This window comes from Rissa tridactyla, chromosome 1 (genome assembly GCF_028500815.1).
Source record: "Rissa tridactyla isolate bRisTri1 chromosome 1, bRisTri1.patW.cur.20221130, whole genome shotgun sequence".
NCBI lineage: Eukaryota > Metazoa > Chordata > Aves > Charadriiformes > Laridae > Rissa > Rissa tridactyla.
The window spans coordinates 111025073-111169251 of NC_071466.1; the positions used below are offsets into that span (position 1 = coordinate 111025073).

Genomic DNA, 144179 nt, shown 5'->3' on the forward strand with positions numbered 1-144179 from the left:
TCTGACCATTTCTGTAGTTCATAACACCTCTCATTTCTTTTCTGATCTCTCCTGGGATCAAACCCCACAACACTTTCACTCTGGAAAGAGGTGTTAGATTACAGTACTTAAAAGCCTTCAACATTTACTCACAGTCCAGCACTTCCCTTTAGACATTCTTTGTACAGCACCCTTTTATAGAGGGGCTTGTAAACAACATTTATAATGACCTGCACACCACTTAAAACCAAATTATTCAGTCTTAATAGCAGAAACAATGCATAAAACAGGTTAGTTTAAAACTGGGTATATTGCAGGCATCTCTTAGCCAGAGCTTACCTCTTGTAACCCTCTTTGCCAAACAACCGATTTCTCCCTAAAAAAAGAGGACCATTATAGTCAGCCCTGAGTTCACTACTTAGTTTCAAAAGCGTTTTGACAGGGAGCGAAGGGGGGAATTTAGCCAGCTAATAGGACAGAGATAACTGAGGATAAATCCAAAGTTTCACAACTTCACTGAACTTCTGATAGAAAATAGCCATCTGAACTCACCATACTTTCATGCTTATCACCAAGAACTGACATTATGCATTTAAAAAAACCAAGCCTTTTTAAAGCAAACATGTATAAAGCAAAGCACCCATAAGATTACTACAGAGCAGATAAAAATTCATCATAAATATTTTTCAGCCATATTTTAGCTGTATGCCTACTCCAGGAACAAAGACGGGAGAACAAGCACGTTATCCATGCAGGTGCCCTCCCCTATGGGGATTATGGCCAGTTTTAACACTTGCCAGATTTTACTTGGTGTCTTCTATTTTCCTAGAAAAGATACTCAGCTTTCCAAGTTTTATGGAGCACTGTGTCAAGTGTCAATTATTTAATTTTACTTTGTTACTAATCAGAAAACATCATTATGATGGTTTCATAATGGTGATAGATGTGCCATCTCCGGAAATATTACGGTTCTCTGTCAACTCAACCAGCAGGTAATTAACTCCATCGCTTTCTATTTCCATCAAACAACTTCACAGAGTACAAAAGCACTACAAAATCTCTTAAAAAGTCCAGATAACAGAGATGTCACTGTCTTCAGTGGAAAATACAAGATCAACAGCAAACAAAATCAGAACTGTTTTACTTGCCCAGTGCAAGACATTTGAATAACAGCATTAAACTGGACCAAGGGGAAACGGAGTCAATTCTTAAAACACAGCAGTATAAATCTTTGTCTGCAAAGTATACTGAGGATATCCATCCTACAAATGGATACTGAAGCGAAAAACCATCTGTTCAAGCACCTTGCAACAACCACATAAACTAAAATCACCATCAGCTGAAAAGAGAAAACATCTGTGCCAAATACAATGACAGGCCTTAATCTCATGTTAAAAGGCATTGGAGATACAGATTTTTTCCTTCGGAAATTCAACGGGGAAATTTTATGTATTCCAAAACAGAATGTACTTATTCAAAATAGGCTGTGAGCATGGAAGGGAGGAGGTAAGAAAGTCTTTTGAGCATCCAACCTCAAACTTGGACTTCTCAGAATATTATCTCCCTCAAGGAACGCAGGTTTTTTTTTTTCCTTTGGTTGTTTTTAGGTTTTAGGTTTTTTTGTTGTTGGTGGTGTTTGTTTTTTTTTAAAGAATCTGCTTCATAAGATGCAAAACTTGAATCTTCCCAAACAAGAGAGCTTCATATGCAGATTACCAAAAATGTATTACCTTGAGCTACTAAAAGTTACAAGATTTTCAGTTCCATAGATCAAGGTTTCTCTCAAAAGCAGAGCACTCCAACCTCTTCCCTAAGAAAGCAGGAGGTCGTCTTCAAATTGCGCTACTTAACATTGACTTTTTTGCTTAAAACTTCTCACTTGGAAAAAATGTTTTTTTTTCTTAATCCATGTAAAAGTTTACTGCTTATGTAGCAACTGCCTTCAATTTACGATTCTGTATTATCTATAATTAAAAAAGCAACTCCTCCCCAAACTCTCATGGGTTTTCCAAGCACTTAGTCCACAGTTCAATTAAAAGTTTCACTTTTGCAGATTAGGGTCACAAACAAAATACAAGTTTTGTTTCTTGAAGAGAAAAATCTACAGGAATTATTGCTCTCTCCCTGTTGCCTGCATGTCTGTTAAATACAAATGGGTTCAGAGAACTTGTAACACAGAAAACAAAGAAGATCCAGTCCCACAAAGCGATAGGAAATACCTACATTCAGAACCCAGTTGTGAGTAGGGACCGCAGACACCAACTTAAACCAGCACAAGACATAGCTGCCTTTTGCCAAAATTTAGGTTTGACTGCAGTTTTAATAATTCAACATAAAGAAGGAGGATCAGGGTAAAACGAAGTGAAAATTATTCAACATCAGGAATAGCTTCTACAGCCTTCATCAACCTGCACAGACAGCGCTGAGACACAGTGTGCAAGACACGCCTCACGCTTCTCAAGTGCCCAGTTCAGAGAGTGCTCGGTTAAGTCAGTCTCCAACAAATTATTTACCTTTTTTTTTCCCCTAATGTGCCAAGAGACTATGCAGAAAAAGTCTGCAGCTTGAACCATCCATAACTTTCCTATTTCAGGCTCCTAAACGCTGAGTTGCCAGACAGCACGTGTGTGGACGGTGTTATTTGACCCACAGATCCTGCACAGGCACACGCACCAGAGCGGTTCCAAGAAAAGCGCTCAGGAGCCTCTGTAGAGGTGAAAACCGAAGCCCACGCTAATCGGATGGAAGCAGAAGACTCCTGGTTCCGTATCACTATCTCTACCTGTTAGTAAAGGCACGGCGGTTAGACCAGCTGATGGTGAAGCAGAAACTAAACAAACTAGAAAGCCTGGAAAGTGGATACTGAAGTGACTTAAATGGGGAACAACAGGGCAGGCGTAAAATAAAAAAAAAATAGAAAGAGTGAATAAAAGAACCATGGGGCCCAAACATTTATTTGAGACGTACTGCAATTAAGACATGAAGAGACAGACGGCCATATCCCTAACATTCATGATGAATCCATCCAGTGAACACCATTGCGAAAATAGGCCTTTCTCACTATACATTTCCCAGCCTGTGAGAAGAGGATTTGAGTTTATCTTCATCACCAGAAAGCAAGTCAAGCTGTTCTTTAGAAGTACTGCCTCTAGAAGCTGTTTCTGAGAAGTTTGAGTCTCTTCCTGCTACTTACAGTGAAGATCTGAAATTCACGGTGAAGAAAAGTTTGTAGCCAAGTCCAGGATTTTAAGGGCATGACAATAAAGTTGGAGCACACGTGCACGGTAGCGATGGCTGGAGCTGTAAGAAATATAGGTGTCTGCAGAAGTTTTGTGGTTTCGCTCCTATAAGGATCAAAAACTGAAATAGAAGAGCTGAACCAAGCAGAAACGTTCTGCTGATGGAAACTCAACGAGGGGAATACTGATACTGTTAGTTCACCTACAAAGAAAGATGCTCCTTGGGAATTAAGAGTGTTATCAGCTTATCCATCAAACCCAGCATTTCAAAAGATCTTCAAGGACACAATATGTAAAGGAAAACCGGGTATCAATCCCATGAAAAATAATTCTGTTTCACTTGAAAGAATCGTTCCGCGTTTGAACTCTACCTACTGCATTTTGCTAAAAGACCTCTTTGTATAAGAGCTTTTTATATCTGTATTAATATCCTGTCCAGAAACAAATAACAGAAATATTCTACCACTTTCTCTCAATGCCATGACTGATACCCATTTTTCTTGCATCCTTCTAGACACAATACCAGAATATATTTAAAAAAAAACATCAGTGTATGTATTTACGTTGGGAAATGCTGCATAGACGAGGTGATTTATTATATACTTAGAGTGGTGCATTTTTTCATCAGCGTTCTTAACGTGGGTTTACATAAGGCCTCCCACAGACAGTTGGACTCACTGGGTTTTGAGAAAAGGAAACAGCACAAAATGAAGACTATAAACAACCACCATCGTCTCTCTTTATGGACCTTTACATTTGTTGGACAGTATCAGACTGTTTCCTGTGCGCTACTGTTTACGTCGGGTACCTCTCTGGAGCTGCTGTCTTCTCATGCATACTGGAGTAGCCTAAAAATAATCTGAAAGATATTTAATACAGACATTATCAAGGTGGTTTGTTTTTTGTTTGTGTTTTTTTTTTTTTTTTTTAAAGCCTGAACATGAAGCATATGCTCTTGACTATGCTCATACCTCACGTTTTCATGAGCAGATCTGTTAATTACATCAGTCATTCACTGCAGTTAAAGCACAGATTGTCCACAAAGCAACAAAGACTCTGTAATGGGGGTCTAAAACTACCCCCTTCCTTCTGGTGTTCTTTCAACATCAACACATCTAAGAAGTACAAATTGACTTCATCAGTCCTCTTCGTTTGTTCAGATTAATTCTGCTGCTCATGGTCTTCTGCTAGGCTGGAACTAAACAGATCTGCTACGGCAGCTTTAACTAGAAACAACAGGATATTTGATACTACCAGTTAAAGCGTGGCAACACGACAGGTCAGCTAAAACAAAGACACATGGGCGGAGGAAAAAAAAAAGGCACATAACTGAAAGACCGCAGTGCCTTATGGGTCCTCCATGGTATGAAGCAACATCTGGGGAAAAAAAACCCAACCTTGCATTTAACTGATGGGGCAGGTGATTTAGTAAATGAATTTGGGTTAAGTTCCCTTAATCTCTGTGTTCTATAAAGCGAAAAAAGCAGCCTCATAAGAACCTCACGATTCCCATACTGAAGAGAAATAGCTACTTCCGTAATTCGGTCACAGATTATTAGGTAGACAAATGAACTGTATTGCTTTACTACCTTACACAGTTACTTATATAGGTTTTGTGCTAGGCATCGTGAATTCAAGCTATCAGCTATCTTATTGCAGTGAAAAAAGCAAGGTTTTAAGACAAAATAGTACCTTTAGCTGGAGGTTTAGAGATATTGAATATGTATATCATACAAGATATTGGAAAGATAGTAAAATACATATATATTTATTTCCACTCTACTAGACAGACCTTCTCAATTCAACTCAAAAGTTCAAGTCATTGCAAATGAATACATATTTATCTTCAGTACTACGAACTACAATGGATTATTTCCATACTGAAAAAACCTGAAACAAAAAAAGAACAAGTAATCTCATCCTTGATTGCTTCCTTTTAATTTAAATACCTTAGAAGTTCTTCCCAAGTGAAATACTTTCTTCCTCTTTTTACCTTAGAAAGAGTGCCTTTTCCCCTGTCAGGGAAGATTACACAGGTGATGAAGGTGACTGCCTCCTGCAGGGTTAGAGGGGAGCCTCCCTTAAAAGTTTTCACAAACATTCAAATTCAAAACCTGTTAGCAATAAAGAAATAAAATTGCTCTTTCACTTTCAATTGTTTTTACCCCTACCGAAAAAGGCAAAACCTTTGATCTGTTCAAAACCTTATTTAAGAATACACAATGTGAAGCAGGCATATTCTTGAGTATCAAATCAAAGTGCAACAGATGCAAAATGTGAAAACTTTTAAAATGCATCTTCATCCTTCTCATAATATGCAAATCCTTCTCCTTGAAAGGTGATATTTCACGCACAGTTCAGTAGTTTCAGACCTAAAAAAGGCTTCTGAGTAGTATTGCACTTTTAAGAGTTCAGTATTTTAAAAAAATAATAATAATAAAATACATGGATAATTTGACAAAAGGACGAAGCACTCCAATATTGAAAACAGAAGAGGGAAACATCCCTAAAACGATTTTGAATGGAAGTTCACACACTATTCACTGCGTATTGTCATCCTGTACCTCTCAAGAGTGAACAGCTTTCAAGACTGATATGTACCAAGACTGAACTCTGCCTTTTCTTGCATGAGATGCTTACATTGATGCCCACTACTTTTCTAAGTGGTCTGAACTTAATTACTCCTTCCCTCCCTCTGTGTTCCTTTATTAGTAGATATTCGAATAAACACCACTTGAAAGCCTGTAATGAAAAGTCGAGTGCCGCTCCAATAAAAACATACAAACAAATATTCATATATTTTACTGTTCTAACACAAAACGTTCTCTATAAAGAGTAGGAATCAAAATAGTGTCAGGTAACAGGATTACCTAAGGACGCATTAAATTTCTTTTTCCACAAAATAATTAAGTTTCTTCATTAAAACCAGAGAGTATTTCAGGTCTACAAAACAAGCCCTAGATCTTTTCTTTTACTTCTAATAGAAATTTAATTACGACTGATAAAAGATTTGCGAGATATTTTGTGGCAACAATAGCAACCGATTTCAAGTACGAAATTAATGTTAAGGTTTTAATCCTGGTCACTTACATGACTAAAATACCAATTAAAAAAAAAGAATTTATTCTTAAGCTTCACAAATTCCACTTTTTTAAACCTCTATTTCCTCTACTTAAATCAATTTCTAGAAATTTTGTTCAGAGGGTGTATTATATTTCTGCTAATAACACTGTTTTTCCTCATTTTTTTCCTAAGAATAGAAAGAAGGTGCCATTATTGTTTTGCTTCAGAAGCCAGTCCCTACTATCAGAATAGACTTGGCATGGCCACACACACGGAGGTGTTCAGGTGCACTATCATACAGATCAGTAAAGAATATACAAAAAAACCCATAGTGTATAATACTGTGACAGTTTTTCCGATATATTCACATTGAGTAATCTCTGACTACCTGTAACTAAACTGGCCATAAATCCTGAAGAACCTTGTCTATAAAATTGAGTAACCCATCAATATACCGTATCTCTTCTAAAAATACCCGTATTTTACAGTAATATACAAGGTATCTGCTTGCAAACACAGAAGTAGCCATAAATAAAACTTTATTCTTTCATTTCATTTACAAGCTACCAGGTACCATGTATTTACACAGCACTGGACACTTAAAGTAGTTGCAGTCACAAAATGATCCAGACAGCTGTTGATAAAGTAAAGGATCTTAAGATAAAAGCAAAGTAATACTGTAACAGATAAGTGGCAAAAAAGCAGTTTTGCCATAATGATCAGACTTGCATGTTGCATCAATTCTGGTTGAAACGACTGAGCGCCATGCGATTCTCAGCTTTAATTGTTTGCAGTCTGGCTAAAGTTTGTACAGTCAATTTCTCTTTTGCAGTTATTAAAATAAAAAAGTTAAAAACTATAGCAGCAACAAGCAAACCCTGTGACAGGAAGGCAAGGTTTAAGAACTAAAAAAGTTTATACAATGTGCTTAGGAAGGTTGCAGAATTTATCTTCCGTCGGCTGGAGTTCGACTGAGTGACAACATGATTCGGGCGTATCTTTCACACAGTTCGTGTGTGGAGTAGGAGGGTAACTTTGGCGGGTCATTGAAACCTTTAATCTCTGTAGAACAATCTAGCAGTTTTGGCAGGAAATCTGTCAGCTTTTCTTGCAAGTTAGCTGCAAATAAAACAATAAAAAAACAAACCCGTAAGCATTTACATGTGCATGTGGAATTTTCCTTTTTCTGCCCAACATTGACTTTTTCTTTTATTAGAGGGTGGTAAGAGGAGGAGTATCACTTGGAATAATCCACTTCAGGTCTGCCAGCAATAACTAGGACATACCAATTCCTAGTAAAATGTTACTATAAACACCCCTTCAGATGGTCTACACCCACAAATGTTTTTCCATTCAAAAAGAGTGTTTCCTTTAAGGCCTAATGCTCCAGTCCAATATATGGAAAAACTGTTTATTAAATGCATGCAGGATTATTCAAAAGTTATGGTAGCTCAAAATACGTTACCAAGGCACAGAAGATATAGGCTCAATTCAAGACATTGAAAACATCACATTTATTAAAAAAGGTGCACAACGGCCTTTTACCTTAACGAATAAATGACTTACGTTCCATTTCTTGTCCAAGATAGGAACACCAACGGTTTCTCATGTCTTCCACAGCGACAATATCTTTTTCTTCCATTTCATCCACCAGTAGTAATGGCAAACACGGGACAATAAGCTCATTCATAATGATCAGGCCATTATTTACTTCCTGATCATCTCCTGATTCAAACAGTGCTGCAGCATGTTCATTTAGTTTCTTCATAAACCACCACAAAAAAGGAAAGCCTTTAAGTATACAGCATTTCACATTCTACCATGCATCAGTTTCTTTTTGTTTTAAAGCAGAGTCTTCCTACAAAGCTACCTGGGAATTTGTAATAATCACATTTGTGTTTCAATGTTTACAGCAAGGATGCATATACTCTATTAAACCACTTGATCTCATGCTATTCCTCAAAGCCACTGACAACTCAACCTTTGCAGCTGTTCTTTTTAACGACTGAGGTCCTATCACCTGCTTTTGTTTTCTCACCATTGCTAAAAGTGACATAATCAAGGAAAAAAACAAACAAACAAACTTGTTTCCTGCTGATGCCTTTTCCGATACTTGTCTCCCCGTCAAACTGTGCCAACAGGGTAAGTCTGCTCACCAACACTGTCAACTGTTGTTCCCACCTAGCCCAGACATGATGACAGTAAGCACACTATTTACAATCATAAAGGATGGTGATTAATAATAATAAAAAAAAGGGAATAATGTTTTCCTTCTTACTTTTGCCTTTTTTTCCTTACATAAGTCTAAGCATTAACTTGTTAATGAAAGGTGTTTTTTGTTGGTTTTGTTATAAATGATGGCAACGCTTTTCTACTAAAATTTTGTTAAAGCTATGCAGCAAGTTCAACTTTTTGAAACATACTTCACCCTTCACTTACTAGCAAACATTCTCGTCTGTAGTGAGATATCAGCTCTTCATCATGCCCTCTGTATGGGCCTTTGGACAAGAGTTCTTTGTTATTCTGGTAAGCATAGATAAGGTAGAGCAAGGCTTCCATATAGCTGAAGTAAAGTAAAGAAACAAAAACATTAGATGCAACATCCAGGTACCACCTGTTTCAAGCTAACTACTGTGCTCTTCGCAAGATAGGTAACTTCACTTGCTTGTTTGACTGCAAGTACATCCCTCCCCACCAACCTTCATAACATTTTTTTTATTACCGCACAATTTTGTCTTTTATGCACATTAGAACAATTTATTTTATTATCAGCTTAGATCACTCGCACATGAAGTCTGATCCAAAGATCGCTAAAACTAAGGGATATCATTGCACTCACTTCAAAAAATAGCTTCGGATTAGCCTTAAGTATACATGAAAACTTAATTTTTTCCTATGTGCATTTATGCTACATTAAGTTTTCTCTTCTGTTGCCATATATATCTCGATAGCATTCTACACCTCAGCAAATAAGACTTAAAGCTGTCACCTTATTTCTAAAAAATAAACTCTGATTTTTTAGTCTCGATAACCGTAAGTAATTCCAAACTATTGAAATCTAAAGTGACAGAAGAAGCCACAACAGCATTTAATGATATTCATTTATTGATATGCAGAAAATAAATACAAGCCTAATTGGTAAAGGATGAGTAACACAGAACCTAAGAACCTAGCAGTTAATAGTCAATAATATGTGTGCGATCCCTTCACACATAGATAACAATCCCCCTTTACACTGCTGCGTACTGTTTCCAGCAAACAACTTAAATTGTTAATTCTCTGACTTACAGAAACCCAGTTATGACAGATAGACACTGATAGTAACAGATAGTAACTTCAAGCAGTTACCCTAAAAACAAGCAGTTAGAAATCTCATTTTTATTCAAACTAAAAAAAACCAAACAAAACTATGAAGAGGAATTTCCTGACCGAGTGTTAGAGGAACAGTACATTGTGCACTCACTCACTTCTAGTGAGAACAGGGGGTCATGATTAAGGTTTAAACTACCAAAACCAAACCACCAAACTACTAAAAATGGCTAAAAAGTAAGTGTGAGTACACAGAGGGCATACCTGAAAAACACATGTCAGAATTTTCTGAAGTAGACAAACCCAAGAGTTAGAGTAATGCCTCCCAACGAGACAACATAAAAAGACGGGAAAGGGCTACTTGAAATAGCAATGGTTCCTAAAAGCTTTGCCTTCTAATAACCTTGTTTAGAAGAACAAGATGAAACCCAACACAATAATTTCAGAATCTACTGTGAAGTTGTTTCTTCCACCATGAGATCTGCTTGTAGTTCTTTGCAATTCTAAATGTTTATTGCTTAAGTAGTTAATATATTACATTGCAAGTGCAGTCACTGTTCTCTGCCTTTTTGTACTCAAAATACAAAGCTATGCTTTCATTAAGAGAAGTCCTGTTATCCTCTCCAGTCCATTTCTCCTGCCCATGAAAACCCTTCACACCACTGATCACCAACACAACTGACCAGACGGCAGAAAACTTAATGTATAAGGAAAGGAGAGAAGATGATGGCAAGGAACTGGAATCGCTAGACATAAGACCAGCGGGGCAGAACGTCCTCTCCCTTTCCATTCTTAGTTCAGTTATTTGTGAAACTGCAGGTTGAAATTACAGTCTCAAAACCTCAGTTGATCCAAGTTAAAAACTTGCTGCTGGGAGTGAGTGGCCTTATTCCTGTCCCTCTTCCTGCCCCTTCCCCCAGTTGTGTGACCTTTCCCTGAAACAACCATACTGCCATCTAACAGCAAGATAAGCTATTTTAAAATATCACCATTATTATACATCCAAGCTGGGAGTCCTTATGTATCTTGACAGTCTGAGGAATAAGACTACAGTGTAAAAAACCAAACAGATTCTGCCTTTTCACACCTGAAGTGCATATGAGCTCCAGCCTACGAAGTCTAAGCCTGAAATCACTGAAGCTGCTCACAGAATTATGGAGCTCACTGGGCCCAGGCTTTGGAAAAGATGCAGACAGTACAGGCTGGCTAAATTTTAGCACTGCTTTGAAAAAGGTATTTCCATCAAAACTGCAAAACTGTTGGCTTTCCAAGAAAACTTAAAAGGCAACCGCTAAGGTCTACAGTTTGTTCACTTTTCAGTTGCAACCACAAGAGTGAGCTGCAGGTAAAACTCCTGCCAAGATTCACCAGCTGGCTGTGTTCATCTCGCCCACAAGAGGTTCCTACTCTATAGTACAGTCAGAGAAGATATGCCTGAAAGACCCTTTAATTCTCCACCTGCAGTGAAAAGGGGGCCTTGTCAGCCACCATAAGGGATCATGAGTGAACACTGAAAGTAGGCATGACAAAGATACACCAAACTACTTCTTTAATGTTGATTTTGCATTCGTTCAACACAGTACAATTGTTTAAGGAAATCAGAGACCACCTGGATAAAGGCTTATTTCTGGTTCCATCTGGAGACTGAGTGCTGCTAGGTATTCAATTAGCATTACTAAAAATAAGAAAAGCTGGTTTACTGAGGGGGATGGGTTTCTGAAAAAAGGTTCAAAACAGCCCTGCTAATAAAGGTCGCATTTCAATTATGAAAGTCTATGTTTTCATAAATATTTTTAAAGTTACATTTTTATGATTTCAGTGTTAATAAAAGAATTGTAAGAGTTCATCAATTTAGTCTCATTTGCAGAATAAGGATGGTAGTACTGCCCTCTGGAGTGTACAAGATGTGAACCTCAGTAAATATCTCCGTCCTTTGGGAATCTGTAGCTGAAACGTGGGTGAATAATTCCAATACATGCTTTTAGAGCAGGTCAATGGATACCCAGATCCTCACCCATCCTCTAAGCACGCTTAACTCTAGTCCTACTGTCTTTGTATTAAATACCTCCTGAAGCATTTATGAAATTGCATTTCCTGCCAATGGGAACAAATGCTACGCTTCTTTGGATGTTAGATGAGTCTGATAATACTGAATTTTTTATTTCTGACCAACATCGGAGTCTAAGACTGGTCATTATAGGCTTGTTTTCTAAATTACGAAGATGTTTGGTAGCAAACATCTTACTCTAATTCTGCAAATTATTGTAAATAATGGAAAACTATACTAAAAATACTGTTCAGCACAGAGAAGAAACATGTGCTTGCCTCCTTCTCCCTGGCATAATCAGAATACACTATGGTAAGAGGAGGATTAGTGAAAACACTAATATTTTACAGATGGAGGTACCATCCTGGAGTCCCAGTGCCAAGGGATGTGAAGATCTTCCATTCCTGCCTGCATGAAGTCTGGGGGTAACAAGGAGGGTTCCTATGGACCACACCAATGCCTGTGACATTTTTGCCTCCTTAAGGGATCAAGCAATACCAGAGTGTTTATTTTTCAAATAAGCCGGGCAATCTTCTGACCAACCTTTGTACATAAGCTATTTAAGCCTGACAAAGTAGCATATTGCAATTTAGATTGTTAATGAATGTACTATTTATTACATGCTAACAACCAGAAGACAACCCAAGACTATAGGCTCATTGTGTTAGCCGCCGTACAAAGCCATAGCTTGTCACAAAGACAAGGCACAGTGTCTTTTCCAATCTTTTTTCCCATTTTGTTTGGGGCCTGCCTTTTTTGTGGGCATACAAGACAAGAAAGAGAAATACGAAGCAATTTACTACACAGCATAAAGAAAAGAAATGAAGTTTGATTCCCACCATAGTTCCCCTACCTACTGTGTAATACATAAAAAAAAAAAAAATAAAAAATCAGTGATTGACTACAGAATTCTTTTCACAATCAAAAATCTACATCATATGATAGCTCAATTTTGACATCACAGATGTCAGCCACTAGATAATTTGCAGCTAATCATTTTGTTCCTTCGGCTGGGCATGGGAGGAGGACGTACCCTGAACAATCCTGTTTCAAAGACTCTTCTGCAGAATGCTTTGAGGCATATATATTTATACTGCAGTCACCATCCTTGTTGCATGTAGTACATCAGACATTAAGTTTTAGCTATAGTGCATTAAGTACATAAATGTCACCAATTTTATACAGACATTTCCTGACTTGCTTCAAAAAGAGACAGTAATGAATCACCATTGCTTCATGGAGCTAAGAAGAATCAGCTACAGCTATGATAGTTATGCGTGATAGCTCTCCTCAAATATGTTCTTTTTTTTCCTGACCTTTAAAAAGCCCATCACAGGTGGAATTTTGGCTCAGACAAATGGAGAAGGCAAAACTTTGCTTCTGTGGGAAGACCCAATAAAAAGACGGATAAAATGGGGACTTGACTAATTATGATTGCTGATGAAAGCAGATAAATGTATGTGCACATGTGGTGCCCAAGAGGAAAGGTTTTTATGTCTGAGAGATACTCCAAGGACCTAACAGTAGGCGAGGAGGAGGAAAAAGGGAGCATGTGGAGGGTGCTCTGAAAAGAGTCCATGGCTTGGTAAAAGATTGGAAATGGACATTAGGAATAGGAAGTTGCAGGAAACTTTGAGGTAGATGCAAGACTGAAGACATTAATGGACTGAATAAATGCTTAACTAAAATGAAGAACACATTAAACAAGTCCTAATTCAAAAAAATAACTTTACTTATCAATATTACATTTCACCTTGAAATTGTTCTACTACATTTGAGTTCTATACTACCACTTACCTCTTTTTTTGGAAAAACTCCAATCCTACCATGAGAAACATGGTTGTTTCCCTGAAATTTCTATAGTCTTGATGCCATCTCTGCATATAAGAAAGGGTATATAGAATTTCATCCACAAACATGAAATACAATTTTTTATTTTTTTTAACCACACACTTGACTTAGTGATGAATACTCACAGTAAGCACTAAGGACCCCTAGTATGCTTGCACAAGTGAAAAGTCCGTCTGAATTCCCCCCTCCCTCAATAAAAAAAAATATTATTAAATATCTAAAATTTTTTTATATGAGATTATTTTTACAGAATGTATTACCGTTTGAAAGTAACACAAAGCATCTTTGGAGAGCCACAGTCAGAATTATGAGATCCCCTTTTCCTTCTCAAAAAGAGTTGAGAAGCTAATAGCCTTTTTTTCCTTCCTACATTACACTCAGTTATTTACTCAGAAAGTGTTAGAAAGCTTTTTCATACACTAAATATTAAGCTTAACTTTCAATATAAGAATAACATAGAAAAAGCCTGAACGTTTTACATGGGAAGTGACAAAAAAACAAATGCAGTTCAGACTGTGGAGATGTTTGTATTGGAGCAAAACATTTACCTTACTGCATCACCATTTACACAGCGACTGCTGGCTTTACAGGTACGTGATCTAAGTGAGAAAGGTGCTTTTACTGCAGTTGGTTAGTAGCCAACTTTCAATGGCTCACTCAAGATAAAATAGGGGACAGCATACCATAATACATAGCCACTTGCAGATTCAACACAGAGAGCATGAGAAAGGGTTCATGAAATGCCAACTCACTCTACAGGACAAATACCGATACAATCTTCGGAGAAACCACCAACTATCTGCCTCGAGAGCTAAAAAAGCAGCATGTATCTGCAGGGGAACAGAAGACACCCCACTCCCTCACTCTCAAAGCTGAGTCCAGAATTGTTTATTCTACCTGTGCAATGCCATTCAGAACATGATAAAATATTAAGCCTTGCACAGCCTAAAAAATGCAACAGAAATCCCACTGTAAGAGTCCTTTCCCTTCATAACCCAGGGAGGGCACACTGTAATGCAGTAGCATCTACTGTAGGTCCTGAACCCGATAATGAGAAATGACAAGTAAATATTTTTTATTTGGTTTGTTGAGGGAAAGATTAGTCCTCCTGAACAAGCCGTTTGGATGTAATTGCACCACAATGAGGTTTAAATGGTACACTGGAATCTGCCTAGGACAAATATCCACTGTTAAGAGGCCTTAATGAACAGTATTATGCAGAGTTCAAACTGATGCTGTAAAACCAGCTACAGACTTAGCTTTAGATATGAGATGAGTTATTTTGGCAAATATTAGTCACAATTATTTAATGTCTGAGACTTGCTCTTTTCTTCTTTCCAAGTTTTTCTAAATAGCACGGAAGGAAAAATTAAATGCATAAACTGGTTATGTATGGTCTCCGCAAACAAGAGAATCTGGATCTCATAAGAAAACGGGAATGGCTGCAAAGACAGCTGGAGGAAAATCACAAGTGTGACTGTGCCTGTGACCCAGTTCTCAAGATGCGTAAGGCTGGGCTTAGACCAGCCCTTCACTGCTAGCTGTTTCTGACTAGAGAAAGCCAGTTGCCTCATATGGCGATAAACTACAAAATACTGTTAGTGACATTGAGACATGTTAAGTAGTAAGGACAGACTCAAAGTTGACATTTATTTACGGCTCAAAACTCATTGTAATTACAGATGCGGGAAAATAACAGCTTTAGATCAACCGATGAGAGCAGCCTTCCTACAAATAAATGGTCTTTCAATAACCAGTTTTAACTCCTCGGTGTAAGACTAGAAGAAATTTGTGAAGATAAAATTCAGCTTACCGATAACTATTTCACATTACAATTTAATTTAAAGCATAAAAAATACTGACCTCGTATTCCTCCATGTTTACTTCATCTGGCTTTATCATTTCAAGTTTAGCTTGAGCAACCTTCATTATGTTACGGCACCTTGCAAAAAGCAACAAGAAATCATGGTATCACTGGAAATTTGCAAAGGATATTGTCCAAAGACAGCAACCTCAAACAGTATAAGCTACAGCCTTATGCAAAACACTATGAAAACACTGTGGAAAATGTGCTTTTTATTATGTATGGTATAATCAGCAGGAGAGGGCATACTTTAGAAGTACCCATGATGGAGGCCTGTGCTATTTAAGAATTACTTCTTGGTTTATTTTGCTAAATTGCCACATTGCTTAGTCATTATTTTTAATATAAACTTCAGATGGCTTTAAACTCCACGGTATTTACTTTGCAAAAGTAACATTAGAGGATTATTCATTATGTAGAAATCAGACTAATGTTCTCTACCTTTCAACTTATTTATTTCTTTAAATAAGTAAATATGTGGAATTTCGAGTGGAAAAGAGACATTGTCTTGCATTCAAGTTACCCATCTAGCTTGTAAGGCTTTACTGTCTACTGCTGGCTGAAGAATGCAAACTACGCAGCCTTACACAGGGTTTTGAAAGAAGGCACAGAAATCTATGTGCAAAAACATGAGCAACACTGAGTATTTCTCCTTATTTCGTAACGATAGAAACCCAACTGCTTGTTTATTCTTTTTAAAGAGATTTTTATATAGATTATACAGATATATATATTTTTTTTTTTTAACAAAATATGCTTGCAAGGTATTAACTAGAAGATAAAGCCAAAATAACAAACCAGCCTTTCCTCTGTTATGTGCACTATCTGAAACAAAGGGGCTTCTCCACCCATAAGAGAGCATTCATGAGCACAGGACATGAGACATGCAGATCTTATTACCTTTCATCAAAGCTAAGATTGTGATCTCCAAACTGTTCCAGTAATGTTCTCTCAATTATCTTCTTTGGTGCCTGATTTTGGATGAAGTAAACAATTGCGTGACGCAAACGGTAATCACATTCAGGTGGTGGATCTTCCTGGGCTAATTTTAGCAGACGCGTGTATTCCAATTTAATTGCCTAAATAATTTTAAAAATATACATTATTCTTTCTGGCTTTTAACTCTTAAACATCAGAGACACTAACAGGATAATTCATGTCCCATGGCCTTTTGCCTACAAAATAATTTTTTAACGATTCCACACTCCACCCTTCTAACAAGTCTGAACTATGTTTAAAAAAAAACAAAAAACCAAAAAAAACACACAACAAAACTACCAACCACCAGACAATGGTACCAGACAAATGGTAAAGTTGTTCTTGTCTCTCCCCAACTAAGCCTGCCAAAATCCCAGGTAGACCTTTATTTCAAAAGCAGCCCCAATCCTGTACTGCATCTCCCTAAGAGAAGGTTCATCCAATCCCTAGAGAGGCTTCTTTAACCACTTACAGTCCAAAAGCAGTATAAAACGTCAGACACACTACTTAAAGGAATCCTCTGAATTCTCATAAGGTAAAAAAAGGTACCTCTAATGTACGGTTAACATGCAAATTCGTGAGTAAAACAATTCTACAGAAAGTTTAATGAGCATGTATGATTTTGAAAACACTTAAGTGAGAATGGAAAATGCCTTTAAAAAAAATTGTAGGATTAAAAAAAAATAAAAATACTTCAATAAGAATAGTATTAGTCTCCTATAGGGCAGGACAGAGTCCTTACTGAATATTTTAGATCAACGTTAGAGGTCATCAGAAGTGTTTTCTTTTCCAGCTTTGCCAGAACATTAGATTTTAATGAACATCATCTGTTATGTTCATTAGATTTTATTCACTGAAACTATACAGAATGAACAAGAGCAATAACAGGAAAAATAATTAGAAAAATGGTGACGAATGTTAATACTCCCCACAATTTATCTCTCAGAATAGGGAGGTGATCAGATTGTTCGCTAAGACTAAAGGTTGACTTGAAACAAATGACTTAACACAGTAGCTTCACACGTTAGCAAAGTTTCAATACAACATATCCACAAAAAGCTCCAAAGCAGGCAGGAAAATACCCTGTTCAATATTTCAAATTCCTTTACCTTGAAACACCTGGCAGTAGCAGGTAACTTCTTGATGCTTAACTATCAAAAATTTTGGCTCCCATCCTCTACTAATACACATTTTATTTCAGGACTAAACACATGAGTAGGAAACTGTTCATACAGGCTTAAACACCAAGCATGTGAAGAACTTTAAAGCTTAAGAGAACGTTCTGCATCAATATTTTTAAATACTAATCATTTGCATTATCACTAAAAAGGAAGTTTGAGAGAACCGATTATAAATATCAACAGCCACAGACAGAGTTTGTATTATCTTTCATCAGAAGAAGTTCTACAATTAGAAAACTGAAGTGAATAACTATGCAATTAAACCCTGTTTATTGGGGTAGCCCAGAAACAAAAAGCAATTGCTATTAGACATCTAATTTTTCACGTAACCGCGTAGCAAAAATGCAACACAAAATGTGTATTTTTATATGCATATTTTTAAAAAATAAAATGGTATACCTCAGACTCAGAAATGCTATGTACAGTGAAAAAACCCACTATTTCTCTACACAGAATACAAGAAAAAGGGACAGTATAAGAAATATTACATGCTTTCATTTTCTCACTAAGAATGTTACATAAAGTTCTTAAGGCAAACATTCTGCAAGGGACTGTCTATTAAATTTAAAGAAGAATGATTGGCAGCGGTCATTGATCAATAAATATCTTAATGGGTTTGTATCAGTCATGTCTCAGGCCTGAGATCTAAGAGAGGAGTGGAACCCTGGCAGTAACAGTGACCCTCGTTAAACGGGTTTTACCTGGGTGATACTAAAAACAAAGACATGATAGAAAAAAACTCCAGCTTTCTGCAAACACTCATTTTATAAAAAACAAACACATAAGTGTATAACAATATTAAAAAATATCATAGAAGGTTTTACAGTAAGTTCATGGAGTGACATGAGATTTCATCTGATATGTTTCAAAATACAAATTTTGTTACTAAGTAGGACCGCTTCATCTACATTCATATTAATGTATTCCTCAAAAAATGAAGCATGTTCCACGTCTTTTCTAAGTTATTGCAAACATGATTCAGCAGAAAAATGAGTTGGGAAACTTTCTACTCTCCAACAATTTAGTGTCAGAACACTTTCTCACTCAAAGACAAATTCTGTCCCCCGTGAAGTGAAAATGTTTAAGCATTCAAAATTAAAGACCTAAAAACATTTCAACCGAGCATTGCTTTGATAACACCAAAGCACTAAATATAATTTTATTTTTAACTGCATTTCTGTTTTAAAGTTACCAAAACACCCTTCATATTCAAAAAATAAATTTTCTGGTAAAGAGTTTGACTTGATCAAATGAGCATTTTTTTCAACTTAAAAAAAAAAAATAAAAGAGATTGACATCTTTCCATTAAGTAATAAATTTGGGAAAAAAAACCCAACACCAAAAACCACCCCCACAAAACCAGAAACAAAACAAAAAAAGAAAATATAACCAGTCCAGCACTGAGTCCTAAACAAAACCTGTTTCACTAGACAGAGGCTACAGCAGGTGTCTCGGCATTCCCCGAGGGCAGGCAGGGCTTAGAGAGACAGCCCTGCCAACAAGTGCTGTGCTCATAACACTTCTCTAGGTATCCATTACAAAAACCCACAAAAACAGACAAACACACGCACCCATAAGATTTCAATTTCCTTACCATGGGGCTACAGAATGTTTTGGAGGTGGCAGTGTTGGTGGGGGGGTTGGTTGGTTGGTTGTTGTTTGGTTGGGGGGGTGGGGGGGTGGTGTTTCTTTTGGTTTTGACAATTTCGTCTGGTGCAACTACACCACACTGATTAAAAAGAAAACAGACTGCTACTCAATGACAAGCAAGAAACTTCTTTCCTCCTTCCAAATCACATTTGAGAGGATTTTACATCACGCCAAAGTAACTCCCTTTCTAATACCCTGAAAATTCAAAAGATCATGAGCTAAAAATGCTCACAAGTTTGTGTATTTAAGAAGAATAACACATTTTTAAATGTGGTATCATTGTGAAGACTAATAACCACAAAAAGCTTAATGTCTAATTCCCAGTAGTAAAACACTGCGTAAATAAATAGTATTGACATCCATGCGGTTACACAAAAGAAAGTAATTTAGATTTACTAAAAATCTTTTAAGGAGTACAAAACAAGAACATCTCTTTGAAATAAACAGGAAAAGACTGAACATTCACGTCCCTGGGTGAAAAAACTGATGTCCCAAACAGTCTAGTAAAGACTTGTTTTTTGTTAAGGGGGGGGGGGGGGGGAAATGCATATTCTTATTGATTACACATATAGGTTTCATGTTACTTGCTACTACTATTACAAAGCTAAAATACAGAAAGGTATATAAGCTACGGATATCAAGGCAGTGTACTGATGAATCCACAGGAAAATAGCTGTCTGTTTTTCAAGTGAGAAATATCTAAATGGAGGACTGCTATCACAGAGGACTACGTATGAGCACTTCAACAGTCTCAATATGCATCAAAGGGTGGAGGGAGGAGGCATATCTAACAAGAAAAGTCAGAGGAGAAAAAGTTGAAAATGTTAGTTGTACCTTAAAGAACCCTGCTTCTGGCCCACACCTGTCATAAACATTCCTGGCTTTACCTATAGCCATGATAATACCTTGCATGTTCGGGGTCAGCATGACCTGCCACAAGGGATTTAAGGTAAAAGTTTTGAATGATTAATATTTTAATGACCAAATTCAATATGCTTTTAGTCTCATGCAAGATAAAAAACAACTTAATGCATGCATACATTGAAACGGCACATTTCAATACAGATCTGGTGCGCATATTCTGCAAATCAGTCATGGCATGTGTGTATATTTTTACTTTAACAACATACGATTAAAGGAAGCTTACAAAAAAAAAGAAAATTGAAGAACTGTGTCAAATACAATTTAAAAATTACATGGTCCAAACTTCCCAGGAAAGGAACATGCATCGTTCAGCATTAGTATCCATCAGAAACTGCATACTGAATGAGTGCTACCCCATGGACACCAAAGGATTAAAAAAAAAAAAAAAAAAAAAAAGATGTTTCAAATAGAAAAATCACCCAATCACACTTTATACATACTATACTGAAAACATAGTAAACTACACTGCCTTTTATATGTATTTCAACATCAAAACAAGGGACCCATTGCTGCAAATGCAATTGGTCCCTGAAGCATTTGCAGACAAATGCTTAAAAATCAAACCCAAAACATTTAACAAACACAAAGCTGAACGTAAGACACACATCTCAGAGCTATTCACAGCAGTTATATACCACCAATTTGATACATGTAGGTTACTCGGAAAGGCCTTTGCCCTTTGTTATCTGTGAGCAAAGAAAAACACTCCCTCTCTCCCTGCCCAAGGTAGAGCTGGCTCAGCAACTGGCACAGCAACAACAGCGGGCCCTTAAGGACAGAAGGTGAAGAACCCTGAAATCTCTGGAGGAGTTTCCCCACACATAAGAACAATATTAAAAAGAAAGCAAATACAGGGAAATAGGGAAGAAAGTTATCATCCTGTAAAAAGACAATGGCATGAGTACAACAGTGAAAAAGTGGGGGAAAAAAACAACCCAAAAGCAGGTCATTAGGTGAGGTTAAATCCTCACGTCTCTAAAAGGAAACTACACATGTGTGAGAAGCCAAACTCAGTGTGACAATGGCAACTAAATCACTTTATTCTCTACCCCCTACTCCTAGTTAAAACTGATCACAATTACATATCTCAAATATCTACTTGCCTGGGGAAGCAAAAGCTCCCCGTAGCCCACCAAGAACACGTGCTCAGACACCTGAGATTATGGGGCTGCACCAACACGAACCCAAACCAAACCAAAGATGGAGTAAGCAGGGCAGTTTGATGACCTGGCAGTATTGCTTTCTGCTGCTAAAACAGGGCAGCAGAAAATAATGCCTCTTAGGATAAAATGAGCCTCTCGTCTGTTCCTCAAGTAGTACCAGGAACACACGCCACACTGGGTCTGAAGGGGGAAAAAAGCAATTATTTTTTTATTAAGCTTTGGAAGAGTCAGCTCCACCAGCTATATCAGTTTCGGGTTATTTCCATGGATAATTTAATCCCTGAAGTCTGAAGAGCTTAACCTTGCAAAATAAGGGATCGGACTTGAACATCAGCTTTATTGGACTGACAAGAAAGCACAGACATTAAGAAAATCACCCACTGTCCTGTCACTTTTTCATTAATGTAGTAGACCGCAGTCTGTCACCAGCATTTCAAAGGCTTTCTGGCCTAACACAAACACTCAACTTCCACAGCTAAGAAGACAAATATACCTCCAGTGTAAATGGTACATGCAAAGCGTGCCCAATTAGAGTAGCTAGTGCTTTCCTTTCATATTTCATTACAAAGTAAGACATTGTTAAGGTTACAAATGGCTAAGCATTTAGTTTTGCAGAAATCTGTTAGGTGTCACAATGTGCAAACATGCCAAAAATTCTCATCAGGCAGCACGAGAAAGCACCAAGGAGGAGCGGTGCACACAATTGCAATCAAATGTACCTCATCGTCATAACCCCCCTCCTCTGACTCAATCACAAAAGTCCCTACATCAGGAATCGCCACCTCTACAACTCGCTGGTTAGGAGCTGGTTGAGCTGGGGCATTATCAGAGCTCTGCAGAAGAAAACCATTATCAGTACGTAATGGGGGGAAGGGAGGGATAAAAAAATAGTCAGAATAAAAAAAGATAAAATTACAGAGACACGCAAACTGACAGGCTCATGAAGTAAAACTCTGCGCACTGCTGAAGTTCTGAAAATACTTATAAATATCACATATTCTCTAATTCCTTACAGTTCCTTAATTTTAAGTAGCACATTTTAAAATTAAGACATTGTTATTAACAGGATTTCATTTGTCCTTTATTCGCTATTTACATCTTTACATGTTAGTATGCCAGTATTGCAACTCTAACATCCATTACAAATTTAAGGCAGTTGTTTAAGGATGAGTCTCTGAACCACCTCTTTACATACATTCCTGAAAAAAATTACTAAATATAACTATCTGATGAATTCATACTAAGGGACGGCAACAAGCCAAAGGCTAATATTTCCTGATGCTCTGGGAAAAACAAAACAAAACAAAAAAGCCTCTAGCAATTAAGATATTTAAAAGAATATTTAAAGGTGCACTACATTCAACGTGTTTCTTCTTTTTAGAGAAGTAATTAAGACAGAAAATCAGGGCAAGATTATGTTAGTCACTGAAATTCTTGATACGCAAGAGTAAGTTTTAAACGGAGACAAACCTCAGCTCCTATGGTCTATCATTGTTTAACAGCCAGTTTACAACATTTGCAGAACTCAAACCTTGACTCTAATCTAAGCAATCACAGAGTGCCATGCCACTTGTTCTGCAACTATTACGATAGTCTCACTTTTAACCAAGATTCCAGAAACAGACATAGTATCTATTTATACCCAGCCCTGTATAAATACAAAGGAAGACTGTGCAGATGGTAGAAAAAAGTACAAAAAGGGCAAAAAATGGACACAAATGATAATGTGGTGACTAACCTACAGTCCCGTTTGTTACATGTCCTGATGTGGCTTTCCTTCTTTTAAAATGCCAAACAAAAAACGGAGGAAAGGAATATATGCCTGCATGTCAGAATGCGTATGGAAGTAGAATAATTAAAAAGCATGCTGATACACTGAGAAAGAGGCACAATTCTGCTTAAGTTAAATTTGGGTATGCAGAGAGTAACTTTTAAACATTAACAGAGTACCTTCAGATTAGCTAGAAATTGGCTTTAGATTCTAACAGCTGAAATACATTTGTTTCTAAGTAGAAGAGTTTGCATGGTTTGAGGTTTTGTGTTTATTTTTAAAGAGCCATCCACCTTGTTGCAGAACAATGCGCAGTGAAAATATTGGAATAAGATGACCTGTATCTCCCTCATTAAGCTATCGTGATGTTCCCCCTGTGGGTCCTCAACCAGTCTTGTAAAGTCCTAATGCTGATCACCGTACAAAGTAAAACACTTAATCCATGGAATCAAGTCTGTAAGACACTTCCACATCCCACCAGGAGGGATGCCCCCAGACCCTAGAAAGAGGACAGCATCACGCAAGACGTTTTATCACGGGTTTGATATCTTCATAGCTACCCCTTCAGCTGGAGGTAACTCATATTAACAGGCTCCCCCTAAGCTGTTCTGTGTTCTGGGAACTCAAAGTCAGATATGCAGTAGCCTAATGCATTAGAGGTAGAGCATCTTTTTGTCCAGGGTTAGATTAATTTCCCTGTGTTGGCTTTGATTTCAGTTTAGCAGAGAAAGCATGCTTCTCTGCTCTCCTGACACCACAGGAGAGAGGGATGGAAAACACATCAAGTGTAAGAGTCAAGAAGTCAGGTCATTTTCAAAGGCTCTAAAAGGACTTTCCTGTAGTCCCTGAAGATATCTAGCGCTAGACTGCTTTTGTTTATGGAGTATTCATACCTGAACTTAGGAAGCATGCTTCAAATTTTGCACAGATCTAAATTGTCCATACCTCTAGTGGTTACTAGAGACGCCTAAGGAAGCTATACTGTACATTTTGTATGTTTTATCCTTATGGATACAGTTCCAAGACTGATGCATGTATTGCTTTAAAGGCACTTGATTCTGTGGCAAATACATTGGGTTTTTTATCTATATACTTATAGGGAAACAAAAAAATATTTGCTGAAAGAAAAAAAAACCTGTTAAATATTAGTTTCATTAATAACTCATGAAGTAGTTAATTTCCAATTCCTCTTAGTATTTGTTGTATGAAGTGAAAATAAAATCATCCAACACTAACTGTTATAACCATTTTAAGTTAATATTTGCATCTGATGAATCACAGACAATAATTTTCATCAAGTTATGAAGTTGCATTAAACTTCATATTTTTGAATTTTTGAAAGCTACTTGAACTTCCCTAGGTCTTTTGAGGGAACTTAATTATAATCTTATCTTTCTCAGATAAAAACCTGAATGTTTAAAGCAATATTTCTCAAGTCTTTTACATGGGATGTCAATGTTTACTTCTCAAAAAATAAATGGAACCATCTAACATTCTGATAAGATGGTGGACACAAACATATGACTGTCATTTGAACAATATAAGCTGTACTCTTGACAAGTACTTTAATCACATAGAGGGCATTTATCTTAGTATTTGCTACTATACCCATGACTGTTACACACACTTTTTGGATGGACTTTAGTGTTGGACAGTCCCTGAGGAAATAGCAATTTTCAGTTCAGTTTACACACACACACCCCCTTTTATCAGCTATTATATCATTTCAACTTGCAAAATAAAAGCAAAAGAAGTATTTCAAGCTTCAAAATATTCTCACCGTATCCATTATAGCTTCTGGGCCTCTATCTTCTTGTTCAGCTAAAGCTTTATTGATTGCTTGTACAGAATCTTCTTTTAAGTGCTTTGAAAGATCAGTTCTTGATGGCTGCTCTAAATATTCTGGTTCTCCTGCTTGAACTTAGTGACAGAAATAAAATAACAATTTTTTGTGTTAACATAAGCATGAATTTTAAATCAATTGGTTCTATTTGGATGACTGTCTCACTCATAGATAAGGTAACCCACACAGGAAGTACAGGGTAGGTCACACCATTCACAAATATAACTTTACACGAGTCTGCGTCTTAGGGTCATTTTGAACACTTTCATATAAATGGACCCATGATTTTATACTAGGAACAACAGATCCGTCCTATCTATAGGCTCATTAAGGCTCTTGAATGACGAGTTTTCATCAATCATATAGTTGATAACTGAGAACAAAGATGTGATTCTACTTGGACTTTCTGTGGGATACAGACCTGATCTACAGAATGGCCTACAGCCGATTAAGGACCTGATGTATTTTTACTTTGCAAAATAATCAACACATTATATCTTTTGATTTAAGGGAAATCTGAAAGTCTCCCCACTTGAGGATAATAAAATTGCTAATCAATAGTGTCTTACATTCCTTACACGATGAAAGCAAGTTTTGGCAAACAAATAAAATATTCATTTAGTACTTTCCATTACTAACAAGAGAACTAAAACCATTCTCAAAGTGTCTGTGAAATCAAAATGTATAGAAGATGAAGTCACGCTCCATAGAGTTTGCAAAAAGAGAAATGTCATTAAATCGCTGCTCTTTTTACATTCAGTTTCTAGTCGCAGATAGTTATGAGAAATATATGCTCAGTCTTAATGACTCAAAGGCAACATCGAGAACATCTGGACAGCAGTCTCACTACACAAATCCATCTTGTCATCTTTCATATTATGTACACACAGCATTCTGCAATGGAGCAAAAGGTGGATATAACCTAAAACCTGACAGGTTTTCCTGTGTCAACACAGGCGTATGTTTTATAGTCAGATTGCCAGTGGTCTTTATTAGCTAGGCTCCTAACAGCATTGGCCTCACTGTTGCTGCTCAGAACCTTTTCCACAGTTTCAACACCCTTGTTTTAAATAATAATTTCTTAAGTGGGCCGTACTATTGCTAACTCTATTCAGTGCATCACACCAAATAAATTACTCTTCAGATCTAAATTCTGTCTTAATTCAAAATTAAAAGGTAGGTCTTCTACTCAGTCACTCTGAACAGAAAAACATACATCACTTATGGACTAATAAATTCTCAAAACAGACTAGTAAGACCTGTTAATTACTTATCTTAAAAGGCCAAAGTTTCTACAGAAAAAAACCTAATTAATTTAGTATAAGTTAAGCACAACTGGGAGGGAAAAGGCAGAAGAACCAAAAAAAATTTGTTTTTCTTCAAGTAAAAAATAAAATGCAAAAAACCTATCAGACAAAACTTTAAGTGTAGTTACCTTGGCCAAGTAACTAGTTTTAATTCGAGATTACACAAATGGACTTTTTATTCCTTTCTTAAACTGCAAAACAATATATACAAAACCTAGTGAAAGGTCTACTCCTTTCACAAACAGGTAGAAGAAGCTCACCTGGAGCAGGTGAGGGTGCTGGTGCCCTGGGTATCTGAGATAACAACTTCTCCTGCTGTGCTTTCTGAGCGAGTTCTGCATCCCATTCTTCGAGTTCTTTTTCAAAACGTTTATTGTCTTCCTTGACGTAATCCCTTAGATCAGAAGGTAGCGTGTCCATTCCAACAAGGATCTGTCCCGTTTCTTTGTTAAACTCTTCTGCGGTAACATGAAATATACATTTCAGAAAAAGAAAGAATAGGGAAAAAGTATGTTTAGCAGATTTCTTGAAGAAAATTACTGGAAACATACATGTCAGCAGCAAACTCAAAAACTATATTACTTTTAACTGGTTTTATTATCTGTTGGGCACTCCTCTGCTACTGAGACCTATATCTAATGCTCTTGCAATCTTTGGATTATATGTTCTTCAGCACCTTCAGATCATTGCCATTTTGAAAGATGAGCCTTTTGGGTTATAAGGACTATGATTGTAAACATTCAAGGAAAAAAGTCACAAAAAAATCCGCCATAGCTTGATTGCATTAACTGCCACATGGAGCTGGACGCAACTCAACTTCCCAGCAGAAAAGGGGAAGGAGAGCAGGCCTACAGCGATTTGGAAAGTTAACTGATAAGAACACGAGCTACATGTAGTAACCTTCCTTTTTGCTTTGAGAATGGTCTCTGCAAGAGCATCCTAGATCCTGGGGAATCAATCAGCTGTAATTGTTCCCCAGCAAGCAGGCCTCAGACTTAATTAGAGTGGCACAGCCACCCTACAGGGCCCATAAACCCTATGGCTGCAAGTCCACTACTAATCTGGCAATCTAGAAATGTCAAGGTTAATACCAGTTCTTATTTAAAAACCAAACAAATGCACACTCTAGCTTTCTGCCCTATGAAAAAACAGCAACATTAAAGTTTTTCACCACTTGTTATTGATTGTCCAGCCATTTTCACAGTCAGCTGCCTAGTCACAGTTATAAGGCCCTACAGAACTCATGCTAAGGGATCTTTGCCCTCTCTCCAAGCCTTATCGTTAAATACTACTACATGACCTGAAAAAAAAAATTCCAAATCCATGTATTACTTTGGGTTAATGTGTGGTTGGTAGAGCTAAGTTATTTACGTTTCAATATACTGCATAAAGCTTCAAGTTTCCATGCTCCTTTAAAGTTCATAAAAAAAAGCTTCACAAAGATTTTAATGTCAAGAGGGTAATTTCTTTATTTCCTATTTCTGTTCTAATCTTCAGTCAGATAACACCTCCAAAATTCTGAATGTGTGATCACCTGACTGAAGTGTTTACAGATTAGCAAACTTAGTTTATTTTGCTCTCTTAATAATACTGAAACAATGGTATTCTTTATTAATCTAAAAGTTGAGCAATTGTTCCACCCACATAAACAATCTGACTAGCGGTTATGAGCATAAATAGAACTTCCAATAATTATTAAAACCATTTAAAAAATCTGGAAATCCATCTGAAAGAAGCTCTTTTTATCAATGTTATCTGTCTATTCTATATCATGCAGAAAATATATCCATAACATTACCTTGTATCAAGTATTGTTCCTTGTCATTGATATACATTAAACAATATGCACTGGCATTCCTGTAACCACCAAAAGAGTCCCGTTCCAACTCTTCCCAAGTTGACTTTGTCACAGAAATATCATTGTATTTCATCCATCTGTTCTGGTTATGGTCATAAATATATGCCCAGTAGTGTCCTGCATTAGCTTGACCTTCATGAACTAGCACAGCATGCAACCTATAAGGAACCTTAAAAAAAAAAAAAAAAAAAAAAAGACACAAAAAACCCAAAATGTCAAACTCTCCTTGCCAGCATTTAGTTTCTACTACCTGCCAGCAATAACAGCTACATTAAATAAAACTAACAAATATAAACACGATCAAAACATAACATAGAGGAAAAACAAAAAGGTAAAACTAGCAACCCACTAAGCAAAAGGACTTTAAACTATTTTACTTACCACTACTAGTTCCAAGAGATCCTAAAAACATTACTAAGTCTATAGCACAAATGTCTACTCTGCTGTCTTTACTGCCAGGCATCCTCTTTTCTTCATTCCTTAATATTCCTACTTTGCTTGTATCTACAAAAAATACCCTCAAATACATCAGCCTTGAACATCTATGATTTGCTCCAGTTCTGACCTGGTAAACTTGTCCTGAAGTCTGGAAAGGTACATGCAAATTCAAGGTAATAAACTCTGTGCTTTCTATGTGCCAGTAAAAGAGTTTATTTGAAGGAGTATCTGGCAGTCGAATACTTCCTTAAAAAAAATATTTTAAAATTCTTAGAGTAGAATAGGAACACAACTGTTTTCCAGTATTTTAAAAGTACCAGTAAAAACATTGCTAAGAGAAGGTTGACATGAAGAGGTCCTCTCCTCCTAAGGCAGAGAAGGAAGATATCAGTATCTGTGATCAATGTAAGAAGTATCCCAGGCTACATGTGTTCACCAACAAGTAAGAAGAATGGGAAACTTAGTTTCTACGTTCCTTACTTACAAGTCTTTTAAAAGCATCTTAGTGATTGGCTCATTTTAACCTGCTGAAACAGCACATGCAACATAAAAGGGAAAACTGATCTTCCCTGCTATGCACAGTATGCCTGAATGACAGCAGCTTAGCTAGGATGAAAAAACCTGAAACCTTCTTTTATTGGTGTCAGAGTCTGGACTGTAGATAAATGGTCTATTTAACATAAGGGGTACTAAACACTTGTTGCAAATATCATTTGAGCACCACAATAATTAGTAACCATAAATACGTAACTATGACTTGAGAAACTCCTTGAAATTATTTTTAACCTGATCATTCTCTTCCAGGTTATATGCAAGTGGTGGAGATTTTGCAACCCCCCTTGAACTGTAAAGCTGACTGGCTGTACAGCAGCTGGAATCAAACAGACTGTCATTCTGGAGACCAAACTGTGCTGTAAGTCTCCCAAACACAAGAAATAGACACAGGAGAAATCCTAGCAAGTCCTTAAATCTGAATGCTCTGGGGTTAACGTCTGTTATCAAACCAGTGTGAAAGCCTTCTTAAAATGATTGCAAGTACATGCAAATGCACATAAATATATGCAGATCCTGATTAAAAAAAAAAGTCTCTTTGACAATAAAATTTCCTCACCCTAAAACAGGGCATTAAGATCTCAGGTGAATTTCAATCATTTTACTTAAAACCATGCTAACTGGGTCAGCTTGAAGGCCTCTACCCTTTGACTCCAGCTCTGGAGGACCGTCCGTCAGTCATCCACGCTGAGCTTCCAGGAAGGTTCCCCACAGAGATCTGCGACTGAAGGACAGGCGAGTTCACTGTGAAGAGGCATCTCTTGCAATAAGCCACTATATCAACAGCAATTAATAGTACAGGCCAACACAACAAGTAAATAGTTGGCATTAAGCTTCTTAGCTTACACTTATTAATGAAACAGAAATGGAGCTTCACCACCCTCATCACATGTGGCTACAGAACAGATATATCAAAGCTGATATATCAAAGATGAATTCCCACAGCAAGTTCACAGAGGGAGGGAAATACTCAAATAAGCAGCTGATGAAATCCATTCAGGAGGACGAGACAAAATAAGAAATTCAGGAATGTATTTCATATGACAATTTGACAAGGGTTTTATGGACAACTGTAGTTTCCTTGGAATCAAAGGGGACACGAGAAGAAGATTAAGAGCCTCTTAAATAGTCCAAACACTAGGAAGCATCCTGCAAATATAAAACATTTTCCTTAAAAAGTTTTATGTGCTCAGACCTTATCAACTCACAAGAGAAAAGCTTTCAGTCCTACAATTGTATCCTTCAGAGAAAAAGATCAATACTGTGAAACTGCTCCCAGAGAATGGGGCAATACTAAGCTATCCAATCGCCCAGATGCAGAGGTAGGTGGGGGGAAAGTAGACAGCTATATGCACCTGCCTCCTTCCTATTGTGCCAAAATACCCATAGGGACAAAACCAGCTGAGCTGCAGAAGGGCAGCCTTCGCTTCCAGCCTGTGATCTGAGATGGGTTCAGTACTTGTTTCCTAGCAATCACTTAACACACACCCCACTATTTTCAGGCGTGGCACAGGAACCCCCTCTACAAATCTATATACCATCTTCCCCCTCCTCCATTTCTGGAATTCTGTTTCAAAACAAAACCAAACAAAAAAATCTAGTCTACCTTATGCAAATCTGTACTAGGACAAAGTGCTTTACTGAGTCATCTTTTTCCATTGTAATGATTGCTGACTAATGTCTTTGCCATCCAGAGGTATTTCCTCCTATAACACATAAGCCAACAAAGGTAGGCTATTTGGATGTGAGATCACCAAATTACTTCATTTTACCGTTAGATGATATGTAGCCTATAGCCTTCCGGTAATAACACAAGTATTAAGGAAAAAAATTGCCTGCCAGTACAAGCTTAAAGAAAGCCATCTAGGCAAGTCTGCCTGAAATCCTCAACATCAGAGTTCAGCTGCCAGGAACTATTACAAGCCATGTACAAAATGAAAACATACATCAAGGAAAACTATAAGCTGAACAGATCTTACTTGGAAGGAAAATAGTTCTTTTTACTAACAGAAAGTAACAGGGGAAGTAATCCTTAACCTTAAAACCTGTCAAAGTAAGCGAACATGAGTATGTGAACATAACAAATACCAGAGAAGCCACGAGTCCATAGCAAAGCATTCTAAAAATGCTGTTCAGATTACAGAGCATGAGAATCGCCCTAAAAGGCAGCTTATACTAATAGCCAAGGTTGTGACTGATACTAAATCTAGACAGAGTTTTAAAAAATCCAACAAAAAGCAAAGCAACAAAAAAAAAAAAACCCCCACTGGCATTATTAACTACAAATTAGAATCAGGAGCCTTTAATTCTTTAGCATTCATACAGAAGTTGCAATACACAATGGCAATAAGCATTGAAGTATAAAAATAATAGTTTCTTGTGTCTATTGCTTTGCCATCTTAAAGTCATCACACTACCTAGCAATATGGTCAAATCAGGGTGAGAAAAATGTTATTGTGTTATACAAAAACTGAAGTTCTGCATTCAAGTCAAAAAAATGGAGCAGAGAGAGAACATATTTCAGCTTTTCATTACCAAGTTGCTTAAACTTAAGTGTGTCATATGTTATACCTGTCTTATGTCACCTGTAAAATATTCTAACACCTGACTGGGCATAATTAAAAGGTTTGCAAAACCCACTATGACTTTCCAATGAAATTTCTCAAACCATTCTATGTAACTGTTGTATACTTGCTCTATTTTCAAGCATCTAAGAACTTTAAGAGAAGTGACAAAAAGAATCTATTTTGAATTATCTCATGCAGAAATTGTACTTACTTGGACCATTGTTTTGTCAGAGTACATCAATTCAATTGTCCGATGTATTCTAGATATACTCTCTTGTAAGTCTAAAAGAAAAATAAAAAAAAGAAGCTCTCTTACATGAGGCTGCATAATTGCACATGGCTACATCTTTATTTTTTCCCATTAAAGGCTCAAACAAGGATAAGTTTCACATTTGGTGCATCTGTTTATCTGCCTACATGCCAAACACTAAGCCTTCTCGGATGATAAAGCAGAGTGATTTGTGACATGCCACTGCTCATTTCCTAGAATTCAACCAAGCCCACCCTTGCTGGAACAACTGCTTCCCTTGTTTCCCTCGGAGCAACAGAGCAGACCGTGAGCTCTACCCACTCCAAAAAGCCTTTGCTCAGAAATTTGCTGAATTTTCCCTCCAAGAAGGGGCCACTCCACCCGAACTCCCCCACAGAGCGCCAAGTCACAGCATGGGCCCAGCCACTATCACACTGACAGCTCAAACACATCTGCAGAGACCTTCTTCAGCGTGGATCCTACCTCTACTTCACTCCCCACTCTACTCCCCCCAACATCACGCACACGGAAACCTGGATTGAAACACCCGTGTATGCTACACTCAACGCCCAATTTGCATCTTCAGTTTGTATACCTCCAGTCTAATACAATCTCTAACTGAATTCTCTTCCTATGTGCTAGAGGTAAGTTTGGAAACATGAAACAAGCACCTCAGCAAACACGTGGTCATTACGGCCATTTCCCCCACTTCCAGAAACCCTTTCCAAGGGCAAATGCGTTCTCCAGCTCATGGCATTACCTCTAGTGTCGTTCTCTACTTCAGTCCTCCAGCGATGTAAACAGCCTTCTAGGACAGACAGCTCTTCCTCAGTGATGTGCCTTGGCGCCGGATGCATTGGCAGATCAGGAGGAATTCGTGATTGTGTGAATGGTTTATGTATTACTGATCTTTGTACAGGAGATGTGCTTGGAACATCTGAAGATGAAGGTCCCTGCTGCTCTATTGTGCTGCATTCATTCAAAACATGAAATACAAAAATTGAATCACCACATATACAAACTAAAAGCTATACCATAAAAATAAGTTTTTAGTCTGAAAACAGAAATTTTAAAGATAACTTCCTACAGTGCAATCCAGGAAAGATACTTACAATATCAATATGGAATTAGTATCTAAATCCTGAAAACTTTGCGGTGTACTACAAGTTCGCACAATAACAACTCTGGCTGCCATTACCAAAGATAAAGGAATCGGAATCGGATAGGTCAAGCCACAGTTTGCTTTACTCAAAATGCTATTCAACACTTTCAAATAAGATGATACAAGTAATCACTTTGAAACATTTATGCCAAACTGCAGAATGAAAAATCGCAGCAGCTTGTCTTATGGACCATTGACCATAAAATCCAATAAATACAAGTTCACTGTTTAATAAGTTCTTCACGTGTCTTATGCCTAGCAGACTTTCTTTTTCTGATTGCCTATCTACAACTTATGTTAACTGAACAGCAACGATAAAGGGATCTCTGGTATTTATGGCACACTCTAAATTTAGCACCAAACCATCTAAACTTGTTCCAAACAAGTCTTGTAACTCAAACAACTAAGCGACCAGCTCAGGAGAATTCTACAAGAGCAGCAGAATAATAAAAATGAGAACCTATTACAGATTTTTCTCTTCTGTATTTTAAAACTCAGACTTTTAGGTTCCTGACAACTCGCTAAGAAGTGTAAGCTGCAAAGCAGAAAAGGAGCTTAATTCCCAGGAAAAAATTAACAGATAAATTGTACACCAGAAACCATGAAGCTCTGCAGCACATACATGCTGCCCAAATTCAGATTCTTAAACAACACACTTGGGAAGCAGTGACCTCACCAGATATTGTGTCTATTTGGAATTGTGCTTTGTTTGAGAATGGTAATTTCCCACCTAAAGACATTTTTGCAAGCACATGAGACAAACCCAGATTATTAACGTTTTGGTTTATTTATTTAAGTCTGTCGTGCTGCAATATACTTCTAGGAAGAGCGCAGAAACTTTACGCTATACCCCTTAGGAGATGCCCAGTTGTATTCATCTGGTGAACGAAGCAGTTAAATTTCCTCCACTCTCTCTCAGGGGCTGGGTTTGCACTGAGGGGATGGTTATGTTGTTACAGTCCAAGGCCAAAGACATACAGCAAAACAAGCTGCCACTACTGGTTAATACTTTATACTTTTTTTCATATGCAAAGTTATATCATCTTCTTCAAACGAGGTTCTTGACTCTACTACCTTTGGTTCTTTCAAATCCCTCGAGATTACTCCTGTGATGACACTGTCTCTTAAATGTATGGGCAGTACATGGTTATAGTCATTTTACCTGGTTTGTTCACATTAACATATTACTGATGCATCCCTTATTCTCCCTTGGTTTTCCTAATGTTGGTTACACAAACTGGCCGGTTATCCTCAATAAACAGCAAGCTGTCTGGGGCAAGGTAATCTCTTTTCAGGATTGGGCACACAACACAGTAAGGTACCAGACTGGGCTCTCCCCCTGGGAGAGCGGGAGGCAGCCCTTACCTGGGTGAGGTCTGGGCCGGCAGCGTGCCACTGGCAGGGGCACTAGCACCCAGGTCATCGACAGGAGACGTGCACACCGGCTTGCTGGAGGCGAACTCCAAGGCGTACTGCAGGACATCTACCAAGGGGAATCGTTTAGGACCAGAACCATAGCTTAAATATCTGTTAACCACAAAACGTATTAATGCCATGACTCACATATACAAAAAAAGAAAAAAAAAAGGATTTTTTTTCTGGTTGACTGCAATTAAATAAAGCAAGCCTTTCCTAGCACGTTTCATGCATCAGAACTACTGTGCTTATACACAGTTTCCACGCAAAATGGTAAAAGAGAGGAGATACAGCAGGGAAATTTAGAGCAAATAACTACACACAAAGTGCGTAGTTGAAAGGACTTATTCTATGTAGCCCATAGTATTATTTGCATTTACACTGGGAACAGTTATCTATAGTACCGTTCTAATCTCTGCTGTAAAACCGTGAGGTACTCTTTGAGTCTCTTGATTTCATCCCGTTTAATTCTTGTTATTTCTCTGTTTTTGTGCATATACCTGTAAAACATGAAAGTTAGAGAAGGATGTCAGACCATAGTATTCCAACCCTGAAACCGACGTCTGTACCCATCAGCCATGCCGTTTAGCATGGCTAAATAAATAAATAACCCTCTTTAGAACCTTGTTTTACCTACAACACGTTAAGCAGTAAATCAGAACTGAGAAGAAAACAGTAATCCTATTAAGCCTCCCCTTTCACAGCTTTCAGAAGATACTTTATCCCTACTGTCAAAAGCTCTGTTCTCATATAAAAGTGTACAAACACATACTAGAAAGCTTCTAAATTAAGTGGTTTAAGAAGCAACCGCGTAATAATACTCCTGTTTCGTTGCTTAGGCTTACAAATAACATTCAGCATTAACTGAAAGCCAAGTATTTCACCTGTACATATGAACAGCATGCACTGTATGGGCATGCTGCTGAGAGTCCTCTTCAATCCATGCAGTCTATCTGGAATACCATGAAATACCTGACTACTCACCCTCTTTCCCAAACGGGCTCATAAACATTGTGATTTTTCAGAGTATTTTGCCTACCTAGTAATAAATTAAAGACTGAAGTGTAAGCAGGTTTTGGAACAAAGTAGCAGCAGGTCTTAAATTGTTATCTATGTGGATTTTCTGAAACGGATGAAACCCATGAAAATTAACTTGTCCAGCTAGAACAGAAACTTACTGTGATTTAAGCGAGTACAAGATGCACCAGCAACTCTACCCAACTCATGAGATTTGATTCATATTCATAGGACTTCATGGATAATATTATACTGTACCTGTCCAGATACAAAATTGGAGGAAATTCTAATTTGTTGTGTATCTTCTCTGGTCTCCCCAAAGCCTGATTAAACTCAAATCTTGATAGCTCAAAAGTTAAGACAGGAGGAAGCTCAGTGAACCAGTGCTGAACAAAAGAAAAACAGAAAACCCCACAATGAATGCCTTCCAATGGCAGAACTTTAGTAATAACGTTACAATACCTGCAGACTGACAGTATGGGAGAAACTGGTTTTAGAGAGTGGATCGGCATAAGCTTTCCAAAGTTCACATCTTTCACCTTCACTGTAAACACAGACCACTTGTCACCCATGCCGCATCAGAGCTTTTCAACTCATCTATCGCTACCTGCGATAAAGTGGAACAGGCAGGAAGGCTCCTTCCTTTCATGTGTCTCGCTCGTACTAAAAGGGCCTATGCTTGAACCTATCTGCCTTGCCAACTCTCCTGTTCTCCTGTAACTCTGGAAGACCACTGAAGAGTTTTTATGCTGTATGATGTGCTCTTCCAGCTAGCTCCCTCAGACTCAAGTTTCTGACCTGGTATCAGTCAAAGTTTCTAAGGACATCCTCTGAAGCAGGATCAGCGAGTACTCTGGGCTGGGTCAGACAAGCTCTCTCAGAGCTGTAAAACTGATACTTTTCCTTGAGATCTCCTCCATGCTAACCTCTTCTGAAGTTTCTGCTCATGTCTCTAATCACTGCTAATCGTCCATGGAGCAACCCATGTTATCATCACCTTATCCCAGTTTTCTGTGAGTATTCAGTAGAGGTCTATCCTTAATCCTCATTTCTTTCCTTACATACTTCATTTCTCAACTACAAGACAAATTCAGATCCAATTCCAGCATTAGAGTTCCTTTTTTGTCTCCACTCTGCAACATAAAAACACAGTCTATCAACATTTTGTCTATCAACATATGTTTTTGATGTCTAACCATCAACTCGAGCTTCCCCGATTGTTGCAGACACCGTTGCCACACATTTCTGACGTCAATGCCAATAGCCCAGATGTGGCATTTGAGTCAAGGCTCGCTTCAAGTTCTCCTATCCAGCCAAATGTCTTGAATTGTCGTTTCATCCACTACCTCCAAGACAGCCTTTTCTTCCTGCGCTCATGGCTAAAATTCGGGTCTACATTCTCATCACTTCACATCTCAGTGCAACGTTTCCTCCCTTCTCCCCTTGCCTGGCCTTACCACACGTAGCCTTGTCACACTACAAGATTTCCAGGATGTTGCTGAATTTTCCTAGTTAACTGCCTTCAGCATCACTCCTTTCATCTGTTTACATGTAAAATGAGCTGCCTTCCGTTTTCTTGCCTGCATCAGCCTCCACTAAGCACCTTTTCAGTTTTAAAGGAGATAAACATGACTTCTCTCTTGCAGCAGCTTCACACAACAGTAAATTGCAGTGCTAAAGTCAGCACAGCCACACCACAACCCTTCCCCCTAAAACCCTTTTACTGCAAGACCCCCAAACCACTTATCAATGACTAAGCTGCTGATGTGCTGAAGTTCATCAAACATGATGCTGACGAACGTTATATCATTTTCCCCACACTTTTAACTCCAAGTATGTGCACTGACCTCCATCTTCTCACGAATTGGGATTTAAGTCCCTTGGGACAGGGAACGTCTCTTTGTTTTGTGTTCATACACTAGCTCGCTTGCTGACACCCTACTCCATGGCTGAGGCTTTTAGGTATTGTGATAATAATAATAATGAACAACAAGCTAAATACCCCATTAGAGGCAATGGTGGGAACAAGGAAAAAAATCAGAATGTTACTTTCAGGATAAAATGGACCTTTCAACACATGTGACTACTACATTTACATTATTACTCTCTTTAAGCTTTGATATCTACCAGCTCAGACAAATGCCACTTGAAGTCTTTGTTCAGCAGAGACAGACTTCATTAAAGCTACAAGAAATTCAGCTTTCTTCAGTACTTCCAAACCTTCCAATGCACTGTTAACATCTTTGAGGCATTATGTTTAAACATAACTACTAACAACAGCAACCACTATTAGTAAATTAATTAGTTTTAGGGAAATGCAACCAATTTACTTGGCCCTGGTAATAATGCAGATATGTTTTTCTGCACTAGGACTTAACACATTACCTTTCTTGTTTAGCCACTCTTGTCAATCTGTGATATGACTATTTCACTTCTATTTCCACATGTTAAGAAGCCAAGCTGATTAAAACCCTGACAGTTTCACAGAACTCAAAGCTTAACACTTTAGACCTGTACATGACTATCCTTCTGTTCCTCATAGTTTCCTCACAGTACAGGTTTAAAAAAAACCTCAAAAACAAAACAACCAAAAAAAATCCTGAAGTCTGACACTTCTAGTCAAGCATTTATAACTGAAATGACATTTCATGCATGAAAGCACACAGGTTTTAACTGCAAGACAACCTTCAGTCCATAAGATAAACAATCGTGCTCTTGTAGTAGGTACATACAAGATTTCACCTTGCATAAAGAAATTGAATTTTGGATTGTATCAAGAAATTTATGAAGTTATTTTTTTTCCAGTTATATTTCAGGAAACATGCTCTTTGTAAGAAGACATTTCTACAAGCACTGAAATAAAAAATAAAAATTAAGCATTCTACGAAAAGAAGCATGCATCCAGTAAGACGCATAAAGATGTTTGAAAATGCTTGTTAACATCTGATTTGGTTAAACAATACTTGATCAACAATAGCTGACCAGAAAAAGGGACTATAAAAGAGATGCTATAAAACTTTTGTTCATAGTACAAAATTGGAAATACAACTTCAGACTGAAGGATGATTTCAGTGCGCGTCACTAGGCTTAGTAACTAAATCCTGTCTGTATGTTGATATGATTAAAGGAAGCAAAATTTCATTACTACAAAAGATTGACAACAAGGAAGAAACTACACCTGAACTTTTTACTTAAGTAGAAGAAATCTCCCAAGATTTCACACCTTTAAAATAACCATGGTGAAACACGAACAACAGCGTAAAGAGAAAGTAGCTCAGTCTTTACATGCAATGGGGATTCCCGTATTTCCACATCAATAACCTGGGGGTTATTAGAGGTATTATACAATACCCGACATTGTATCTGTGTGATCCTGTGGTCTGCCAGAGAGAAATGCTGGGCATATACATGCATGCCAGCAATAAAAGGGGACATTTCAGAGCATACCCTCTTAGTTCTACAACCATCATCGGTCCAACTACCTCTTTTCCTTAACCTGTGACTTCTGCGCAAGAAATCTCATTTATCACCTCATCCCAACACCATAGGCTGCATATCCCACTTCTTAGTGGGGCTCCATCTGAATCCCTCCACCCATGCTTCCAGCATGCTCTGGCACTTGGCAGCCTCCTGCTCTTGCAAGAGCTCTCCTGGGAGGAATAGCAGCCCATAGAGCAAGTATTGCCAGCCCCCGGCCCACCACCGTGAGAGAAGAGGAGGAGAATTGCCCACTGTAGAGTGCAAAGAGGAGGATGCTGGAAAACATCAGTAAAAATGGGAGAGGGGAAGAAAGCTAGGATGCTGAGGAATTACAAGCCAAAAGCACAGAACAGCAACAACAATGCTCTGAAGCAATAGTCAAACACAGAGCTCATAGTTGCTGTTTACAGTATGGCACAGGGCAGCAAGTCAGTCAGAGCTACCACAGGACATTACACCCATGACCTCTCTGGAGATCAAATAGCAGCAACAGGTGGGAACCAGCCTCTGCCAAATCACTGTAAGCACTTAATTTTGCCAGCTTTTAATAAGCATGAACTTCACATTTTATGAAAAATACAAAACTATGACACTCTGGATACTCCAAAAAGAGACACACACCCCCTGAATTAACAATCCAATTACACCAGATGTCAGAACCTGCACAGCAGCCAGTCACATAAAAACCAACCATGAATCCCCATGAAAAATAAAGAGCACTACAACAACATCCTGAAAGAAGCCCACTGGAGCATTTAACTCACCTCCTGACCAGACTTTGCGGAGTTTTCTGAATGGAGAGATTCAATTTCCCCTTCAATCATTGCAGCTTCTAGGCACTCGTGCAGATCTTTAAAGCCATTAACCTGGAGAGGATACTGGCCAAACATTTCTGTGTTTTCAAATTTTTTACCTTCACATAAGAAATTAAATAAGTTAAGGTTTCAGGAACAAACATTTACCTTTTAAAAAAACCTAACAATCCTAGGTCACCTGACGTAGTCTACTGAACAATACCCACATTTTCTTATCGATCAGTTCAGTTGTATGTATGAAAACAAGTTACCCAAAAAAGTCACTTGAACGTAATATTGAAAATTGCTGTATTTTCTTCTTCAGCTCATTTTTTATATTGCTTTTGCATCTATTGCTAATAAGCAAAACTAAAAATGACTTGGCACCACAGATGTATGGGAAGTTTTACACGTATAAATCAAAATCCTCCTCCTACAAATAGCAGCTCAGTAATACAACTCTACATTGTATCAGCAAAGTCAGTGGAATCACTGGTATGAAACAGCCCTTTGTATAAGTACATTTTGTGAAAATAAACCACAAAAGAGAACATTCATGATTGCTGTCCTGAAAACAAGACCATAATTTGGTAACACTGTATAAAGATGTAAGCTCAAACATGAGCAGAAACAAGGGTGAGAAGTGATTTCAATCTACAATTTCGATTTATTTAATCCTAAAGCCAGTAACAAGTCTTCTTACACCTGACGGTTTCGTTTCTTTAGTTTGTTTTTTACACACGTTCTCATGTTAACTGAGGAGATAAGGGATGAAAGTAGCCTAACGCAAAGGAGCTAGTAATAGCAAGGAATCTGCAGAATAGTTTTGAAATCTGGCAACAAGTCATTAGATAAGCTGTTCCAAGCCGAGGAACAACCTGGAAGCCACTTTAAAGATTATAGCTGCTTCATTCACATGCATCTCAGGAGTCATTCACTCTCAGGATGGGGGACGGAATCACCAATATTAAAAATACTTTTACAACTGCTGGCCTCCTGGAAGTAGAGAATGCTGAAATTCTGCAGATCTACTAACTATATGCAGATAAGATAAAGGGAAGCTTGTTGCACAGTCTCGTCCTCTCCAGTACTCTCTCCAGCACTCCCTTTGAGCAGGTTTCCACTGACTTGTTTTCAGCTAACTGTACTTTTAAGAGGGTGAGTTATTCATACCAGTAACTGTGCAAAATAAAATGCAGTAATTGAAATTTTAAATTTTATTAAATGAAGCAGAGAGAGTGAGAGAGACTAGCTCAATAAAATACAGTAACTTGCCTTCTGTATAACATTAGTAAGTGGCAAAAGTGCCCTGATAATAATTTCTTGCAACCATTTTTGCTCAGCAACTCACCCTAACTTCTACTGTGCTTAAGTACATACACTCAGCTCCTGAAAGTTATCAAAACAGTCTTTCTGGACCACTGCAGCTCACTACGTTTACCTTCGGTCTCATATTCTCAGGACAAACCTTTTGTCACACATTGAACACATGTTCTCCAAGTGTAGCTCCGCAGAAGTAGCCAAAATGCTACGGCTGCCTAACTCACCTGTGTACTTAGACAAGCACCGAACAGCCACAAGCACAGAAGTCTAAGTACATTCTGGTGCATACCTTCAAGTACACCTACTGCTAGAAATCGTCCATAAAATAACTCCACCATTGGGTTCTTTGGTTTCTCTCCATCCCTGAAAACAGAAAGCGTGTCAGTGGAAAAATCAAACACAAAGCTATGAACTTTTTATAAAACTATGAGTAGAATATTCTGAATTCATTATGGAAATGCAGCCTATTTTACTCAGTTACGGTTCATTAAGTTTTATACTCTCCTCTAATGACAATAGCAATGATTCACATATTTGCAATGATAAGTATATTGTGAAAATTAAGCGTTAGAAGTGCTTCATTTAGGAAAATTTATGTAAATCAGATTCAATTCGTGAGTGCCTAAATTGTACAAAACCCTTGTAAAAACTATTACCTGGAACATTCTAGAAACAATTATCTATTCAAAAAACAGTTTACAGATATTCACTTATACAAACAATAGGTATTTACTTCTGAGAATAGAAGTATATTGAACATTTTGATGAGCAAAAGAAAACCAAACAACCAAAAATCCACTTCTCACTATATGGTTGAAAAAGATGCAGCCAAGTTGGATACAGAGCTAGAAACAAAAAAAATAATCTCACCTCTCTTCTTCAGCTTTAATTTGGAAGGCATCTTCTAGCCAATCTAATAATTTGTGTGTAAATTCACTAACATCTTGCTGTTGACAAACATAAAATAATCAGTATATGTTCACGTATATAACAGAACACAATGAAGCGTCACCTTACAAGATCAGTATAGCAGTATTCCCCCCAAAAAGAGCTCCAAAATCACACTATGTCTATGACTATGCCATGATTGGGGTTTTTTTGGGTGGCTCTTAGAGCACACTAAGGCTCTGATGTTCCTCAGCCATTACACTGTCCTGTGATCCTTTTTACTGGGGCTCAGCTTTCACACCATGCTAGTCCAAAGGCATCTTATGAATCCCATTGTTCAAACCCTTTGGTATCTAACGAGTGGTGACTAATATTACTTTCATCAAGCACTAAATTCAGCATGCTGTTGTAATTGAACACCTTAGGCACATAACCTCATGTGGGAAAAATAAAGCATCTGAAGAAACAAAGTGGTTCTCAGAAAAGCAAAATATACCATGATTTAGGCAAGAATCTTGAAATATGAAAATTAGGACCCTCCAAACCAGTATGTACACAGACTAATAGTATACTATGACTGTACCAGCCCTGGATGCACTGTTAGGTCAGAGGAATAAAGCTCTTTCAAAAACCACAGACTTAGAAGCTAAACTAAACCCTAAAAGCAAGAATGTTGAACTATTAGTTAGTTTCTAAAATAATAGGAAGAAAGTATACTGAATAAAATAGACATGCTGTCTGGGATTATTTTTATTACTTTTATTAATTTTTTTGATAAAAGTGGATAGAGATCACATAATACGAGAGAAAAAACCTCAAAGACTGTGACAATTAGAAGTTTATTTTCTGTGAACATCTCAAATTTTTGTTGTCCATTTTAAGTATTTCTATTGCCAGACGACCATATGAAAACATGCTTAAGCTTGAATAAAAATACATAGAAATTACCTGTTGGGAATCATTTGATTTAAAAGCATCTTTAAGGATTTCAACCGCTCTTGATGGGTCAACATATTTTCTCTTCGAACCAACTAGAAGTGCAAACAGGTACCTCAATTCACGCATGAAAGGCAAATTCCTATGTTCCTGTATTTGAAGAAGAATAAAAAAAATATTTAACGAAGTGGTAACAAAAAAAAAAAAAAAAATCTACTTTACAGAAGTGTTACCTAATGAACTAAGCATACATCCAGCCAATCAACATAATAATTTATAAGCTTACTTGCAGTACTACAAGGTAGTGTTGCATGCCTTTTACTTGTCAGTTTTACAAAATAACGAAGTTGTCTGGGATGAAAATTACATTTCAGAAACTGAAAGCTCCCTGAAACCACACCTAGATGTGGGTGTTTGACTTGAAATGGAGATGAATGGACAAGTGGACAAGCTAAATTGCATTTAAGACAGAACTGTTCCAGAGACTTACAAAGCCTTAAGTAATATACTGCAACAATATGCACTGACTTTATTGAAATTAGTATTCCCCTATAACTCTAGCAGAATTTCTTGTGAGCCTACACACTGCCTAGTACCTTTATAAGCTTATTTTTTACTGAAGAGTAAATTTATAAGGTGTAAACAAATATTTATTTTTTTTTAATAGAAGTAAAAGAGCTATCCTGCTCTGCTTTCTACCTATTTTTTTTTTTTTTAAGTATAGTTCATGGGGAACACTGAGCTCTTTTTCAGGTTTCCAGGACAGAAGCAGAAGAAATACTTTCTGCCTGTATAATGAAAAGCAAGTTAAGTGAAACACTAATCTGTCACACCATAGATTAAACCACAGGTTACAAATGTTGTGGAGATTGGATATCACTCATACTCCTGAGTAAATAGTTGACAAATACTTGTGAAATTAGTAATATCCACTTGTATTTAGAACAAAGTATCATTCAAAGGTTAGCACAGATGTCAGATGCTGGTCAAACTTGAATTACTTGATGACACACTATTTCACATGCTCAAACACACTATTTCACATGCTTATCTAGTCACTCCTAAATCAATCCAGTATGCATAAAGCTTTTTGTACATAAAGTCTGGTTTATTTCATCTTTAAAAACTGTGTGTGGTGAATTGGAACATGTTCTGCATAATACCTAAAGAAAATACTTCTAGTCACATAAATTCCCAAGTTTTACTTGCTCCTATAGTTCATTTTGCAAAACACCTGCCAATTATAAGCAATGTTCAAATGCCACCCCAATTCAGCATTAAATGATCATAATTTAAGAATATGATCAGTCCCCCATTTACTTAAAGCACCTTATAACAACAAAACAGGGAAACAAATTATGAACGTTTTTTTCTTCTTACTATTTTCCTAAAGTGATCTATTAAAAATGAAAAGAATTTCAAGTTTTAGACAAAGATATATTTTATCAAGATGCTTCGATATCAGTGATAACTCATATGCATAATATAGATAATCAACCACAGAATACTCTAGATCTCACCTTCCTTTTGTTAAATCCGAAATACATAGGCAGTGAGTATCGCTTACCCAAATTTACATGATTATTTTGCCTGAGTTTTAAGCATACTCGTAGCTTTAGGTCAAACAACTGGCTACTGATGTCATAGGATTACTCAGAAGAAATATCTTTGTAAAGCCTAGAAAAAGTTCCCTAAAACTAGAAAAATCCTTGTTGCTTTTTTGAGAAAGCTCTATTTAATGCATTAGTCATGATCCTTGACCAGATTATGTTGGCACTACCACAACAAACAGTGATTCTGACTAAACAAAGCCTAAAATCTTCAAAAGGACATGAGCCAGTCCCCAAGACAAGGTATACAGTTCCACAAAGGACTCACACTTTAAAACAGAAGAACTAATAAACTAATCACAACACAGCATACAGCTCTCAATTTTAAAGCATACTGTAGGTGCAACAACACAAAAAGAGATTAAAATCAATTTTGAAATAAAAATTGTATGAAAAGTCCATCATCTAAAACGTTCTCTACTTGACAACCTATCCTGCCTGCATAAGTAGTTTTTTAATACACTGATTTTGGAACAATTTATGATTAAGAAATTCTTCTAAAGCAATCTACATGTTTAATGCAGAGCAAACATTCATTATATTCAATCAGAGTATGCCAGGATACTGGCATAATGGTAGTGTTGAAACAGAGGGGAGGACATGCTAACCTGTAGCACAGCAGCACACTTCCTCTGATAATAAAACGTTTCCTGAAGATATCATCAAGGCCAAACGTTTAACTGGCCTCACTGCGTACAGCAAAAAAAGATCTGTTCATATGACAGCAAGAGGTAAGAGAACTGGGAGAGAGAAGAGGCTGCAGTAACCACAGAGAAATGTATTTGTTCTACAGAAGGAAGCTGAGGAACACACCAAGGAAGAACAACAAATTTCAAATGAGAAAGAACAAAACCACATTGGAGATTTTAAGTGTTCGTCCAATTTTAAAATCCAGAAAAACAAAGTTCAATTAGCTGGGGCAAACAGGACGGGTTTGTTGTTTAGTTTTCATTTCGGGTTTTTTTTTAAATTCATACCAACGACTTCTGGATGAAGAATTTTACATTGCAAATTATTAATAGCATTTGGATTCAATAGATAAATAGGAAAGAACAAAAACACCCCACTATGTAATACTGCCCAAAGTACAACCGCATGCTTTAATTCTAAATGAAGAGATTGTCGTGAGGCTAGCATTGAACTCTACTTTCCAACAACTGGAAGAACAACAGCATGTAAACCAAAGTCTAGAAAATCTGGGATTATTAAAACTTGGTCTTTATTAGCAAGGAAACTCGATTCTAGGGAATGTCAGTCACATACAGTACTTAATACTAGATTATAAAACCAAAAAACAAAACTAAGTTGAGATAGTTTTAAAACAAGAGTAAGCAGATGGAAGTAAATTCCAGGGCTTCTGTCAACTAGTATCTTATATTACAACTTTAAATTGACTTGCCTCTACTTGCCTTCACCTTACAAAGAAATAAAAGCGCTATATTTGGGGGCATGCATGCTTATTTCTTCTATTTGTCTAAGTTACAACTAGTGAAGCAATCTCTTTTCCTAAATTCTCCCCAGAACATATTTCAACACTAAGACAATCCTTTTTCAGCGATAGATAGGACAGATGATATTTCTTTCTGGAATTTAAGCTAACAAAGGAGAGGATACAAACTACTGCCAGAGACTACTAGCAGTCTCGCAGAAAGCAAGGCTTCTGCACAAATCCATATACTTGCCTGGTATCACACCATTTCACACAGCCCTAATATTGTCTGTCATGGTCAGTATTTCTAAGAAATAGCACTTTGGAACTGATAAAGGCATTTGGCTCTTAGTGTCAATGCTTTGGCAAGACATTTTTCAACGACAATAGCTTGTTATTATCTATTTCATATCACCTCTTAGATGCCAACTGCTTTTTACACCCTGAAAAATTAAGGTAAAGAACTGTGAGTACTGGAGGATATTACTAAAAAAAAAAAATTATGAGATGAATAATGAAATATCAGGCAGAAAGTCGATCTAAAAATCAAGAAATAAACATTTTAGTACAACTCTGGTAAAACATGACTTTATCCTGTCTTTCTTACTAAAATACACTGTCCTGTCACTCTCTTGCGACATGTTCCCAATATTACCCATGTTGTATTTGCACACCATCTCATGATCTAATGCAAATGTCTTTTCCTAAAAAAAAAAAAAGAAACCAAAACCAAAAAACCCACAAAACCAAAACAACCCCCAACAAGTGACAATTTGCTCTTTGAACAGGGGTGGGGGGTGTGGAGGGCAGGGGAGAAATTACACAGTTCAGACTGAACGGTTTAGAAAATGGACGCTATCTTCTTTATGTCTGTTTTCTTTTGCTTTTTTAGTTGCAGCTCTTTTGCTAGTGAGCATACCAGTCAAGCCTGAAGTGCCAAACAACTAAGAACAGGCCAAGAACACACACCCTTTCTAAAACCAAAAAGAAAGGGGCATTATGGATACGCAAAAATTCACTGCTCTGTAAGCCGTTGCTAAAAATCAGGGTATAAAGCGCCTTCACGCTTCACACAGCCACTTCCTCTTCCCATTTCTTGCTTTCTATTTTTTAACATAGTAACTAAGGTACGCCCATCTATGTCTCCTCAGAAGGCCTCTGTGAAGGAGTAAAAATTGGTCCGTTTTTTCCCTGTCCATGACCATTTCCCCTCATTAGTCTGAGGTCACAAGAAACCAGAGACAAGGACCCCCTCCCCAATCCTATCTGAATACTAGAATAAGCATGGGAAAATTTATGACAATCAGCTCATAAGCAGACCAGAAGATACAAGTTAATAATCAAAAGCTTAATCTCAGATCACAAGTTACAAGAAGTTAACAACCCTGAAAAAACAATGAAGTAGCCAGGCCAACACCAACAACGCTGCTGGTAAAGCTACACAAACCAAAACCATGCAGGTAACGAGAAAGCATGCCCATAGCTGCACAGTGCGAGGGGTCTAGAATAAAATATGTTTGTTAACATAAGCTCCATTCACATTAGAAATGCCCAGCCACAAGCAGCAGCGCTGCTACAGCTGTATCAGCAAAGCCCTGCCACTGAACCTGGACTAAGCAGCAGTACGGCGAGCAAACTGCCTCTCTCAATGCTCTCCCTGTACTCTACTGTGAAGCTAATGTATTTTCTGTAAGATCCGTAAGAGAAAGCTCAGAGAAATGTTAACTGGCACCTATAAAATCCGTGCTAATTTGAGCTAGAGAACAGTGCAAAATTCAGTGGCAAGGGAGAAATGCCCTTAGGAGCCACTAGGGGAAGTTAGCTTCTAATTTTACCTTTTGGTTTCGAGGCAAGTCTTGAGCATTTGCAGGAGGATTGAAATTCAAAACTAGTCTTCGAAACTCCAGTAGGTTAAATAATGACTGAAAAGGGAAAAAAAAAATTAAAAAAAACATTTAAGCACATCTGTAAGCAATACAAAATTCTTCCAAAAGTACTTTAATGAACGAAATGAAATGTCAAACACACGAAATGCTAAAGTTTCATTTCAGAAGCTGTATTATTTCACTCAACTTTGCTAAACATATTTTAAAGAGAAGACAATAATTTTTGCCGGGAAAACAGCATAATAAAAACTTCTTTACAGTTAATCACATAAATGGAACAATAGTTTTAGATGATAGGTAAACTACTTTTTACAATAAGAATTTTATGAATTGTGTAACTGTCAGCCCCTCCACCATCTACCGCCTCAGTGCAGAGAGAATACATTTTTGTATATGCAACTTAAATCTACTTTCAATTATCCATACTTTTTGCATTCGGGCCACTCCTCCCGTTATTACAGGATCTGAATACTGTACATTCGAGTAAGGAAACTGGGTTATGCATCTTTGCAGGTAAATAACTGGTACCATGCACATTTTATGGACAATAAGACATGGTAACAGGTATCTACAGGCCCACTCACTAAGAACCCCACAATGTAACACAGAGCCCAGAGCCAAGAGAGTTATAAAGAACAAGACGACTCCAGATTGCAAAAATAAAAGTCTAAAGCAGTGGCTGAGAAGTGAAGACCTCAGCACTTGCTTAACGGCTGCGTACACGCAGAAAGCACTTTAGTTAAAGTTCCGTTCATTACCACAGACTAGCATTTTGATGAAGAAGGGGTAGCAGAAGAGGTCTGAAGTATTTTAAACATGCTCATCAGAGAAGCACAGGAAAGATTTGCCCTCCTATTCAACCCTTTGGTTTTACAATCTATAATTAACAACTTTTTTTTTTCTTGATCACATTGCTATTTATTTTGGAAAGGCAGAGCTTGCCTACCACAGCAATAGACTTTGATCCACAACTTGTCCTTCACAGTAAAGACCTAAGTCACAGACCACAGGGGATTTCAACCACACAGTGCCAAGAAAGTAACAGAAATTGTGAAGAAGCACTGCGTTTATTCTAATAATTTACAACATGTTGGAAGGAAAAAAAAAAAAAAAAGATGAGTTCGTGAAAAGTTGCTGCATTCCTGACTCTCCTTGTAAAAGAGCCTGTACTGAGTCTAACCTCTTCTCTCACCCCAGAGTATACAGCCTCTCCAGCAAAATGAAAAGGCTAAAGGTTTCTTTCCTAACATTTTTAGATGAAAAAAAATTAATACAAAAAAATTCAAAAGCACCAACCCAAAGAGACCTTCCTGATCTTACTAAATCAACACAGAAAGTTAAGTAGGCAAGCTTCCCCCCCCATTCTGTTTTACTGTTCAAAATACAGCTTTCCCTCTCATCCATCCTTGCAGAGAAGAGAGATTAGAACAGAGAGTCCTTTGTTTACTTACTGAAAGCATAGAAAATGTTAATATTTAATTCAAGTGTCATTCTAGAAGTTGATACTAATTGAAGTTATGTCTCATGATGTAATAGCATTCCACTGGTGGGCTCTTCATCAAGCAAAACATAGCAGTGTCTTATGTAAAAAATAAACCAGCTGCTGAAATACAATGTCCAAAGACTGACTTCTCTCCATGACTAATCCAAGTGCCATCAGAGCGCCAAGCAGCTGAGCTGGCCGATTTCATAATACACACACGAATTAAGTACAGAAAACTGTATGAAAGTTTAGAATTTTTGCCTGGCATTCAATCCACAAGTGTTTCACAAAAACTGTATTTCTTTAATCCAGAGCTTTAAACTGTGCACATGTAACTCCATGCTTGACTAAGCTGAACGAACCTATTTCTGCAAGCTGGTGTGTATAATTAAAAAGCATTGTCTGACATGTTCTTTTCTTCTTTGGCTTTGTTCTACTTAAAATTCCTTATGTAAGATATTTAGTTATTAAACTTCTCTCTAAAACCGCTTATTACACTGTGCACGGTTGTACGGAGACGCAGCAGAACGCTCGCAGTTAATCAACCACCAACACCACTAATACTAGTAGGATAGCGTCACGTTGTAGCTCTTCTATACTGAGCTAAAGCAACTTCAGGAAACTTCTATCTTCACATAAAAAAAAAAAAAGAAGATAATTTCCGAGTGTAAGCGTAAACAAGAATATGGTAAGTGTGCCTAAGATTTTTATGCCTAAAGTACCTCAAGGAGGAGCCTACAGTTCTTCCTGAGGTGAGGAGATACAAACGAGCCCACCCAAGCCCTCACTGCAGCAGAGGCCTCCCATGGCCAACCACCCCAGTGCTTCAGAAAGGGGCTAGGCAAAATAATTCCCAGTTTTCTGAGCTGTTGACCAGGCTTCCTACACCCAGGGTAGGCAATGCCACGGAACAGAAGCTCCTCTTCTGCAGGCACCGAGGGAGGCACAGCAGAGACTGTCCCTGGCCCGAGTGCCACCCGCGGGACCCAGGCCAAAGCGCCGGCTTTGCAAACACATCGCATGGGGCAGCACTTCATCTCTCACCCACTTGGCTTCAGCCACAGACAGGTATCAGGAGTCCCACTGCAATTAAACAGGCTGCATCTAAAAGGTGGATGCTTCATATCTACTGGCCGTGATCAAATATGTTTAAAATGCACAAATTACGGAAGATTTATGCATCCAAGAAAAAGTCTCTAAAAGGTGGTGGTGGGTTTCCAGTGTATTTAAACCTATTTAAAAGCTGTCATCTGGAAACTTGACCAGGCTAAATTATACCAACTCAAATTATCATGATATTTTCAGAATACCTGCCTCCTGTTCTACCAGTTTGGGGGCTGAACAAGAGATGAAAAGAAAATGAGAATAAACAACAACAACAAAAATCCAGTGTCAATTTAGGGCATTCAGACTAACCGTGCTGAGTGACAACAGACATACTGTGGCTTTCCCGGGCTATAGGGGGTGATGACGTAGGTGTATTTTCTGTCGTGCCAGAGAGATAGGTAGAGTGGTAGCTTCAAGACTACAAGATACGAAAAATATTCACTTTTCTGAGTAATGTCTTCCCACACCATATAGAGCCCAAACGCAATTACAGAATATAAGCTGCCTTGGTTTTACCTAAACCACCCTGCTTATCCCTTTTCCCCCCTGAATGTCTAGGATTATCAAACATAAGGACCTTGGCAGAATTTAGGTTGCCTGAGTAAAGGATTAATTCTTAACGTTCAAGAACTGTGATGCTGCGTTAACGCTGCAAGAATATAAATGAGTCAGCATATTAAATCCATAAAAGCTTGGCACGCAACACAGATCATTAAAAGCCACCAGCGGAGTCCTAAAATAGTAAAGTTACCGACATAACAAAACTTGGAGAGTAGTAAAACAGTACTTCTGCATCTAGGTAAAAGATAACATTATCAAGTCACTGCACAGAGCTTTAGATAGGCTCTCTCTGATGGATTCTTGCAAGTTCTGTAAGCACAGGACACTAAAAACAGCTGTTTCACTAATGGATGTATGAAAACCTTTTGTTTTCTTTGACTAGCAGTTTTGTATTTGTTTCCACTCCTGAGGAAAAAAGGCAAAAACTTTTGCACAAGGACTGGGGAATTTTTCAGTATTGATCACCTTTATACAAGTTTACATGAAAACCCTAATTTCATCATACTATGAACACAGCCATCTTCCCATTCAATTTTTAAAGATTAAGCTTGGAAAGAAGGAAGGAAGGACGGACTTTCAAATTGATCTGTGAAACTAATATTAAAGCAATTCAGGCTACTAGTTCTAAACCAGTCAGCAAGGTGTCAAAAACGTTCTCATTTGGCAGAAAGTCATCTATGATGCTTAAGCAGAATGAACACATTTGACCAGTCTGTAATGGCTGCAGAAAACCCAAACTTCTCCTAAGGTAAAAGGAAAACAAAAAAAATTAAATAAAGAAAATCATGGTTACTAATGAAGCTTAGCAAACAAAACAGGATATACCTATTGGCAGACAGCTGGAACACTATTGGCATATTGTGAAATGCGGTCATCGTTCAGGTTTCTCTTAGAACAGCCCAAGAAAAGCTGTGCAATTTCCATTCTTGTGGCAGGCCAGTTTGTAGGCTCACTTTTACCAAAGCGAAGGGGATTAATAACAGGCAAGGATGCCACAACTAGCACAGATGTGCATAATGATACCTGTTTGTCAGCAGCAAATACTGGCTAGGAATTTGTCCAAATTAGTGACAAGGCTTGAGATTTAACAGGAGAAAAATACAAAGACTAACTTGAATTTTGGAAAAAAAAATTAGGAAGGACTTAATTTGACTAGTAACCAAAACCTAAATATACCATATTAGTACAGCTTGAAACGCAACTCTTCGGCAGGAGGAAAGAAAACTATGCATTTCTGTAGAGCTCCTAAACGAATTGCTTCAGGTACCGGCATTTCACTAAAACATGATATTGTTTAAGTTGCAAGCTTGAATACACATTTACACATTGCAACACCCATTTGCCTCATTTAGTCATCTGGGGCCTTTTATTCATTTCCAATTTTACTTTTATTCAGATTTTAAAGCTGCAAACCAGAGACCATATCTACCTTCATTTTGTATAGCAAGCAGAGAGCAATCTTAAAGAATGAATACATTCTTACTGTTCTAAAAATAAAAAGCAGAAATAGACCTCTGCCTATGGCATTAAATATATTATTTGGAATAGTTTGCCTCTGCCAACATGACAAATTAATCTTATGTTCTCGCTTCACTTTATAAACAATTTTGGTGGTTTACTGTATACAGAGCTAGTTTTAGTGGTGTAGATCAGCCATTATTAGAGCTAACTTTTAATTCATGCCAATAATCTGAATCAAAGAAAACACAGAATGCTATGGAATGTATGCTCCCATCTGCACGCACTATCATATGTTCCTTCAATACCATTGAGAACTTTAGGTTTACTAGCTCTCAGTATTTGAAGTGCTAAGGGTTCAAAATAAAAGTATTACTACATATTGCACTTAGGCTTATTAGTGACTTAACACTCCTGCATGCCTCAGATTCAGTTACTAGCGTCCAGCAAAGCTCCATGATGTAAAAACATAAGCAACTTCACTGGCCACTAAGTCCACTTCTCTCCAACTTTCAAGTCTTTTGAACTCTATACCACCCATTTAGGAGAATCACTTCTCCCTCCTCTTTGAGGCCTTCCACGCTTGTGCTATTCACTGCTGTATTTTGCTATTTTACCTTTTGGTTCATAAACTCAAACCTACTTTTCTCACACCAAAAGTCCATGAAGTGGCCGTTTGTTGCCACTGCACTGCCCGCTCTGCTTCTGCCCTATGCTCCCTTCCACCCAGCACCTCCTTATAACTCTCACTGGGGCTGCCTCCTACTCCACTTGTGCATGTCTTATATGTGGTAAATTCTTGTTTTCAGAATAGAGACTAATGACAGGCATTAAATGTGGACATCAGGCCTATATTTGAGCCTATGCATACACGACATAGCAGTAAAAGTCAGCAAGCATAATACAACAAGAATTCTTCCTGTAACACTTAAACTGAAAGGAAACTGACTAATAACAGTTATATACATTTGCACGTAAGTTTAAACACACTTTATTTACAACATAGAAAATAATTACCGTAACAAGACTATAGAGAATTTTAAATGTATTTTCTACTAAGCAAACAGTAGCCCTGTATATTGTTTTTTGCCTTTCAGAGAAAAAGCCTTAGGAAAGTGAGGAAGTTGCCCAAAACATATTCCTGATAACTGCTTCTTTTCATACACTGAGAATTTGGCACAACCAAGTCTTCCTGAAAACCAGGGAAGAGAGGAAAATAGCTTCAAAGCTAGGACTTGAGCAGGTTCTCCTGTTCAGACTTCGATGTGGAAGTACAGGAAGAGGAGGTTTATTTCCCCTCTCCCTCTCTGAAACAAAACTCCTACAGACAGGTATGACACTATCTCACCACTGAACTTCAGCAGAACAACTCCACAGGCACAGTGGTAGCAGTCAGGAAGCATTTAGCATTTTCAAAGTCACAGAGAGATTCAATCCCATATCTCAAATGCTTTGGAAAGTATCTCAAAAAGGACATTTTTATTTATAAACAGTCAACCAATCAGCATTCCAAACTGCTGAAAACCAAGGTACAAAATGAACTTTTAAGCTGTCATGTTTTGCTTTTCCAAAAGGCTGAGGTGTAATATGGAAGAAGATGGAAAACAGCTTTCATACTGTTTGATCTAGAAAGTCAAACTAACTTAAGACCTCTACCAGACTTGGGTTAAGTCAACATTTTAAACTAACAGCTCACCATGGTATTACCAGCCTGCATTTACAGAACATTTACTTGTTTATAGCAACAAACTCAGAACATCACTGCAATTCAGAAGACAGATAAGTATGATATGAGATGTGTCCAGAAGAATTCACTTTATACTTGTGCCTTGGCACATACTAAAAAATGCCATTCAACCAGTCCTCTATTACATGTTCAAGGCAAGAAAAAAAAAATCGTTAGGATATAAAATAACATCTAACATTTCCTTACATGGTTACAGTTTTCAACTTCTTGCCTAAACATATAACAACATGAAGTAAGTTTGTGGTATAGCTTTAAACAACATACTTAAACAATGCAATGGATTTATGCCCTTCTAAACCTAGGAAGCGCACACAGGACCACAACTCAACACTTATTCTGTATCCTTTACTTTAATTAAATGAGTAACTATTTATGAGTCAGAGCTAAAGCCATAATCTGTTAAAGCTTTCTAACCCTTCACCACAGAAGTTTTACAATATTACATACCACTAAATAGAAGGTAAGGGTTCGGGGGGAAAAAAAAAAAATAAAAAAATCACGCAAGCAACCCGAGGGAACTGGAGACCATAGAGAAGAACACAAAGCAGGAAAACTAGTATCCTGTCAGCAAATATCATAGGATGACTCAACTTGGAAGTGACATGTCAATCTTCACTCTACAGGGGAACAGAGGGAGTGACGGAAAGCAAGAAACCAGATTTCCAACATCATTATTCCTCTGTCCGTGAAACTCTACAGAACAGTTTGTACGATATCCTCACAAACAGCCCTGCCCCAGATGGTTCCACAGAGAAAACAGTGGAAAGAAAATATTCCATTAATGACCACTTTAACTCAAACAGGGACTGCGCACTGAGCGTTCTGCCGCATGCAACCTTCCACTGCATGCCCAGGGAAGCAAGGGAGTCACATACAATGTACATGTATGCAACTCTTTTATATATAATACCAGGCTTTCTGGTATTAATGCACTGCCACATCATCCATCCACACCATCCTTCCATTCAACATGACAAACAGGAAAAACAAAACAATGCGAAAGTTAGATACTTGTGGTCAGCTGCTTCAAAGATGGTAAGAACAATAGCCAAGCCACCAGCCGGGAAGAAAATATGTGTTTGATTCTCACCCATCAAGCTGGCTTGCTGCTTCCCAGAGCTAAAAGCATCAAATGAGATCTTAACCCAAACATATTTACATCAGGAAAGAAAGAAGGCTACTCCTAAACACAATGCAACAGAGTAAAATGCCAGAAGTTGTGTTAGGGACCCTGAAAATAAAAGTTAAAGAGGGGCCATGGAGGTTTACACTTCTAAGATGGTAGCTTGTCAATTCTTTGCTCTGCAAGCTATAGACTTTTGGGGAAGGAAAAAAAAAAAAAAAAAGTGCCTCATTTTTGAATGACTAATCAGACTCTGAAAAGAGTGTGGAGATGCCAAACCCCACTTGTCCTGTTGGGATAACTCATTTGGTAAAGGCAGGAGCTACACTCCAGACAGGCCCTCAGGAAGTCACAAGACCCAGGAAAATGCTGCACCTAGTACTTTAAGTATGGGAACGAGGGGGGGGGGGGGAGGGGAGGGGGGAAGGTGTGCGAGTAAATAGAGCAGCATTCACAGTACAGTTTTCATGTGATTCCCCACACACTTTCTTCCTTCCATCAAGAATTTATCTTAGCACACTGTGTAGACGACATTCACTAAACGATCAACTACACAGTATCTCCCACAACACCTGTTTCAAGGGGCAAGTACTGCCAGGGCATTACTTCTTGCACATGACTGAAACCCTACTTGGAACCCCAAAAGATAAACTTAGTCTTGCACAGTGTCTTAAAGCAAAAGACCTGGGAGACAACTTGTAGAGGCAGCAAGGCTACAGACAACGATTCCAACGGTGCATCCGTGTCCTGCAAGTTACCCACCTTCTACGTCCTATGTCCTGCAAACACTTAACTCATGCTCAGCGTGACACAAAGGAGCCACTTCACAGGCTCAATAAATGTGTTATTACAAGACATTTGTAGACTGTAAATTTTTAAAACCAAAGAAAATTGTGAAGTTACCTCTTTACAAGGGAGCCACTGAAATCTACTGCAAAAAAAAAAAAAGCAGTAACACTACATAGTAGTATATTTGTGTTTTGTTTCTTTAAAGAACTTGATATCTTAAGTTCTATTTCAAGAGCAGACATACACAGTTACAATAGAGAGAATTAAAAATAAAACAAACCACAACACAAAAAAACCCACAAAAAACCAACCTTCTAGAAATATTCTAAAACTTCAAGATTTAGGTATCCTTCTATAAAAGTTAATCTAACTAAATAGTAGCAAAAGCATGTATGGGTGAACTCATGTCAAAAATGTAGGTTAATTACAGGTTCAAAAGGAGATGGGAAAATCATTGAGTTACTTTGATTCGTTTCTTGGCAGGTAAGAAAGAAGGAAATACGCTTTAATGCAGTTTTGTTTCAATATACTTTCTTGGGGACTCAGTTTTAAATTCAAGTTATTATTGAGTCAGAAGTCTTCAAAAGCAGGACAGATTTTTTAAAAGTTACACTGTGGAAAAAATATTACTGTTCATTCTAATGATGCTGAGTGTAACTGTTAACAGCAAAAGTATGGTTTGGAGCTATCCAAAGAGAGACTCCCCTCTTCCACTACAAAAGAGGATGACTTCCACACATGCGTATTTCTCTAACACACAAGTAAATACAGATTAAAACGCAGTATTTCTAGCCATGTTTGAATCTTGTTAAGATTTGCTGCCATTCGCTGCCAACATATTTTAAGGAATTTCATGCTCTTAATGCAAATATAACAAAACACTGATAGTTGTATTTGACTAAGTCAGCTAACTGGTGGCTATAAAAATCAACATACATTGCATAAGGAAACTGTCAAAGTGTCGAAACCTTTTTTTTTTCCCCCCTTAACAAGCACCCCTTAAGTAGAAAGAAAGAGATTTTTCTTTCTTTGCAATTTACTTGTAGATTATATTACACAATATATCACTGTGACTGACAGTAGTTAACATTTAGATATTGTTGACCTATGTGATGTGTCAAGTTTCAAAAGACTCCTAAAGGAAGCTTGAAAATACTTCCACACAGTCAGTGCAACCCAAGGAGTCAATCTGTCCCGTGGACAAATAAATATGGTATTAGCTAATGGTCTAAATTAACATGCATTAAATTTCCTGGGATGGTTGTTTGAAACATAAGTCTTCCTGGCTGGCAGACAATATTAATAACCTAAATTTTCAACCAAGTGAAGTTATAAATCTTTCAATGGTTTACTTGAATTACATTCTATAGACTTAATACAGAAGTTGAACTATCTTTTAGGATCAAACCATCATAATTCCAAATGCCATAGATTTTCACCTAATATGGATGGTGACCATAGGAACTAGCTAGCCCTCTTTATAATCCATTTTCAAGGTATAAAGTTGCACATCGGGTACAAATAACATGAGATCATAGGTCTAGCATAGGTTTTTACATTCCCTAGCCTCTGTTCTTATCCCTGCGGTTAATGAATTAAAACTCAAGTTTCTGGGAAAACATTCATTTAAGTATTTGCAGTTTCCTATGTGTAAATATTTCTTTTACAGAGATATGCAATACACATAAAATCAGTCATCTTGAGATTTGGGACTACTAGGGAATGTAAAATCTGAAAAACTTTGGGTGGGAAGGAAGGCGGTAGAACAAATCAAGAAGTCTTTCCGTTTCACTAGCTACAGCATTACCTAAGTATTAACTGCAGGTAAGGAAATCCTTCCCATTATTTAAAAAAAAAAAAAAAAGCGTTACTACAAAAAAAAAAACCCCATCCAACACCAAGATGGGGTGATCATGGATAACAGCAATCCAGTTTATGTAGTCTACTGGGACTTCAGAGTAATTTCTGAAGAAATCACTCAACAAAAGCTTTTAACTAAGCAGCAATGAGCTAAGAAGGGTCCAGGCACAGACAAATAGGCAACCAAAGAGAGAGAGAGGGCAGAAGCAAACCATTTGTTCCAGCCTGAAGGTAGGTTACTGCAAATTCATGAAGTCTGTGATGGAAAGCAATATTCAAAAGTGTTCTAGAAAAAATGGCAAGTGGCAAGATGACCAAGTTTGCTCAGTACAAAGATATGCAATATAGTGAAAACAAGAGCTAGCAAAGATGAACTGATAGAAACGGCTGAGTGACTGCAATAAGAAAGCTAAATTCAAAGATAGGTGTACAATGAGGTGGAAAGGAACCACAAAATCTATAGAAAATTACGGGCTCCAAGCTAACCAGTATTATTCAAAACTGATATTCATGACAGATAGTTCCATGAAAGTATCAGTTCAACACATGAAGCAGTTAAAAGCAGAATAAAATAACAGGAAGACAGAATGAAGTAGAAAACTTTACTGTAGTATCATAGGGTAATAGAGTTCAGACGGGACTGATGAAAGGCTCTTGTCTAACCTCCTGCTCAAAGCCTTCTTAAAAAGCTTCTCTTGAAAGCCTTCAAGGTTTGACAGAGCCTGCACAGGCTTTCTGGGCAACCTCCTCCACTGCCTGCCTGTCCTCATGGAGAAAAATGCTTCTTCTATCCATGCTGAATCTCTCTTATCTCAACTTACTCCCATTGCCTCTCATCCTCCCAGTGTGCACCAGTGTGCACTGCTGTGAAAAGCCTGGCTCCATCTTCTCAATGGTTAGCTAATGCAGATAATCCCATAACTTCCCAGGCTGACTTTCTGGCCTATCTACAGTTAACCAAAAACCTCCATGACTTTTCAAAGATGACGGAGAGTGGCCTTGCTAAGGCTTTCCCCGTTCTCTCAGCACCACTGGATGCAGCTCAACACGTCCTGTGAGCTTTAATGGGTGAGGCTTCCTCACATAATCTCCGAATCCTTAACCACTGCTCAGAGTTCCTCTCTCCCAACTAAGCACAGCGGTCTGGGAGAACTCATCAGTGAAGACTGAAGCAAAGCAAGGCACTGAGTACCTCAGCCTTATTTAAGCCTGCTGTCACTATATCACCTGTTCTATTCAGCAACAGAACCGTGTTCTCCATGCTCAGCCTTTTATGGCTAGGTGTAGCATCAAAACAACTTCTTTCTACCCTAGGCATCCCTTGAGGCATCAACTCTAGGTTAGCTTTTACTTTCATAACACCATCTCTCATACCTGGGCAACATTTCCAAACTTCTCAGTAGCCTCTGCTTCCAGATCCTGCACACTGTCTGCTTACATTGGAGTTTGGCCATGAGCTCCCTGAGCAGCAGAATGGACTATTCTTGCAATCGGAGAATGCTGCCAGCTTTCCTGAGTTACACTGCCCTTCAGAGCTGCCTCCTATAGGATCCCAGATACCAACTTCCTGAAGAAGCCAAAGTCTGCTCTCCTGAACTCTATGTTTTGTACCCTGCTACTCCTTCCTCACTCCCATCAGGATCTTGAACTCCACTATTTCACGGTTACTGCAGTCAAGAGTACCCACATTACTACATTTCAAACCAGTTCTTCCATTTTAGAGAACAGCAGATCCAGCTTTGCATCTCCCCTAGTTGGCCCATCAGTACCTGTATCAATAAGTTGCCCCTGATACTCTCCAGAAGTCTGGTTTGCTTATGTCCCACTGTGCTGGACTTCCAGCAGGTGTCAGGATGTTTATTAAAGTTCCCAATGGAAACCACAGACCACGATCCAGAGACTTCGTTGCCTTTAAAGAACGCCTTGCCCACATCCTCATCCTGAGTAGGGTGGTCTGTACCAGACTAACCAGGGTAGTAACTTTACCAGCCTCTCCTCTGATCCTGACCCACAAACTCTCATCTTAAACTGTCATCTTGTCCCATACAAGTACCACATACATGTTAGCTGGTCCCTCACAACAAAGGGAACACCCGTCCTTGTAATCCCTACTTATCTTTCCTGAAGAGCCTGTATCGGTCCATCATATCACATCATAAGTTCAAAGCCCACTCACACCTTGAGAACTTTCCCGGTCCCCCAACTAAAGCGGTACTAGAGCTAGAAAAGACCTGGAGAACAGCAACAAGGAGGATCAGAGGATAGAACAGATTCTATATCCACAACAACTCAGCACTCAGCTTGGAAAAAGAGACCACCAACCTGTTGAAACAGAGTATGAGAGCAGTCCACATAAGAGTAAATGGCAACCAACTTTTACCTGTCTTGTCAGCCAGAAGAGATGGAGGCCAGACAAAGCTAGTGCGAGCCAGGTTTAAAAACAAAGAAAAACAAGGTAGTTCTTCATGCAATAGAGAGCACAGCTATGGAATTCCTACCCAAAGGACTCTACGGGTGCAAGAAATTTGCAAGGTTCAAGGGAGACAAGTACGTAAAAGAGAGGTCCACTGGGGATTACCAACTAAAATTGCAAAGGATCAAGAAAATCCCCCAAGATGAGAGCAGTTGGAGGCTTGGGAATGTCTTAATGGAGCAGTATCATGCGTACTGTCTGTACTCCTCTGTAAGCATCCATTTGCGGAAATTACTAGGCAGAACATGGATCTAAATGGACTCAGCCCAAAGTACAAAAGCCATCAGTATGAAAGTAACAATATTAGTTTATCTGAAGTGCTTTGGCCTGACAGTAATTTTTTAAAAATAGGTATTAAATATTTTATTTGCTTCCTTTCAAAATGTCAGACTATGAAAAGTTACAATATGCTGAATTTGCTTCTTGTAGACTAAAAATAAATTTCCTCCTATTGTATTCCAGTTTCACACACAGTTTTCTGTGGGTTTGTATGCTTTTGAACATATGTACAGTTTATTTATAGAACCATACACAGATTTTAAAAAAACCTTTTGAAACATGTATTCATAATGTTTATGTACAATGAATTATTCATATTAGAACATTAGATTTCGCTAGGTAAGTTGCAGTATCTGTACCCATTTCCCTATTAATCCTGTCTTTAAAACAAAGAAAATAAAAAAGGATAGCTTTTAATCAAGCTACATATACACAAAAACAGAGTAAGAGCACACATATTGGCTGTATTAGGCAAAACAACCTAAACCAGATACAATTGCATCCATATCAGACCTTCACTTTCCTCCTTCTCAAGTTTCCTTCAAGTTTCAGTTACTCCTTCTTTTACCCTACTCAGCTATCTATTTCCTTGTAGCTATTCCAGTAAGCACTCCATGATTGAGGATGTCTCATTTCCTCTACCTACCTCCATTGTCAGTCACTCTCTTTCAGTCATTTGCATGCATTCCTTTTAATATTAAAGTTGTTCCTCATCTGTAATCCAATCTTCACATGTTTTTAGGCAACCATAATTGTCACTGATGTCAGCATGAGCTGACAGGATCTTCAGAGACTCAAGTCCTTCTCTTCAACAACTTTTTAATAAGAAACATTTTGAAGTTTCACTTAGTTATGCTACAGTACTTTCTAGACTTCAGTCAAACTTATGGGTGAGGATCTTAAGAGATGCAATAAATAAGTAATGTTCGTCTCATACAGTGGCCTAAACTTCCCAGGAAAACAGATATCTTAAATTATCCACTGAAAATAAGATAACTCACCTCACACTAGATACAACGAAGCGTATACACAGCTAATCAAAGAGGGTGCTTACCTGAATGACAGCACTAAACCAGCATGTGTTGCCAACATTCTTTAATCCTACTGGGCAGTTGTCTTGCCGCTTTCGATCATAAGGGTTTGGAGAGTCACTCCATACCTCTGGGTGCGTCCTCTTTAAACTTGCTTTATTTTCTGCAATGCTGGCTTCTAGAACTCTTCAGGAACAGAAAGGAGAGGAAAATGTGAGAAAAAGCAAAAAAAAAAAGATAAAAAAAACCATAGTAAAACATCTTCAGTTACTAATACAGACATCTTAATTAGACCATTTGCTAAGCATTTATTGATGCTGAACTTAAATTTATATGCAGGTTGCAGGTTTTAAATTTATATTCAATAATGTGTTTTCAAAATCGAGTCACTATTTTACTTTTAGATATGTTACAGTAATTTCATGTGAGTGAGTGAATCTCCTGTGAGAGCTCTAAATACTTACAGATTATCTAGTAAATTATCTGTAAATCATCAATTGTTTAAGAACCAGACTCAAACAGGATGGACAGCAAGAAATTCTAAGCAGCACTATCAGTATAGTGCTTTCATCTAGAAATGCTTTTATTGGTAGGCAAAGCACAAAGTCACCAACAACTATTTTACTGACAGGTAGCCAAAGCTAGCTAGGTAACTTTCAAAAATGGAAGAAGCTTTTTTAGTTTCCATTTTTGCAACTTATGCAACAGTATTAATTGCTTTACATAGCAAGTGATTACTTTTGAGCCATGGAAAAACCTCTCCCCACAATTTCTCAGATGTGCCACCCAACAAGTTAATTGTACGCTTCAATGACTATACTCTTTGCAGGAAAATTCCTACATGATTTACGCTGAATGTCTATATTTCACATGACAGTAAGATCTGATGTGTGTTATGCTCCCAAACTCAAGCTTCACTCAGCACAGTGTTTCCATATCAGCACACAACCTTAGCCTGGTGACAAAAGAACATCTTAGAGGTAATTTGTGGTAGCCACATATTCTAAATAGAAAGATGGAGATGGATACGTTCAGGTCATATGACAATGGCTCTAACTAATACGCAAAGTGGCCTGGCATGTGCTCTACTGACACAGCCGCTATCCCCAGCTATCTCGTCCACTTATCATACAAAAGGCTGAGCTGCTATTGAACTACTACGTTGGCCAAGCACAGTATTTCAGGAGCTGCATGACAAGCACCTAAGCAGTCTGTGCAGCCTGAAGGGTTGCCCCTTCGATTCCAGACTCACTAAACATCAAAGAAAGGCAGGTTTAGGTTCGTCTGTAGATGGAGTTCCTAAAGAATAAAGTTTGAACACCTTAGAAAAAACAAAGAAGGGGTGTATAGGTGGGTGTTTGTAAAACACACACAACGTAATCCCTCAGTTTCCTAACTGTAACTATGCTTTTATCAAAGTAAGAAAAGGTATCTTACAAGATATACAAGAATTATGAAGCATTATATGAATTTGCTGTAGATAACTGCTTTGGGGCACATACTAATTAGTTATTGCTACTTTACTTATTTTGGAAAAAAAAAAAGCAGCATTCAGAATTTGAGAGCCCATTTGGTATAAATACCATTTTTGTATCAATACATATCGGAAAGAGCCTAAAACTTGCAATTTCCTAAGTATTAATCAATTGCTGACATTTAGTTTTTAACATATAACCTTGTCAACAGCACATCTTTTTTCAAAAGACCCTGAAAGGACAGGTGTATAATCCTCTAGGACTTTCTGCTCTGACATCTCTTCAAACAATGCATATGGATGGAACCTGATTCTTCAGTGGGAAGACTCTTACACTAGCAATGACAATGACATCTCCTAAGCAAATCCCAAGATATCAAGAAACAGTCAAATTTATTTCCCTTCTCACCGATACAACCCTTCAAAAGTCTTAGATGACCAGTGTATCTCTGCTTTAAGAATAAGACTTATTTGATAAGGACATTAAAAATTAATTCAAAAGGAATGTCATACATATTTCAAATAATTTCTCATCCAGGTGGAATTACCTAAACTATTGTTTAAACTAAATTGAAGGGACCTTTAAAACTGATGGGAAGACTCTGACAGACTGGAATAAATTTAGAATGATATTGTAACAGGACTACAATACCTATTCCATATCGGTTTTGTTTTGGGGGAAAAAAGTCAAACTTTTTCCCCCCTCCAAGCTCAAGAATATTTCATGATATTTCAAGATTCAAGTTCAGAAAAATATATATTCTCAAACTGAAACAGTTCCCTGACCCCAAAGGTATTACCATTTATCAACTTAATTACCAACCAGAATTTCTTCCTGTATTTGTTTTTGTATTTCTTTAGCAGGTGAGGGATTTCCTCATCTCTAGCTTCACCTCAAATCTTTTTCCATATCTTAATAAAGTGTTTAATTCTCAAAGATTTGTGATATTTTTTCCTTATTTTTACTTGTAACATTATCTGTCCTCAGAGAGCACATGCAGTAGCTGCACACCCTATGTGCCAAATTCATTTTCAGCCACAAAGATAGCAGTGATGCAAACTGAACTACTGTGCATAGTAAACAGGAACCTAATGATCAGCTCAAAAGCTGAATAAATATGTGTATTTACCAGCATAGTGTGTATACGTCTTATATTATAATGTTCACAACATTATATTCATACAGTCCTTATTTGGGAGACTACCTTGACAAAGAATCTCACTCGCGCATTGCTCTCAACAAAGCAAGCATCCTCCCAGAAAGTTAGTACAAGGATTTAGCAATGCTGATTATGCAGCCGGAATACCCTCTTTGAGACTCTTGGAGACCATGGCAGCAGCCACCAGCAGCAGAGCCATAAGCTATGTGCAGGGTATGGCACGTCTCTAACCTCAGGGGACCAAAGGCTGCCCCACCTCCAAGTGCTGGAATCTTGTTTGAAGGGAAGCTCTGGAGCGAGGGTTAGTTACTGCCAGGCTTGGCATGGGACTTGAAAGCGGTGTTTTATTTCTCTCTGTAACAAGCTGGGCACAGCCAAGAGCTTTCAGAGCTGCTTGCATGGGGCTAGCCAGACAATGCAATGAGCCTCCAGCAAAGTGAGTCCACAGCACAAAAGTTCAGCCAAACCATTTTGAGGAAGCCCACTAAACATGCTGCAGAAAAGCCCACTCTGGCAGGCTGCTCAGCAAAAAGAACAAGGAAAGGTCTTTATACTGGGACTGTCCTATAGCTGGACCATCCAGGAATATCCCTAACCCTACATCCCTCCTCAGTTTCCCCTTTGAGCTACACATGCAACGCTTAACCACAGTGCAGAGTCCCCATCAGTTTCAGTGACCATGTTAAAAACAGGAAGAAAAAAAACAAAACCAAACACACCACACCCAAAAAGAGTCTAGGGGCTGTGCACATCCTTATGCACTTATAGCATGGCCTCTCATCTTAATATGGCTACACAACACAGACCAGCTAACTTCGCCTTCCAGTCATATCTCTCACTAGCTTCCCCACTGAAGCCCTGTCTCTCCAGCCTCATTCTCCTTTAATCCATGAAAAGTAATGTAAACAGGAGAAACTTTTTCGTATGAGGAAATACACTGATCACGCGCATTTCCCTGAAAGATTTAGAGAGAACAGTAAAAAATTTTAAACGTGCCATGTACAAGATGTTCAGCTTGGGCACTTGGACATTACAGCTGCACTGCTCTCAACACCTACACAGTAATCAGATCTGTCCTCATTAAGTAGCACAAGGCAATTACATTCAGGAAGACAAATTCTACGTGCATTACAACATTAATTACACAAGTCAAGAAATTCCATTAATGCTCCCTTGGAAACCTTAACAAAATCAGTGCAAATCAGGTTCCAAACCACTATGAATACCTTTGAAAAAAATATCCTCCACACCAAAGACTATTTCAACATGCACACATCCTACATTATTAAAAATGAAATATTTCCATAGTTTAATTTGCTTATTATTGGCTTCCTATTTGATTTCAGCTTCTTATTTAACTTAGAAAAACAAAAGTAAGTGGCTGCAGCTTGACTTGTTTACAACCACAGTGTTCTACTTTTTGTTCTGAGAAGTCCTCAGCAGATACTGTGCTTTCTATTGGAATGCCAACATTCTTCTGCGGGGTGTTAACTACAAAGTGATTTTTTTTGGTTTTCTTTTAAAAAAAAAAACAATACAAAAAAACAAACAAAAACCAACCCAGTCTGAAGTCCTGTCCTTAAGGAAACGGATTAAACAGTTCAGATCAAGAATTCAACAATTCTGAACTTCCTGTATTTGTACAACTCTGACATAATTTGCCATCAATTTCGGGTGCATCTTGATACGTAACTGAGTTGATCTAATACCCCAATGCTACCAAAACCCTCAAGATTCTCACTCTTCTCTGCCTCCATTCACAAGCAAAGTCCCATTTCCCTTTCTTGTGCCATGATACACTCTGGATATTTTAGTGAATGTTTTTGTATGGCTTTGCGAGATGAATTCATGCAACAAATGCTCCAAAGAATACTACAGCAAGTATAGAAGACATGGTACGGTATGCAGGCCATAACGCCCTTCGTAGCAACAGGCTCTTAATTTGGCACATGCTGTTGTGTGTAATTTTGCCATCAAATATACATCTGCGTTTCAGCAGAAGACCAACATTTTTCTCTGTATATAACTGAACAAATTGTCTACATGCCTTTGAGAGGAAAAAAAATGGCATACTTTGTTATCTGCAACCAGAAAAAAAAATACACCATAACTTAAGTAGAGTGTATTTATAATACTTAGTTATGGGCTAAGCAGGTAAAACCAAAAAGGGCTTTTTAATCTGAGAAGTGAAAAACAAAGTCTACATGAAAAAAACTAAACCTTTGAGGCTCCCAAGAAGTGGGACTGCAGAAGCAGTCAAAGCTTGGTGAAGGAAAAAAATGGAAAAAGATTTCCATATCCAGAAATAGGTCCATCTTTCTGAGTGTCTGCCTAAATCACAACTCCGCAATTATGAAAATTTTGTCCTTCAAAAAAGAGCATGCAAGAGCTGAACTTCTGAATCAGAACTGGACAGAACTTTCACCATAATCTCATATACATGCACATACTGAGAGGTCTTAGAAAAAAACAACCCCTTAAAGTCTTCTTCTAATTATTAATAAGACTATAAATCCCTCTCATCCCACCTTTCTCTCCTAATATATGTCATCTTAAACTCATGTAACAAGATGGCTTTTATCACAACGGAGGGGTATGTTTATTCTCACAATTAGCACATTTATTATTTTCAAAAGGAAAAAGCAAATGACTGCAGAGAAAGTAACACTCTCCATATTCTCAGAGTTGGACTTTTCTGATAAGCCATTTAGACTGTCAAATACAGTGAACTGAGGAAAAGAATTATTGTGGTGGATCTCCCCCATCTAAATCAATTTTTTTATAAAATTAGCCTTTACAAGGAGGCAGTACTTAACCTTCTAACACTGTGATCAAATCATTGCCCTTTTACCCTAGAACAAGACTAGATACAGATGAAGAGAATCCAACATCCCTCCCAAGGCCAGCCACAGATAAAAAAAAAAAACCCAACATCCCTCCCTCACAATCCTACACTCAGGCTTAGTTCAAGTCACAAGTATTTCATAATTATATCTATACTTACATATAAATACACACTGTACAAGAATTTATTGTAAAATCTGATAAAAAGATAATTTACAGACTCTTATCATGCCCAAGTTGAGAAAGTTAAGTTCATACAACTTTAAACCAAGAAGTTAACTTCACTCAAAGCTTATAAATCCTATTTGTTAAATAGGTTAATAACATATTTTATCAGCCTAAATACAGCAGCTGCTCTTAATATACTTGTCATAGCATTACTACCCCTCCCCCCAATCACAGCCATAGCAGAGAGGAAAATGTTACTGTAAAGTGAACACCGCAAAAAACAGGACAAAAAAAATTTATTAGCTTCTTAATTATATTTTGTTTTCATTGCTTTTTACCTGATACACATGATAAACTTTTAGTTTTAGACCCCAATTTAAATATGATCATATATTCTCTATCTCCATCCACTTCCTCAATATTTAAACAAATACATCAACATGAAACATACTATTAAATCCTAGCCCACACATAGTAGACTATTTTCCAGCGTAGAAAACACAATAAAGCAACATCCTGAAGCCAGGCATATCAGTAGCACAAGTGAAAGTAGACAAATTATTCTTTGTTAAATTAAAAGTTAAAAAAAGCAATACAGGCCAATCTCCAACTCTTTAATTTAATTTCTGCTTTATATAAGTTGTTTGTTTACCTGCTAATGGCTTGCTCCTCATCTGTTATTCCAGTCTCCCTGAATGCCCTGTTTGATTCCTCCAAACTCAAGGCAATTGCCCTCTGAAGATCATCTTTATCATCTCCAGTGAGATCAATCACATCTGAAAAGCAAAACTATCTTTCTCAAAATTAAAAGTGAAACAGAATGAAAAGGCAAGTCTTACTGTAGAGGAGAGAGAGCCCACGTGGAGTGTTGAGCGACATTCCTGTCCATCCCTCCTGTGCCCTGTGCTCTTCCAACCACTAACCCTGCTAACAGCTCCCTTCCACCTCTAAGCCAGATAAAAGCCTCAACAGCGTGCTCTTCCTAAGATATAATGGGCAATAGTCCTCCTTCCTCCTAATGATCTTAAGTTTCAAAAAGCTATGGGACAAATTTAGGAATCCATGGTTTCTGAAAGCCCTCTTAAAGCAATACACTTAAATGTATTACTTCAGCTACCGTGATCAGTTGCTTCCAGGGAACACACAATGAAGGCAACTTCTCTTAAAAAGGATACCTTAACCGAGCATAGTTGTTTTTCCCTCCTCGTGGAGGAACGTATGCAGAGTTTTCCCAATACAGCCCCAAATTCTACAAGTATTTCTGTGCACTGGTAAGGCAAATACCTTCACACGGTTTCATAACATGTGGGAGTGTCCTTTACGTAACCTAATTCTTTTCTATCCTGTCTGTGCATTCCTTTTCTGAATGTATTTAAACCTAATTTCTGTCTAGTGGAAATGTCCCATCTCAACAGGAGAATTAAGAAAACAAATACTGAAGTCAAAATGAGGACCCACACTTGGACACGTGGGAAATGCTAGATGGGCTACTAACTGAGTGACAAAGATGAAAACAACCTTACTTCTGCCTTCCTCTCCAGCTTCCGTTATCCAAAGTATCAGATACTAATGTCCCCCGTAAACCTCCCTGTTTCGCGAGGGTAGCAACAGCACTCCCTCTCCACAGTAGGGAGGGATTTCAGTACCCACATCACACTGCCACACCAATCACCACCCCGTAGGGCACAGCCATACTTTCAGAATAGCCAGGACCAAAAAGAATGTCCGTCGACTGTACAAGACCTTCAGAAAAAAATAAGGTCATTGGTTATCATGATTTCAAAGGCCAAAAGTCTCATTTTTAAGCTAGACAGACAGAAAGAGAGGGGAAGTACAAAAGAGACTTATACGTGCGATGTTAGACAGACACACACACGGACCATTGGCTGATTTCAGTCTCCTTCCTCCAAGGACAAGGTTTACCCAAGGAGCTATGAACAGGACTCCATCCAGCCTGGAGTTTGGACAGTAGAAGCTAAAAGACTCTGGGAGAAAGAGATACAGGTTCAAAACTGATGATCGCTTCAGAGAGAGATGAGCAGCTTCTCTGCTTTTCTCCTTCCACAGGCCAGCTCAATTACTCACACCCAAAGAGCTTGTCCGTCTAACTTCTGACTTATCTCCTGGATGGGCTGACTGGCTGTAGGGACAAGCTACCCCTATTTCCCTGACCTAACTTGTCTGTGACATTCCTCATTGGATCAAAACAAAACACTGAACTTATGCTACAAAAATCATTGCCGTATCTGTGTATGAACAGAAAATTGGATGCCCTATCCTCACAGAAACCTGAGGCCGAAGAGAAGTTGTAAAAGAAACTTTTCTGTTGGCACCAGCATCTTCAAAAATTGAAGTAAATCTTCAATTTAGCCCTTTCTTCCCACAAATAAAGATGGTTGATTTTCTATTTTATTTAGTGAGCCTTTAAAGGAAGCAGTCTTACCTGCAAAGTAAACTGGGCAATCTGTCATTATCTGGAAGTATGGAAAAACGCTATGACCACAAAAGCAACACTTTGTAATTTTATTCTTGTCTTTTACAGTCAGCTCAGATCTCCCACCATATCAAATGGATACTTAACTCAGATGCCTGAAAGTACTCCTTCAGAAGTACTAAAGGAATTACAAGAACCCCCAGCAGAAGGCTCACCCAGAGGAGTTTTGACATACGAACTGCCATGTTGAGAACAATGTAATTCAGGCTACAGTAATACCTCAACCTGGATCACAGGCAAGCACGGCTCTGTTCTACAGCCTGAGAGCAGGAGAAAGGCTAGAAAGGTCAACAGCAATAACAGGATCCCGTGACCACGCACACCACCTATTATGCTCCAAGATGTGGTGCTTATGTTGTATTTTCTATCCATTTGCAGGTAGTCACGCACAAGCACCTCATCTCCACTGGAGACAAGCTGTTTTTCTGAAAGTAATAATAGTGGCCACAACTGGAGATGGAGTAAACCTCAATCCAGCAGCCACACATGCTGGTGGAAAAGCGTGGGATTACTCCAATCATTTACAGAAGGGAATATTCCTTTAGCTAGTCTCTAGTCAGGTAAGAGTGATGAAATTCTCATACAGCAATAGAGAAAAAAGTTAGATGAAGAAGTAAGCTCTTTTATATGGGGAGTATTTTTCAGAAAAGAACTCATAACCTAGATGAAAATTACACAGTTAACAAAAGCTCCCACTTCTACACAAACAAAACACGCACACAAAAATAAATCTATCAAGGTCAGCTACAACTCACGCTTTCATCTAATTATTCAACTTCTTTGCACCTCCCTAGCTCGTTGATCTTTATTAATCTCTACCACCACCGTATGTGTTCTGAGGTTTATTACCATTGATACTACCAGTGATTACATTACTTTAATATTAAAACCCCAAATCCTTCACTTCCACTTGCTTTCAGACAGCGGATCAACACAACGGTTTCCTTTGCCATGCAAGGGTCTTGGAGCAGACAATGCAGGATTCACTTTAGAAATTTTGTTTTCACATATACATCATTCCTGATCTGCATGAAAAAAGACAATGCAGCGAAGACCTGCTGCCAGATACTACCACCACATGTCAGTGGTGCAATCGATTTAAGTCACGGAGGGTTTACCTAGCATAACTTATGTCCAAAACCAAAACATTTCTAAATATCAGATGATTCATGCTAACCCGCTCCATGCAAGCTTTTAGCAAATGTAAAACAAAAATGCTTTCGCGATTTAAGCTGATGTATTTTAGCTCATGTTTGCTGTACTTGGAGCAGGTCCAAGGTCTTTTTCAGCATCTCAGCTGACACAGTAACTCATTAAGCTGCATCAGCTCACATATGACTTGAATCCTAAATAATAGGATTATAAAGAGGAGATCTCAATAGATGTCATAACAGAAAAGGAACAGTCTGAGACTAAACTCCTCTTTTAAAAAAAATAAGATATATATATCAGCTTGTCTGCACGGTTTGCATTTCTATCACTTGGTCATAGATTATACAAATGTACATATACTACGTGAAATTCATGCAGGGTTTGTTTTGTTTTAAAATATCATAATGTTTTTTAAATTCTTACATAGGATTTCTTTTTTTTGTGAAAAGATGTCCAATTTTCAAGCAGTTATTCTGCAAGTATGATCACTTTGCATTCCCTCACAATCAGTAATAAATTCAACATTAACCTAGTTTTAAAAATACTTATTTCACTTCAGTTTTATAGTGGTAATGCAAACCTATGACTTTATTTTATAGCAATGAGTAGTAGAATTCATTCATGAAACTGATCTACTAAAGTTTCCTATGTGACCAACTGATTTCTGTGTTCAAGGTCTCGATTTGAAGAAAAAAAAAAAAAAATCTGACTTTTACCTAAAGTATTTATCAGACACACATGAGTTTCCTGTGATAGGCTGAAGGATGCATTTCATAAAGGGATTAAGAATAATGCCACAGTTCCAAATTTATAGTTACCCGACTTTAATTTACATATGCTGATTTTGTAATACTCCTTTCATTTAGGCTACAGAACACTTTAGTTCTCACCGGCTCATCTCCTAATGGTACTTCTTATTGCACATCACACAGCCTTAGAAAACGCCAACATTCTTAACTAAGTCATGAATACTACATAAACAAAAAAGGCTGCTTCTGAAAATTCTTTATCAACGAAAAAACTGCACATCAAAACAGTCTGGCTTAGTGCATTCATGATGTTTATTCAACTAAAATTAACATGCAGAATTAATCAACTGTTTTATTAAGAAATGTATTTTTGGTTTACAACATCATTCTACAATAATGTGTGCTTCTGGTACATAAGATCCAGAGAGCTTGACATAGTTTGTATTTCTACAAAGAAATTTTAAATTGTATATTGACATTTGTGACAAATATACTAGTTTATATATAGTAAATGCACACACTATATTTACCTATCCCCATATATCTTCCTTTTCTAAACCAACTTCTTATCAATCTGTTTACTTGGGAAATTTCTATCATCACTTAAATAAATGGTTCTCGGTAACTGCCTCGGTCATTAAAATAATTACTATGTTATTGACTTGTTACTTATACCAGGAGGAGGCAGAGAGTAGGAACTTCAAACTTAAGTAGGCTGGGAAACTCAGCGTGAGGGACAGATCTGAAGTAGCAATTGAACCCAGGGACAGGCAATAAACAACTGAAGTGATGCAACCGCTGGCACAGGGAGAGAAGAATGAAGGGGCAGGCCTGATGGGTTCAACGGACAGGTGCCAAGTATGGAAATCCGGCAGCAAGATTCCAGTTTCAACACACCAACAATATAAAAGGAAAAAAAAAAATTGAAGTTGAGACTACATCAGTTTTGTTCATTACAAGCAGAGCTAAGCAAGATCCTATATTCTACTGTCTATTCTGTGATGTTAAACATCATGATGGTCTTGGGCTCCTGCGTGAAGATGTAAAGGAATTTGATTGGCTGTATATTCCAATTTTGGTTAAAACTAGACAGGGAAAGAATACACAGCATCCCAGCAGCTGCTTAGCCAACCCAAACAGCTCTACTGATGAAAGAGCGAGCAAACATTAGCCACCACGATCTTACAGGAACTTCCTCATCTCAGCTGCCCTTACACTGTCCTAGGATGATAACACCTTAAATCGACAAGGAGAGAGGTAGTCATGGAACAAAGGAACAAGTGAATCTGTAAGATGAAAGGAAGATGTCAAGGTACAAGACTCGTGACATTTTGAAGCAGGGACCCTGCCATACCAAGCTGGAGACACTCCCAGGAACCTGAATGGAATGACACACACAATCCCTGAAACAGAAGAAAATGCCATGAAGACACGTAGCGATATCCAAGTTAGGTAAGGTGACAGAAGAAACTAGTGTCAAGTTCTACTCACAGAAACAATAAAACGCACAGCTATAGAATAAGGACTGACTAGGCCTTGTGCCAAGAAGGATCTAGGAGCTACAGCTGATTCATGTTCAACCTGCAATTCATATCATCACAGCACTGAAGAAAATATGAAGTGTTACACTGAGGTATATTGTCAGAGTACTACGTGGACGTTTATAGAGATTCACCCATTTTTCTTAAGAACTCAGTGAATTTTTGGTTATTGTTTTGCATGCCACAGATTACAAAAAAGGCAGAACCATTAGAGAAGATCTAGAAGAGAGAAAAAGAAATGACAACAGGGATAGGAAATGCATCCAAAGACTTGTAAATAATATGGGTTGTTTAGATCTGCGTAAAGTCTGGGGGCACATTACGATACACTGTCTTCAAGCATACAACACTTCACCTGAGATAAAAGGAATAAAGAGTACTATAATCTCCACAGGGGATAGCACAAAGAATAAAAGGACTTAACCTGAAGCAAGAGGGATTTAGGCAAGACAGTAGGAGTCTAAGAGTAAGGGCAGTGAAGCACCAAAAAAAGTTACTTCATAAACTTTTCAGAGTCTTTAAGAAACATTATATAAACATCACTTAGGTTTTAGGTGCAGTTAAGTCTACCTCATTGGAAAGAGTAGACTGAATTACTTTAGAGACCTATGCAAAGGCTCAAACTCTAGAACAGGAAGACATAAAAAGCCAGGTCCCCAGAAGCAGTGAAATCTGCAACCCTCAAGTTGGAGTGCATGGCATTTTATAGTCACATTGTACTATGCCCTTATAAAAAGGCTTGAAATCTTTTGTTTCAGCTGTGGAATGTGCAATTGCAAAGACCAATAATTCAGTTTTTGTGAAAAAGAATTTTGAGTTTTCAAAAGAAGGGAGGGAGAGGATTTGTCTTGACAGCTCTTTCATTTTAAGACAACACAGCTTCTAAAATACATGTCTTCTCTTCATTATGATGCTTCCTTTAACCCTAGGTTCTGCAGGTTTCTCAAATAGTAAGAAGGAAATGGATATATGCTTAGCAACACAATGGTTCCGTTGTGAAGCCATAGATGAAAATACACTGAATTACTTCAAATGGGAAGAAAAAAAAGCTTCTAGAGAAATCAGTGAAGTGAAAGTAGTGGAAAGTACTACTAAACAGCTTCTTTTGTTTTGCTTTAAGCACAGTGCTTAGGTTTCATGCTACTAAGCAGAAGATGAAAGTGATCTTAGATTAAAAGTTGTTCAATTGTACATTGCAACCTTAATACTTAAGCACTTTCTGCTCAGTAACAGATTGCATGAAGGGAAGGAAAAAAACACACCCTTTGCAAAGGGATCAGATTAAGCATGCATCACTCTTGCAGGCGCTTGCACATACCATTTTGAACCGGCAAAAAGACAAACGTGATTAACACTGATTGTCAGCCTTTGCTTTTAAAGATGGAGTAACTTTTACACAAACTCATTAATATTTTTGTAGCTGCTGAAATGTTGCATTTGCTAATAAGAGAAACGAAGTTTCCTCATACCTCCTAACATACAGGATGCAACTCTCAAACAGCTGAATGACCACTGTCACTTTTGGAAGAGCCAGTGCACAATCCAAACTAACCACTGATTGTTAAGGTATGACTTCCTGCAAGATACATTTTGATTTTACCCCTTAATTAAGCAACCATTTCAAAGAAATGTATTCTGTCAAGCTTGCAGAATACATTTGATATACCTTTATGCAAGGCACACATTGAAAAGCATTTGCAAGTGGCTGGAGGTTTTCTGCAGCATAAAAGACAGTTCTGATATTTAACTGTAACTCCCTCTCATCCCCAGTTTGGATGACTTAACTTGGTGGGATCGCAAAGCTCAGTGACTCATAACATCGTAAGTTCCAAATGCACAGAGGGAGCTGAGCAGTAAGGAACAGTAAGGGTGAGTTATAATTATCTTCATGTAATTATACCTACGTGGGATAGCAAAAGGGAGTCAAATTTGAAAGGCAAGATACTGTCAGCAACTCAGCATAGTTACTGAGAAGTGCTAATAGCATTCTTTGCAGAAGGGAGCATTGATGGTTGGAGCTATCATTGCTGAATATGTTTTCCATCTGTCCCATCCTTCCATTCTCCCAAGTCATCCACTGTCTTTCACCACACTCCCTTACGTGACAGTACTTACCAATGCAGGGCCCTGAACCTTGTCCGTTTTAAGTGCACTGCATTGTTGAAACTCATAACCAAAAAAATTACAGACAAGCAGATCCCAACAAGAAGAACTGCAGGCTTCTGCAAGAAGCTTTCACCGGATCCCTACAGATGAGGGGAAGGAGGGGGGGGCTCTATGATCAGAGATTGGTTTAGACTGTTGTTCTGCTGTGGGTGCTTAATTCTTGCCCCATGAATCCTGCAACATGAAGAAAAGTTGGCCAAGATGCCTTTATCTCAGAACATGTTTTCAGTCCAACTAAAACAAAGGCTGCAAAAGGCTCTCATCTTTGTTGCCAATGAGGACCTGAGCAGACACTAAAGATGTAAAAAAAAAAAAAAAAAGAAAAAAAAAAAGAAAAAAGTTTGCCTGCTTTCTCACAGCAGTTGATGCTACTTGATTACTGACTTATAGTGCTATAGAACTGTAAGGAACCTGGGTCTACCTTCAGCCCTCCAGAAAAGAGAAGACAAGCCTGAAATTCAGCTTGGAATGTGCAACTCAAGAGTTACTCTTTTCAGTTTGACCATCACTGATGGGTAACAGACTCTGCAGGCTTGACTCTTCCTTCTCTGACATCCCCTCTATTTATCTTCAATAAGGTTGCACAGTACACTAAGTAACAGCAAAACTAAACACTTCTATTAGTGGGATTCCTAATAAATCTAATTAAACACAGGCCGCAAAAGAATTCAGCTTACTGACATAGTAGATCTTCAGTACTGGAGACTATGACAACAGTGGTAAGCTTGTTGAAAACAGTCTCCATTTCCTCAATATGAATTTTCTGACACTGAAAATTAAGTACATGTGGGGTTCTGTGTGTGTTTTCTTTGCAAAGGAGGGAAAACAAAAAGAAAAAGAACACAAAAGTTAAAAACCGCAAACCATCCCCAACAACTTGGAGGGGCGGGATAATACAACTAACTCGGGACATCTCACATGGGGTTCCTAATAATACCAAGGATTAAAATACAGTTTTCAGGGCTGAGACGTTGAGGATAAACTCATCTCTGATTTAAAAAAAAAAAAAAGTGTTTGTTTTTTTTTTTAAAAATGTTTCTGTCAACGTGCCAGAGACAAAAAGACTGACAATTGTACAACGGACAAGGAGATCTAAACTACTTTACAATGGTGCCACTGTAGCCACCCCACTACTAGCAAAATGAAGGGGAAAAAAACCCATCCTACTATGGGTGAAGCTAAATAATTTTACTCAATCAATGAAAGCTACATAGATATACTACATATATGGCTGAAGGATTAATATGTAATTTAAATATTGTACATCTATCTTTAGAATGTTGGAATGTAAACACAGTGTCAAGAAACTCAGATTTTGCAGAAATCAATCCTGCTACAAAACTTCCTTTGACTCTTTCTTTCATGTTATTTTCCATATTTACTTGCAGATCATCTTTAACATGCAGGACCACAAGAAAACAAAACTTTTCCTGTCAATAGTTTCCTCATCAACATTTTATAAAACGTACAGTAGTTTTAATGTTTCTTCCCTCTCTCCTCCCCATAAAAATAACTATGCACTTAAGCAAAGGAATAGAATCTGCAAGGCTCAGAGAAATACTGATTGTGGGACCTCCTGTAGCAACTAAATAAAACTGCTTGAAATTAAGTATATTTAATGTTAATTTCACATATAAAATACCTAGTCTTTTACTACAAAATGCACACCTAACCTCGTGCTTCTTCCTTTGGGAAAGTCATCCCCGTCAGGGAGAAGCTACTCTTAATATGCTAAAGCTTAATGTGCTTAAGACAGACATTCACATATACTTCTCCGATTTTATTTTATTTCGGTTTGGCTGAAGAGTACCCAGCTTTTGCCTTTAACTTTTTACTGCATGACCACACAATAAAGCCTATGGGGGGGGGGGGGGGCGGGGGAAGACTGAAAACTGACTTATTCACCTTCTGATTAGCACCATATACGCATGTAAAGTTCATTATTAAGGATAGCTCAAATAAATAAAAAAAATACACTGAAATAAGGAAAGAAAGAATACATCATAATCTAGAAATTGTTAAATCAGAGTTATCAGCAGATTAACGGTCATCTCACAGGCAAGTTTTTACTTCCCTTGCCTTTAAACAAAACTTACAAAAAGAAAAAATACCTACTGGTGTCTGCCTGGCTGCCCACGCTGATATATCTGTCATTTCCAGGAAGAGCTGTTTGATAGTAAGTTGCCTCCTCTAGCTGGGGAACCTTGGCGTTCTTTGCGGTGAGGAAAGCCACAGCCAACTCCAGATTACCATTGCTGTCCTTTAAGCATCAACAAAACAGAAAGTGAGAGTCCCCCCACCCTTTTTTTTATTCTTCTTAACAGCAAAGGACATTACAAGCAACTTATAAGATCAATGACACGTTGTATTTTCAGGTGAAATATTGATTAGAAAAGAAAGTTTCCAAACTTGACATATTCTGCATACTTCGCTATTTTTAGCCAAAATGAAGATAGAACATCTTACAAGAATTTACTTTGGCAGAATTCCACTTATTACAGAAAAAAAACGTAATGGTCTCACAGTGTAGGTCAACCCCTCAATAAGCATAACCAGAGCACTCACAGACTTCAACAGCAGTCAACTAAATTCTTCTGAAAAATCTAACATTTCATTTTTAAGGCCAAAAATACTGGCTTTTGAGGGGCAGTTGTGTACATGACTTATGCTGAATCTGAAGCAACAATTTTATATATATATATATATATATTTATGATTTAGATTCACTAAACCCTCATTTACCGTGTATAAACAGCTGAAAAGCTCTGCTTGAGGGATACAAGGGACTGATTTATATATTTTTTTAATATATATATGGGAAATAAATGCAGAGAAACCTGCCATTCTTTACTTGCATCGAAGAACTCTCTTGTGCTGTGAAAGAAATTACAATGGTTGGGGAAAAAAAAAAGAAACATTAGCAAATTAGCAAAAAGTGGCAAGTTCAAGGAGAGTTCTTCATTCTGCACACTGACCAGGACTTGTCCATGATAGAAAACTACACCTTGTCAAGAAAACAACACTTAACTCATCAGGAGTTGACCAGCTGTACTAGGACCAAGGTACGTCAAAACATTTTAGCCAAAGGAGAAAGGGAAGTTATACCATTCCTGTCTTTTCATTTTTGAACACCAAATTAATTTTTATGTCAGTACTAAAACAGATCAAGATTCTTTCTAAAGTGAACAAGCTTTTTTCCCCTGAAAAAAGTGTAAAAAGTATTCAAGCTGGGAATGGAAGGGAAGGAAGGGAAGACGAGAGTAAGAAAGGGTGGGGTGTATGGCTTTCACAGGCAGTTCATGCAAGTTTTATACATCCAGCTACAAGTCAGATACATTCATCTTACCTTAAGTGCCTGTTGTAGTACCTGGATGTCATTGATACCAGTGATCTCCCTCAGCTGATTTAAAAATGTTTGCTGGTGCTAAAAAGAAAAACAGATAATCAAAATAAGATAATAAGATAAGAGCCAAACAGCAAAACGAATTACTTACAAGAGTATGCTTTTCTACAAACATTAAAAGTATTTCTGTATAAGCTTTATGCACCACAAAGGCGTAGAGCCTTCATTGTTCAAGTTTGCCTTTATTTCTGCAACTTGGGCACGTTTAATTCCCAAATGTAATGGTCTTATTTGGCTGGTTTTGGTGTTTTGCCTTTTTGGGTTTTTTTTAAACCAAAAAAAATGGGTGATGGGTGAGCTTATGCAACATGGCTTTAAGGAGCCTTTATAAAGCCACAACTGGCCCTCCTAAACAAATAAAACTCCATAGCTTGGTCTTCAAAGGCAGTAGGGGAAATACTTGACTGAACTCCCATCAAAACCAGTTTCTCCAACTCCCAATTATTCTCAATCCAACCATTTCCTTAATATACACAATTCCCAGCCATTCCAACCTCAAAGTTAAGAAATTAATCTTTACTGATCATTTATGTGTTTCAAGAGAAATACTATGAAAATATCCACACAAAACCAAGTTTCTCGAGACTAAAGCAAAACCTTAGGAATCCATCTTAACTGCCTTCCTAGACCAGTCGAATCCAGCTCTCCCAAATCACAACGTTAGTCAGCATCCACGACCAAGTTTCAAGTAACACTGGAGTTAACAGACATGTAACCTCTTATTCTCTTCTAAATATTCAATTCATATGAGCTTTGAGGCTTTTTTTTTTCTTAAATAAAAATCTGGTCCCACTCCTGTTCAGAGCCAACAGATGAGTCCCTCTGCTCATGCTCAGGTATCACATCACAGAAGCAAAAAGCAGGCACTAGACTGGAACAATCCCTGAACTCCAGTTAACCGTTAAAACCACCATAACCATTAAAACCACAAAAATACAGAGGACTGACCATTGTTCCATACTAACAAATTCCATTCTTCCTTTGGCAGATGGGAAAAGGAGAAAAGCTTGGTGGTATTTGCAAGTGGTTTTTCTTTCTTATTGTTTGCCCACCACATCCTGAACGCAAAACAATAATTTCATCTATAAAGAGCAGACTTTGTGAAGAAGAAGATTTTCTTTGCTAGACAAAAAGTGTATTTCCTAGCAGTGACAAATAAACATTCTTACGTTACTTTCCAAATTCAATTAAAAAAAACCCAACTATGATTGTCTTGAGGCTACTTCTAAAATACTTTTATTTAAAGTTAATTATTTGGAATCAAATATTCAAATACCCTTATTCTCTCTTTATCACAGCTTTGTATAGAGGAGGAAATTAAGAGCTGCATGAATGCTGAATTCCCCAGTGTGAAATTAACCTGGCAGGCACTACTTCATGCCCTAATAAGTTGAAATAGAAGGCGTATAGTTCAGGATGTTTATGAATTACATACACAATCTTCCCTTCATTTATGATCCTAAGGGACACTGCTAACAATCCAATTTGCCTTTTTTTTTTTCTTTTCTTTTTAAAAACCCTGCTATTGGCACAAGAAAAGTGAAGTGATGCAGGAAAACAAACTCCCACTCTATCCTCATCCTTCACCCCCTCATTTGTTTACTCTGTGCATCTCATAGCACTGTACAAAGGCAGGATTTGTTTCCCCTATAAAGTTGCTTTCCTGCCCCTGGGTCTGGCAAGAAGCAAAGAAAAGAAATGGAGTATTTGGGAAAAGTAATTACAACGGCATTAAAACTGGCAGGAGCAAGTCAAGGGCGATGCATAGCAGCAAAATGGATTTCTTTTTGTATTTGCTAAGAATGCGGTGGTTAATAAAATGGAAAATAGTTTCACTATATATTATTGTAACAAGTTATACCAGATTTCTGTATCTTCCACAACATATACAACACTTGGAAAGGCTAACTGGAGGATATTCATTGTTCACAGAGATTGGGAAAAGACAGAAGAGACACAGTTTACCAACAAACAGTCTCTTAGCAGTTCAAAATATTAGCTGTTAATTTATGAGCACAGCTGTGACTTATAAACCTAGACATCTGTAGTTTATATCCAGATTTCAGTATTCCAGTGTAAAGGTGTGGTTTCAGGCCCCCTTCCCAAGGACATACACATTTAACAGACCAGACCAGACCCAGAGATGCTCCTTTCTCATCAAGAGAGGATTTAAGTACCTAAATACACTTTTTTTTAAGGCCAAAAGTTTAAGGCATTCAGCTCCAAAATTTCTAACTTGTAATTAAGTGAACAACACAGAGAATCCATAAGCATCCTAGTTACAAGTGACAGAAATTAAGAGGAAAATTAACAGTGATTCCGAATACCTCAAACGGACCTAAACTGCTTTGGGGCCACAAACACCGATTTAGAGATTACTCGCTTTTCAGGTAAATGTGGACAAGCTGCCATTAATCTCTAACTGAGTTATTTCAAGTCACACAGAAGTCAAAGAATGATTAAATACTTCCCTTCCCAGAAGGAAGAAAACTACAAGAATAGAAAAAAGTGTAATTTAATTTGTTTACACCTGATCAAAATGTTCTCTTACTCACAGGCTTGAGGGGTGGGCCTGTGCAAACCTCATGAAGTTCAATCAGGCCAAGTGCAAGGTCCTACACCTGGGTCATGGCAATCCCAGCCACAAATACAGGTTGGGCAGAGAATGGCTTGAGAGCAGCCCTGAGGAGAAGGACTTGGGGGTGCTGGTGGACGAGAAGCTCAACATGAGCTGGCAATGCACACTTGCAACCCAGAAAGCCAACCGTATCCTGGGCTGCATCAAAAGAAGCGTGGCCAGCAGGTCAAGGGAGGTGATTCTGCCCCTCTACTCTCCTCTGGTGAGACCCCACCTGGAGTACTGTGTCCAGCTGTGGAGTCCTCAACACAAGAAGGACATGGACCTGTTGGAATGGGTCCAGAGGAGGGCCACAAAGATGATGAGAGGGCTGGAGCACCTCTGCTATGAAGACAGGCCGAGAGAGTTGGGGTTGTTCAGCCTGGAGAAGAGAAGGCTCCGAGGAGACCTTATAGCAGCCTTCCACTACCTAAAGGGGGCCTACAGGAAAGATGGGGAGGGACTCTTTATGAGGGAGTGTAACGATAGAACAAGGGGTAATGGTTTTAAACTGAAAGAGGGTAGATTTAGATTGGATATTAGGAAGAAATTCTTTACTGTGAGGGTGGTGAGGCACTGGAACAGGTTGCCCAGGGAAGTTATGGATGCCCCATCCCTGGAAGTGTTCAAGGCCAGGCTGGATGGGGCTTTGAGCAGCCTGGTCTAGTGGGAGGTGTCCCTGCCCATGGCAGGGGGGTTGGAACTAGATGATCTTTAAGGTCCCTTCCAACTCCAACCATTCTGTGATTCTATGATTCTACCTGCTAACAGACTACCTAACAGGTCTTCAGAAACAATTCTGAGACTGAGTAAGGCAGTTAAGAACTCCTTAATACACCATTCCACTGGTGGCCTTCTCTCACATGCATTCACCATTCTCCCCTCATCCTCTCAAATCCGACATAACCACACCATGTTATTGTGCACAGACCTTTCTTGCAACTGCATGTTTAACTTTGCCGTTATTCTCCTTTACTGTTATGTTGACAACATGTTATCACCCATGAAACTGTGTTAGTACAGGTAATTGTTTCTTTTCATTACAAATGACAGTGCAGGCAGCTACTACCAAACTTTTCCCTCATTCATTAGTCAGAAAGCAAGATCAAATTTTCTTTTTGTACTTCTTTTCACGTAAGAAGTTTAAGATACACAATTGTACTTACATACAGAGAGCTGAGATTACTTCATTCTAGATGTAACTTTATCAGTCTAGTGCACATGCACTAAATTAAAGTCAAAACAGGTGAAGCTTATTTGTATTGAATTATATTCCTTTAGTACATGCTATTGTGGCATTTAGGATGATCTTACAAAAGGATTTTATTTTACTGCTTCCCATGACTGAAGTTTGGGGATTGAGTTCTAATGCAACCACTAAACAATTAAGTCTCTTCTGTATGGTAACTGATATTTAATAGAATACTTAGGACAGATTTCCACACACAAAGCGAGCCACCCTCCTCACCTCCTATCAATGCTTTGCGCAATTACATCTACCCAGAAGCTTTACTCTTCCTAGAGCCTGGGCTATCTTGAGTTGAAGTGACTAGCATATAGACCTTTAAATGTCCACAAACACTAATGTAGATAGATATTCTAAAAAACTATGATCATAATTCACTCAAAGGTTTACCAAAACTAGGCAAAAAAAGCTCGCACTACACTAAAGCAAAGCTGAAAAATGAAGAAGGCAGCCTACAAGTATTTACTAATGCCTGAAACATCTATACTACTATGTTAATTAAATCAGGTCAGCAAGGGAGATTCAGAACACAATTAGCAGTCCTAACATAAGCAAGCTGTCTCCTTGCCCCCCCCCCCAACACACCTCTTCCCTAATTCCCTATTTTTTCCAACCTTGCATTAGTAGAGGTTCAAATTCTCAATTAGAACTCACTGCACTTTAATTCAATTTAATAAACAACCTCTCTCTTCAAATGCAGATCCAAAAGAGATTATTCTAACAGAAGCAAGTGCAACTACTGGTGCAAAGAAACCCACTTCAATTCTTTCAGAGCTCATTGCCTGTATCTACTTTTGTTTGCCATCCTTTCCTCAAATTTACATGACAGATTCTGTAGTTTATCTATAGCACAGATCCTCCGGTTTAGTGAGTCAATACACCATGTATATTTGCCGTGTACATGTACCACCAAATGTCTTGTGTTATACATGCACACAGATATATATATATTAAAACTCACATACCCACATATTGAATTGCATTTGACTCAACTCTAAAAAGGCTCTGGTCTACGACACCAGATTCTGCCAGTGCAAGTGCTGCAGGGCAACCCAAATCCCTGGCCAGGCAAAGGAGATTGTCTGCTGATGCTATAGCTGCCCTGAGATCCAGCTGCTCACACACCTCAGTCCCACCACATCACGCAGCAATCGGTTCCCCAGGGCTTTCGTGCACAAGCTATTCCCAGCCTTCCCCCTTCCTCTGGCTCCCTGAGGTATGTGGTATGTATCTCTACGCTTTCAGCTCTTGGAAGATTTTAACTAACAGGAAATTCTCCCATTTTCCTGGATGGGGGCCAAATTTGTATATTAGGAATGCATGCTCTTATTTCCAATTCTTTTTCAGCCATCCCTCCCTTCCTCTCAGGAAATGCCCAATTAAGATTATCTGGTTTATAATCTCACACAATAGCATATTCAGTAGCTGTGCCAGTGCTGGTGAAGCAGAAAAGGACCTACACTATTATCTGCTTAGGGAGATACTGTGCCCAAATTAGTTCCACGACAGTACTGTAAACTCTGATAACTTATCAAAATCAGAGCAAAAAGCTAAATTGCACCAATGCTTTTTTGGACAGGGTGCATCTCGTATGTTGACTAATTCTGAACTGTACTTCAGATAAATCTGGGGAAAAAAATTAGCCACCTTTTGATCTGTTTTATTTTCTCATCTCTGTATCTTTTGAAGAAGTACATGTAAGCTTTGGCTTTCTTCATGGCAATATCCAAATATTTGTATTTGCAACATAAGCGCTTTCAAACTTTGAAGATAAAACAACCCTCTTCAGTTTCCAAGCAGAGAAATAGTTGTATGCTTAGTAATAAATGAGATGGCCCAACCATTACCAGGAGAAAACAGGGCCTACTGCATCACTACGCGGTTCATTTAAATAGTACATAATGAAAATGAACTATGGGTATCCCTTCCTTCAAGGGATGAATATTTGTACTAGAGACAAAAAGGGGGGGGGGGGAATGCAAATGCCGAGAACAGCATCTTGACTCACTTCCTCCACATAGAACCTGCTTGCTTTATTTTCCAGTGTAACACCGATTTTTAGCAATTTGTTGGACAAAAACCTGAACAATATTACACAAAATATTTAATATTAAAGACAATTCTAACATAACCTGAGATGCTGAGGACCTGCTAAATGGTACTGTTTGCATACAAGTAGCTAATAAACTCATTTCCTGTTATGGTGTTGCTGTAATGAGAAGAATACTGAGGGATTAGAGGAATGTAATCTTCTGTAAAAAGGCTTTCAGTTTCACTACAAACAAACAAACAAAAATTAGGAAATGTACAAAGGACAAGTATACTAAAGACCCTCAATTACTACCGTGAATGTTATTCTCTGCCACATTAATCATATCTCCCAGGAACAGTTAGAAGACCCACATACACTGCTGAGCATTATGGCTTCCAGCAACACAGACACATTAAACATCTTCTAAATAAGCTCTTGGTCAAATTCCAAGTAGGCAAATAAAACCCAACTCCTTCCATGAAGATACCAAGTTGAAACACAAGAAAACAGAGTCAACTCCAGAAGGCTTTGTTATACCACTTCTGTCCTCAAGATTTGTGTGTGTGTGTGTAGATTAAACATATGTATATAAATATGTAAATGAAGAAGTGAGTATATGTATACATATATTTTTAAAAGCAGTATTTTGCTAGTGCAAAGACCAAGTTAAATCTCTGCACAGGCTTTAAGGTGTTCATTCTTACAGTACCTTCCTAAAGCACAGCGGAATTAGGTTCCCTTGCCTGGTATCTGCTAAACTGGGTTTCCTTTTGTTCAGTCGTGAAAAGAGAAACCTCTCGCATGACATTGTATCCACCAAGAAAGTAGGTAAAGATATATTTTTATACACACACAAATGCAAAATGCTTCTCAGCTTTGGCTTGGACAAAAATCACCTGTGGGGAGCAAAGGACAGGAACAGAGACTGCAGAATTTCAGTGCGGGACTGCTGTGCGCAGACTGCCAAAACCTGCCAATTACAGCAGCAGCTTGTGCAAAGTGGATAATTACCCACCTGCAACCAGACTGAGAGCAAACTTACTTCAAGGACACACTGTACGGCAGTAACTTTCAGCCTGCCACAGCCTGGACCAAATACAAGTTTCATGGGGAAATGGCTTAAGTGCATTACTTACATGCATACAGTCCTCCATGAAAAATTCAAGGAAAAATCCTACTTCATCATAGTGTCACGTAAATCTATATTCACCAAGACAATACTCAGAATACTCTCGCCACATTTCTATGGTTTCCATGAACAATAACAAAGGTCTACTACTTCAATTGAAAATGCTTTAACAAGTGACTTCTCAATGAATTTCAAGACTTGATATTAAGGATTCTACACAACACAAGCGCACGCACTCATGCAAACACTCAATATTCTGAGCCTCATATCTGTGGCCCAAAAAAAAAAAAAAAAAAAAAGAGAGTCTCATTTACTCTCAACATATAACACTTACACTTATTTTAATCCAAGGTAATATTTAAACTTTTCGAAATCGGATTTTAAAGAGAGGCTTGAGGAGTTTGGTTAGTATTTACTGACACTAAATATAAGGCAAACCCACCTCAGATAGTTATACACATTTACCAAAAAAACTAAACATAAGCCAAATCATCACCTACGTGGGGAATACTGTTGCAATGAGCAGAAAACTCTGTCAGCTCACAGAGGGAAAGTCTGTGACTTTCCAAGCTACTCCACCCCTAGGCAGGGGAAGTATCTTCACACCCTTTCTTCCACACTCACACGGACAGCATAGGGAAGGAGAGAGACCCTAAAGCCAGGGTTCTTACACAGCTGAGGGGGAAAAAGTGAAAAGAAAGGGGGAAGCATCACCTTATTACTATATGGGTCTTCCTTGGCAAATTCTGGGGTGTTACAATATTGGAGTAATAATGCAGCTGGACAAGGCACCACTGAGTACATACATAGGATAACATGGAGAGTATTCAGAAAGCAACAGAAACTTAATTCCTTGAACATGTTTAGTGGATTTTGTCTCATTTTCTCTCAGGCCACAGAAGTACTGAAACTCAGCCCTGGACTCCAACTCGATAGCCCTGCCAATCTATGGCCTAGATTACAACTAATCATGCTCAGTTTGCATTTTCAAGAGATTTGGTTTTCCTCAGTGAAAAAGAAAAAAAAAAAAAAAGAACAACAACAACAACGAAGAAGAAGAAAACAGTGGCTAAAGGCAATATGAGTAGTCATTATAAAGTCAAAGCAAGAGTAAACACTGGGAAGGAACAAAAGCCATTTAAACTAACTTACAAGAACATGATAATAAATGGTGTGATCTACCACAACAGAAGTGTGAACCAACTCAAAAACCTTGTCATTTCCTTGTCATTTCCATCAAAGCAACATGGTTTAAAACCAATCCTCCACACCAAAAGAGGAACAAACAACAGAAATGTAACGGAAGTTCTGGCTTAAAATTAGTCTATGAACTGATTTATGAACATGGTTGCTTGAGTGAAGAAGCATGTGAAGAATTGCTTAGTTCCACATCTCCAGCTCTTACTGTTAACTACTCCTGAACAAACTTCAGTGAAAGGCTTATAATCAAGAAAGGATAACAGCCTTAGTACTTACTGTAAGACATAAAAGGTGTCAGAAATGTAAAATGACTGAGAGTTTTGAGGTCTGTGTTTTAAACCACCATCATGATTTCTCACACCCTGCTCTGCACAACAGAGAGCTTCCCAATAGCAAGGAGAACAGCTCTAAAAACTAATTAACTACCATAAAACCAATGAGATCTTTAGTTTCATTTACAGAATCACAGAATGGCAGGGTTGGAAGGGACCTCTGGAGATCATCTAGTCCAACCCCCCTGTCACAGCAGGGTCACCCAGAGCAGGCTGCACAGGAACGCATCCAGGCGGGTTTTGAATGTCTCCAGAGACGGAGACTCCACCACCTCTCTGGGCAGCCTGTGCCAGTGCTCTGCCACCCTCAAAGGAAAGAAGTTCCTCCCCCTGTTTAGATGGAAATTCCTGTGTTCAAGTTTGTGCCCATTACCTCTTGTCCTGTTACCGGGCACCACTGAAAAGAGCCTGGCCCCATCCTCCTGACACCCACCCTTTAAGTATAAGCGTTGATAAGATCCCACCTCACTCGTCTTTTTTCCAGACTGAAGAGACCCAAATCCTTCAGCCTTTAACTAGGTGCAGGTTAAGCTTCAAGGTTGTATTCACTGGAATGGCCACAGCAAAGTTTGCTTTACAAAAAAATCACTTTTGATTCTTACAACACACCAATAACTGACAGTAATTAGCAAAAATATCTCTGCTCTGATCCAAATCTGACGGGTGATTAGTTATCAGTGATAGCCAGGGGGCCTTTCGAAGCACCAGAACACGTTATCTGTAAACTACATATGAAATTCAGAAGGATTCCTCCGAGAGCCCATGAGTGCCATGTCCCAGCAGCACACTCCAGCCTCAGTTCACATCACAGTCCCAGCTCAACCATGTTCAGACCCAGTATCAAGAGAGATGCCAACAGCATGCACAAGCCACAGCAAATTAAAACCAGTGGGGCTCAATGATAAGCAACATTATACAGATAGAAAGGAGACAAGGCTAGAGGATGACAGATACACAGCTAAGTCTGCGTGTATATAAATATACACACACATATTTTCCAGTCACCACCGGCTGCTTTCTGTTGTAAAAGTTTCCGTCTTAATTTTTTTTTCCTCTGTTCATAGACATTTACCATCACGCCTGAATATTAAATTTTACAGTGTCTGCCCAGGTAGTATCACCAAGACACAGACTTTCTCCTCACAGGAAAGACTATTGCCTGGGGTATCATAATTTTACTATAGCAGCTGTTAAAGAGTGTCCTTTTGAATATCTTTTAAACAATTCATGAAATATTGTCTTTCTGAGTTCTAAAACAATGCTGCAAAGATCCACATTTTAACTTCCAGCTTTGAGATATTTTCCTTTACATCCCAAATCCGGTTTAAACCGTCACACCAAACACAAGCTATTCTGGCTCACGTTTGAGGCTCTTCACAAGTCCTTTCATCACCCATTTATTATCTGTCACTGAAGGCTAAGACCTACCTCTCAACTCGAGAGGGCAGTCCTGCTAGTCCATTCAAGTGTTTAGCTTTTTTACGTTGTTTTTTTTTTTTTTCTCCAACCAGCCATCACAATAATCTCACCCTGCTCCGCACAATACAGAAGAGCTCCCAAGAAAACAACAAACTAGTTCGTTCATTCTTCTTGCTCTGCTATTACAAGAACAGGGACAACAACTCTAGGAACAAACAAACCAACCCTGGAAGCTGCAAGCGTCCTCAAATCAGTGGGATCCCAGTCTCTGCAATACTTGCAAACACTAAAGTTTAAAGGGGCTGTCAGACCACAAGCTGTTTCTGACGAGTCAGCTGTCCTTCAGGCTGTAGCTCCTGCCAGTGCCGGCCAGCCTGGGCTGGTGTTGCCAGATGCCACCCACTCTGGCCACGAGCCACTCCTCCCTTTGAGCCAGCACTGCCACTTGCCTGAAGCTCCTGCAAGCCAGCCCGGGCTCTCAATATACCGTCAGAGAGCCGCTCTTTGCTTTTAATTAATTTCCTGCTGACTTAGTGAGAGTCAGAGTTGGGGCAAGGGGAGGACAAGACCAAGGCTGTGCCTATTTTCACTGGATTAAACTGTCATGGAGCAGCAGCCTTATGAGATTGAATTGTTTCTCTGCCTTTATTTTAATCCTATTTTTATCAAGTGAGAAAAACTGAGGGGGGAAAAAAGTCTCCTGCAGTTCTTATTCTACTCGGGCACTATCACAAAAAACTTAGTCCAACTAGAGCTGAATATAAAATTCATCCAGCAACACCACACTTGCAGGCATCTGATGCTCCCGGTGTGCCTGGGTGGTCAAAGCTGCACAACACACAAGTGAAGGCACACACCCAGGCACGCTCCTGCACGGGCTGAAGCCGCATCCTCTCCTCTCCCTCATTTAGGTGTTCGCATCTAGAAAGATCTCATTTACTGCAACTGTTAATGGCACAAGTATCAAAAATACCACCTCATCTGAGAACAGCTCTGCTATCTGCTCTAAGTAAGTGATACCAGAGAAGATTTCACAAACTAAACAATTTTTCCACACAAAATTCAGAGTATTACAGCTTAGAAATCCTAAATAAAAAGTTAAATTGCATTTTTTAAGACAGGTCTTTTACAAAGAGTCCACGGTATTCAATAGCAGGGACACATGTGGGCAAAGAACTCAGCTGTCTGGTCTGAATAGTGAAAGAAAAAAAAAAAAAACAGAAAGCCTTTCAATAAAGGCTTTTCCATTTAGTCTGATTAAAAAAACATTACTAACCTGATTTCCTACAGAAACAGGCCTTGAGATCACCGAGTGTGCACGTACCCAGGCACACCTGCCCTCCTATCTGCCAAGAGCAGCAGTCTCAGCAGCCCAAGGCCACCTCGGCCAGACCCCTGGACTCCCCCTGCACCCTTTATAGCACCCCCCAGGGGGCCGGGGGCTGCCCCCAGCTGCTCGGCCAGCCAGTACGCAGCTCCCAACGGCGCTGCCTGCTGCTGCCCACCTCCCAGGCCACGAGAAGTAAGGTGAGAGGACACAGTGGGCTGGGGAAGAAGAGCGGAGGGGAGCACCTCTGCCCTGCTGCAGGAATGTCTTCCGGAGGTGAGCTCATCCTGCGCCAATGGATCTCCCCACCCCAACTTTTAATCCAAGGTGCATTACAAGAGGAAATTCCATCAGAAAAGCCAGGCACCATAGAATGGTTTTGGTCAGAAGGGACCTTAAAGACCACCTAGTTCCAACCCCCCTGCCATGGGCAGGGACACCTCCCACTAGACCAGGCTGCTCAAAGCCCCATCCAGCCTGGCCTTGAACACCTCCAGGGATGGACCATCCACAGCTTCCCTGCGCAACCTGTTCCACCACCCTCATAGGAAAGAATTTCTTCCTGATATCCAATCTAAATCTACTCTCTTCCAGTTTGAAGCCATTACCCCTCATCCTATCACTACATGCCTTTGTAAAAAGTCCCTCTCCAGCTTTCTTGTAGGCCCCTTTCAGATACCAGAAGGCCTCTATAAGGTCTCCCCAGAGCCTTCTTTTCTCCATTATTTCCCACATTCAGTAAAATTATTTAATAGCTTATCCTGCCCTCTACTAATCATTTAAAATGAAATCCTGTGAAAAGACACACATAGTTAGCTTGAACGGAAAATAAATAAGTAAATTCTGCAGAAGAAAGAGACTACAGATAACACTAAGTCACCTAAAATCCGGGGCAGCATTTAACAGGTTGCCTGCAAGGTGACAGGTTTCTGACAGCAGTTCCAGCTTCTCCGGTGAGACAGCCTTTCCTGGGTCAAGCGCCAGGACGACGCTGGCACGTGCTGCATCCCTGCAGAAAGGCCACCGCCAACACCATGGACTGCCGGCCTGTGAAGGTCAGCGAGCAGCTTTCATTTCCCTTAGGTAACAACCTCTGCAGATGCAGATGACATTAGAATTAAAGTGAACCTCAAACACAACAGAGGCACTACAGTATTTTAAAAGGTGCTGAGATTTGTACTGAGGATCAGCATATAAGTTTACTACCTCACAATTAAAGAAATAGTAAATTCAACAGTGCATTCCACAGAGGGCAACAGAAATTTTCTAGGACATTTTCTTTCAAGGAGGAAAAAAAAAAAAAAAGAAAGTCTTGAGGATCTTTGGTGGTGGCTTTTTTTAACAGGCTTTGAATAACCTTATATTGAAATGCACGTTTGCCTCAGCTCCCAGAGGAAGCTGAACATGTTATATTCTAATATGTTAGGACATGGACTCAAGAACCTTACAACTCTGGTTTATAACCACCAGTTGTTATCATTTAGCCCTGTCAGTCTTCCCTGTCTCAGTGGTGTGGTGGCAGTATCACCAATAGTGACTTTCTGACATCTTTCATCACCTCATACCTATCCGAAACTTCATACGTTGACTGAGTAAAAGGGATATGAAAGACTCCTCTGAAGAGTTCACATTTTTGAGAAATAATTTGAAACATAAAAAAAGTTAAAATTCTGTGCTGCCTTCCTAGCAGCAGCATTATGCCAACACATTCACCATCAAACAACAGAAATAATAAATTCCAGTAGCAAGATTTTCAACCCTTTTCTACTCAGTAAGGTCACAAAGCAACAGAGTCCTTGGCACCTTTGCTGGAGATGGCAAGCAGCTGCAAATTCCTCCCCTTGTCTACAACAACACACCAGAGTCTGTACACTGCACACACACACATTTACCAGCCTTCTTTAAATCAGCCCCAGAAAAAGCTTCAAGGAAACGTGTCAAGTTAGCAAGAGATGGAACTGGTGGCTATGGGGAAACCTGTCCATCTTTAGCATCAATAAATCCAGAGGTTACCCAGGTTACAGCAGGCTGTACCCAAAAAAGCAGCCCAGACAGCTTCAGGTGAGGGGACAATTATGGTCCATCCAGGGCGATCACAAGAGATGTTCTGGGGCTTTCAGCATCAAGTCCCATAAAACAGATGCAAGACTGGAGGGAACTTTTAAACGTTGCCAGTAATACGTTGATATTTTTTAATTTCCAAACAAGTACAGGAATACAGCAAGAAACAGAAGACTTCACTCTACTACCCCACTAAAAATAAAAAAATTATAAACTTAGGTCCCTGGATCAAAAAAATCTTCCCGATTACTACCACAAAATAATCAAAAGGTTCTAACGTAAGGAAAGAAAATGATAGTGGGAAAGTCTCTAAATGAAAAGAGCATGGTCCTCAAACAGGTGAGGTTACATGCAAGACGAGCAGAATTTGAAAAAGAGAAGCTGACAAATAGGAACATAGGTAATACCAAGAAGCAGAATGCAATTCTGCAAGCTGTTCAAAAGCTATTTAGCTTAAAAAAAAAATTACAAGATTAAAACCTTTCTCTCACATATTTTCCCATGATTCTGTACCAAAACTAAGCAGAAGTTAAAGTCTGCAAAATACAGAAATGCTTTCTCAGTCATAAGATTTCTGGTGTACAATGAAATACATAGTATTCAGTCTTCTAACCAGGCCATTTATACCTGAGCACTTTGGGACTTGTTTTAAAAAAAAAAAAAAAGGTACATTTCCAACAGCTGTGGTCCCAGGAGAAACTTCTTTTTCAAAGTAGCTAACTTTCAGAGGAATAAAATGAAACTGAACACAAAAGGAAAGCGGAGTAGGAGTCTGTTCTTGCTATCTCCTCCTCTTTTAAAAAGAATGAAGAATGCCTCATGCCTGTGCTTACCCAGCGTTTTCCAGATGCTTACTTTAAAGCACCCTCAAAGCATATACCTGAATGTGAATGAATACTATTTTCAACATCCACCCAGCACTTTTTTTTTTTTTTTGCCTGGCTTAATCCCAGTAAAAACACAGCTAAATTCAACTACTCAAGATGATTTTTTTTTTTAATTGAAATTTTATTGAAATTCAGAAAGAGTCGTTTTTGGTTTGAGAATAAGAATAGAAATTTTCAGCACAGGTATCTGACTTTTCTTGAAGTCATAGAATCATTTAGGTTGGAAAAGACCTTTAAGATCATCAAGTCCAACCATTAACCTAACTCATACAGCTGTGAGAACAGCTATCACAGAAGCCATTCACAAACTCAAGCCTAACATTCACTATTCACCAAAAACAATAGATGGCATTAAATATAGCTACCCAATTCACAATCAAAAAAAACTCTTAACATCACAGACTCAGACCCTAATGTCAAATGAACATCCTGTCTTAATTAAAAGGAGCCCTCTGGATTATAAAGTACAACACAATTGAAATAATGACACGTCAATTGGTAGGAAGGAGCCACAGAAGCATATAATGCCATTTTATCACATGCATTAATTTCCATGAATTCTGTCTAGACCAAAGTAAGATACAAGGGTCAATTAAATTTAAATAGCTACAGATCATGCCTTGAAAACACTAATGACTCTCTGAAAAGCTTTTATTAAATACATTATTCTGTCTACATGTACTTACTCTAAACCTTAAAAATACGCTTTCACCCGATGGCTAAAAAAAGCTTTAGTCAAGTATATTATAAACACAATCTGCATTTGCTTGACACCTAAACTTTGATAAGCTTGACTGTTGCCAATTAGTTGATAACATTTTAAAAGAAATATTGTGCGGGGTATTATTTTTTTTCAGCAAGAATGCACCTGTTAAAATAATTCAGAAACCTACAATAAACAAAAGCTTCAAGTCAAAGCTGTGCATGTCAGAATAACACTTATTATAATTTGCATAACGATATTTATGCTGCCTTACCAAAAAAAAAAAAGTGTTTTACATACACAAATCTGTGTCAGGCGATGTTTCCAAAGTTAAGCTAGTTGCACTCCGGCCTTCAAGCTGTTCCACACCGCATGTTCTTTGGATTCCACCTCTCCAACATCCTTACTTCAGAGAGCTACATTGAAACTTTGAATACTCAGTGTTGTCACTTTTCACAACAGTGCTGTTTCTGTTAAAGTCCCATCATCAGGTAACATCAGGTTTCAGGGAAACTCTCACGATGATGGCTTTCAACATGCTCCTGAATTTTATCCATTATGGCAAAGAAAAGCAAAAGTATGTAGCTAATGACATTTTCAAAAGAATGAAAATGAAACCTAACTGAAAAAAAACAACCCACAAATCAGCGCCTTCTTAAATTGCAAAAGTCTACGTGTAAATAGATTAAATATTTTCATTGTTTTTGAATGCTTGGAAGTAATGATGTTACTGAATACATGGAAAACCAGTCCATAACTAAATAGACAAGAACTCGCAAAGCCTGCCACAGATGTCTGAAGTTATCAGTGTCCTACTTGCAACATTTTGTGTTAATCTGTCCTTTACACCATCTTAGGACCCAGTTCTTCCTTCATAGCACTTCATCGGAATCACAATAATATTGACTCAAAATGTTGCTTAACATCTCATTCCTGTTAAAGCCTAAAACCACAAATTCTGCACCACGTTCAGGAAAGCTACTACATAGTTCAGTGTGTTAAAACCACCCCTCAATCAGAAGATCCAGCCCTGCAGGTTTCATCAGCAGAAGGCAGCACAACACCTCTGCCACTCCAGGTCACAGACCGGCGTACTTGTCCCGGATGTCCAGGCAGGGAGGTGGAACCCACTGCAGCAAAGAGACAGACTTACATTGCCTTTATTTGCTTCTGAAAACTGGGATGGTAACACAGACCAGAAAGGTGCCATGGACAGGATTACTCAAAAGGAAGCGTCATGAAAGTTTTCAGTTACTGGTCCGTAGAACCCTTAGTGTATTGCAAGTTTTGAAGTGCTGAAAAAAATCTAGTGATAGATCTAAAGCCTGCAATACAGCATTAAAATTTGCACTCTCTCATTGTAAGAAAGCAACATTTTAGATGGTGATTGTACTCAGCCACAGCACACACTCTGGCTGCTCTCCATGCTACCTGTGAGTTTGGCTGGGGCGTGTTGGCACAACACAGCTTATGACAACATGTATATTCAGCACAGCATTAATGTAAGGTAACACAAAAAAAAACCCCTGACATGCGCTGTTCAGAAGACTGTGTTGCCAAATTAAGAGTTACAAGTGTTCACAAAGAATAGCAAGAGACGCCCTTTGCCAACCTGATGCAGGAAACAGGAAAAAGTGTTTCCTTCAACTTGGCGCAAAGCCCGAGTCTGTACCATCATGCAAGGCATGCCCCCGCTATCCTGTTCAGCAGGAAAGCAGCTCACCACCGCATCTTTACCTCAGCCTCACAGCTTTAGATTACTTTGTCACCGTATTTTCTCTCTGTTTTTCAATAATAAAAAACAGTAAGAATTCGTAAAACAAGTTTCAATTTTGCATAGTTTTACATGCAACTAACTATTGTGATTCACAGTACTAGCTTTTCCTTATTAATTATACTTGACCACTCATTAACCAGAACTTTGCACGTATCACAGTCCCGAAGTGAATGGGAGGAGTTACCGCCCCATTTATTGCACACTTAGCTCTCTGGCAGAAGTCACATGCGAGTTATATTAGTTTCACTGAACTAGTGAAACTGAACTAATATTCGCTCCAGTCAAATATTTTCTACTCTTGGCAGTGGCTGACTTCTTTAACAGCACCCCAACTGATGAAGTGTAATCATCAGCTCATACAAGCAGTCTTTACTTCCTAATGGGGAAAAAAAAAAAAAAAAAAAAAGACTGAAGTCTACCCTGCGTTCATAAAATCATTTAGAAATATGCTGTCACAACAGCCTCTCCTGCATTAGTCACCTAATACTCTGGCTTGTTATTTGCATCGTGATGCTACGCTGCTACCCCAGGCAGGAGCCAACAGCCCCCTCCTGAGAAGCTGAATGCTCTCAGACTACAGGTGTCTATCTGCTGACTAAAGACCATCGCATCAGTAACTGAGTCACTGGGCTTTGGTGGGGAAGTTTTAACACATCCATCTAAATAAAATTAAACAAAACAAAACCACGAAACCAAACACAAAGAACCCCAACACACACACACAAACCTTTATTGGGACTCAGTGCAACCTTCCCGCCCTTTCATAATCACACTGGTTATCACAAGAGAACTAGAAAGTGAAAGCGCTCAGGATACTTTCGTTTCCCAGAACAGCTGCTCCCACACGTGTAGCTTTCCTACTCAGTGAAAGCAGAAAAACTTTCCTGCCTCGGTCCAGGTCCTGGCAACACACACGCATGCCCTCCTCAGATTTTTAAGAGCTCTGTTTTATAAGAAAGACAAGAAGTCAATAATTTAAAAAAAAAAAAAACAAACCACAACAAACAAAACCAAAAAGTCGGTCTTTTAAAGGAATTTATTCCTACATGAAAACACGTTAAGTGAAGACAATGCTTTTACGCTTTTGTTTACTTTTTATGCTAAGGAATACCAGGAATGTCACGTTTCACTCTTAGCTTTTGCCAGATGACCAGCTGGGAATTGCAAGTCAGCATCTTCACTACAGAAATCTAAGAGCAATAAAACATAAAGGAACCCTAGAAGCACCCCTGGGTGCCTGAATAATTCCCCCCCACCCACATCACTGTCACCGCCAGCAACGGCCGTACAGGGCGGGCTGACTGATGCAGCAATTCCTGGCATGGGTGATGCATAAGGGTTAGACACCTCCCAGATAGTTCTGCAAGGACCTCGGCCCAGCCTGAGACAACAACCTTCAGGTCGGCTGGGGCATCAAGTCAATTTAACAACTCAGCTGCTGGATCAGCGCCCAGCACCCAGGGTGACCCTCAACCCAACCATGCACATCACCAAAGTTATGGAGGCAGCTTCTCGCTAACTGAATAATGGGACTGTCAACACTTGGGTGTGCTCTTCAGCCAGGAAGAAAAGAAGATTTATCCAAAAACAGGACAGAAAACGTATAAATGTATCTTTCATTCTATTTTTCATTCCAGTTAGAGAAGTCTGTGAACAACAACTGAATTCACAGGATTAGCGAGATGCTACTTCCTGCTGTAATGTATCTTTTCAGGCATAAGAGTGCAAGAAAAGCAACTGTTCAATTATCCTCACACTTATCTTTACAAAGCACTTTCAAAAATGTGAAATATTTTTCTATTTTGAGACATGGGTAATTTGCTTTATGACCTTTTCCTAGAAGCTGATGGGTTTTGTCATCTTTTGTAGGTGCCACTCCTAGTAGCTGTAGATATAGCATTAGTCTAAAAATATGTTGGGTTTTGTTGGGGTTTTTTTTTGTTGTTGTTTAGGAAGTACTAAAGATATTTTAAAATAATAATATTACAAAAGGCTAACAGGAAAATGTATAAACCTCATATTTTCATATTCTGAAGCACTATTTTTCTTTCAAGGTGTGGACCAAAAGATATTTAAAGACTTATTTCAGATAGATGCCAGTGGTAGTACTATAGTTGTAAACTCCTGCTACCACCATCAAAATCGTTACGTAACTTTTGTGAAAGGTTTTCTAGAATGCAACAGGTTTTAAACTGCTATTAAAGGTTTGAGAAATGCGTACGTTCATACCATACTATACCAATAAAAAAAATTCCAAGATTCAGCAGGATTGCATAGCTACTAAAAAAAAAAACAACACACCCCTAACCACACACACACACACGCCCTCTCCCACCAAAATTCATCAGAACATTCACAAAACCAGAAGGCATTCAGCATACCAGCCTGACAAGGGCTTTCAAAATTACTCTGAACCACTGACCTTTGCAGCTTGCTCTAGCTTTTAGAAAATACAAACAGGAATCTCTGTAGAAGGTGTAACTACAAGCAATACAAGCGCTTTTTTTTTTATTAACTTCTTTTTTTAATTCATAACAAGATGCTTATATCTAAAAGCACAACTTCACAGCATTTCAAATAATTTTTGCAAATTACTTAGTAGTTGGTGCAAACACTTTCAGTAAACCAGTCTGGTTATTCTGCTCATTCTGGCCAAAGGAGGTATATAAACACTTATCATAAGAGCAGCAGCAGGTATAACCCCCCCATATTCAAGCCTACCACGCAAGGAGCCTGCCTGCCACACAGTCTGAACACAGGCTGCCCGTTCGCAGGGAGATGTGTCACCCACCCTCATTACACGACCCAGGGTGCATTTCACAGATACAGGAGCACACCTGCGTGTTGGTCACAGGCAAGAGCAGCTCTGGCTGCATGATGACAGCAGGAGCCTGCAGCCTCTTGGATCCACCAGGGCAAACAGTCGGTCAGGAAACCCTGAACTCAATTGATCAAAACACATAGATTTTAAAGGCTGTATCCTTGGAAGGTTGTCACCTACCAAGATGATAAAAAAAAAAAAAAATGAGCACAACTCCCAAAATACCTGCCTTGCATACCAACTCCTCAGTAGATATTCTTTGTGATCACCTCCTGCCATTCAGGACTGCACCAACGTCCCTATTTCGTTTGTTGGAGACATATGACTGTATCATCTTCTGTATGAACAGCTACAGCGTTATTAAGAAGTTAGTGGCTACTGCTTTCAGGAAAGAAAAGCAGTCAGTACCATATTATTAACTAACTCTTTCAATAAGTACATCAAATACACAAGACAAGCAGAGCAGAAGCACACAGGTGAGCTAGCACAATTTTCTCCTTACTACTCCAAAAGCAAAGGAGAGGAAGTAAGTAGTATTAGACCTTGCTTTTAGCCATGCATTATTTCAAGTGGTAAATATCCTTAAAGGTGTGGAGGTTTTGTTGTGTTTTTTTTTTTCTCAAAAGAAGCACAAAAGAGCTGAGCTGACACACCTAACTTTATTCTACTATTCCTGTGATTACACTGCCAATATGCTGCTGAATCACAGGTCTGAAATAACAGTGGGTGTGGGAAACCGAAGGACAGATAAAACAGACTTTAAATCCATGTATCAACCAACGCTCCGTCTCTCTCCAGAAGCAGTAGAACTTGATAATACACATTGCTGAAAGGGCAGCTAAGTGTCGCCCTTTAAAACCCAGCTTCTTCAATCTGCTGTTCTGAGATGACCGTCACAAGAATTATTTGTTAGAGCTGAGACACTGCTGAAACACGTATGACCTCTCCACATCTTTTCTTCCAATTACTAGAGAAATCACCATTCGCCCCAGCCCCTGTTGGTGACCCCGCTGTTTAAGGGACACTGGATGAGGGAAGGGTCTGCGCAGCATGAGAGGAAGCCCGGGATGGTGTTCCTCCAGGAGAAAAATCAACGTAAATGTGCACCAGTGCAAGTTGTCCCCACAGCAGCAATGCAGGACTGCCTGGAGTACTGGGAATCCTGCAACAAAAATGCCTCAGCTCTTCAGCAGCAAAACGCCTGACAAAAAGTATTTTACTGGATGGAAATACAGATAGGGCAATACCAGAAGCTACTTTTTTTTTTTTTTAACTTCCCAGGACATTTACCTTTATTCATATCCTTTAGTCTTAATATGAATGTTACAGATAACCTATAGACACCTAATGACGACAGAGAAGCACACAAGAGCTGCAAGCAATGACAGTAACATGACTAATTATTTGCTTCAGGAGATAAATTACAAGTTTGAACTAGGAGTCAAGATGACCAGTAAACATGAAAGAAAGAGTTTCATTTGACCCTATCCAGATGCCTTAAGTACACAATAAACTAAAGATAGCTTCAGTGGGAAATGGGCTGTTTGTAGTTAGAGCATTTATTAATACAAACCGACATCTCCAAGTACTGCTGAAGTTTGACACATACTTCCTGTATGACAGTAAGAAAACATCTGATGAACAATGTTGGGAACCACAATTCTGAATAAGGTATGCTGATGACTCAGGCATCTCTTGGAAATCCAATATATTTCTGCTTGTATGTGGTTTCTTCACACTAACAGAAAACAATCATGACAAACTTTGAGGTCTCCAGAACAAACTCTTGTTATTCATGGAGCATGGGATTTTCTTCTTTTGAGGGAAGACGATGACTTCCTGGTATAGTAACCTCTCCACTTTTTAACTGTGGATCAGGCCACTGTACCTTCACAATTTTTCTTCTTACATGCAAATAAGCTGAACAATGTTAAAGTTTGTGATCCATTTAACTATCCTTTAATCTCACTAACCAATGAGATACTTGCTTTGGAGTCAAGTAATATTTTGTTGCTAAACATTCTCAAGACTGGACTTCCTCCCCCCTCCCCTCAGCATGCAATTAGGGATAAAGTAGGTAACAAGGAGTTTCAGATAATATAATAATCTGATGATTCAACAGAAATAAAAAAAGAAAATCCCTGCCATGAAAAACATCTGTTATTTTATACAGTTTGTCTAGATACTTAGGCAAGTAATCACCATCTGTAGGTGCCGACTACAACTTTAGAATTATTGCTCATTATTTTTTTTCATTTTACTGCAGTATGGATCTACCACAATCAATCTCCAGCCACCCTTTAAACCTATGCTCAATTTGAAACTAAAGTAATCCTGAACTACCAAGCTGCAAGCAGTAGTTTAGCTGAAAGCTAACATTTCTTCTTCAGAATTACTGACAGAAAGCGCAAACAGGCAGCTCTGACCAGCACCTACCAAGTATTGCATAACAGAGTATCCGATATAATAATCAAGGAATATTTAAGTAAACCATCAACAACAGGTTTTGTACAAGATAACCTCGCTCACAAAAGCTGTCAGGTGTGCAGCAGCAAGAAATGAAGTTGTTAAACACAGGAGACACACACATCACATGGGACCTGGCAGCAAAACTCTTGCTAGCACACCTCAGTTCAAAGCACTACTGACTGAGGAACCAACAGACCAAATTAGTCGGGTCAGCCCTTGCCTTCCTGCTGAAGTGGCCAAAATCAGCGCTAAGTACTTCCAACTATGATAGCAGTCTCTGACGAGACATGCCTCTCCCTCCAAATGAGCTTCTTCAATCTAAGTTGTACCACTTCAACCAATTATACTTTAATCACCACCTTCCCACTGTCCACTCTTACGACTGGAGCCATTTAATTTCCACACTGACTATACCAAAGCAAATATACCTTTATTCTTTTATAAAAGCATCACAAGCCTTAAAAAAAAAAAAAAAAAGGAAGAGGAGGCAGTCACAACCAGAACAGTTGCATTAACAAACAACAGTTACCTTTAAAAAATTAAAAAAAAAGGTTTCTTTTTATCCTGCCAGTGCACTTCAAGCAAAGAAGAGCTTTAGAAGGTTTCCTTTTTTTTTTTGACAGAGAAACATTTTCCAGCAACTCCTGCTGCACAGCAAAAGATTCAGAAGCACTGCCGTTCGCTTCACCCCATTTCACGCTGCACGTTATAATACGGCTCCCTAAATCCAGCACTTTTTTTTTTTTTTGCACTCCAGGAAGAGAGCCGTGTGTCACAGGCTGGAAACGCCGCTGCCCCCCGGCAGGCAGGAGGGATGCCGGGGCAGGAGGAGGGATGCCGGGGCATGCAGGAGGAGGCTCACGCCGTGCATTTGCAGCATCCCCTCCCCTTCCCGGGGACCGCACCGGGGGCTCGGGCGGGACCTCACCGACGCGCCGCTCCCCCCTCCCCGCAAAGTGCAACAGGCCCGCCCGGGGCCCCGGCGCCGGCCCAGCACGGGGAGCGGCGGGTCACCCCCGAGCCGCTGGCGGGGGGACCCGGCCCGACCCGGGGGAAGCTGGGCCGGGGTTACGGCGGCCCCCCCACTCCCCATCGCACTTCCCCCCCAGCGGCTCGGCGGTGGCTCCGGCCCCAGCCCGGTGCTGAAGCGGCGGGGGGCCCGGGAGAGGCCGCCGCGCCGCGGGGAAGGCCGGGTCCCCCCTCGCCTCTTCCTCGCCCGGGGGAAGCTTCCCACGGGCCCCGGAGGCGGCGGGAGGGGGGCTGCGCCCCCGTTGCAGGGTGGAAAAGTTGCCGGCGGGGCGGGGGCCGCCCGCGGGGGCCGCGCAGGGAAGGAGCAGCCGCGGGGGTGGGGGGGCCCAGGCCCGGGCGAGGCCGGCGGGCAGGGAGGCGACGAGGGGCGCGCAGCCGGCTGCCAGGCCGGGCCCTGGCGCAGCAGGCGGGCCAGGACGAGCTATGCCGTGCCGGTGTCTCACCTTGGCGGCGCCGCCGGGCTGCAGCACGTTCTGCTCCACCGTCATGGCCCCCGCACGGCTCCCGGCTGCGCCCCGGGCTCGGCGGGCGACGGCGGCGGCGCCGTGCGGCAGCGGCTGGGCCGGGCCCGGGCTGGGCGAGCGGAGCAGGAGGCGGAGGCGGCGGCAGCGGCGGAGGAGGGGCGGGAGGGGGAGCCCGACTCACCGCCAGGCGGGCGGGCCGCCGAGGCGGGCGGCCGCCATGGGGCAGCGCGGATCCGCTCAGGCCCCGCTGTCACTCCCAGCGCGGCCGCCCCCGCCCAGCCTGCCAGGAGCGCCCAGCACGCCGCCGGCCCCGCCCTCGGATCTACTCGGCCCGGCCTGGCCCGGCAGCGGCGCCGCCCCACGCACCTGCCCCGGGCGGAGCCCCCCGCCGCGGTAGCGGCGGCGGCTGCCCCCGGTCGCCCTCGCCGAACGCCGCTACCCTTCCCAGCGGTTTTTACACCCGCCGCCTCCATCTTGGCGGCGGCGCCCGCCCCCGCGGCACAGCAGCGGGCTGGCCTTGGCCCCAGGGGGAGCAGCCCGGCCCCGCCGAGCCCCGCCACCTCCGGGCCCTTCTGCCAGGGGGACCCCGAGACCTCCCCTCCGGCCCTGGCAGGGGCAGCCCCGCCGCGCTACCGCCCCAGGGAAAGCGGCGGCGTAGCCCCGGTCTGGCGGAGGCACCGAGGGCCCCTGTGTCCCGCCGGGGCGTGGGCCGGCCGCGGGGCTTCTCCCGGGGCGGGGGGCCACGGGCGGCAGTCACTAGCCGCCCGGGAGTCACCAGCGTCTTTCGGGTTCTAGAGCCCGGCGCTTTCCAGGGGTTTTGCGGGAGATTTCTGACCCATTTCCAGCGCTCCTGGCGACAACAGACCTTAGCACCAAACGGCACCTAAAGTTGCAGATCTACCCCCCACACACACGCTTAGGTTTAGCTGGGTGAGGTGGAGGTATTCAGCGTTCTAATTAAAGGGGAACGTCCTTCACTATTTCACTGCTGATTAAAGAGGCGTGGGGAGGGTGTCGGGTCTCGGAATTTTGGCACCGCAGCTCAACGGTGTGGGGAAAGGTTGTCCCTCTGTCGCTCCGCTCTGGGGAACGAAGGGAAGGGAGGGGAAGGACTCGGTGTTGGGCATCGGCACAAGGAGGAGAAAGCCAGGCTTGGAAAGTCCCGGGAGTGCTGGCTCGTCCGAACGCGTTTCATCAGCAGCCGGCGAAGGGCAGCAGAGGAGCCCACCCCGCGTTTGGGATGGCAGCACCATTAAGCGGTGGCTGCGTCCCGGTGAGGTGTGTCACGCTGGCGAAGCTCGGCCGGTGGGAAAAGCTGAGGAGCGGCAGCAGGGCTCTGCTAGCCCCTAGAGTCTAAAAATCACGAGCTGGGAGCCTCATGCAGCGACATGAACTGTGCCTACTGCTCATCAGTCACACAGAGCCTCAGCATTTACGACTCTGTAACTCAATTCCCCCCTCTCCTCACAGCAGAGCATGAATCTTTTTAAAACTGGGATTATCAGCTAATAACGTCACTGCAAGATCCTGGACTTTAAGTAAAAGACCAATTTTTGCACAGCTCGTGACAACCCGCAAGCACTGCCTCATTTCACTGTAGCTTCTGTGCAGGAGGTGTTGCAATTTGATCAATATTTGCTCTTCTAAGGTTTGTTGCTCAGAGATGATATCGGTTTTAATGTTTTTTGCCTTTTGTGCTGCAATATACAAGGCGATTTTTAAAATTAATGTTCCCAAAGAATTTATTGTGCAAAAGACAATTTATTGTGCAAAAGACAAGAAACTACACTGATAATATAATGAGATCAGAAATGGCTTGCAAATTACTTTTCTGGGGATAAGAGCAGAAATTATCTCTGCTCAGACTGACGTCTACATGTAAGAAAGATAGCAGGAGGAGTTTGGGGTTTTTTTTTATGAAAAGTTTTCTGTTACAATGCTGTGCCAGAGTGCTAGATCAATTCTTCTGTCCTTCTCTTCCAATATTTAGTCATGCTTTTTCTCATGCAATTTTACAGCTTCTACACTGTTTTTGATGTATGCTGCACTATTTGCGTTCAGATAATTTTCATCAAAGCTATTAATTGTTTATATTATTTGAAAATATTTGCTTTTTTTTTTTAAATACATTTGTCTTGCAGTAATTTTTTCAAGTCTTTTCTCTGTTTCATTTAACTCAAACGAGTAGCTTCCCTGACAGATAGAATGTGTCCAAAAAGAAAGTGCTGCAAGGAAATTTTACTTTTTGTCCAATTCACCTCAAATCAGGAGAGGGTGACAAAGTATAATCTTCCATTAAATTCCTCTCCTGCTCCTCCCCTCACCCCCAGCAACAAAATTATCACTTTTGAGGGATCTTCCCCTTCCTCACTTTCTTTAAAATAAAAATAAAAAACCATGAGCAATCCACTCCTGAGACAGGGATTTATCATTGAAATACTGACATAATCTGAACCACAGCCATACAAATGAGGATTCTGTCGTACATATGGTGTTGCTGGAAACCAGGCAGAATGGAGTTTCATGTTCCGTTTGCAGCACAAGCTCTATGGGAAGTATACTGAGCACAAGAGTGGAATTCGTACCTCATCAGAAAACACTAACGATTTTGTCAGGGCCACAATTTAGAAAGGGGTCTTGAGTTGATGATATTAGTATTCCTCAGTGTCTACAACATATTAAGGAACAATCATTTCAGTAGAAATTAAAAAAAGCAGATTTCTTGGTTTCACCCTTCCTTCCTTTTCTGTCTTCAAATCCCTTTAACTGGAGCCCAGATGAATTTTGGGCAGGGAATTCAGCACGTTAACTCAAGATTCAAAAGCTGTCGCACCTGCACTGGTACAGCACAAAAAGAACCATGTAGGAGACTTGCTTTTTTACTTACGTAACATGGTCTAATCTCCTACAGAGCAGTACCTGTAAAGTATTGTTTCTGAGACACGCTACCTGAACAAAGAGCCCACAGTCTTAAATTTCTGAGCTCCTGTTGCTAGTCTGCAGTGATCATTTAGCTGTCACACTTCCAGAGCCACAAGCATGTTCTTGCTAGTCTTATTGATGGTACCAGTGCACAGAAAGAGAAGTCATCAGAGGCTGCATCGTGACATTTGCTTATGAGTCGCAAGAGCTGAAATTTCTTTCTCTTTTTTTATCCCTTCCTCTTGCTTATGTTGTTGGTTGCAAGCTGGGCGATGTACCTTAATGCACCTTTAATATCTTAAATAGTCTAAGGCGTAGCTATATGTATTTTTCCCGGAAGTTTATCATATTTCCGCTTAATTGCTTGTCACCTTTTAACAATATTACAGGGTTTGTTTATTGAACATTTGGCAAGGCGTTGCACAACCTTTTCCTTCGGCTGCTTGGTCCCCTCGGCAAGGCTCCCCCTGTGTGCAGGGTCTCCTCACCAGCAGTTCTGGAGAAGACATCCACCTGAAACATGGCCACGGCCTCCCCTCCCCCTTAAACCAGTTGTTTTTCTTCCGCTAGATCAGTTCCCCAAAATGGTTCACTGACTGGCTGCAGGAACAGCTGTGCCGGCCCAAACGAGAGGGTGACACAGGCTCGGCGATGATACCCCTTGAGCTTTTCCTTTCACCTATTTCTTAAATCAGTAAGTGATGGCACCTTTCTGCTCTGCAGCCTGCCTGCTTGGATGCAAACCCCGCTCCCGCTCACTCGGCTCCTAATCTTCCCATTTTTGGGAAGAGCAAACGAAACGCCAGCCAACCGCAAAACACTTTAGCACATGTTTTATTGTATACAAAGATCGTGTACAACAAGAAATAGCTCATTATTTCCCTCCGTTTTCAATAGGCTTGTTTTTGTCTTTAATTAAGCGCATCATTTATTTAGGGCTTTAATTATACTGTGGCTGCATTGGTTACAGCTGGGGAAGTACAAGTCAGGACTTCTTGGTTTTCGTTTCCCAAATGTGTAACCTGCTATATTGGCCAAGAGAAAGCACTGCTTCAAAAAGTGCTGTAAACGCTACAAACCCAGAGCTTCTGTAATTAGCCCTAGAGAAGAGTTTCTCTGGATTCACATTTATAAAAGCCATTTTGGAGCACTTTCCGTTCGGCCTTTTTGCTTTGCTTTTTAAGCACGACACCTTTTAAAAGATAGTTTGACAAATACTCTCTGTGTTGCTGGTAACTATTCAAACCATGCTTCTGCACTTGCAAAATCTTATGTTGGTTATTCCCCAAGGGAACAAAACCAAAAACTAACTAAAGCTCTAACTCAGGAAAGAGAGCAATCATTTTCTGAGAGCCTTTTGAAAATCTAAAACTAAAATGATAGGAATGTAGTTTTTGTTGCAGCACAAAACACAATTTCACATTCCATCATTTATGTATCTTAAATTGAAGGTCCCTCACCTTCCAGTTGCTTCCTGGCAGTAGATGCCTATTCATATACCTTCTAAAGCCAGATGCTACATTCAGAATAAAAATTCAGACATTTAGAGTACTGAGTCCATGTAACTACAGCTGAATTCCACGAGAATTATGGATTTTCCGAGAACCTGGTTCAAGTGCTTTACATTTAACCTTAGCCATCCTCACATTTTATTTACTTTCTTGACCACACTTGCGCATTGATCATATATTTCACACAGCTTTCCTGAGAGGCAATAAGTTTTTTTCCTATGTGGCTGAAGGTAATTTAGAGCTCAGCAATGAATACTAGTCCTTCCAGTAGGCATTACCCACCATTTATCAAGCAGCAGAAAGTTTCAGAAATTTTCCCCCAAGTACTTCTGTCTTTGGAAGGGTAACTCATTTAAAGGACCATGTTTCACAACAAATCACTATCTCCACTGAATTTTCTTTTAGGTAAAATAGTAATTAACACTCCCCCTGTTTTATGCTTCACCTAATGATTATTTCCAATGTTTATTGTGAAACTATTTCAGCTCAAACATTTATAGTTTTTAGCATCACAAGTGTGTAACACTCAGATATTCATGGTCTGAAAATGCAATTTTTTTTTTCCACATTTTTGCTTTGAATATATTTTTCTAAATGGCAGAACATTCTGCAAAGTAAAAAGTCCCATTCTTGTCTTCCACTCATCTTCTCAGTCATCTCTTGCTTTCTGTTCCAGCAAATGCTCCTTGTCCATGATGACAGCCTATCAAACCTCCCGGACAAGTTTCCCATATGTGAAGTCATGTACATGCATGCAGTCTTCCTTAATTAAATAATGATAGGCAATAGCTTTGTTAGCCAATGACCTTTCATCTGATGGTCTATGTGGATAAACAAGGTTGTTCTCCGTCAGGATCCCGTAACCCACAGATAAAACTACAAGGCAAAGCTGATGTACAAAATTCACATTTGTTTGGCTTCGTTTTGCAAGCTGGGATCCACAACATCCAGCAACCTACAACTCGCTAAATTGCTGAAAGAGGCACACACCTAATATCCTACCCCTACTATGGACTGGGAAGCTACTTTGGAACAGGTGGGAAGCTGCTTTAGATAAGGCTTCACGTTTCACAACTGAAGCTTAATGTATTCTTGCTCACGTCCAACCATGCCGCTTCCTTATCGCAGCATGGTCAACAGCCTCCGTTTCTGACCTCTCCTCTGGAATGAGGGGAATGACGACACCAAAGCCCTGACAGTGTAGGAGGACGCAGCACCCAAATCTTCCATCTCCTGGGAGAGTACTCTAAACACGATGAGATTAAATAAGTAACAAACATCATTACTGCCTCCCTCGCTGGCTGTATTTTTAAATGTAAGCACCCAAGGCTGCTGTGCGTCATGTTGATTCATTCCCGTCAGCGTGCTCAAAGCACAGCTATCAAGTGGTCTCAGGGAAGATGAACTGGGGAATACCACCGCTTCCCTTTTAGGGAACATTTCTAGGCACTCAGCCCTGGCAGGGTGGAAGCACACACACAGAAAGAGAGCTTCCCCACTGCTTAGGAAACTTTACCCATGACAATTCATTTGTCTAAGAATTTAGGTGGGACTTTGCATTTGTCTTTTGCTTTTAGATCTTGATTTTCAGTCAAGCCAGCTGTAGACAGGTAGATGTATAGAACATGCTGGGCATTAGCACAAGGTTCGCTGTATTCAGCCGTTAGAAACATTAAGGAAAGGTGGGACAGTCCCTCACAAATGACCGTGGCCTCCATGGCAGGACTCAATTACAGCTATTTTTCCAAGAAAAAAAAAAAAAAGAGGACAAAACAGACCTTTAGGATTTTAATAGGATCTTGCAGGACTTTTATAGCATAAAGTTTTCATGTCCTCAGCCCAGAGGTTTTCAAAATTAGTACTTCTCACTCTGGATCACACAAAACTACTGAGTAGTAGGTGTAGTAATTTCTTCAAAATGAACTGCGTGCTTGCTTATTTCACATTGTCTGAAGGGTTTTCTTATATCCAGTTACGGGACCGCGCGTCCTTAATTTTCTTGAATACGTGTCAGTTTGTTTTGTATCTTATTACTGACCATAAGAAATTATATGTAAAAATTCAAGTCGATGTGGAGCATTACTGACATATGTGCATGGTCAGGCTAATGCCATCCTGTATTTTTTACCTGTATGAAGAAAATAATTCATGTTTTCATAGAAAAAAATCATAACTCATAGAAAAAAATATCTAACATATTTTTTGGCAGAAAATAATATATTCTCCATGTTATTTCAGTGACCCATGGCATTTGACCACATCTACTGACTGCAACAATAGCAGTTTTCTAAGTCAGAAGGCATCTGAGAAAACAAAAAATATGTTTTCTTTTCTTGTCATTGTTTTAATCAACAAGCCTGCTTCACTTAAATTTTAGAGAAGAACACTGACAGGTGCAGACCATTTCACATGCCTTGTTTGACTTGTTTCATCTGAGCATACTGTTCATTTGGGTGACTAAAAAGGTAACATTTTAATAATTAATACTGGGGAGGTTACCTACCAGAAAGAAAGAAAAAGAAAGTTTTCAATCAGTATAAAACGGCACTTTAAGACCTCCTTATTGCTATTAACCCACTCAGAGAAGCATTGAGGTTAGTGTGTGGCTGTCATCAGTGGGCACTGTAGGCACAACTGCAGGACAACCTCCAAATAAATATGCGGCTATCCTCTCTGTGTATTCACATGAAGGACAATATTGGGCTCCAAGAGTACAGCTGGCACTGCAAAATCTGTCACTTTGTATATTCTAACGAGATTTCCAGTCCCACTTGTGCTGAGAAGACCAACTGAAAGCAAAGTCATTTAATACGTGCAACATTTAAAGCTGATCTTGTCGACAGACTTCACTATGACTCTTCCTCATCACGTTTGGTATATAAAAATGTAACCCACCTAATAGTAAAGTCAGCTTACTGACCTTCAGTACTACAGCACAGCAGACGCAAAGTCTTTAAATGTTAAAACATGGACAGCTGGGGTGAAACATAAGACTGTGTGGTGGGTGACATAAGGGTGACACATTAGATAAACGGGAGCCTGATGTGATGAGATGGGGTCATAAATTGTGTTAGTCACATTGTTTGACAAATGATCTCCAGTGTCACTTGCTTCTTGGTGGGGACTTTCATTGATGATCTTCAGTATTGCACCAGTAAAATTTTACTCAACTTCTCACGCTATTAGACATTTGATCCAGGTTACCAAGGAAAGCCATTCCTGGGGCAAGCCTTGGTGGCAGAAAGTCAACATTTGTGCAGAAAGGGGGGAGCGCTACACTAGCTAGGACTCACTGCTGCACAGTTAAAGCAAGAGTTAACCTGGGGGAGGGGAGGGAAGAGTCCAGGACTTAAAATGGAGACAGGACTGAGGTGATGACATTAGTGCCTTTGGGGAACTTGGGTGCAGTGGTTTCATCAGAAACATCACGTACCAATTGACGAGAGCCGCTCTGAACAGCAGTTCACGTATGTTTTATTGAGGCATGCTACACATGCATGAACTTTGCAATTTAAAACAAGCTCAACGTTCTAGAGAATCAACGAAGCAAGAAAAACTCCAGAGGTAAAAACCTAAGAGAAGTATTTGTGATAAAAATAGACAAAATGAAGACAATAAAATAATTCATCCCATGAACGGGCTAGGGACTGATTATCTAAACACGAAGGCAGAGACAGATTAAGAAGGATTTTTAACAGTAGCTGGTCAGCATTACAGGTAGGTGGAGTCTCATACGTTTAGTTTAGTGCTCCATCTAGAAAACGGGGACAGAGCTATTAATTCTGAGGGCTTGCTTTATTTTTGTTAACCAAGGCTGGGAGATGGTATGGCTAAGGGACGGCAAAATGTTAACTGTAGAAGGACATACTCAGTAGCAAGGAGGGACTGTGGGGAGAAAAAAACCCCGGAGTATGAGGGCAACCAGCACTCTGCACCCATTAGGTGACTGGCATGGAAGTTCTGTAGCATGCGTGTGGGAGGTGGCCATGCCACGATGTCTCCACCACTCTCTGAGCCTTTGCAAACACACTTTCATGGCCTGTCAAAGAGAAGTCATGACATTTTACTGGAAATATGAATTCCGTGCACACGGTGACAGAGCAAGACAAACAGAGCAAGAGACACAGAATTGCCTATCCTACCAAATGTACATTTGTAATAAGGGGAGAAATTCAGGTAAACACGTCTTATATGGTGTGATGGGGTTTTTGTTGTTGTTTGTTCATTTTTCTTTCATATATATGATAAAAGGGAATTCAAATTGTCTTCTGTTTAAGGGACTCTCTTCTCCATGGAGAAGACCCATGGATCAATATAATACACAAACATCTTTGCGTAAGGTTCTGTGATTCAAAGGGTGTACCTATTAACTAATGCAATGACAAGAGTTTGGATCTTCACTAGAGAAATTCGATGGGAGAAAAACTTTGTATCTAGGGATCATACTTAAAGACCAGGCTGTACAGACTCTAGAGTCAATTTTGGCACAAGTGGTCATGAATTTGAGGACTCATCTTGGAAAGGTCTTGCGTGAAGGCATCTATTTTCTTAGAATCAAGGTTGCTTATTCTGACCATCAGAATTTTCTTCTTAAAGCCTGATGTACTTTTTAGAATCACCTACACTTAGATTCATGAATGATATGGCTCTATTGACAGGCACATACCCAAGACTTTCACAGATGACCAGGAGAATTACTAAAGGCCAACTGAGACTCTTACCTTCCAAACTCACTACTCCCTCTCCTCTGTAGTGGAGCTCGGACCCACAGCTCATCACTCCGCCTGCTCCAGCGCACAATGGAGCCTGCAGGGTAAGAGTCTGCCTCTGACAATAGTTAGTACTAATTTCCTTCCCAGATGCTTACAATTGCAAATCTTTCAAAACTTAAGTGTCTTCCCTTTTCTAGCCCTGCCAGACAGACACCCTTATGACAAAGCAGGAAAAGACAAACTAAGGAAGTAAATGATATCAACCCATCTATTATTACTGCTTAGGAAGTTGCAACACCTGCTGGTTTTTCCACAGCTATTACTGCAGCAGCGTCAACACATCAGATACCCCTTTCAGGGACTTCCTGGAAGCTTTCAAAATGCAGGCAGTTAGAAGCTGGCTCATTGCACCAGCTAGGTAAGGGAGCTTCGAGTTTGCAACCTAGAAACTCATGTCCTCCTTCCCTTTTAAAAGGCAGTTGCACTTTCAACCACCGTGCTGTAACTTCAGTTGAGCTCCCTGGAGAAGCTGCGTAAAGAACATGCATCGTGGCACAGGAGCAGACAGCAGATACCAGCTGCTGTGGCTGGAACAGCCCTGTTTCCTCTGGGTATGCAGTGAAGCGCTGCAGCCTGACGCCATAAAACCAGTTCCATAAATCAGGAAACATAGACAAGACAGTAATTGGGAGAAAACCAATTCTTAGATTGGATATTAGGAAAAAATTCATCACAGAAAGGGATCAAGCATTGGAACAGGCTGTCCAGGGACGCGGTGGAATTGCCATCCCTGGAGGTATTTAAAAGACTGGCAGACGTGGTGTTAGGGACATGGTTTAGTGGTGGTTTTGGCAGTGTTAGGTTGATGGTTGGACTCAATGATCTTAAAGGTCCCTTCCAACCTAGGCAATTCTATTATTCTATGATGAGTATCAGAATTGTTGCCAGTACAAAACTTACCACTTGAGTCTGAGTTTAAAGTGAGAAATTAACAAACTCTAGCTATAAATCACTTTTGGTAACATCTGAGCAATCCAACTGTGGATTTCCTACCTTGCCATGAGGAAAGCTGCATCAGAATTGATGTCGTGTTGCCATATAAGGTGTTCATATTGGCAGTAATTCTACCTTTTCCTATACTGCCACTTTACTGTTTCAACACTGAAGAGTAGAAAGAATACAGTTACTAGGAAAAAATGAGAGAACCACTCCCAACATTAAAGAATTCATTTTACTAGGAGAGATTAACTTGTAATTGTAATATTCCAGGAGGGTGGCAATAGTTTGTTTGAAAGGACTCTTTTCTGAATGTGTGCATAAGTTATGTTGCCATTTAGGTGGCGCCACTCCTTGCATAAAATTTACTTTGCATAATTACAGGCAGTTTTGCAAACTATTTATTTGTAATCTTCGGTGCTTGCATACCACATATTTTTTCTTTCGGTTGAGAATGTTTGTAACAGCCTTCTGTTGTAGTTATTTAAAGGGGGCTAAGGATTGATTTCTGCAATACCATGGAAAAAAGTCTTTGGACACTCGTGACAGAAATGACTGGTGGTTTAAGATGCTATTTCTTTCTTCTGCTTCTAGGCCCTCCACAATTCATTACCGCTTGTTTGCCAGGGGAAGAAAGCCCCGCAGAAAAGCAGCCGGCTGGGGCTGTGCGTACATGCCTCAGATGCAAAGTCCAGCAATTTTCTTTAAAGTGCTGATGAAAGCTGGTTTGTGCTAAGACAGCAGACTTTGGGCTGAGACACGTGCAGGTGCTCCACCCTGCCAGGCCAGCTGCAGCAGGGATGGGACAGACGGGACAACTCGGAGGGGTTGTGCTTCAGCGCAATTTTTCAGGCTGTCTCTGTCCTCGCCCCCAGGCTGAAGAAGTGGGTAAACCACTTTGTTCAAGGAATAAATGCAAGCGTTATGCAGAACAGGGCACCTGCGTGACGGGTGAAGTAAACCGGCGACTTCACAGAATCACAGAATGGCAGGGGTTGGAAGGGACCTTCAGAGATCACCTAGTCCAACCCCCCTGCCAAAGCAGGGTCACCCAGAGCAGGCTGGACAGGAACACGTCCAGGCGGGTTTGGGATACCTCCAGAGAAGGAGACTCCACAACCTCTCTGGGCAGCCAGTTCCAGTGGGACTTCTATTTCCAAGCAGAAGACTTCAGTGGGAAAATTCTGTCTCCTTGAGGTCAGAGCATTTGGTTCACAACACCTTCAGGTTTGGTGGCCTTCTGCTGAATCCAAAGTAGAGGTAAAAACCCTTCCATGGTTACTGCAGACAACTGAGAGCAAAAGGCAGCCTCCGAGTTTTGTGGTTCTGCGTCAGAGACACCAGCTGAGATCGTTCAAGGCGGTGGGCATGTTTACACAGGGCAGAGAGGCCTGGGAACTGGAGGCACCATGATGGCCTCAGGACAGCACAGTGCCCATAGGCTGTACCACACTGCCGTAGCTGGGCTGATGGTAACCCTCTGCGAACTGCTCATGGCACAAAACGTGGACACCCCCCGCCTCGTGGGCTTAAGGGAAGCCATGATAAGTTTGCTAGCACATACGGGGTATTAGGAAGGAAGATGAGCAGAAAGAGAACACATCAAATGTGATATATGCAGGGGCATTAATAGGGCGAGAAACATAACAGAAAATTACAGTTAACACACTGCACATCATTTTTAGGATTCAGCAGGACTTTTGTGTTCAGATTCATATTTTGTTGGCATTTCTCTCTTGCTTTTCATCAGATGCCAAAAATCTTTATAATTTTCTCCATATTTTGTTCCACATTTCCTTTTTCCCTGTGCATTGTTTCTTCCCATTTTCTGAGTATTTCTAAAACTCAACTTCACAAAAGCTCATTTTTCACGTGTACCAGGCTGTAAAATATAGTAGCCAATTGTTGGTCGCTCTCACAGATGTAAAGATAGATCTAATATTGTAGTAAAAATGTTGAATGGCCGAGGTTTTCTCATGTACAGACAAATCTCATTATAAAACTATAAAGAATTGTCCTGCTGTCCTTCCCAGATACATAGTTTAATTAATACTGGACATATTTAGTTTTCAGAGTGTCTCTCCCACACACAAAAGCCAAGGTAAAATAAGAACATGCAGTTGCTACATAATGGGAGGATATTTATTAAAACAAAGCTACATTCACCAAAGCATTGTTCATTTAGATGGATGAGTTGAGAGATGTAATTAAGTCTAACTTCAATGCGAACTTGTACATGTATGATTAAGAACCCATACAAATAGCCGAATAGGATTTTTAACTTGACTGTGCAGAGTTTGCAACCTGATTGTTTTGGTATACACCACAGGCCTGGTTTTACTCGTCTGTTAGCTGTACAACTCCTCGGCTCACAACAGCTTTGTATGGTGCAGAAGGGAGGTGATATCTGCATTCTTTTCTATGACTAAGTTACTCTGTCATGAGCCTAGTGTATACAAATTAAGATGAAGGACAAGATTCTTCATTCCACCCACGAGAAGGAGTAACTCATTTGAACAGAGAAATATTTCAGGCATAGCTTGAAGGGCATTTTGAACTAGCACAGACACGTTCATTTAGTGACAAACACTCCTCTAAGGTCTATACACTCCTACGTGGTCTCCTACGTAGGAGAATTCTAGCTAATTAATTTGGCAGACTGGATTTCTTCTTCAGCTTACAAAGTGATGGGAAATGCATGGATGTGATACAGAAAATTTGCTTCTAGAGGAAATAGATCAAAATCCCTGGTGAAAAAAAGAAATCTGGCCACTAGATGGTTTTAATATTTGGTGGTTGTTACATTGAAAGTGCGGTGCAATGCTCATTGCTCAGGAATGAGTTGCACAGTGCAACTAGTCCTTTTTATTTCATGTTTCAATTTCCCACGTAGAAAGAAGAGCTAACAAATGGGCTCTGCTTCCTTGACACTTTGTCACCACCAATACTTCTTCCACTTATAAAGATGTTCTTTAAAATGATGCAGTTTCCCAGCTTTCTTCCGCTGTCACTGTCCATCTCCCAGCGACACCTATGGCATGGCGCCCCAGGGTGACATGAGAGATGTGGTAACAGCTCATCTGATACGTTCTTTTTCCTTCAACGGTAAAACCCAATTTAAAATACACAGAGGTCAACCTGAACTCACAAGTTGTCAGCAGCCGGCAAACGAACAGCAGCCTACACTTCAGGTAATTGAGAGTCTTAGGCTTTGCAAAAGCATAATTAGACTGAAACCATTAATATCTACAGCATGGGAAAAATCTTCAGCCAGATTTCACAGAAAGGCACAAACGGCCTCTGTACTGAGGCACCTTTCTGAGGAACATGTGGAATGGGGGTTTCCACAGTAGGTTCCAGCCATCGCCGCTACAGTAAGCAGGGAGATTTTAATCCGCTTGCACTTGTGAGTTGACATTCAAGAACCTTCTCTCTCTTTAAAAACGTCAATCAAAAGTATTTACAGATTTAGGAAATTGTCACTAAACAGACCTGACCAGGATCTGGATTTTCTGTTTCACAGCAAACTTCATGCTGACGATTTTTTTCCCCTTTCAACCTAATAAATTCTATTTTTCTGTAGTGGCAACACATTTCGTACAGAGTTCAAATGTCTTTGAATTGTTTTAAATAAAAAAAATCACACTTTAAAGTTTTCCAGAAATGGTCAAAATGTTCTTTCCTGGACTTTTTTTTTTTTTTAGTGCTTTATCAGTTTTTCTTTTCCTCTGATTTATATCAACTTAACATATTTTTCTAAGTATTTTATTTTTGACAGAAATAATGCTGCATTAACAAAAAGAATCTCTGAACAAGCTACACTAAGGATCCCATTTACTATATTTAGCATACACCTTTCTATTCCTTTTCCTAAGTTTACGGTTCCTAGACAGCCTCACGTGCACCCAGAAGAGGAGCATAAAAATGATGGCAGTCATTGTGGACATTTTTTATGGCTTCCGTGGTCATTTCTTTAAAAATATTCTTGGTAATATTGCTCTAGCACCTATTTATATCTCAATGAAAAATGCCAGAAAAAAAAAAATAATGCCCAGCTGTGCTCGAGTAAATGTTAAAATCCATAGCAGTTGAGAGAGACACTGCAGGGTACTGAACCACTGAAAGGTATCACTAAGTGAAGAAGTCTCTTCCCCTCCCTTCAAGTCTTTTCCCAACAAGAGGACAATTTTAAAGCTCTCATTACAAAATAGAAATATTGAAGGCCTTTTGCATGTGCTGAGCCAAGTGTACTGCACGAGCTACTCCTGGGTATCAGGCACACCTCTTGATCAGCACTGCAAACTTCAAACCCTTTTCCTGTCCGCCTGTACTTTAGCGCCTTATGTTCCATCTCTGTGAGGAGGGTGTCAGAGAAGTCCTCGGGGCAGCAAATTTCTTAATTGATAAACTAAATTAATGAGATCGGTCGAAGCAAGGAGCTCTAAAATGATCACCAATGTACACGTATTCACTCCTCAAAAGGACTAGGTGTTTGTCTTGTGACTTGCATTTTACCTTGAAGAGTGGCGGATCATTTTTTGACTTGGTCCAGGGACTAAACTTTCAGAATACACTGGAAATATCTCAGTTTACCAGGCTCAGTTAAATAAGGTGCATGTACAGCATTTACGTAGTGTCTTTTGACAGACTTTATTTTCTGCTTAAGTGATTCAGTTTCCCCTGGATACATATGGCCCCCTCTGTTATGCAGAACTGTAATTGCACAGAAAGAGGATGAGGTCATCAACTAAGTTGTGATACATTCATTAAACAAGTCATTTCAAACAGCCTTAAATAAATGAAGTGTTCTGCAAGTAAAATCGGATTCTCACCTACTTTAAACATTAGGCTGCCGGGCTAAATGAGAAAAAACCCCACAGTATCTGTTAATGAAAAGAAACGCTGATTACAGCAAACAAAATATCATTATACTCAGAAAAGCCGGTAGCCTTCAGACTTTTGTACCCACCAAAGTTTCACATTCAGGGAAGTTTTTTATGTCTTAATCGCTGTAGGAGAGCTGAGCAATCTTATCAGATGAGAAGGATGAGTACTAAAGAATCTGGCAACAAATTTCAAGATCCAGATACGTAAAGCAGTCTGTGTAAGTAAACGTTTACTACTAACTAAATAAGAGAATCTAGCCGTGGAGTGCAGAAGAGGACAGCAAGTTACAGGACTTCTTAACAGAGACTGTCCAGCACAAAGATGCAGGAAGTCAGTGCCTACCAAGAGGATTGTCTAAAGTAAATCAGTCAGTGCATACTTTATCTTTGAAGTCTGCTGGTGACCTCTCTGGCGTCCAGTTTTGGGTAGATCCAAAACTGTGAAGTTGGAAAGACAATCTTAGATATGGGTGATGGTGCACACGCAACTTCAAGCCCCTGAGTGACTCCAGTCTCATAGATACAACTAACGGGCTCCTCGTGGTCAGCCTGTGAGACAGCTGTGGGGACAGCATGTGGCAGGCCAGCGGGCCTGCGGTACTTGCATATGTTCCTGAGACCACACTTCAAGTGCAAAGGCACTGGCCGTGCTTTCTGAATGCAGACCTTATCACCCACAGCTGACAACCACAAGTGGAACAATACATTAGTCAGAACTTAATGTCATATAATTTGCCTGGTGTAAGCATGAGCAGTAAGAACTTGCCCCCAGATGTCAGATACATCATCTACAATAGTCTTGAAAAACAAACACAGGTAAGACAGAGAACCTGTAAGGGAAGAGAAAGGGCAGACTGATATTCCTAATAGGTGGTTGAACTGACTGCCTGCAGGTCAGGTACTGGGCACACAAGATGGTCCTAACTCACCACCTTTTCTGCAGCAGTTCTGGAGGAGACAGGGCATGACAGCGGGTGAAAACTGGTACCTCCCTCTGCATTTGTGCACAGCACCCTGTCAGGAGAGACCCGGACCTGGCAGGCAGCCTTCAGCACTGGAAAATTGGGACCACTAATGCAAGTCCACCCCTCACATACTGCCAAGTGTATCCAAGACAGTTTTCTAATGTCTCTCACAAGCCTCCTCTGAAGGGTAGCACAGACTGGCTGACCAGACTTCTGGTCAGGAATGCCCTGGAAGATCCTTTTTCTCTCTGTTGACTACAGAGAGAGTCCTTGGAAATTGAAGTCGTAATTTTGATGAACAAAATTAGTCACCTAAAGTTAGGGAATATGAACTCCTTATCCTTTCCTCAAGGCATTTCCCTTGGGCAAAGTAGACAATTTTTTAAAGTTTTAAAAAATGTTTTCTGATAAATCAGCATTTGAGATTCAGCCAAATACCTTTACATAATTTTAAAAACGTTGAGCGACAAAAACTTCTGTTAATAGGAATGAAAGATACTAGCAACCCAGAATCCCTGGGCTGAGTAAACTACAATCTCTGGTCACTTCTGGAATCTTTGTGGTGACACTGTCTCTCTTGCAGTGAACATTTTTCTCTAATGATGTTAATAAAACACTTACTTAATGAAAATTATTTATGCTACTCTATTTTTGGGATTGTGGATGCCCCATTCTATGCAGATGCAAGAAGAGGGTGTCATGTCTGTTTAGGAGAGGTTATAAGTCGAATAAAGTTTACTAAAAAACCCAAAACTATCACGGTAAGCCAGTTTTTTAATACTGTCATGGCTCTACTGTATTACGCTCCACAGAGGCTATAGGGAGACAGTTGTTGAAAGCAGCTTTGTTTATTGTTAACCAATGAACTTAGCTGGGGGAGGGATTCCTGTCACAAGGCAGGATATAAGGAAGGAAAAATAATAGTGTATTTCTGTTGTTGTCTTTATTCTGTATTATTCTTTATAATCCAAGTAGCTGATGATGCTATTTTCTTGGCAGCAGAACAACGAGCTATTGTAATTAGATGCAGCTAGACAATTTTCATATAAAACATACAGTATATGTTACAGCTTTCTGGAACGCTACGGTGAGATTCAAGGTTATAGCACAAGACCGTAGATAAAGCCCATACAGATGAAATAAGGAAGAAAAGAACTGTGCAGGCTGATAATTTTTTCAGCTTTCTCATGGTCAAAGTCAGCCAATGACACTAGTCCTACACACTGTCCTCTGAAGTTGGTGGTGATGTTATGACTTGGAGCCATGGCAGGACAAGGTTTGAGATTAGCCATGTCTAATCCTGCCATCTGTATAAACTCCTCTGTGGGCGAAGGGCAATGGCAAAGCTGGGCCTTCGTTGCCTATATAACAACAACTATTTAAATTAACACCTTACACAGCAAAAAAATAATCACTTAAAAAGTATGACTTTCTTGCTGAAATATGGCTTATAGAGAAATCAATGGCATATATTTATTTCCCAGCAGTCAGACATTGCTGATATATCATATTTCTTTTGTCATTTTTTCTTCTGTCCCCTCCCTCTCCCAAGATGAATGCATTTGCAAAATTAGAAAGGGAGAGAGGGCAGAGAACATCAGTTGACAAGCTCCTCTGTAACCATGGTGTTAAAATTGAGAAAGACAGTATTTACCTTTGTAAACTTTTTGTTTAAAGATACAACTTAGTGTAGACTAATACATCAAATGCAAGAGTTCTGAAAATTTTTATAAATGCATTCCCCTTGTTTTTTTAATTGTGGAGTTATGTCAAGGTTTCTTAAGAAGGGTGCACATCACTTGTGCTCCAGAAATGCTATCTACCCAGCTAGATATTGCTACTGAGTGACAAGAGAGAGACTTCTGCAGGAGCACAAGTTTTTTTTTATTCCAGAGCACCAAGCTCTTTACTAGTGTCCTGGTTTTGGCAGGGATAGAGTTAAATTTCTTACTAGCAGCTGTGTTTTCTTACTAGTGATAAGTTTGGGCTTTAGGATGAGAATACTGTTGATAGCACACTGATGTTTTCAGTTGTTCCTAAGCAGTCAAGGACTTTTTCAGCTTTCTATAGAAGCTGAGAGGGAGCACAGACAGAACAACTGACCCAAGCTGGCCAAAGGCATATTCTATACCATAGATGTCACACTCAGTATATAAATGGGGGCTGGCCAGGGAGCAGGGATCCGGGATCGCTGCTTGGGACGGGCTGGGCGTCGGTCAGCGGATGGTGGGCAATTGCATTGTTCATAGAACCATAGAATTGCCTAGGTTGGAAGGGACCTTTCCGATCATCTAGTCCAACCATCAACCTAACTCTGACAAAACCATCACTAAACCATATCGCTAAGCACATCACTCATTTTTCACATTCTTTAGTTATTGCTGTTATTATTTTCTCTTCCTTTGCTGTCCTATTAAACTGTCTTTATGTCAACCCAAGAGTTTTACCTGGTTTTTTTTTTTTTTTTTCCCCATTCTCCTCCCCATTTACACCAGGGGTAGGTGGGGAGGAGGGAGTGAGAGGCTGCATGATGTTTGGTTGCTGGCTGGGGTTAAACCATAACAACTAGGAACTGTGAGAGATTAGTCTAGTTTGCAACACTGAAATCAGGTGCCTGGAACTGTCTGGAGTTAGTACCCGCCTTCAGGAGAAAAAGAGAAGAAGCAGGTTCTGGATTCACACAATTCAGTCTGGGCCATCCATCCCCAGATAGTTCAAGTTCATCTTTAAAGCAGTGAATACATTAGTAATTTATGGCCCAAATGCTCTGAGTTTTTTTCAGCAAGAAAACATCATAGCTGTTCAGTATTTATGGAAAAAAAAAAAATCAAAAAAAAAGAAACCTAGCATTCTAACTTCTAAGTATCTTCTTGTATAATTAGCATTATCACTAACAACCTAGAAATCCAAATTCCCACCTCTGAGTGCAAAAGACCCACAACCAAGTAAGATACTCTGCGGGTTGTTAAACAACATCAAGTAGCCTCTCTGCGAGAATGTCTTTTCCCTGCGCTGGGCTACCTACCACCCTCGGTTAGACAGCCCTGATCCCATAATGTCCTGTACTTGCAGGTGACACCAAGCCGCCCAGCTCTAGGAAGACACTTAGCGGTACATTTCCAAGGGCTTGTGCTGATGGATGCCACTCGGCGGGATGACGACTGCAGAGTTATAGGTAGCACAGGCAGCACCTGCCAGGTCTAAGACTGGGGAGCAGGTCAGGGACCTAAACCAACATCTTCAACAAACAGAATACCAACCTATGTACTTCAATAAACATGTTGAAGGAATAAAATATGAACTTCCCAGTTAGTTTTATTTTTTAAAAGTAATTTCTCCGCTACTGTAATGCACCTATAGAAAAAAATACATCAGAGAGTATAGCAGACATTTCAAATTGCCACAAGAATTTCTTAAACAGCAATTCAATTTTGTTACTTATTTTCAGAAATATAGTTAACAGGTATAATTAAGGCTTACGCAACTCCTTATTTCCACTTTGCTGAAACTAAAAGTAATCATTGTATCTAAAAATTATTTAAGATCTAGCCTTCCCTTCCCAAACCCATACAAAATTATTTTAGGTCTTTGTAAGTAACTGCAATTCTGTTTCTGCAAACTGTTTTTTGAATTCAGAGAAAGCTACAAATACATTATGGCATTCTTCCTAGAGGAAGGATTGTTACAGGAAACAGAACTTTCAAGAATTGGATACCTTCCTATGGAAGCCTCTTCTGCAAGAGAGGATGACTACAAATCCCATCACATTGAAAAGACAGTAGAAATCTCTCACTCCTCTTGCTCCTATAGAAAGGAAAAGGAAAATGATGTACAAAGAATTTCAAAACAGCAGGGGCAAGCACTGAGAAAAGATGATAGGTATCATACTACCTGAATAATACGCTTAAGATTGGTCCATTCACTTCTCAGACAAATCTGTGGCCTGCCCTTCCATACCTACCATTGCTCAAAATCTTAACTTCCCTTAAGCCTAATGTTTAATTACGTATTATGTCAAATCTATAGATTTCAGCTACTGCAGGAAGCATTTTTGAATGAATCTGTTATTACTTCCCCCCTCCTTACCATCAGTTTTCACAATGCTGTCAATGTAAACCAGAAACTACAGAATTATTCAGCACAGACGGCACAGCAATAAAAATGTGGACGTTCTTCATGTGAATGTCTGTCTTTGGACCTATTTTCTAAGCATATGGAATAGGAACCACTACATACTGCAGTATGGTAACACTCTCAACAGTGATAATTGCAGAATGAATATTACTTGGGTATAATGTTAAGGGTCATTTGACTTAAAAGAAATGTCTTAAAACAGATTATCAACCTTGGCACCATACTTAACTCGTTCTGTTTCATCTAGTACAGTTAGAAATCTATATGCTGTTTTCAGATATCTTCAACATTGAGGCTCAAGGTGGTGATCTCAAGGATGAAACATCTGAATCTCTCTTCCAGTCAGCTAAAAGGAAAGTGGGAGGTAACTTATGGGAATTGAACTTCTATACAAGATCGACTTGGACTACAGAAATTAAATTCTACACCCCTAAAAGACAAATACATTTTAGTGTATGAATGGGTACATATTACTGTTATTTTGGAATGAGGGAGAAAGAAAAAAAAAAAAAGGATTCAGAAACCACTTTAGGCCAGCAAGTCACAGCAGTTACCACACAAAGACAACGTAGCTAGTGCAGCACTGTAAAGAGATAGCCAAGTTAATTTTAAGCTGACTAGTCAAGTATTAGAAATTTATATTAGAAGTCTATCCATGGCAGCAAGGAACTGAATGTTAACCAGCTCACCTGTGGAGAGTCAATTACTTCATATCAAACTCTTGTATTGCCACTTCTGACACCTCAATTGCTAAATTAAAGCTAGTTCAAGGATTGATAACTCCAGGTTATTATTTCTAAATAATTTTTTAACAACAGGTTTTGAAACGGTAATGCATCTTCACAGTGACAACTCCTGCACGTTCTCTCTCTTTTTAAAATGAAAAAGAGGACTAGTCCAGACTTGAAAACGTCCCTCAAATTAGAAGGTATCAACTGCTGCAAATCAAGAAGCACTTGAAATATGCTTCTAAGAAAATCAAATTATTTAGTCTTTCAAGATGTGAATTACATTTTTAAGGGATTTTTATGAAATTTCTTGTATGTTATTTGCATATACACATTCTCCTTATATTTTTTAAATTATCTCTGATTGATTCATCGTGTTAGAATAATTTAGTTTATTGTGTAGTTATCAGATGATACTTTTTTTTCAAAATCTAAGGGAACATTTGCAAGTCATGGGGTATCTAAATTTTCTTTCCAGACATCCAGCCCAACTAAATCTGAACGTCCTCCGAAAGAAATATTGTCACATTGTTGTGTTTCTATAGCATTAAGCACAACAGTACTCTAAGAATCTCTAGCAAGAACTAAAGCAGTGCTATTGCAGACAAATTATATTATAAAAATGATGACCTCCCAAATCGGACATTATCAATAATTCTAAAAGAAAATTTTAAGAAACATAAAACTTTTTAAGAATCATCTTCTGAGATTCCTTCTGTCCATCAGTATGACTGCAGTTTTTCTTGTGCAGTTAAAATTGAGCACACAACTACTGCTTACTATTCTTCTATTCTAATACAGGTCATTTAACAGACCTCACATAAAATCAATGCAGTTTTTGGATATGATTTTTGCAAGTGCCGAGTACCTGTCTCTGAAACATAAACTTCTAGTATGTGAGATTTCTTAAGAGCCAGTCTGTGACATCTGATACAAATCATGCTAAAGGCTGTAGATGCAGTAGCCGTATAAACAAGGTAGCACTTGTTCCTAAAACACTAAACTCTAAAATAAAGCAAGAGCAGGAGTAGAGGCATCCTGGTGAATCAGGATGCCTGGAAATGCCCTCGGAGTACTGCAGATCAGACGTGAATACCTGCAGCATCCAACAGCTCTCATATGCTCTCTGAAATAAAACCTGGCCAGTTCCACAGCGCTTCCAAAAAGTCAGCTTCCACTATGAGGTGCTTGCTGTCAAATTAGTTGCCCCTTGACGAATCAAATTATATGCCTCAAATTCTAAATTTAAACCCTTGCTGCTACATAATCAGGCTATTAACACCATCCACTCACACATTCTTTGAGATCTGGGACAATTCCACCATTACTACACTCTGGCTGGTGTTAAATTTCGGAGTCATTTACTCTGTATTAATTACATCATGTGAGATTATGGTATGACTAACCTCTTACTAACGTTACCCACAGTACATAATACATGCATAGGGCCTCAGTGACACATTATTTTTTTTTATGCCGTACTCTGGCTGACAACTAATAGTGCTACAGTTTATTGATTTCTAAGGTAGTGAAGGAAATAGCAGCTGTTTTACAGTTACTGTTAACTTCAGCTTTAAGAAGTACTCAAGATAAAGAACATTATATAAAATCTCATTATTACTCTGCTTCCCCCTACATTTGAGTTTCATTCCTTTTATTATTTATTCCACTCTGCCTGTGCTATATGTGTCTCCTGCTCTTCTGCAGCTGACAATATAAACATAAAAAGGGACTAGGAATGACATGTAATATACAGTATATAAAAAGGTGAGCTTGAAAGTACCAGGTCTAAAATTGCTCTTTACTGGTGTCTTACACATCCTCACTTCTTGCCATATTTTAAGCAGCAAAGCAAGCATTTAATAATGTTTCTCAGCTCCCAACCAGTGAATTTGACAAGAATGCTGCAGTCCCTTAATTTGATTTGCTGAGATGGTATGAAATGGAAACACTAAAAAAAAAAGAAAAAACTATAATGCCTTTTTCATCTCTGTACCACTTCCTTATCAACATGTCCTTACCTGCAAAAGGTTTTAATATTCATATCATATTTTAATAATCAAAGGAACTCTTTACACCATCAATGATTTCTTATTAAGATGCAAATCAGGAATAATCTCTGATCTAGCAGAGCCTGAAAGCATTTTCTTAATTAGTCAAGCTCCATCTAACATCTGACAAGACTTCCCTCATCATAGGAAAACTGACTCTAAGATTACTTTCTGAATTCACATTTGTGGTCAGCAGTAAGAGCCTAGAATCATATACAAGCCATCAAAATCACGTGATAATTTTTAATTGTCACTAAAATTCAGCATACATTCTCCTTAACAACAGAAAGTGTGAATGCTTTGGTTTAGTTGTTTAATTGTTATTTCATAAACTGTTTCTGACACCTGAATTCCTTTACGTGATAAAATGAAATGTCCTGTGCTGGACAAGCGGAACAGTATTTCACTGACTCAAGAGCCACTTCTAATTGCTCATCAGGTGAGTGTTTCTTCATGCTTTCTCTCACCACTTTATAGGTTTTGCCATACTTCCCTTCATCTTTTGAATATATACCTCAGAAAATATAAGTCTATAAAGCATCTACAGTAATTATGTGATTACCACATCTCACCTGTTGCTGTCATCATACGGTCCATAATTAACCATCAAAGTGCTTTGTTGCTATCTCAGCTCGAGCAATAAAATCCTTGAGACAAGCACCACGGCTTGCCGTCATTTTTAGACAGCCTGCTTTCCTCGCAATCAATAACAGATTAATAATAAATTCTTAATATTTCTGTCCCTTTCAGACTTTCAGTTATATTGAGCAGAACTTTGCTAAGGCCAACAGATGTCTAAATTCAAGCTGAAGGAGAACTGTGTCACACGGTAGCAGCTTCATGATTTTCTTCATGCATTTTGGCAGGCTGACCAGTCACGCTGGAGTAACGGGCACACTGGGAAACCCCGAAGGAGGTAAAATAGGTAGAGGTGGTTTCCACCTACATTCAAAAGAGCAAATGCTCCAAAGAGGTTGAACGTATGTGCTGGTTCTGATTCAACAGAGTTAACTTCCATACCAAATCTTCAATTTCCTCAACTTCAGCGGGAGTGCTCAGTATCTTAATTTAAAACTTGAGCCTGAGGAGATTTGTTTAAAGGGCCTAATCCAGCTAAATACACTAACATGAAGAATTTACACAAGCTAGCTCTCTACAATTGCATCTCCCCGAGGCAGTATTCTCATAGCACCATGGCGTAAAAGCATATGGCATTACTAGAGCATTGCCTCACAAATCTGACGTCTTCAATCTTTTGAATAACTAAAAAAAACCAAACATAATTATAGGTCAATAACCTCTGACTAAAGCTTAACTCAGAACAACAAACTTAATTTCTGTGATTTTTATTTCCACAGTTTAGATATCCAAAATATAAGAGATTATAACCTGGCCAGAATAGTGGTCTGTCATCTCTGTTGACCACCCAGGTGCCAGAAGGCCCATTTTCCTTGTTATTTCATAGGGTCAAGTTCTCATTCAAATTCCTTCACCAGCAGGTCAAAAGCCTGCATCTCTTCCCATAGAGAATAGAAGTGTCCCTTGCCTCAACCTTTCCCCAGCGATACGAATCCCCTAACCCTGGCAACTCTGCTTCTCCCAGGTGGCAGTGTCCATCCGGTGGGACGCCTTTCCCCAGCCATGTTTATCGGACGAGAAGCAACACAGGGATGAAACAGTGCAGCTCCTCCAGAAAAGGCAGTGAGTGGACTTTCTGCCTCCCTCACACCCTTGTTCTGGTCCAAGCCTTTGATTTTCTTCGCTGAGATGCTGCCCCGGGCCATGTGCCCACCTCCCACCATGTTCTGCCCAGGTCCACCTCCATTCTTGTTTGGGTCAAACCTTAGCCTTTGCAGGAACTGCAAACCAGCTGAATTTTGGGGGTTTGGATGGGGGGGAGGTGGGGTGTGTGTGTGTGGCAGATTTATTTCGTTGGTTTTGGGTTTGGATTTTGTTTTATCCTGTTCAAGGTTGTTCATTTGTTTCTGTTGCTGGGACGATTTCCAAAAAGACTCCTTGCCACTTCTCCTCCGACAGCTCTCGCCGAGGTCTCCATAGCTTTCAAAAACGTGCAAGGCCTCCTACACGGTCACGTTGCAGGCTCTAAAGTAGCTGCTCTTAAGTATACCTAACTTTATTAATTTTTTAATTGTACCAAATCTGGAACGCGCGCCCCACTGCTGTGCTCGGGCTGCCGGGCAGACCAGGCACCGCCGGGGCGGCAGACCGGGGCTCCGGTATCCCTCCTCACGGCACACACCACGACGCGGCCGGTTTCAAGGCCCACGGCCCCGCGGTTCTGAACCCAGCATGGCCACGGCCACGGCCTGGCCCGCGGAGAGGGAGCCGCCGCCGACCTCCTGCCCCTCACAACGCCCCCCGCGGCAGCGGGAGGGGAACGGCGGCCGCGCCAGCCCCGTCGGGCGGGAAGCAGACCGCTTTTCCGCCGGGCGGCGGCCTCACCGCCCCCTCTCAGGCAAACCCCGCCCGCAGCCCACGCCGCGGTGCGGCGGCGCCACCTGCTGGGCCCGCCGCCGGCACCGCCCCTCCGCCGGCGGGGCCGGGCCGAGCTGAGCTGAGCTGAGGCGGGTCCCTCGGCAGCCGGTGAGGCCTTCCCTGCCACCGCCCGCGGCCTCAGAGGCGGGCTGCTGCCCGGTGGCGGGCGGTTACCGCCGCGCTTGTAGCTGCTGTGCGGTAACAGAGCTGGCAGGCGGCACCGCGGGGCTCCCCGGCAGGCTCGGCTGAGGGAATAGCGTCCCCATTGCCCTCCTGCCTCCCCGAGAAACCTCGCTCCGCGCCGGGACGAGGCGCCCTGCCTGACCGCCGCCTTCCCCCGGGCCGGCCCTGGTGGCTGAGGGCAGGGCCCAGCCCCGCGTGTTGACGGGTGGAGCCACGGCGAGCGGCCATTTTTAGGCAAGGGCACGGAGGGAATGCAGTCACCCGGGACAGCCGAGTTACTGGTGTGAAGTGGCACCATTTTTTCGTGTAGTGGGGAGGCAGCTTGGGAAAATGGCTGGTTGTGTTGGTAACCCTTACGCTTCCAGTCAGGTCAGCGCAGTTAAAGGCGTGCACATGCAGAGGAGGATCACTGCCCACTTCAACCAACCACGTGGTTGGGGATTTTTTGGGAAGAATTCACCCACCTGTCACCCACCGTAATGTTTTCCAGGAAGTTATTGAGACCCTTGAGGCTCAAATATGTGTATATTTAATTCCACTAAGCCAATGCACCTGTTCCAGAGTCGAAGGAAATACTTCCTGCCGCAGATGTAAGGCTTTCATAAGCCAAATAAGATTTACAGATTTACAACCAGCCTTACAGATCATCAGGGCAAACATGACCATTAATTAGCTCATTTCAGGTGAAAATGTCCCAAACCGGAGGGGAAGAAGGGAACAACTGAGTTCAGTCAGTGCCCTACCACCCTGACAGGGCTGCCATTACTAACCCCCCTCCCGCCGTGCTGCAGCTTCTTGCCAGCTCGGCACCTGGGGACAAGCACCGCCGGTAACGGGGCAGGGAAGGGTCAGGAAGAGGGTGATAAAGACAGAGCTGAAACCTTTTCTTGTGGTCGCCCATGCGCTGGTGTCCAGGTGTGGCCCTGGCACCACGTGTTAGGGACAGGAGTCCTGCCTTCAGTGTTGCTGCAGCACCGAGGCAAGCCCTGGGTGTCCTGCCGTCCCCGGTCAGTGACCTGCGTCAGCTACCCCGAGCCACCCGTTCACGCTGCAGTCCAGCCCTGGCCTTTGATCCTCTAGGTCTCGCCCCACTTATTTCTTCACAAAAAATCACACTTTCTATTTGAGGTAACAGCAGGTACTGAAAAAGACTGAATTTTTGCTTGGTATGGGAAATCCTGAGTAAGCTGCTTTTCTTCCTGTGAAGACAAGCAAAACAAACCTTTGGTTTCGTTCATCTGTATGCAACTTCAGCAAAGTTTTCTCTGTGCAAGCTCAGCATATACTCACTGATACAGTTTTTCTTTCCTTCTTGGACCTTTCCAGATCCACAGTGATTCTCAGGGCTCTTCTCTGAGGCCTTTCCAATTTTTTTAGCATCTTTTCTGAAGTACTGATGCCAGAATTGGACATGGCATTCAACCGTGATCTCACCATTGGTGCAGAGAAAACAAAACAAACCAACCAAAAAAAAACCCCACATCACCTCCTGTCGCATCCCTTTCTTAGGACTGTGGAGTGAGGCTGCGTGCCTCACTGCTGTCTCACAATTATACTGTCTGTCAATTTTCAGCTTTCTGACAAGAAAAAAAGATTGCTTTTCATAACGCTATACCTATTTAGTTCCAGAAGAGGGCGTTTTTTCAAAAGCCTTACCCATAGTCTTGGCAGAAAGTCCAGATCCTCGTTCTCACATTGGCCGACATACACTGTCATCCACCTGAATTCAGTTTTTCTTCCGCCTAACTTACGGTATTACAGACAGCTTGCAGGTGTGCCCAGTCTTCTTCAATAGCTTCTTAATCCTCTTTTCCCCTGAGATGGTAGCGACTGCTATACTAGAGGCTACGCTCATTCTGACAGTGCTATTTTTTTGAAAGTTAAACCAAAGTTTAGGTATGAGATGAACAGCTTGCAGAAGATGACCACTACATGAGCATTTCTTTTTCCAAATAAACTGTTGATCTTCTCAAAAAGTTACATAGTGTTTAGCTGACCAGATTAAATTTTCCCAGCTAATCTAAGACTACAGGTGCGTATGTAGCAGGCCAATGGTAACAAAGTGTCCTCCTTTGGAAACTTAAAAGAATCACGCCCATTTTTATGAAGCCCAAAGTCATGTTTTACAACTCATTTACAAAAGTGAGTTTTCTGTTTTGACAGGAAAATAGACAAGGCAATCACCTTTCAGTTTAGTGGCAAAAATTTAACAAGAAGTCCTTCCAGCACTTTATATTTCTACAAAGGCCAAAATACAAAATGTGCTGGAGAATCCAAGTGTTGCCTTGCTTATAAGCAGGAATGATCTAGCCTGAGTACTCTTTAAAAAGAACCAAAAAACACACAAAAAAGAAGGCAGACAAAAGAAGGTAATAATAATGAAAAATCTGTTCTAGGGGGCTTGCATCTTCAGGAATTGGAATTTTTTTATTTCTCCTCTGAGTAAGAAACTATACTATGCTATTTTATCTTTGCCGTTCTCTTAAGCTTTTTGATAGATGTCTAAGGAAAATCATCAACAGTTTCAATTATTTATGACTGCTACAGAAAAAACGATCAAACAAGACATAGAAGGCAGGCAGTAGGATGAAGAGCATAGAACTCTAATAATTAGATATGGGTTAGATCTTCAGATATTTTTTTAAATGAGGAGGATTTTTCTTGGCAAGTATAAAAGCATGTCACTACACAGTGGAGAGGCTAAACCGGGAGCTATCAAATTCCTGATAATAAACACCATCTAAAGCAACTTCATAAAAATCTTAATTTAATAACAATCTGATTCAACTTCCTGGTCGGGAAAAAAGTCCACACTGATTGTAGAGCTCACATTTTTTTACGGTGCCCTAAAACTGATTAAATCATCCCTTTCAGTCATTTGAGAATAAGACACCTAAGAAGGGTGCCACAAATGTAATCTCCTTCTCATTTCTGTATTTTAGCTTGTGCTTTTTACCATATGGAACAATGGCACAAGCTGTGCTGCAGGCAGCCGATTCCGGGCAATGTGTTATCTCCTTGTCCTCTTCCTCCACCCACACCACAAGCCCAGTAGAGATTTCATCTCTCAGTACTATTCATTTAATTGTTCTCCTGGTTGATCTCTAACCTATAGATTGAGCCAGCTTGAGACAACTCTTTTCTTATAAAGGGTTTTTTTCAGTTGGGCCTTTTCTCAAACTGATTTAGAGCCTACATAACTCAACTTATTCAAAATGAAACAAACAAACGAAACCCAAACCCGATGGCAGGGATCTCTGGCAGAGGCAGCAGATAAACATGAGAACAAGCAGCTCTGTGTGTGTGTGTAGGATGGTGTCAATAAACTATCGACTCAGCTCGGCTGTAACCAGAATAGTTCCTCTTGACCATTCCCGTAGTCCTTATCTCCTACTCCATCATATTGCCTGTACATGACTTCTTTAATTGAAGTAATATATCTTTTGGGTCACTTTCCTTGTGTTAATACATGATGAAAGACTTAACAGTGAAGTGAGGGAGGAGAAAGATAGAGGCAGCTGTTACACTTTGCATTCACCTTCCTAATATATGACTGGAAGAATCTGGAGGCACGTCTCAGGCAAACATCAAAACAGCTATTATACAAATATGCTAGAACATCAAAGCGAAAGCTCTCATGTACCCTAGTTGATTTCCATTGCAAATACAAAGCTAACTCATTTATTTTCCAGTTTGCGCTCATGATTATTTTAATTTAACATGTTTGTCCAGAGGCAGCCGTCACGTTGATGCCATGGTGCTGTGTCACACAAGCTGCGGCCTGAGACACCCCAGCTGGGCATCTCAATATCAAGAGAATTTATTCATGCCTCATACAAAATGTATTGTACAGGAAAGCTTGCAGTGGTATTTTGCAAAATAGCAATATCTGTTACTCTGGAATGTTACAGATATTTTAAGAATCCCATATGGGCTTCTCTAGTCTACTTTTTCTGAAGATGGTCAGAATATACCTTAGTGGCAGATAGAAGAGTCTCAAGATGCACTTACTGGCATCAAAAGCAGGTTGTCTGCAGATCCAGTTGTCCCTCTGCATGAGAAAAGCTAAGGGGAAGCTGATGGGTTAGTGGAACCATCACTGGTGCCAAGGTTGACATCAAACTGCAATTCTATTATAAGATCAGTTACAGGTCTGTCACAGAGCAGCAATTCTACTGAGTTTTGAAGAGGAGGTGTCAGCTGTAATTGTGAAGAACCGTGCAAATATACCCTGGAGCCACGCAGGAAAAAATAATAAATAATATCTTAGCGTTATAACCAGTGACTTTAACTTCAATTCTTAGCTGTTGCAGGCATCTCACAGGTTTGTGGAAATTAGGACTGGAAAGGACCTTAAGAACAGGTTACAGCTGCAGAGTTTTCTTAGCGATTATCCTAAATTTATCTTGCTGCAATTTCAATAAACTTTTGCCCTTTTTGTCAGGGAACGGTGACGGTGGGGCTGCTCCTTGAGAGAGAATGAGCCAGGAGCCCAGGGTGACCCCAGCAGAAGTGATGCCCTCACCAATCAGAGTGCAGCCTTGCATGCAGCACGTAAGTGGGGCCCGCAGAGACAGGAATCGGTAACAGCATCTGTCAGCAGCCCCAGACACAAAAGTGAGGATGAACAAGGGCCAGGACCATCCAGAGGCTGCAGAAGATGAGACAGGAGACAAGGCTGAAGATGCGATTGGAGACAAGGCGACAACATGAGCCTGAGGTCCGTCTGGAAGCCCTGTCAGAAAACCAGGGCAGGAGAAGTTGTGGTGGGAGTCCCAGGTGAGGCTGGTCAGGACAATTAAGACCTATTAGTGCTGACAGCATCCTGACAGTATTCACAGTGGAGATGGTGATCAGTTATACTCTTCTGTGGAAGATGCATCGGCTGGCTTTGTCCTTTCCTTTGAAATGCACTCTTGTGCTTATGAAAAGGAAAAAGAACGGTGAAAATGTACTTTAAAGAGGTGTATGAAATCATTCACTCAGTTCTGGGAGACCTTATAGCGGTCTTCCAGTACCTGAAGGGGACCTACAAGAAAGCTGGGGAGGGGCTGTTTGCAAGGACATGTAGCGATAGGACGAGGGGCAATGGTTTTAAACTAGAGCAGGGTAGGGTTAGATTAAACATTAGGAAGAAGCTCTTTACAATGAGGGGTGAGACACTGGAACAGGTTGCCCAGAGAGGTGGTGGAGGCCCCATCCCTGGAGACATTCAAAGCCAGGCTGGATGAGGCCCTGAACAATAGGATTTAGTTAAAGATGTCCCTGCTTACTGCAGGGGGGTTGGACTAGATGGCCTTTAAAGGTCCCTTCCAACCCAACACATTCTATGATTCTTCTGTTTGGTGTTGTTCTGTCTCAAGATAAGCCCGTGGAAGGATCTTGTTTCGTTGTTGTTGTTGTTGTTCTGTTTGTGGGTTGGTTTTTTGTGTCTTGGCAGGAATGAGAAGTAAACAGTCTTTTTTTTTTCCGCTTGAACAACTTTACTCTAAATTCAGATATATGAACATGTTCAAAAAGTGGTCCATGAGAACTGTGCATAGCTTGCAGTGCTATTTCTTTTATCAAAAAAATTGCATAAAGATTACTTTTTATCCCAGAAGGCATCGTCAAACAGTTTGAGTCTTCAGTATGGGAAAATCAGGAGAAGTGCAACAACATGCAACAGCAATTGGCTGCAGTTTCAGGTGAAATGGTTTAGACCAGACCTTTGTCATCTTCTTCAGTTTATGCATCCAACTATTGTAGCATGAGAATTGTTAGTACTGTCTCTAAGCAGGAGGTCATCCTCCATGTTTTTCATATATTCCAGGTCCAACTTTCTTTTTTTTTTTTTTAGTTGCTCAGCACTGTGAAGTGCTCATACAAAAACCATAAGCTGAAATGTGTTAATGGCCGCCCATCGTCTTCCCAAGCTACTATTTGTTTGGTAGGTTTTCTTCCAAAAGTTATCTATGAAAGATTTAAGAGAGGGTAGAAGAGCTCTTGAAAGGCTGAAAATGTGAGTACAGTTATAACATGTTGAACTGAATAGCAAAATGAATAATATATGGGTTATATAATATTTTTTAGGTATATTTCAATTATATGAAAGAGCACAGAGTTTCTAGTTTGTATTATGTTTCCTTGCAACTTCTGTTCCTTTTTCAAAGGGTACACAGAGCTATACCTATACACACTGTGGGATATTTCACACACATTGTGTGAGCAGTGCAAACACTGAGTTATTTAAGAAAAAAGTATTTTGACAAGGAATAGCTGTGCGCAGAGAAAATGCACATACTTGGGAAATAGATCCATTTACAATGCTAAAGCTTCACATACTTGACTATTTCCCACATTTTCTGCCATATGTTTTATTAAACCAGGAACTTTTGAACCTTTGTCCCTGTAGGGAATTTAATTTAATCAAGGCTCATTCACAGGAGCGACAGATACTATATCTTGTCTCAAAGTGCAGTCTAATTCTGACTTGATGCTGCTGCATAATGGATGCCTACTTTACACTTACATTCCAGAGTGTATTTTTCAGCTAATGTACTGTTCCAGGACTGTAGAAAAATCATCTGAAAATTGAAATGTGTGTCAGTCAAATGGTAGAGATTAATAAAAATTGCTGCCTGCATGAAAAACCTAAACTAGGTTTCTAGTAAGAAGATATTTTATTAGCAGAAATAAGAAGTTCTTTTCTGAATCCATTCTCATATGATAAATTAACTTCTCTTACAGTACAGCCTTTAAATCATTCAAAGTTACCTTAACACAGTTCTCAACATCTGTGCCCTTGCTGTGATTCCTTCAGTGCCCAGCAGCAGGAGCACTCAGCTAGCTGGAAATTAAATCAGTTGTTTATATAAAAATACTGATCCACCTTTGAACTGATTAAAAGTCCCCCTGTGCACTGACTGCATAAGGGATCGTCTGAGACTATTTACTTTGTAAACTACTCACCTTCTGTTGTTTGTATCTCGTAACCTTTAAGACCGATGACATTTTGCAGTGACACTTTTCAAGCCCAGATTCCTTACCTATGTATTTCTTTAATCACGGAATCACGGAATCTTCAGAGTTGGAAGGGACCTCTAGAGATCATCTAGTCCAACTCCCCTGCTAGAGCAGGGTTGCCTAAAGCACATCCCTCAGGGCTGCATCCAGGCGGGTCTTGAAAATCTCCAGAGAAGGGGACTCCACAACCTCCCTGGGCAGCCTGTTCCAGTGCTCTGTCACCCTCACTGTAAAGAAGTTTTTCCGTGTATTTGAACGGAACTTCCTATGTTCTAGCTTGTGCCCATTGCCCCTTGTCCTGTCACTGGGAACCATTGAAAAGAGCCTGGCTCCGTCCTCCTTAAACCCACCCTTTAGATACTTGTAAACATTAATCAGGTCCCCCCTCAACCTTCTCTTCTCCAGGCTAAAGAGTCCCAGCTCTCTCAGCCTTTCCTCATAAGGGAGGTGCTCCAGTCCCATAATCATCTTGGTTGCCCTACGCTGGACTCACTCCAGTAGTTCCCTGTCCCTCTTGAACTGGGGAGCCCAAAACTGGACACAGTACTCCAGTTGTGGCCTCACCAGTGCAGAGTAGAGGGGGAGAATGACCTCCCTCGACCTACTGGCCACAGTCTTCCCTATGCAGCCCAGGATGCCATTGGCCTTCTTGGCGACAAGGGCACACTGCTGGCTCATGGATAATTTGCTGTCTACCAGGACCCCCAGGTCCTTCTCCTCAGAAGGTTGTTTTGTTTTTCAAGACGAAGCATTTATATTTTGCCCAAAGCATTCATACCATTGAAGTTTTCCACATCCCTATAACTAAGGGAAAAAAGATGACAGAAAAGTAGGTGATTAAATTAATCTGCAGAAGTTCCATTTTCATCAACTGGGGGGACAGGGAAGGGGACGGATGGATGGGACAGGACACATTTCCTCATTTGTTGCCAGAGACTGAACTTTGGTTTTGCTGCGTTTGTCAGCAAATGATCTTAGAACATTATGATTCTGGTTTCTTTGCAAAATAATTGAGTAAGCAAACTCTTGATGATGCATCTTCAGAAAACCATTCATAAGGCACTCATTTTCTTTATGTACTTCAAGTGGTTGATGTACGTTATGATCTGATAATCTGTCAGAATTGTCTGATTCATGAAATTTTTTCTCATTGTATATACTTCATCTTGGCCAAGCTGCATTATTTGTTAATAATACTACCGTACTAGGTCAGGAGCCTGTTGTATATGAAGACTGGAATGCAGTTTAATGAGAAAATGACATCAACAAAAAAGCATTTCCTTCCCCAGTCTCAATATAAAAAATACCTTATAAATCTATCTGAATAGTCAGACTAACAAGAGCAAAGAATGAACCCAAAGCTGGTCAGCATGATTACCAGTGATCTGATGCTTCAGGCCAAACAGATTTGACTGTCTATTTTGCAAAAACCTCATGCTTCTTCCTCTTAAAAGCTAGAGGAAAATTTCCTGTAACTGTAACTTTTATAGGTCCTCCCAGAAGGGGCTGCAAGTCAAGAGCGTAAGACCTGGCATGGGAGGATCTTCCATATTATTTCCAGTTCTACCTACCATAGTTCAGAACAATACAGCTCTGCTTTAGAAGCACATAAATTACTGGATGGGGCACCCCAGAAAGCAAGTCCTCCCAGCACAAACTATGGAAGCACGAGTTCAAGCCATTCAATATTTTTTTACTCTGAGCAACTAAACTAGAGCTGCCTTATGAAGAAAGATTAAAACCAACAAAAACATACATGACTGACCAAAAATTACTTGTGTACAGATGTAATTGTAGGCTACACATATCAAGAAAAGACGCTATTTAGCGTGGTTAAAGGGACAATCTGAATAAAGAGGTGATGCACGTTACTTAGGAATTCTGTGTTACTAATAAAATAACCTTTATCACTGTATAATTTTTACAAATGCTGTGATATAAAGCATGATGTAGGTTTAAGAATTACATTAACGTGTGAAGTTTTATGGGCTTTACTTTTTCTGAGTTTATGGGTCTATTGGGATAAATAAGGTTTTATTAACTCTTGGATACTAGATCAAATACATAAAGGATCTGCAGAAGTTAAGGTAAAGAGGTAATGGCAACACTGGCCTGGCCTGTTTTTGAGGAGAAAGTGGACTGTGATAGGAGTGATGAGAGGCACACGGGTGTTATCATTAGCAAATATAACGCCGCAGCTCAGTCCTACAACCAGTTCTCCTTCAGAATGAAAATTGATTTTTCCCTTTCTAGGCCTCGGTCTAGGAGTGTTCGTAGAATAGCTGTCATTCCAGGAGACGATGGTGAGAGCAATCCAATGGGTGAAAACAGAGTGCAAGGGAATGGTTTCTGGATTGGTTACCTCTGTGCTTCTAGGGCATCAGCACTCAAAGCTGGGGTAGTGGTCGTCTTTCGCCTGGGGAGAACCTTACTAAGAAATTGAAAAAGAGACCAGAAATCAGCTTTGCAGTCTCTGGATGATTCTGTCCGCTGGATTCACGGCTTGCTTACTCTTGTCGAAACCTCTGGCACCATGTAACAATCAGTCTCTAAGCACCAAACGCAGGCTACACTTTATGCTGTAATCTAATTTACCTTCCTTTTAGTGGTCAAGTCTTCAGACAATCCGTGGGAAAAGCTCTCAAAGTCTCTTAGAAACACAGCACAATTCTTCTTCATTAGGCTTCAAAAAATTCAAGATACATTTTCTACAATTTATTCTAAGCATTTGAGATTTTTTTTCCCTTTCTTCCCACATAAGTTAGGTGTACCATCCATTCTTAATGAAGTATTAAGCCAGGCATAAGCTTAGTATATTGAGCTAATGATGGGGCAATGAAGAATTGCTGTTATTCCTACTCTGAATGGGGACATGAGGCCTCTTAGAGTAAAGACAGTATTTTTGGAAGTGCTTGAGGGACAGAAAACTCATGAGTTGAAAACCCAGTGCGAAGCCAAAGGGATTGTAGTGTACTTTGTTGCCAACTAAAAATTTGAGAAGACTCAAGTAATTTCAGGCAGGTTTCCATTTTCTCATTGGATGAATTTAACCCTAATGAGAATTTTCATGACAACAAATGAGACTGAACATAGGTTGCTGCCAGAGTCCCGTGTCTCTGTGCATCCACCCAGAGATGCCATCTGCTAGAATATAAGAAAAAAAAAAAAAGAATGCAAAATGTTAGGAATACAGTTGAAGGAAAACCATTGTATTTATAACTTTGTGGTTTTATCTTCGAGGTTATTTAATCATCTTCATCTTTAGTAGAAAAATTCTGTTTTACACTTATTTTGTCTTTGCATTTTCAGGTTTTCAGCTCTTTCTGCTCAGATGAGCAGTTACAAATACCTAGCCTGGAAGGAAATGAAAAGAGGGATGGCACAGCTATAATACTAGAAAGCCAACATGCAGGAATACTATCGAAGATTACGTCTCCTAGTACTTCAGCATTTGAGGCGAGAAGGAAAAGAGAGTGCTGTGAAGATCACGTCTTCCTACTCTATTTTTCTAACCAAACTGTGCCCTCCAACCACTAAAACATCCTCCACGCTGCAACTCAGTCTTAGTTTACTCACAAAGCATTTGAATGTAATGAATAAGGAGCGACATTTTAGTAAGCGTGATTGACGCACACAGACAGATCTTGCTCTCTGCCAAATTCACTTTGCGCCCTGTAACTCAGAAGTGGCCAGAGCTGTGTGGTGGGGAATAAGTCTCCACATGAGGAATTTTCACAGAACTGCCAGCTCCCGACATTCAGAAATCACGACTCAGGCCTCAGAAGAGTGCCATGGGGCTTTTAAAAGTATGAAACGTACTTAGAGTAACACATTCTGTATTTTTTTGCATCTATGCTCCGGATTTGGAGACTTCGCTTTGTTTTTTCTTTCATGTTTTTGTTTCTTTCTTATTTTTCCTTAAATAAAAGCTGTCATTCTTTAGAAATTTTATGCTCTATCAGCTGGTCTCTATGAATACTTCCAGAAATTGCAAGGCTTGGGATAAAGTTGCAAGAGTTGGCAGTACGTCTGGCACAACAAAGGCTGTGTCCTGCACAGGAAATTCCCTATCAGGTGTAAGATAAATAGAATGCTGGCAACAGGAATATAAGGGAGTCGATGAACTGAACTGCTTTGGCTCCTTTTATTGACATGAGTATGAGTTCTGTCTCCTGGACCCTGTAACTCACAGAGGGCTTTTGCAGGGGGAGAGCCTTCCTCCACCAGATCAGCCTTTTGCCATCTGTCTTGATCTCTCTTTTCTCCATCTCTGCACAGCCCAAACAGGAAGGGAGAATGTAAAAGCCACTGACACGTTATTAAATGAAAAATGTTCAGGAGAGGTCAGGAACGAAATCTCAGGGCTGTTTAAAGTTGCTTGATTGCCGCTTGTGTAGCAAATACGGCAACCGTACAAAGGTCACCGTGTCTCATCCTATTACATCAGTGCCCTTTCAAAGTACATTGTGTCCCTTCAAGTTGTGTCACATCAAGAGCTGGTCGAGTGCTTCATTGTGATTGATATTCATTGCTAATTTAACTTTCTGCTACTGGTACATTCGCTGTGAACCGATTCTTGTTCCTGGAAGCATGTTTGCTCTTTGCGAGAGTGTTTGAGCAATTTGCAGATGCTCCATTTGATCGTTGACGTTGTTAGGAGAGTCACATAAAACAAGTAATTTCTTCTCTTCTTGATCAGATGACACTTTTTTTTTTAATCGCAGAAGAATAAGATTACTGAAGCATATTTGTTTGTTCCTAAATAGCTTTAATCTTCTTAAAAAAAGAGAAGAAAAGAAAAAAAAAAGAAAAACAGTGAGTAAAAAGAGCCAAAAACTTTGTCAAAGAAGCTGACAACGAGCATGAACTTGGAGGATATAAAACGCTGACTATACCTACAGTACGCGCTTGTAAACTGGGGTATTTTTGCATTACAAAACCGGTTAAAAGTCAAATCCCTTCAAATGTTACATTAAGAGTCAGGCTCGGAATTCTCCGCTAGAGGACTCTCTCTTCTTTTGAATGACATGTTCAGCTCTCAAATAAGGAATACAGGACTATGTCCTTTGGTCCTACCTATCGGAGCAGTTAGTTTATAAAAATGAATGAGGTCAATGCTGAGGGACTTGTGTGAAATCTCAGATCTTCAGCCTTTAGTTTAAAATGGAAAAAGGTTTTTAAAGCAGCATCCAAATCAATTAACCAAGCTGTGAGACTGAACCCAAGTGCATGGAAAATCTCACTCTGTTTTGACACATGCGTAATATTTTATACATACTGTTGCACTCTCAAAAATATCTTCACCTTTTTCTATCATTCACACTCCAAAATTTATCAAACATGATTCTCACCCATGATCAGGAGACATTGTTTTATTTTGTCTTTAGTGAGTGTGGGAATATGTTAGTGCTTAATATAAACTATTGAAGCACCAGGGAAATAAAGTGTTGCTTTTTCTTAGCGTCTATTTTCACGGTAAACCCACCCCATTTAATGGGGAAATGCTAATGAAAGGGCTGATGTCCCCCATCGATCTCCTTGTACCTGGCTATGTGTTCCCTCTGCCTTTCCTTTAGCAGACCTAGTGATTGTGCAGCTGCAAGGTGAGCCGGATTAATCACCTGGCTCAACAGAAAACTAAACCCACCAAAACTGCCAGATAGGCAAAAGGAAGCAGAGCACTAGGTCCTCTGCCAGGGCTCTGGAGGTGCCGCACGCTGGTTGAGGGATGGCTGGGAGGCAAAGGCAGGAGCAGGACCTGCTCTCAGCAGCAGTTTGCAGTTGCACCAGATTAGGTGCAACGCGATACCGCAGGTTTTCAGGCCACGAAAAATGTCATGCAAACACCACTTTGGTTTTTTTTATTTGTTTTGTTTCTGAAACTGAAGTTAGGTCACATCCGGGCTTCTGATCTGTAATGTTAGATTCACGCACTTTCCTGGAGTTCACTGGGTTCACAGCTGCTTAGTTTTATGCAGCTACAGAACAGGTGGCCTGAGAGAATTAGACCAATAGAAGATGCATAAGTAAGCTTGGGTTTGCTTTTTTTTTTTTTATTCCTCCTCATGAACATTACAGTCACATGGCTGTTCTCTATGACATTACAAACTATCGTACTCAAGGGATGCAGTCATTGAAAATTATGAAGACAATCTATTGTGAATCCATTGGTTTGTGAAAACAGTCTCTGTAGTGCTTATTGAACAGGATAGAGACTTACTTGGACAATGTCTACTATATGTATTTGAGTTATAACACTTATATACACATACATATATATATATGTGTGTATATATATATATACACACATATATATAACATATATATAACACAATCTTAAATACTTATATGGTACATTTATGTTAAAAGCCAGATCCTCTCTCACCAAGAATATGTGTTGAAGACACAAACCTGGTGTGATGATTTGATGTTTTCTCTGTGTCTAACAGATTTGTTACCGTGCCCTAACTGGAATGCATAAGAGAAGAATGATAATTATTAAAATAAAACATATGAAACAAACAAAAAAAATCCCGATGGTTTAATATTCTATGTATTTTTAATCTTTCAAGGGTGACATTTTATATTAGTATAGAACAACTTTACAGATGTTTATGCCTTCAGTAGCATAATAAAATGTGTAAAATATTTACTACTAAACATGATTTTCTGCCTTTGCTTTTGAAACATACTGGTGGAAAGCAGACTTTCAGTTTAGGCAGACCTAAATCCAGAGAAGGCACACTAGTACCTGGACCTTACTCTGATAGTTAAGTGTCTTGCCTTTCCTCTTGATGGACTTAAGAAGAAGATATCTTTCATCAGACTGTTTACCTTAGTGTTAATTACTTGATACTGGATGACATGTGTGGTTTATACAATAGGCACAGCTTAGAAAGGGATGCTCGTATGGATAAATTCTATGAAGTCACAGGATAAAAGAGTGCACACTTCCACATAACAATGCAATCCCATTGCAAGACCCTCTGAGGGTCTAAAATCTAAGACCTGTAGGTAAGAAACCACAATTCTGTTATCTACCTACTTTCATATGAGCAGGTAATTGTGTTATCTAAATTTAACATTCTCCATTTCTTTTCAAGACAGACATATTAAAGGACCTAGACTATGACATGGGCTGTGTTCCCATGCAAGGCAGTGAAAACCCTTTTATTTGTACTTGAGATGGCTCTCATCACCTTTAATCTGGACCGTTTGCGTGCTGCATGAAATGCTGAATGAGAAAGAAGAGGAGAGGGACAAATCTGTGCTGTAAACTTCCATTTGCTGGCTGCGGGAGAGAAGGCGTCACATTGTACTGCTAATACAGGCCCACCGCAGGGGTATGTCTGAATTGATTCTTGCTATGTAACTCAAGGCAAACTTTAATTAATAATTCTTTACCTAATGCCCTTCATCTAGCTTTGAAGCTTCATACCTTGCCGTGGTAACTATAGCTAATGTCTATTCAATCTGTGATGAAAAGTTCTGAAAAAAAAAACCCAACCAAAACAATTCTAGTGGTAATTGTAGCTGAACTACCAGTGCAAATAACCAAAGTTCCTGAGTGTTAAATTGAGGCAGCAATAATCAGAGTGAATTAATATAAAGCAGGCTATCAAGACATAACAAGCCATTCAGTATTGTCAAAATACATTTGAAAACTAGCTAGGTAGCATATACTCATCATTGCAGAGTCTTCTCAGGCCATGTCTGCCAGGTGTGGATCATAATTTTATTATGAAATAAAACCCAAATGGTTCAGCAAATCTAAAGGAATGACTGAAATCGGAGAATCAGGAAGAGCCATCAGTGGTTTAACAGGAACCTCAAAAACTAGATATAGACACAAGAAGCCAAAGTGGAGAGTAATGGCAGTATTTTGGAAGAAAGTATGTATGTTCTTAGACAAACTGATAAAGTTGAATAAAATGGAGATGCTTTTGGACTTGGCACCCCTGAATGACAAATCCAAAAGCATAATGTTTTTCCCAGTATATTAGCTGACTTAGTAAGTGGTATGTCCTCTCCCTTTCCTCACTTGTATCCTTAGATCATCGTGATTGTAAACAACACTAGTCCTATTTTGGCAAAACATTACAAAGCAGAACAAAGATATCTTCTGTAGTGATAGGTATCAGAATGAAAATGAGAATACACATTCCTGCAGAAAGCAGTTCGTTCATGAAAGTTTTAATTAATCATCTGTGTCTCCTTTCCTCTTCTTGCAATTAAGGCATCTTTCCATCTGCCCAGCACATGGAAGTTCTTTCCTGATTATGGTAAGTGGAAATGTCCCCGTGTCTAGGTGAAAGTTTCAAATCTTCATTTTCCTTTGGAAGCAAAGGTCAGTGTCTAGTCTCATCTGTCTTAAGGTCTACAAAAGTTAAACCAAAACCAATGGAAAAGCACAATTGTGTCATCCAACAGTAGTTACCCACACAGGGTCAACTTGGTGCTCTCAGTGCTGACCTCTGGTAGAATTTTGGGTGTCACATTCAAAATCTTGGTCTTTCTCATTGATAGTCATCCCAGGCCTTGGTTTGTGATATGCAAACAATAATCCAGTATACCAGGACTGGGGTTGGCAGCTTCAAGTCTCTGGCACAACAGTGATCAGAGCAAAGCTTTCCAGAAAAGCACACCAACACCGTGGAGCGTATTTCCCCATAGTCTCTGAACCATCATACCCCTTCATCACCTTCTGCTTCCATTCCTTGACCATTCCTTCCCCCCTCCCCATCCCATATAAATTTACAACAACATGTACACTAATAAGCACTTTAAAAGCAATCCTCCTTCCCTGTCTTCCTTTCATTAAAAAAATCCCTCTACCAAAGGGTTTTCTCTACAGAGGCTCCTCTCCCTGGGGGCAGGATGAGAGGAGAAAGAAGTGACAGATGTTAGCTGTTTTGGTTAACGCGCTATTAGAAAGCACTCAGGCTCTATGGAGATGAGGGCATTATACAAGTCTTCGTGGAAGATAGCGGAAAAGGCGCATCACGTGTAACCTCAGAAGCACAATTGACGTAGCAACTGTGTACAGCTTGTTTGCTGCACCTTGCTAAAGCATCTTGTCCGCTTGCCAACCCGCACCATTTGTCCAGGCCGCTGTTGACAACCGGATGGAGAAACACACAGGGTGAGCACTCTTTCAGAGAATGTATACTCTGTCTTGCATGTCCTAAAGCACTCCAGGGATTAAACAATAGGAATCACAGGCAGAATTAGCATTTTAAT

At 39.8% G+C, this 144179-nt stretch overlaps 1 protein-coding gene across 4 annotated transcripts; it reads right to left on the reverse strand.

Moving 5' to 3' along the window:
• Positions 1-6004: 6004 nt before the first annotated feature.
• On the reverse strand, positions 6005-102504 carry USP25 (ubiquitin specific peptidase 25). Of its 4 annotated transcripts, XM_054202450.1 has the most exons (26): positions 102330-102503; positions 78781-78858; positions 77550-77694; positions 67985-68108; positions 61710-61872; positions 47725-47811; positions 42863-43000; positions 41897-41973; positions 41316-41389; positions 39674-39822; positions 35688-35815; positions 34817-34912; positions 34362-34523; positions 32595-32803; positions 31796-31866; positions 27968-28196; positions 26430-26627; positions 24800-24939; positions 21968-22081; positions 19996-20091; positions 16253-16431; positions 15352-15430; positions 13435-13514; positions 8721-8844; positions 7848-8043; positions 6005-7400 (listed from the first exon to the last, which is right to left on the reverse strand). In XM_054202450.1, exons 1-26 carry the CDS (start codon positions 102372-102374, stop codon positions 7228-7230), a joined length of 3354 nt encoding a protein of 1117 aa, XP_054058425.1. In that variant the 5' UTR covers positions 102375-102503; the 3' UTR covers positions 6005-7227. The 4 variants fall into 4 exon arrangements, with proteins under 4 accessions (XP_054058425.1, XP_054058436.1, XP_054058444.1 ...); XM_054202461.1 differs by lacking the exon at positions 19996-20091 and having other exon boundaries at positions 102330-102504; XM_054202469.1 differs by lacking the exons at positions 19996-20091; positions 21968-22081.
• Between the last annotated feature and the right edge of the window lie 41675 nt (positions 102505-144179).

Excerpts from the sequence above, each read along its gene's own strand:
- USP25 (XM_054202450.1), bottom strand. The coding sequence starts at position 102,374 with ATGACGGTGGAGCAGAACGTGCTGCAGCCCGGCGGCGCCGCCAAG. Across the intron at positions 34,524-34,816 it reads TTACAGCAGAGATTAGAACG|ATATTTAAGCTATGGTTCTG; the intron begins GTACTATAGATA and ends TGTGGTTAACAG. Across the intron at positions 7,401-7,847 it reads TCTTGGACAAGAAATGGAAC|CTAACTTGCAAGAAAAGCTG; the intron begins GTAAGTCATTTA and ends TTTTATTTGCAG.